Source organism: Neovison vison, chromosome 6 (genome assembly GCF_020171115.1).
Source record: "Neovison vison isolate M4711 chromosome 6, ASM_NN_V1, whole genome shotgun sequence".
NCBI classification, from domain to species: domain Eukaryota; kingdom Metazoa; phylum Chordata; class Mammalia; order Carnivora; family Mustelidae; genus Neogale; species Neogale vison.
This window is the reverse complement of record NC_058096.1, coordinates 167965959-168110137: the sequence shown is the minus strand read 5'-3', so window position 1 is coordinate 168110137 and position 144179 is coordinate 167965959. Positions and strand designations below refer to the sequence as shown.

Sequence of the window (144179 nt, the reverse complement as noted above, 5' to 3'; positions counted from 1 at the left end):
AATCAGACAACAGGAAGAAATTAGAGGGACCCAAATCAGCAAGGAAGAAGTCAAACTATCGCTCTTTGCAGATGATAAGACACTTTATGCAGAAAACCCAAAAGACTCCACTCCCAATCCGCTAGAACATCTATGGGAATTCAGTAAAGTGTCATGGTATAAAATCGATGCACAGAAATCGATTGTTGCATTACTTTTTTTTATAATTTATTTTCAGCATAACAGTATTCATTGTATTTACACCACACCCAGTGCTCTATGCAATCCATGCCCTCTCCAATACCCACCACCTGGTTACCCCAACCTCCAACTCCCCGCCCTTCAAAACCCTCTGATAGTTTTTCACACTCCATAGTCTCTCATGGTTCACCTCCCCTTCCAATTTCCCTCAACTCCCTTCTCCTCTCCATCTCCCCTTTCCTCCATGCTATGTGTTGTGCTCCACAAATAAGTGAAACCATGTGATCAGTTGCATTTCTATTCACCAACAGCAAGAGAGAGGAAAGAGAAATTAAGGAGTCAATCCCATATACAACGGCACCCCAAACCATAACGTAACCTAGGAATAAACCTAACCAAAGAGTCAAAGAATCTCTGATCAGAAATTGGTAAAGTACTCAGGAAGGAAACTGAGGGAGACACAAAGAAATGGGAAAATGTTCCATGCTCATGGATTGGAGGAACAACTATGATGACAATGTCTATGCTACCTAAAGCAATCTACACGTTTAATGCAATCCCTATCAAAATACCATCAACTTTTTTCATAGAAATGGAATAAAATAATCCTAAAATTTATATGGAACCAGAGAAGACCTCGAAAAGCCAGAGCAATGTTGAAAAAAAAAAAAAGCCAAAGTTGGTGACATCTCAATTCCAGACTTCAAGCTCTATCACAAAGCTGTCATCATCAAGATAGTATGGTACTGGCACAAATACAAACACATAGATCAATGGAACATAACAGAGTGCCCAGAAATGGATGCTCAACTTTATGGTCAACTAATCTACGACAAAGCAGGAAAGAATGACCAACGTAAAAAAGATAGTCTCTTCAACAAACGGTGTTGGGCAAATTGGACAGCCACAGGCAGAAGAATGAAACTGGACCATTTCCTTATACCACACACAAAAATAGACTCCAAATGGACGAAAGACCTCAATGTGTGAAAGGGATCCATTCAAACGCTTGAGGAGAACATAGACAGCAATCTCTTTGACCTCAGAGGCAGCAACTTCTTCCTAGAAACATCGCCAAAGACGAGGGAAGCAAGGGCAGAAATGAACTATTGGGACTTCATCAAGATCAAAAGCTTTTGCACAGCAAAGGAGACAGTCAACAAAACCAAAAGACAACTGACAGAATGGGAGAAGACGTTTGCAAACGACATATCAGAGGAAGGACCAGTACCCCAAATCTGTGAAGAACTTATCAAACTCAACACCCAAAGAACAAATAATCCAATCAAGAAACGGGCAGAGGACGTGAACAGACATTTCTGCAAAGAATACATCCAGATGGCCAACAGACACATGAAAAGGTGCTCCACATCACTCGGCATCAGGGAAATACAAATCAAAACCACAATAAGATACCACCTCACACCAGTCAGAATGGCTAAAATTAAGAAGTCAGGAAACAACAGATGCTGTTGAGGATGCGGAGAAAGGGGAACCCTCCTACACTCTTGGGTGGGAATGTAAGCTGGTGCAGCCACTCTGAAAAACGGCATGGAGGTTCCTCAGAAAGACGAAAATAGAGCTACCCTATGACCCAGCAATCGCGCTACTGGGTATTTCCCCTAAGCATACAAATGTAGTGATCCGAAGGCGCACATACACCCGAATGTTTATAGCAGCCATGTCCACAATAGCCAAGCTATGGAAAGAATCCCATCAACATCTGTAGATGTCCATCAACAGATGAATGGATAAAGAAGAGGTATAATGCAGCCATCAAAAGAAATGAAATCTTGCCATTTGCAATGACATGGATGGAACTAGAGGGTATTATGCTGAGTGAAAGAAGTCAATCGGAGAAAGACAATTATCAGATGATCTCCGTGACAGGAAGAATCTGAGAGGCAACATTGGGGGTTTGGGTGGTAGGGAAGGAAAAAATGAAACAGGATGGGATCGGGAGGGAGACAAACCGTAAGAGACTCTTATTCTCACAAAACAAACGGAGGGTTCCTGGGGGGAGGGGGGCAGACAGAGTGGTTGTGTTATGGACATTGGGGAGGGTATGAGCTATAGTGAGTGCTGTGACGTGTGTAAACCTGGCGATTCATAAACCCATACCCCTCGGGCTAATAACACATTATATGTTAATAAAAAATAAAATAAAACAAAATAAATATTTGCATGCTTGAATTAGTACAAAAATGGAGCACCTGGTTGGTTCAGTCACTGGAGCGTGCACCTCTTCAACTCTCGGTCATGAGTTCAAGTCCCACATTGAGCATAGATCCCCATTTCTAAAAAAAAAAAAAAAAAAATTAAAAACCCAGAAAAAATGTCCACTACCATTTTGATTGCTCTGTTTTAGGGACATGAACCAAAGAAAGAGAATACTCTGGATCAAATAAATGAGGAAATGTCCAGAGTATTTTCACCTGGGCCACCTGTAGGGTATACCCTTGTGAGGCCACCAGTGAACTTCCCGGAATGGCCAGAAGGGCCAGAAGTTGATGTTCTGGACTGGGGGTGCAAAATTTTTCCAGCACGCCCCAAACAAGATCCTGGGGAACAGGTATATAATAGAGAGCACTGTTGGCATCTTGCTGACAAAAGACCATAGGGAAATTAGAAATCATTCAGAGTGCCATCTTCTCCTCCCTTTCCCCACCAGCTGCCCAGCAGAGCCTCCTGAATCAATGTTGATCTTGGGAAGTGGTGTAACTTGGTGTGTCCTTCAAACAACCAACAGACTGGCTTTGTGGGCAGATCCCTTTCTTTAGCTCAGATACTATAGAAACACAGCAGAGTGACCATACCTGATGTTCTAGGTTCACATACAATTTAACAGTGACACATACTTGAGAGAGTTATAGAGACCCCTCTGTGCCTCAGTTCCCTGTTCTGGGACACAAAACTGTTAGCGTGGCCTACAAATTAGTGTTCAGGTCTGAGGCGAAAGGGCCTTACCAGGAGTAAAGCCTCAAGGAAAGGACTGGTGCTTCCCAATACCTCTGTAAGTGTTCAGCTATCGAATGCCTAGAGGATGAGCTACACGCCCAGCAGTGGAGGACTCCAGAGAGGACTTGGATGGCTCCACAAAAGGGGAGGGTGAAAGCTTACTCTCCAGCATTTCCATGGGAATGCTGCTTAAGGTCTCGTGGAGGATATGTATTGTGGACGCCTGTGATCTCCAAATCAGCCCTGTTGAGAGAGGTCAAAGCAAGGGCCCTAGCCCATATTTTATAGTGCAGGGCATTGAAATTTAGAGAGATTAAGTGATCTGCCAGAAGTGGTCATGATGATGAGTGTTGGATCCAAGACAAGAATGTGGTTGGTCCCTGGGTGAGAGAGATCTAAACACCTGAGGCCTGCCCAAGGCCCCTGAGGAAAGGCCCCGGACCACTGAACCAAGAGCACTCTGTACTTTCTCAATTTCTCCTGCCCCACAATTTCTGGGGGAGAGAGTAGGTACCCGAAAGGAGGTGTCAGGGCCAAGAGGATTATATGAAACTTACTTCATGCTCCCGACTCTGTATTCAATCTCTGACAGAAAAACAGGATGGTTTCCTCCAAACCAAGCCCCTTGGGATGTTAGGGAAGATGGCGGAGAAGTAGCAGGCTGAGACTACCTCAGCTAGCAGGAGATCAGCTAGAGAGCTTATCTAAAGATTGCAAACACCTGCAAATCCATCGGCAGATCGAAGAGAAGAACAGCAATTCTAGAAACAGAAAAACAACCACTTTCTGAAAGGTAGGACTGGCGGAGAAGTGAATCCAAAGCGATGGGAAGATAGACCCCGCAGGGAGGGCCCGGCTCCCGGCAAGCGGCGGAGCAACGGAGCACAAAATCAGGACTCTTAAAAGTGTGTTCCGCTGAGGGACATCGCTCCGGAGGCTAAACCGGGGCGAAGCCCACATGGGGTCGGCGTGACCTCAGGTCCCGCGGGGTCACAGAAGGATCGGGGGTGTCTGAGTGTCGCAGAGCTTGCGGATATTGGAATGGGAAAGCCGGCTGCAGAGACAGAGCCGACAGTAAGCTCGCAGCTCAGAGTTGCCTTGAACCGGTCGCAAGCTCGGTGAGCTCGGAGCGCGGCCGGAGGTTAGGCAGACGAGAGTTACTGGGAGCTGTTCGCTGAGGGCGCACAGGGGAGCGGGGCCCCGGGCTCTCGGCTCCTCCAGGCCGGAGACCAGGAGGCCGCCATTTTTATTCCAGTCCTCCGGAACTCTACGGAAAGCGCTCAGGGAACAAAAGCTCCTGAAAGCAAAGCCGAACGGATCACTCAGCCCGGCCCCTGGTAAGGGCAGTGTAATTCCGCCTGGGGCAAAGACACTTGAGAATCACTACACCAGGCCCCTCCCCCAGAAGATCAACAAGAAATCCAGGCAAGACCAAGTTCACCTACCAAGGAGTGCAGTTTCAATACCAAGGAGAGAGCAGCAGAATTCCAGATGAGGAGAAAAAAAACCACGGAACTCATGGTTTTCTGCCTGTGATTTTTTAGTCTTGCAGTTAATTTAATTTTTTTCTTTTTCATTTTTTTTCTCTTCTTCTGCTAAAATTTTTTATAACTTTTACCCTTTTCTTTTTTAACGTTTTTTAACTAGATTATCTAATATATATATATTTTTCTTTTTTATACTTTTGTTTATTCATTTTCTTTTTTTTAATTCTTTTTTTTTCTTTTTTTTCTTTCTTTCTTTTTGAACCTCTTTTTATCCCCAAATCAGAAGAGATCCTAATCTCTTCAATCTTTTTTTTTCTTAATTCTTTTTTATATTCTTGATCGAATTTTTAATTCAATCTCTTTTTTTTTAATTCTTTTTTTCTTTTTTTTCATTCTTTCATTTTGAACCTCTTTTTATCCCCAAATGAGAAGAGATCCCAATCAGAAGAGATTGGGAGATCCCAATCAGAAGAGATTGGGAGATCCCAATCAAAGGAGATCCCAATCAGAGGAGATCCCTCACCCAATCGTGGGGGGATTTCTCCCCCCTCACGATTTGGGATCTCTTCCGATTAGGTTAAAGCATATTTTCCTGGGATTGTTGCCACCCTTTTAGTATTTTACTTGCTCCTTCATATACTCTTAGCTGGACAAAATGACAAGGCGGAAAAATTCACAACAAAAAAAAGAACAAGAGGCAGTACCGAAGGCTAGGGACTTAATCAATACAGACATTGGTAATATGTCAGATCTAGAGTTCAAAATGACAATTCTCAAGGTTATAGCCGGTCTTGAAAAAGGCATGGAAGATATTAGAGAAACCCTCTCCAGAGATATAAAAGCCCTTTCTGGAGAAATAAAAGAACTAAAATCTAACCAAGGTGAAATCAAAAATGCTATTAATGAAGTTCAATCAAAAATGGAGTAGGGAATTTGGGTAAATTGGAAGGGGAGGTGAACCATGAGAGACTATGGACTCTGAAAAACAGTCTGAGGGGTTTGAAGTGGCGGGGGGGTGGGAGGTTGGGGTACCAGGTGGTGGGTATTATAGAGGGCACAGCTTACATGGAGCACTGGGTGTGGTGAAAAAATAATGAATACTGTTTTTCTGAAAATAAATAAATTGGGGAAAAAAAATAAATTACATAATACTCATAAAAAAAAATGGAGGCTCTCACTGCTAGGATAAATGAGGCAGAAGAAAGAATTAGCGATATAGAAGACCAAATGACAGAGAATAAAGAAGCTGAGCAAAAGAGGGACAAACAGCTACTGGACCATGAGGGGAGAATTCGAGAGATAAGTGACACCATAAGACGAAACAACATTAGAATAATTGGGATTCCAGAAGAAAAAGAAAGAGAGAGGGGAGCAGAAGGTATACTGGAGAGAATTATTGGGGAGATTTCCCCAATATGGCAAAGGGAACGAGTATCAAAATTCAGGAGGTTCAGAGAACGCCCCTCAAAATCAATAAGAATAGGCCCACACCCCGTCACTTAATAGTAAAATTTACAAGCCTTAGTGACAAAGAGCAAATCCTGAAAGCAGCCCGGGAAAAGAAGTCTGTAACATACAATGGTAAAAGTATTAGATTGGCAGCTGACTTATCCACAGAGACCTGGCAGGCCAGAAAGAGCTGGCATGATATTTTCAGAGCACTAAACGAGAAAAACATGCAGCCAAGAATACTATATCCAGCTAGGCTATCATTGAAAATAGAAGGAGAGATTAAAAGCTTCCAGGACAAACAAAAACTGAAAGAACTTGCAAACACCAAACCAGCTCTACAGGAAATACTGAAAGGGGTCCTCTAAGCAAAGAGAGAGCGTACAAGTGGTAGATCAGAAAGGAACAGAGACAATATATAGTAACAGTCACCTTACAGGCAATACAATGGCACTAAAATCATATCTCTCAATAGTTACCCTGAATGTTAATGGGCTAAATGCCCCAATCAAAAGACACCGGGTATCAGAATGGATAAAAAAACAAAACCCATCTATATGTTGCCTCCAAGAAACTCATTTTAAACCCGAAGACACCTCCAGACTTAAAGTGAGGGGGTGGAAAAGAATTTACCATGCTAATGGACATCAGAAAAAAGCAGGAGTGGCAATCCTTATATCAGATCAACTAGCTTTTAAGCCAAAGACTATAATAAGAGATGAGGAAGGACACTATATCATACTCAAAGGGTCTGTCCAACAAGAAGATCTAACAATTTTAAATATCTATGCCCCCAACGTGGGAGCAGCCAACTATATAAACCAATTAATAACAAAATCAAAGAAACACATCAACAATAATACAATAATAGTAGGGGACATTAACACTCCCCTCACTGAAATGGACAGATCATCCAAGCAAAAGATCAACAGGGAAATAAAGGCCTTAAATGATACACTGGATGAGATGGATATCACAGATATATTCAGAACATTTCATCCCAAAGCAACAGAATACACATTCTTCTCTAGTGCACATGGAACATTCTCCAGAATAGATCACATCCTCGGTCCTAAATCAGGACTCAACCAGTATCAAAAGATTGGGATCATTCCCTGCATATTTTCAGACCACAATGCTCTGAAGCTAGAACTCAACCACAAGAGGAAGTTTGGAAAGAACCCAAATACATGGAGACTAAACAGCATCCTTCTAAAGAATGAATGGGTCAACCGGGAAATTAAAGAAGAATTGAAAAAAATCATGGAAACAAATGATAATGAAAATACAACGGTTCAAAATCTGTGGGACACAACAAAGGCAGTCCTGAGAGGAAAATATATAGCGGTACAAGCTTTTCTCAAGAAACAAGAAAGGTCTCAGGTACACAACTTAACCCTACACCTAAAGGAGCTGGAGAAAGAACAAGAAAGAAACCCTAAGCCCAGCAGGAGAAGAGAAATCATAAAGATCAGAGCAGAAATCAATGAAATAGAAAACAAAAAAACAATAGAACAAATCAACCAAACTAGGAGCTGGTTCTTTGAAAGAATTAATAAAATTGATAAACCCTTGGCCAGACTTATCAAAAAGAAAAGAGAAAGGACCCAAATAAATAAAATCATGAATGAAAGAGGAGAGATCACAACTAACACCAAAGAAATACAAACTATTATAAGAACATACTATGAGCAACTCTACACCAACAAATTTGACAATCTGGAAGAAATGGATGCATTCCTAGAAACATATAAACTACGAAAATTGAACCAGGAAGAAATAGAAAGCCTGAACAGACCCATAACCAGTAAGGAGATTGAAACAGTCATTAAAAATCTCCAAACAAACAAAAGCCCAGGGCCAGATGGCTTCCCGGGGGAATTCTACCAAACATTTAAAAAAGAACTAATTCCTGTTCTCCTGAAACTGTTCCAAAAAATAGAAATGGAAGGAAAACTCCCAAACTCATTTTATGAGGCCAGCATCACCTTGATCCCAAAACCAGACAAGGATCCCACCAAAAAAGAGAGCTATAGACCAATATCCTTGATGAACACAGATGCGAAAATTCTCACCAAAATACTAGCCAATAGGATTCAACAGTACATTAAAAGGATTATTCACCACGACCAAGTGGGATTTATCCCTGGGTTGCAAGGTTGGTTCAACATCCGCAAATCAGTCAATGTGATACAACACATCAATAAAAGAAAGAACAAGAACCATATGATACTCTCAATAGATGCTGAAAAGGCATTTGACAAAGTACAGCATCCCTTCCTGATCAAAACCCTTCAAAGTGTAGGGATAGAGGGCACATACCTCAATATCATCAAAGCCATCTATGAAAAACCCACTGCAAATATCATTTCAATGGAGAAAAACTGAAAGCTTTTCCACTAAGGTCAGGAACACGGCAGGGATGTCCATTATCACCACTGCTATTCAACATAGTACTAGAAGTCCTAGCCTCAGCAATCAGACAACAAAAGGAAATTAAAGGCATCCAAATCGGCAAAGAAGAAGTCAAATTATCACTCTTCGCAGATGATATGATACTCTATGTGGAAAACCCAAAAGACTCCACTCCAAAACTGCTAGAACTTGTACAGGAATTCAGTAAAGTGTCAGGATATAAGATCAATGCACAGAAATCAGTTGCATTTCTCTACACCAACAAGAAGACAGAAGAAAGAGAAATTAAGGAGTCAATCCCATTTACAATTGCACCCCAAACCATAAGATACCTAGGAATAAACCTAACCAAAGAGGCTAAGAATCTATACTCAGAAAACTATAAAGTACTCATGAAAGAAATTGAGGAAGACACAAAGAAATGGAAAAATGTTCCATGCTCCTGGATTGGAAGAATAAATATTGTGAAAATGTCTATGCTACCTAAAGCAATCTACACATTTAATGCAATTCCTATCAAAGTACCATCCATCTTTTTCAAAGAAATGGAACAAATAATTTTAAAATTTATATGGAACCAGAAAAGACCTCGAATAGCCAAAGGGATATTGAAAAACAAAGCCAAAGTTGGTGGCATCACAATTCCGGACTTCAAGCTCTATTACAAAGCTGTCATCATCAAGACAGCATGGTACTGGCACAAAAACAGACACATAGACCAATGGAACAGAATAGAGAGCCCAGAAATAGACCCTCAACTCTATGGTCAACTAATCTTCGACAAAGCAGGAAAGAATGTCCAATGGAAAAAAGACAGCCTCTTCAATAAATGGTGTTGGGAAAATTGGACAGCCACGTGCAGAAAAATGAAATTGGACCATTTCCTTACACCACACACAAAAATAGACTCAAAATGGATTAAGGACCTCAATGTGAGAAAGGAATCCATCAAAATCCTTGAGGAGAACACAGGCAGCAACCTCTTCGACCTCAGCCGCAGCAACATCTTCCTAGGAACATCGCCAAAGGCAAGGGAAGCAAGGGCAAAAATGAACTTTTGGGATTTCATCAAAATCAAAAGCTTTTGCACAGCAAAGGAAACAGTTAACAAAACCAAAAGACAACTGACAGAATGGGAGAAGATATTTGCAAATGACATATCAGATAAAGGACTAGTGTCCAAAATCTATAAAGAACTTAACAAACTCAACACCCAAAGAACAAATAATCCAATCAAGAAATGGGCAGAGGACATGAAGAGACGTTTCTGCAAAGAAGACATCCAGATGGCCAAGAGACACATGAAAAAGTGCTTCATATCACTCGGATTCAGAGAAATACAAATCAAAACCACAATGAGATATCACCTCACACCAGTCAGAATGGCTAAAATCAACAAGTCAGGAAATGACAGATGCTGGCGAGGATGCGGAGAAAGGGGAACCCTCCTACACTGTTGGTGGGAATGCAAGCTGGTGCAACCACTCTGGAAAACGGCATGGAGGTTCCTCAAAATGTTGAAAATAGAACTGCCCTATGACCCAGCAATTGCACTACTGGGAATTTACCCTAAAGATACAAACGTAGTGATCCAAAGGGGCATGTGCACCCGAATGTTTATAGCAGCAATGTCCACAATAGCCAAACTATGGAAAGAACCTAGATGTCCATCAACAGATGAATGGATCAAGAAGATGTGGTATATATACACAATGGAATACTATGCAGCCATCAAAAGAAACGAAATCTTGCCATTTGCGACAACATGGATGGAACTAGAGTGTATCATGCTTAGCGAAATAAGTGAAGCAGAGAAAGACAACTATCATATGATCTCCCTGATATGAGGGAGTGGTAATGCAACATGGGGGCTTAAGTGGGTAGGAGAAGAATCCATGAAACAAGATGGGATAGGGAGGGAGACAAACCATAAGTGACTCTTAATCTCACGAAACAATCTGTGGGTTGCTGGGGGGAGGGGGGTTGGGAGAAGGGAGGTAGGGTTATAGACATTGGGGAGGGTATGTGCTTTTGGGTAAATTGGAAGGGGAGATGAACCATGAGAGACTATGGACTCTGAAAAACAATCTGAGGGGTTTGAAGTGGCGGGGGTGTGGGAGGTTGGGGTACCAGGTGGTGGGTATTATAGAGGGCACAGCTTGCATGGAGCACTGGGTGTGGTGAAAACATAATGAATACTGTTTTTCTGAAAATAAATAAATTGGAAAAAAAAAAAAACCAAGCCCCTTGGAAGGACCAGGGAAGTTCAACTGTGGCCCTCCTCCCCGAGCTTCTTCCCACTGTCAGCTTTCTCTCGCAGGGCCTTGCGAGGACCAGCTGACCACCCTCAGTGACTGGTGGGCTGCTCAGCCCCCAACTGACTCTGAATCCACGGCATTCCAAACCAACTGTCATGTGATGGCTCTGCCACAAATTAGCTTCCCTTAGGCAGGCCAGCCAGAGACAAACAGTTACAGCATGCTAATGGGAAGGTGGTGTTCTGGGCTAGGGCTCTAGTGGTTGAATGAATAAATTCTGGGATGCTCAATGTCTTACTGCTGATGTGACCGACTGAGCAGGGTGTACATAGGCTTGGCTGAGAGTGGGCAAGGCTGCACTGGCTGAGTGTGTGCCTTCCCGCTCCTGTCCTCCCACACATACAGTCTGTACTCTCAAAACTCTTCTCATTCATATCTACACCCTGTATTTTCCAGGAACAGGCTTTTCCCTCCACACCCATCAAACCCCAGCCTGGATACCCCACCCCTTTGAAGGTCACTCTTCAAAAACCACAACAAAGACCTTCATCCTCAGCTCCCAAACTCTCAGTTCCATCAGGCCGATGGTACTGTCCCTTCTCACCATTTCCCGGGCTTCACCCGGTCAGTTATCCCAATCATATCAACCCATAAAAACCCCACAGATATCCTGGTTTGGGGGCTTTGTTCGTTTTTTGTGGGGGCAGGGGACTTTGGAAGTAAATTGATAATCCTGGCTTCCAGTTTCGACATCTCAGTTCAGGAAGACTTGACCTGTAATTCTCCTACCCTGTACTGTCTCTCTCTGGGATGGCACCATCAAGATTCTCCTCATCCTGTGAAAGCACTGTGAATCTGTTCCTTTTGTTTGTACTCTGTATGGTTGTACAGAAAATTGGCATTTGGCACACACATAAAATGGAACATTACTCAGCTACCGTAAGGGCTGAAATTCTGACGTCTGCAGTGATGTGGATGGAGCTAGAGTGGCTTATGCTCGGTGAAACAAGTCAGTCACAGGAAGACAAATACCATATGGCTTCTTCCCATGTGCAACTTACAGGTAGCCAGTACTCGGTGGCTATAAGAGAAAGCTTTCTGACTGCGTTTTGGCGCCATCTCGTGTCTAGTACTGAGATCAGCAGTACAAACAAGGAATCAAAGACACAGAGCAGAGAGGTGTGGAGGTCTTGAACTCCTCTGGGAGGGGTGAGTAGCCAGGTGTCCCTGAAAGCTTAGGGAAGGAAGGGAGATGCAACTGGAGGAGCTGGCCCGAAGCCTTATCTCAAAGGCACTGAGGGCAGGGGGCAGTGAGCACCTCAGTAATGTCATCAGATGCGCGTTTTACAACTCAGCTGTAGGCGTCTAAGCAGGGGTTTCGAGAAGGCCTCAGGCACTGATGAGGTCAGCATGTGTAAGACTACGTTTGCAGTCTCAACTCTTCCGCCAGATCACAGGAAAGAATATCTGCCTTCTATCAGAATAGAAGCAGGGATTACTGGCTGTATTGCTCACATCTCTATCCAGACTGCCTAGAACCGTGCCTGGTACAGGATCGTTTTTATCAAAAAATAAAAGGGGCATATTTTACAATATAAAGACGACATGATAATACTGTCAAAGTGTGGATCGCCTACCCCATCCATCACTAAAGCACCTTTTTAGAGACTGAGGGACACGCCCCCAACTTCTCACCAGCTCTATGGGCATACATCATTCTCCTGAAACCTCACAGATGAAACAAGGAGCGTCAGTGAGTTGGCCCCGCTAAGACACAAGGCGCTCTTCCCATCTGTGACTCTTTTCACCACTCATGCCCCAGAATTCTCCTTCCTGCCTCTTTCAGGCAAATACTTTGGGACCAGGCAAGGCTTAAGGGTGTGTCAGGGGGGTCACACACACCCCTGTTGGACTGCCAGGTTACAGCACCCACCACACGCCTGGGAAATGTTCTCTAAACAGCGTGAGGGACAGTTACAACTTCAGAAAAACACTCTTTCGGGTGACCTTGCCCAGGACGGACCCAACGACAGAGGCAGCATTCGGTGCCACTACAAAATAGGAAAAGTCAGTATCATCCCCTGAGGGGAGGCCTCAAGAAAGGCTGCACACACCGCAGTCTACTGCATCCTTCCATTGCCCCAATTTTACAAATGGGGAAACTGAGGCCACCAAAGGAAGAGAGTCTCTCTGAAAGCTACTCCACAGGCTCAGAAAATCCGAGCGTGCGGCTTTCCCGTGGGTCCTAGAAAGGAGGGTTCCAGCGGTGACGCCTGACAGGACTTGTGGAGCAGCCTCACCTCTGCACACACCCACCGCCTCCACCAGCCATGGACATGCTCGGCCTCAGTCCTGGCTCCCAGCCGCTTGGCTCCGTGGCATCCACGTGGCCCCGCCACTCGGCTTGGCCTGGCCTGCCTGGGCTCCATCCGACCAGCTCGGTCCACCAGCTGGGCTTCACGTGGCCCCACTTGGCCCACTTCGGCCCACCAGGACACTAAAGAAGAATTGAAAAAATTCATGGAAACAAATGATAATGAAAACACAACTGTTCAAGATCGGTGGGACACAGCAAAGGCAGCGCTGAGAGGAAAATTCATAGTGACTCAAGCCTCTCTCAAGAAACAACAAAGGTCTCAAGTACACGACCTAACCCTACACCTAAGGAGCTGGAGAAAGAACGGGAAAGAAAGGCTAAACCCAGAAGGAGAAGAGAAATCGTAAATATCAGAGCAGAAATCAACGAAATAGAAACAAAAAGAACAGTAGAACAAATCGATGAAACTAGGAGCTGCTTCTTTGAAAGAATTAAGAAAATTGATAAACCCCTGGCCAGGCTTATCAGAAAGAAAAGAGCAAGGACCAAAATAAATAAAATCATGAGTGAAAGAGGACAGATCACAACCAACACCAAAGAAATACAAACAATTATAAGAACATATTATGAGCAACAATACGCCAGGAGATTTGACAGTCTGGAAGAAATGCTTGCATGCCTAGAGACAGAGACGTAAAAACTACCAAATCGGAACCAGGAAGAAATAGACAACCTGAACAGACCCATAACCAGTAAGGAGACTGAAGCAGTCTTCAAAAATCTCCCAACAAGAGCCCGGGGCCAGACGGCTTCCCTGGGGAATTCTACCAAACCTTTAAAGAAGAATTCACTCCTATAATCCTGAAGTGTTCCAAAACATAGAAATGGAAGGAAAACTGCCAAACTCATTTCATGGGGTCAGCATTACCTTGATCCCAAAAGCAGACGAAGATTTCAGACCAATATCCTTGATGAACACAGGTGTGAACATTCTCACCAAAATACTAGCCAATAGGATCCAACAGTGCCGTAAAAAGATGATTCACCATGACCAAATGGGATTGATTCCAAGGCTGCAAGGTTGGTTCCACGTCCACAAATCAAGCGGTGTGATACAATGCATCAATTAAAAAAAAAAGAAAAGACCAAGAATCATAGGATACTCTCAATATATACCGAAAGAGCATTTGACAAAGTACCACATCCTTTCTTGATCAAAACTCTTCAAAGGGCAGGGATAGAGGGCACATACCTCAATATCATCAAAGCCATCTAAGAAAAAGCCACAGCCAATATCATTCACAATGGAGAAAAACTGACAGCTTTTCGGCTTAGGTTGTCCACTATCACCACTGCTATTCAACATAGTACTAGAAGTCCTAGCCTCAGCAATCAGACAACAGGAAGAAATTAGAGGGACCCAAATCAGCAAGGAAGAAGTCAAACTATCGCTCTTTGCAGATGATAAGACACTTTATGGAGAAAACCCAAAAGACTCCACTCCCAATCCGCTAGAACATCTATGGGAATTCAGTAAAGTGTCATGGTATAAAATCGATGCACAGAAATCGATTGTTGCATTTCTTTCTTTTTTTTTTAATTTATTTTAAGCATAACAGTATTCATTGTTTTTACACCACACCCAGTGCTCTATGCAATCCATGCCCTCTCCAATACCCATCACCTGGTTACCCCAACCTCCCACGCCCCGCCCTTCAATACCCTCTGATAGTTTTTCAGACTCCTTAGTCTCTCATAGCTCACCTTCCCTTCCAATTTCCCTCAACTCCCTTCTCCTCTCCATCTCCCCTTTCCTCCATGCTATGTGTTGTGCTCCACAAATAAGTGAAACCATGTGATCAGTTGCATTTCTATTCACCAACAGCAAGAGAGAGGAAAGAGAAATTAAGGAGTCAATCCCATATACAACTGCACCCCAAACCATAACGTAACCTAGGAATAAACCTAACCAAAGAGTCAAAGAATCTCTGCTCAGAAAATGGTAAAGTACTCAGGATGGAAACTGAGGGAGACACAAAGTAATGGGAAAATGTTCCATACTTATGGATTGGAAGAACAAATATGATGACAATGTCTATGCTACCTAAAGCAATCTACACGTTTAATGCAATCCCTGTCAAAATACCATCAACTTATTTCATAGAAATGGAATAAAATAATCCTAAAATTTATATGGAACCAGAGAAGACCTCGAAAAGCCAGAGCAATGTTGAAAAAACAAAAAGCCAAAGTTGGTGGCATCACAATTCCAGACTTCAAGCTCTATCACAAAGATAGTATGTCATCATGTCATCATCAAGATAGTATGGTACTGGCACAAATACAAACACATAGACAAATGGAACAGAACAGAGTGCCCAGAAATGGATGCTCAACTTTATGGTCAACTAATCTACGACAAAGCGGGAAAGAATGACCAACGTAAAAAAGATAGTCTCTTCAACAAACGGTGTTGGGCAAATTGGACAGCCACAGGCAGAAGAATGAAACTGGACCATTTCCTTATACCACACACAAAATTAGACTCCAAATGGACAAAAGACCTCAATGTGAGAAAGGGATCCATTCAAACGCTTGAGGAGAACATAGACAGCAATCTCTTTGACCTCAGAGGCAGCAACTTCTTCCTAGAAACATCGCCAAAGACGAGGGAAGCAAGGGCAGAAATGAACTATTGGGACTTCATCAAGATCAAAAGCTTTTGCACAGCAAAGGAGACAGTCAACAAAACCAAAAGACAACTGACAGAATGGGAGAAGACGTTTGCAAACGACATATCAGAGGAAGGACCAGTACCCCAAATCTGTGAAGAACTTATCAAACTCAACACCCAAAGAACAAATAATCCAATCAAGAAACGGGCAGAGGACGTGAACAGACATTTCTGCAAAGAATACATCCAGATGGCCAACAGACACATGAAAAGGTGCTCCACATCACTCGGCATCAGGGAAATACAAATCAAAACCACAATAAGATACCACCTCACACCAGTCAGAATGGCTAAAATTAAGAAGTCAGGAAACAACAGATGCTGTTGAGGATGCGGAGAAAGGGGAACCCTCCTACACTCTTGGGTGGGAATGTAAGCTGGTGCAGCCACTCTGAAAAACGGCATGGAGGTTCCTCAGAAAGACGAAAATAGAGCTACCCTATGACCCAGCAATCGCGCTACTGGGTATTTCCCCTAAGCATACAAATGTAGTGATCCGAAGGCGCACATACACCCGAATGTTTATAGCAGCCATGTCCACAATAGCCAAGCTATGGAAAGAATCCCATCAACATCTGTAGATGTCCATCAACAGATGAATGGATAAAGAAGAGGTATAATGCAGCCATCAAAAGAAATGAAATCTTGCCATTTGCAATGACATGGATGGAACTAGAGGGTATTATGCTGAGTGAAAGAAGTCAATCGGAGAAAGACAATTATCAGATGATCTCCGTGACAGGAAGAATCTGAGAGGCAACATTGGGGGTTTGGGTGGTAGGGAAGGAAAAAATGAAACAGGATGGGATCGGGAGGGAGACAAACCGTAAGAGACTCTTATTCTCACAAAACAAACGGAGGGTTCCTGGGGAGAGGGGGGCAGACAGAGTGGTTGTGTTATGGACATTGGGGAGGGTATGAGCTATAGTGAGTGCTGTGACGTGTGTAAACCTGGCGATTCATAAACCCATACCCCTCGGGCTAATAACACATTATATGTTAATAAAAAATAAAATAAAACAGGGGAGGAGTCAAGATGGGGGAGAAGTAGCAGGCTGAGACTACTTCAGCTAGCAGGAGATCAGCTAGAGAGCTTATCTAAAGATTGCAAACACCTGCAAATCCATCGGCAGATCGAAGAGAAGAACAGCAATTCTAGAAACCGAAAAACAACCACTTTCTGAAAGGTAGGACTGGCAGAGAAGGTAATCCAAAGTGACGGGAAGATAGACCCCGGGGGGAGGGGCCGGCTCCTGGCAAGCGGCGGAGCAACAGAGCACAAAATCTGGACTTTTAAAAGTCTGTGCCAATGAGGGACATCGCTCCAGAGGCTAAACCGGGGCGAAGCCCACGCGGGGTCGGCGTGGCCTCGGGTCTCGCAGGGTCACAGAAGGATCGGGAGTGTCTGAGTGTTGCAGAGCTTGCAGATGTTGGAACGGGAAAGCCGGCTGCAGAGACAGAGCCGACAGTAAGCTCACAGCTCGGTGTTGCCTTGAGCCAGTCACGGGCTCGGTGAGCTCGGAGCACGGCCGGAGGTTGGGCAGACGGGAGTTACTAGGAGCTGTTCGCTGAGGGCGCACTGGGGAGCGGGGCCCCGGGGCTCTCGGCTCCTCTGGGCCGGAGACCAGGAGGCCGCTATTTGTGTTCCCGTCCTCCGGAACTCTACGGAAAGCGCTCAAAACAAAAGCTCCTGAAAGCAAAGCCTAGCGGATCACTCAGCCCGGCCCCTGCTAAGGGAGGTGCAATTCCACCTGGGGCAAAGACACTTGAGAATCACTACAACAGGCCCCTCCCCCAGAAGATCAACAAGAAATCCAGGCAAGACCAAGTTCACCTACCAAGGAGTGCAGTTTCAATACCAAGGAGAGCAGCAGAATTCCAGAGAGGAGAAAACAAACCACGGAACTCATGGCTTTCTCCCTGTGATTTTTTAGTCTTGCAGTTAATTTAATTTTTTTTCTTTTTCATTTTTTTTCTCTTCTTCTGCTAAAATTTTTTTAAACTTTTACCCTTTTCTTTTTTGACGTTTTTAAACTAGTTTATATAATATATATACATATATATTTTTTCTTTTTTTATTATTATTATTTTTTATTTATTCGGGTTTTTTTAATGCTTTTTTTTCTTTTTTTTCTTTCTATATTTTTGAAACTCTATTTATCCCCAAATCAGAAGAGATCCCAATCTCTTCAATCTCTTTTTTTAATTCTTTTTTTAATTCTTGATTGAATTTTTAATTCAATCTCTTTTTTTAATAATTTTTTTTCTTTCTTTTTGAACCTCTTTTTATCCCCAAATCAGAAAAGACCCCAATCAGAAGAGATTGGGAGATCCCAATCAGAAGAGATCCCAATCGGAGGAGATCCCTCACCCAATCGTGAGGGGGGAGAAATCCCCCCTCACGATTTGGGATCTCTTCCGATTAGGTTAAAGCATATTTTCCTGGGATTGTTGCCACCCTTTTAGTATTTTACTTGCTCCTTCATATACTCTTAGCTGGACAAAATGACAAGGCGGAAAAATTCACCACAAAAAAAAGAACAAGAGGCAGTACCGAAGGCTAGGGACCTAATCAATACAGACATTGGTAATATGTCAGATCTAGAGTTCAAAATGACAATTCTCAAGGTTATAGCCGGGCTTGAAAAAAACATGGAAGATATTAGAGAAACCCTCTCCAGAGATATAAAAGCCCTTTCTGGAGAAATAAAAGAACTAAAATCTAACCAAGTTGAAATCAAAAAAGCTATTAATGAGATTCAATCAAAAATGGAGGCTCTCACTGCTAGGATAAATGAGGCAGAAGAAAGAATTAGCGATATAGAAGACCAAATGACAGAGAATAAAGAAGCTGAGCAAAAGAGGGACAAACAGCTACTGGACCATGAGGGGAGAATTCGAGAGATAAGTGACACCATAAGACGAAACAACATTAGAATAATTGGGATTCCAGAAGAAAAAGAAAGAGAGAGGGGAGCAGAAGGTATACTGGAGAGAATTATTGGGGAGATTTCCCCAATATGGCAAAGGGAACGAGTATCAAAATTCAGGAGGTTCAGAGAACGCCCCTCAAAATCAATAAGAATAGGCCCACACCCCGTCACTTAATAGTAAAATTTACAAGCCTTAGTGACAAAGAGCAAATCCTGAAAGCAGCCCGGGAAAAGAAGTCTGTAACATACAATGGTAAAAGTATTAGATTGGCAGCTGACTTATCCACAGAGACCTGGCAGGCCAGAAAGAGCTGGCATGATATTTTCAGAGCACTAAACGAGAAAAACATGCAGCCAAGAATACTATATCCAGCTAGGCTATCATTGAAAATAGAAGGAGAGATTAAAAGCTTCCAGGACAAACAAAAACTGAAAGAACTTGCAAACACCAAACCAGCTCTACAGGAAATACTGAAAGGGGTCCTCTAAGCAAAGAGAGAGCGTACAAGTGGTAGATCAGAAAGGAACAGAGACAATATATAGTAACAGTCACCTTACAGGCAATACAATGGCACTAAAATCATATCTCTCAATAGTTACCCTGAATGTTAATGGGCTAAATGCCCCAATCAAAAGACACCGGGTATCAGAATGGATAAAAAAACAAAACCCATCTATATGTTGCCTCCAAGAAACTCATTTTAAACCCGAAGACACCTCCAGACTTAAAGTGAGGGGGTGGAAAAGAATTTACCATGCTAATGGACATCAGAAAAAAGCAGGAGTGGCAATCCTTATATCAGATCAACTAGCTTTTAAGCCAAAGACTATAATAAGAGATGAGGAAGGACACTATATCATACTCAAAGGGTCTGTCCAACAAGAAGATCTAACAATTTTAAATATCTATGCCCCCAACGTGGGAGCAGCCAACTATATAAACCAATTAATAACAAAATCAAAGAAACACAACAACAATAATACAATAATAGTAGGGGACTTTAACACTCCCCTCACTGAAATGGACAGATCATCCAAGCAAAAGATCAACAGGGAAATAAAGGCCTTAAATGATACACTGGATGAGATGGATATCACAGATATATTCAGAACATTTCATCCCAAAGCAACAGAATACACATTCTTCTCTAGTGCACATGGAACATTCTCCAGAATAGATCACATCCTCGGTCCTAAATCAGGACTCAACCAGTATCAAAAGATTGGGATCATTCCCTGCATATTTTCAGACCACAATGCTCTGAAGCTAGAACTCAACCACAAGAGGAAGTTTGGAAAGAACCCAAATACATGGAGACTAAACAGCATCCTTCTAAAGAATGAATGGGTCAACCGGGAAATTAAAGAAGAATTGAAAAAAATCATGGAAACAAATGATAATGAAAATACAACGGTTCAAAATCTGTGGGACACAAAAAGGCAGTCCTGAGAGGAAAATATATAGCGGTACAAGCTTTTCTCAAGAAACAAGAAAGGTCTCAGGTACACAACCTAACCCTACACCTAACGGACCTGGAGAAAGAACAAGAAAGAAACCCTAAACCCAGCAGGAGAAGAGAAATCATAAAGCTCAGAGCAGAAATCAATGAAATAGAAACCAAAAAAACAATAGAACAAATCAACGAAACTAGGAGCTCGTTCTTTGAAAGAATTAATAAAATTGATAAACCCTTGGCCAGACTTACCAAAAAGAAAAGAGAAAGGACCCAAATAAATAAAATCATGAATGAAAGAGGAGAGATCACAACTAACACCAAAGAAATACAAACTATTATAAGAACATACTATGAGCAACTCTACACCAACAAATTTGACAATCTGGAAGAAATGGATGCATTCCTAGAAACATATAAACTACGAAAATTGAACCAGGAAGAATAAGAAAGCCTGAACAGACGCATAACCAGTAAGGAGATTGAAACAGTCATTAAAAATCTCCAAACAAACAAAAGCCAGGGCCGGACGGCTTCCCCGGTGAATTCTACCAAACATTTAAAGAAAAACTAATTCCTATTCTCCTGAAACTGTTCCAAAAAATAGAAATGGAAGGAAAACTTCCAAACTCATTTTATGAGGCCAACATCACCTTGATCCCCAAACCAGACAAGGATCCCATCAAAAAAGAGAGCTATAGACCAATATCCTTGATGAACACAGATGCGAAAATTCTCACCAAAATACTAGCCAATAGGATTCAACAGTACATTAAAAGGATTATTCACCACGACCAAGTGGGATTTATCCCAGGGCTGCAAGGTTGGTTTAACATCCGCAAATCAATCAATGTGATACAACACATCAATAAAAGAAAGAACAAGAACCATATGATACTCTCAATAGATGCTGAAAAAGCATTTGACAAAGTACAGCATCCCTTCCTGATCAAAACCCTTCAAAGTGTAGGGATAGAGGGCACATACCTCAATATCATCAAAGCCATCTATGAAAAACCCACCGCAAATATCATTCTCAATGGAGAAAAACTGAAAGCTTTTCCGCTAAGGTCAGGAACACGGCAGGGATGTCCATTATCACCACTGCTATTCAACATAGTACTAGAAGTCCTAGCCTCAGCAATCAGACAACAAAAGGAAATTAAAGGCATCCAAATCGGCAAAGAAGAAGTCAAATTATCACTCTTCGCAGATGATATGATACTCTATGTGGAAAACCCAAAAGACTCCACTCCAAAACTGCTAGAACTTGTACAGGAATTCAGTAAAGTGTCAGGATATAAGATCAATGCACAGAAATCAGTTGCATTTCTCTACACCAACAAGAAGACAGAAGAAAGAGAAATTAAGGAGTCAATCCCATTTACAATTGCACCCCAAACCATAAGATACCTAGGAATAAACCTAACCAAAGAGGCTAAGAATCTATACTCAGAAAACTATAAAGTACTCATGAAAGAAATTGAGGAAGACACAAAGAAATGGAAAAATGTTCCATGCTCCTGGATTGGAAGAATAAATATTGTGAAAATGTCTATGCTACCTAAAGCAATCTACACATTTAATGCAATTCCTATCAAAGTACCATCCATCTTTTTCAAAGAAATGGAACAAATAATTTTAAAATTTATATGGAACCAGAAAAGACCTCGAATAGCCAAAGGGATATTGACAAAGAAAGCCAAAGTTGGTGGCATCACAATTCCGGACTTCAAGCTCTATTACAAAGCTGTCATCATCAAGACAGCATGGTACTGGCACAAAAACAGACACATAGATCAATGGAACAGAATAGAGATCCCAGAAATAGACCCTCAACTCTATGGTCAACTAATCTTTGACAAAGCAGGAAAGAATTTCCAATGGAAAAAAGACAGCCTCTTTAATAAATGGTGTTGGGAAAATTGGACAGCCACGTGCAGAAAAATGAAATTGGACCATTTCCTTACACCACACACAAAAATAGACTCAAAATGGATTAAGGACCTCAATGTGAGAAAGGAATCCATCAAAATCCTTGAGGAGAACACAGGCAGCAACCTCTTCGACCTCAGCCGCAGCAACATCTTCCTAGGAACATCGCCAAAAGCAAGGGAAGCAAAGGCAAAAATGAACTTTTGGGATTTCATCAAAATCAAAAGCTTTTGCACAGCAAAGGAAACAGTTAACAAAACCAAAAGACAACTGACAGAATGGGAGAAGATATTTGCAAATGACATATCAGATAAAGGACTAGTGTCCAAAATCTATAAAGAACTTAACAAACTCAACACCCAAAGAACAAATAATCCAATCAAGAAATGGGCAGAGGACATGAACAGACGTTTCTGCAAAGAAGACATCCAGATGGCCAAGAGACACATGAAAAAGTGCTCCATATCACTCGGCATCAGGGAAATACAAATCAAAACCACAATGAGATATCACCTCACACCAGTCAGAATGGCTAAAATCAACAAGTCAGGAAATGACAGATGCTGGCGAGGATGCGGAGAAAGGGGAACCCTCCTACACTGTTGGTGGGAATGCAAGCTGGTGCAACCACTCTGGAAAACAGCATGGAGATTCCTCAAAATGTTGAAAATAGAACTGCCCTATGACCCAGCAATTGCACTACTGTGTATTTACCCTAAAGATACAAACGTAGTAATCCAAAGGGGCACGTGCACCCGAATGTTTATAGCAGCAATGTCCACAATAGCCAAACTATGGAAAGAACCTAGATGTCCATCAACAGATGAATGGATCAAGAAGATGTGGTATATATACACAATGGAATACTATGCAGCCATCAAAAGAAACGAAATCTTGCCATTTGCGACAACATGGATGGAACTAGAGTGTATCATGCTTAGCGAAATAAGTGAAGCAGAGAAAGACAACTATCATATGATCTCCCTGATATGAGGAAGTAGTGGTGCAACATGGGGGCTTAAGTGGGTGGGAGAAGAATTCATGAAACAAGATGGGATAGGAAGGGAGACAAACCATAAGTGACTCTTAATCTCACGAAACAATCTGTGGGTTGCTGGGGGGAGGGGGGTTGGGAGAAGGGGGGTAGGGTTATGGACATTGGGGAGGGTATGTGCTTTTGGGTAAATTGGAAGGGGTGGTGAACCATGAGAGACTATGGACTCTGAAAAACAATCTGAGGGGTTTGAAGTGGCGGAGGGGTAGGAGGTTGGGGTACCAGGTGGTGGGTATTATAGAGGGCACGGCTTGCATGGAGCACTGGGTGTGGTGAAAAAATAATGAATACTGTTTTTCTGAAAATAAATAAATTGGAAAAAAAAGAGGGGAGGTGGCTGGGGTGATGGGTGAAATAGATGAGAGGGATTAAAAAGTGCACTTATACTACACTTGATCTTAGCCAAAAGGCCGAGTGCACTTATGATGAGCACAGGGTGATGTATGGAAGTGTTGAATTGCTTTATTGTACATTTGAAACTAATATGACACTGTATGTTAACTGGAATTAAAATAGAAACTGTAAAAAAATAAATAAATAAATAAATAAAATAAAACAAAATAAATATTTGCATGCTTGAATTAGTACAAAAATGGAGCACCTGGTTGGTTCAGTCACTGGAGCGTGCACCTCTTCATCTCTTGGTCATGAGTTCCAGTCCCACATTGAGCATAGATCCTCAATTCTAAAAAAAAAAAAAAAATTAAAAACCCAGAGAAAATATCCACTACCATTTTGATTGCTCTGTTTTAGGGACATGAACCAATGAAAGAGAATACTCTGGATCAAATAAATGAGGAAATGTCCAGAGTACTTTCACCTGTGCCACCTATAGGGTATACCCTTTTTGTGAGGCAACCAGTGAACTTCCAGGAACAGCAAGAAGGGGCCAGAAGTTGATGTTCTGGACTGGGGGTGCACAATTTTTCCAGCACGCCCCAAACAAGATCCTGGGGAACAGGTATATAATAGAGAGCACTGTTGGCATCTTGCTGACAAAAGACCATAGGGAAATTAGAAATCATTCAGAGTGCCATCTTCTCCTCCCTTTCCCCACCAGCTGCCCAGCAGAGCCTCCTGAATCAACATTGAACTTGGGAAGATGTTGCAACTTGGTGTGTCCTTCAAACACCCAACAGACAGGCTTTGTGGGCAGATCCCTTTCTTTAGCTCAGACACTACAGAAACACAGCAGAGTGACCATACCTGATGGTCTAGGTTCACATACAATTTAACAGTGACACATACTTGAGAGAGTTATAGAGACCACTCTGTGCCTCAGTTCCCTGTTCTGGGACACAAAATTGTTAGCGTGGCCTACAAATTTGTGTTCAGGTCTGAGGCGAAAGGGCCTTACCAGGAGTAAAGCCTCAAGGAAAGGACTGGTGCTTCCCAATACCTCTGTAAGTGTTCAGCTATCGAATGCCTAGAGGATGAGCTACACGCCCAGCAGTGGAGGACTCCAGAGAGGACTTGGATGGCTCCACAAAAGGGGAGGGTGAAAGCTTACTCTCCAGCATTTCCATGGGAATGCTGCTTAAGGTCTCGTGGAGGATATGTATTGTGGACGCCTGTGATCTCCAAATCAGCCCTGTTGAGAGGGGTCAAAGCAAGGGCCCTAGCCCATATTTTATAGTGCAGGGCATTGAAATTTAGAGAGATTAAGTGATCTGCCAGAAGTGGTCATGATGATGAGTGTTGGATCCAAGACAAGAATGTGGTTGGTCCCTGGGTGAGAGAGATCTAAACACCTGAGGCCTGCCCAAGGCCCCTGAGGAAAGGCCCCGGACCACTGAACCAAGAGCACTCTGTACTTTCTCAATTTCTCCTGCCCCACAATTTCTGGGGGAGAGAGTAGGTACCCGAAAGGAGGTGTCAGGGCCAAGAGGATTATATGAAACTTACTTCATGCTCCCGACTCTGTATTCAATCTCTGACAGAAAAACAGGATGGTTTCCTCCAAACCAAGCCCCTTGGAAGGACCAGGGAAGTTCAACTGTGGCCCTCCTCCCCGAGCTTCTTCCCACTGTCAGCTTTCTCTCGCAGGGCCTTGCGAGGACCAGCTGACCACCCTCAGTGACTGGTGGGCTGCTCAGCCCCCAACTGACTCTGAATCCACGGCATTCCAAACCAACTGTCATGTGATGGCTCTGCCACAAATTAGCTTCCCTTCGGCAGGCCAGCCAGAGACAAACAGTTACAGCATGCTAATGGGAAGGTGGTGTTCTGGGCTAGGGCTCTAGTGGTTGAATGAATAAATTCTGGGATGCTCAATGTCTTACTGCTGATGTGACCGACTGAGCAGGGTGTACTTAGGCTTGGCTGACAGTGGGCAAGGCTGCACTGGCTGAGTGTGTGCCTTCCCGCTCCTGTCCTCCCACACATACAGTCTGTACTCTCAAATCTCTTCTCATTCATATCTACACCCTGTATTTTCCAAGAACAGGCTTTTCCCTCCACACCCATCAAACCCCAGCCTGGATACTACCCCTTTGAAGGTCACTCTTCAAAAACCACAACACAGACCTTCATCCTCAGCTCCCAAACTCTCAGTTCCATCAGGCCGATGGTACTGTCCCTTCTCGCCATTCTCCCGGGCTTCACCCGGTCAATTATCGCAAACATATCAACCCATAAAAACACCACAGATATCCTGGTTTGGGGACTTTGTTCGTATTTGGTGGGAGGGGGGGACTTTAAAAATAAATTGATAATCCTGGCTTCCAGTTTCGACATCTCAGTTCAGGAAGACTTCACCTGTAATTCTCCTACCCTGTAATGTCTGTCTCTAGAATGGCACCATCAAGATTCTTCTCATCCTGTGAAAGTACTGTGAATCTGTTCCTTTTGCTTGTTCTCTGTATGGCTGTACAGAAAATTGGCATTTGGCACACACATACAATGGAACATTACTCAGCTACCATAAGGGTTGAAATCCTGCCGTCTGCAGTGATGTAGATGGAGTGGCTTATGCTCGGTGAAACAAGTCAGTCACAGGAAGACAAATACCATATGGCTTCTTCCCATGTGCAACTTACAGGTAGCCAGTATTCGGTGGTTACAAGAGAAAGCTTTCTGATTGCCGTTTTGGCGTCATCTCGAGTCTAGTACTGAGATCAGCAGTACAAACAAGGAATCAAATACACAGAGCAGAGAGGTGTGGAGGTCTTGAACTCCTCTGGGAGGGGTGAGTAGCCAGGTGTCCCTGAAAGCTTAGGGACGGAAGGGAGATGCAACTGGAGGAGCTGGCCCGAAGCCTTATCTCAAAGGCACTGAGGGCAGGGGGCAGTGAGCACCTCAGTAATGTCATCAGATGCGCGTTTTACAACAACTCAGCTGTAGGCCTCTAAGCAGGGGTTTCGAGAAGGCATAGGCACAGATGAAGTCAGGTAGTGCAAGACTACGTTTGCAGTCTCAATTCTTCCGCCAGATCACAGGAAAGAATATGCGCCTTCTATCAGAATTGAAGCGGGGATTACTGGCTGTATTGCTCACATCTCTATCCAGACTGCCTAGAACCGTGCCTGGAACAGGATCGTTTATATCAAAAAATAAAAGGGGCATATTTTACAATATAAAGACGACATGATAATACTGTCAAAGTGGTGATCGCCTATCCCATCCATCCCTAAAGCACCTTTTTAGAGACTAAGGGACACGCCCCCAACTTCTCACCAGCTCTATGGGCATACATCATTCTCCTGAAACCTCACAGATGAAACAAGGAGCGTCAGTGAGTTGGCCCCGCTAAGACACAAGGCGCTCTTCCCATCTGTGACTCTTTTCACCACTCATGCCCCAGAATTCTCCTTCCTGCCTCTTTCAGGCAAATACTTTGGGACCAGGCAAGGCTTAAGGGTGTGTCAGTGGGGTCACACACACCCCTGTTGGACTGCCAGGTTACAGCACCCACCCCACCCTGGGAAATGTGCTCTAAACAGCGTGAGGGACAGTTACAACTTCAGAAAAACACTCTTTCGGGTGACCTTGCCCAGGACAGACCCCAACGACAGAGACAACATTCGGTGCCACTACAAAATAGGAAAAATCAGTATCACCCCCTGAGGGGAGGCCTCAAGAAAGGCTGCACACACCGCAGTCTACTGCATCCTTCCATTGCCCCAATTTTACAAATGGGGAAACTGAGGCCACCAAAGGAAGAGAGTCTCTCTGAAAGCTACTTCACAGGCTCAGGAAACCCGAGCGTGCGGCTTTCCTGCTGGTCCTAGAAATGAGGGTTCCAGCGGTGACACGCGACAGGACTTGCGAAGCAGGCTCACCTCTGCACACACCCACCGCCTCCACCAGCCATGGACACGCTCGGCCTCAGTGCTGGCTCCCAGCCGCTTGGCTCCGTGGCATCTACTTGGCCCCGCCACTCGGCTCGGCCTGGCCCGCCTGGGCTCCATCCGACCAGCTCGGTCCACCAGCTGGGCTTCACGTGGACCCACTTGGCCCACTTCGGCCCACCAGGACACTAAAGAAGAATTGAAAAAATTCATGGAAACTAATGATAATGAAAACACAACTGTTCAAAATCGGTGGGACACAGCAAAGGCAGCGCTGAGAGGAAAATTCATAGTGACACAAGCCTCTCACAAGAAACAACAAATTCTCAAATACACGACCTAACCCTACACCTAAGGAGCTGGAAAAAGAATGGGAAAGAAAGGCTAAACCCAGAAGGAGAAGAGAAATCGTAAATATCAGAGCAGAAATCAATGAAATAGAAACAAAAAGAACAGTAGAACAAATCGATGAAACTAGGAGCTGCTTCTTTGAAAGAATTAAGAAAATTGATAAACCCCTGGCCAGGCTTATCAGAAAGAAAAGAGCAAGGACCCAAATAAGTAAAATCATGAGTGAAAGAGGACAGATCACAACCAACACCAAAGAAATACAAACAATTACAAGAACATTATGAGCAACAATACGCCAGGAGATTTGACAGTCTGGAAGAAATGCTTGCATGCCTAGAGACAGAGACGTAAAAACTACCAAATCGGAACCAGGAAGAAATAGACAACCTGAACAGACCCATAACCAGTAAGGAGACTGAAGCAGTCTTCAAAAATCTCCCAACAAGAGCCCGGGGCCAGACGGCTTCCCTGGGGAATTCTACCAAACCTTTAAAGAAGAATTCACTCCTATAATCCTGAAGTGTTCCAAAACATAGAAATGGAAGGAAAACTGACAAACTCATTTCATGGGGTCAGCATTACCTTGATCCCAAAAGCAGACGAAGATTTCAGACCAATATCCTTGAGGAACACAGGTGTGAACATTCTCACCAAAATACTAGCCAATAGGATCCAACAGTGCCGTAAAAAGATGATTCACATGACCAAATGGGATTGATTCCAAGGCGTCAAGGTTGGTTCCACGTCCAAAATCAAGCGGTGTGATACAATGCATCAATTTAAAAAAAAAAAAAGCAAGAACCATAGGATACTCTCAATATATACCGAAAGAGCATTTGACAAAGTACAGCATCCTTTCTTGATCAAAACTCTTCAAAGTGCAGGGATAGAGGACACATACCTCAATATCATCAAAGCCATCTATGAAAAAGCCACAGCCAATATCATTCACAATGGTGAAATCTGACAGCTTTTTGGCTAAGGTCAGGACCACGGCAGGGTTGTCCACTATCACCACTGCTATTCAACATAGTACTAGAAGTCCTAGCCTCAGCAATCAGACAACAAGAAGAAATTAGAGCACCCTAATCAACAAGAAAGAAGTCAAACTATTGCTCTTTGCAGATTTTAAGAGACACTTTATGCAGAAAACACAAAAGACTCCTCTCCCAATCCGCTAGAACTTCTATGGGAATTCAGTAAAGTGTCATGGTATAAAATCGATGCACAGAAATCGATTGTTGCATTTCTTTTTTTTTTTAATTTATTTTCAGCATAACAGTATTCATTGTTCTTACACCACACACAGTGCTCTATGCAATCCATGCCCTCTCCAATACCCAGCACTTGGTTCCCCCACCTCCCACTCCCCGCCCTTCAAAACCCTCCGATTGTTTTTCAGACTCCATAGTCTCTCATGGTTCACCTCCCCTTCCAATTTCCCTCAACTCCCTTCTCCTCTCCATCTCCCCTTTCCTCCATGCTATTTGTTATGCTCCACAAATAAGTGAAACCATGTGATCAGTTGCATTTCTATTCACCAAAAGCAAGACAGAGGAAAGAGAAATTAAGCAGTCAATCCAATTTACAACTGCACCCCAAACCATAACGTAACCTAGGAATACACCTAACCAAAGAGTCAAAGAATCTCTGATCAGAAATTGGTAAAGTACTCAGGAAAGAAACTGAGGGAGACACAAAGAAATGGGAAAATGTTCCATACTTATGGATTGGAAGAACAAATATGGTGAAAATGTCTATGCTACCTAAAGCAATCTACACGTTTAATGCAATTCCTATCAAAATACCATCAACTTTTTTCAAAGAAATGGAATAAATAATCCTAAAATTTATATGGAACCAGAGAAGAACTCGAAAGCCAGAGCAATGTTGAAAAAAAAAAAAAAAAACTAAAGACGGTGGCATCACAATTCCAGACTTCAAGCTCTATCACAAAGCTGTCATCATCAAGAGAGTATGGTACTGGCACAAATACAAACAAATAGATCAATGGAACAGAACAGAGTGCCCAGAAATGGATGCTCAAATTTATGGTCAACTAATCTCCAACAAAGCAGGAAAGAATGACCAACATAAAAAAGATAGTCTCTTCAACAAACGGTGTTGAGACTATGGACTCTGAAAAACAATATGAGGGGTTTGCAGTGGCGGGGGGGTGGGATGTTGGGGTACCAGGTGGTAGGTATTATAGAGGGCACAGCTTGCATGGAGCACTGGGTGTGGTGAAAAAATAATGAATACTGTTTTTCTGAAAATAAATAAATTGGAAAAAAAAAACGGTGTTGGGCAAATTGGACAGCCACAGGCAGAAGAATGAATCTGGACCATTTCCTTATACCACACACAAAAATAGACTCCAAATGGACAAAAGACCTCAATGTGAGAAAGGGATCCATTCAAACGCTTGAGGAGAACATAGACAGCAATCTCTTTGACCTCAGAGGCAGCAACTTCTTCCTAGAAACATCGCCAAAGACGAGGGAAGCAAGGGCAGAAATGAACTATTGGGACTTCATCAAGATCAAAAGCTTTTGCACAGCAAAGGAGACAGTCAACAAAACCAAAAGACAACTGACAGAATGGGAGAAGACGTTTGCAAACGACATATCAGAGGAAGGACCAGTACCCCAAATCTGTGAAGAACTTATCAAACTCAACACCCAAAGAACAAATAATCCAATCAAGAAACGGGCAGAGGACGTGAACAGACATTTCTGCAAAGAATACATCCAGATGGCCAACAGACACATGAAAAGGTGCTCCACATCACTCGGCATCAGGGAAATACAAATCAAAACCACAATAAGATACCACCTCACACCAGTCAGAATGGCTAAAATTAAGAAGTCAGGAAACGACAGATGCTGTTGAGGATGCGGAGAAAGGGGAACCCTCCTACACTCTTGGGTGGGAATGTAAGCTGGTGCAGCCACTCTGAAAAACGGCATGGAGGTTCCTCAGAAAGACGAAAATAGAGCTACCCTATGACCCAGCAATCGCGCTACTGGGTATTTCCCCTAAGCATACAAATGTAGTGATCCGAAGGCGCACATACACCCGAATGTTTATAGCAGCCATGTCCACAATAGCCAAGCTATGGAAAGAATCCCATCAACATCTGTAGATGTCCATCAACAGATGAATGGATAAAGAAGAGGTATAATGCAGCCATCAAAAGAAATGAAATCTTGCCATTTGCAATGACATGGATGGAACTAGAGGGTATTATGCTGAGTGAAAGAAGTCAATCGGAGAAAGACAATTATCAGATGATCTCCGTGACAGGAAGAATCTGAGAGGCAACATTGAGGGTTTGGGTGGTAGGGAAGGAAAAAATGAAACAGGATGGGATCGGGAGGGAGACAAACCGTAAGAGACTCTTATTCTCACAAAACAAACGGAGGGTTCCTGGGGAGAGGGGGGCAGACAGAGTGGTTGTGTTATGGACATTGGGGAGGGTATGAGCTATAGTGAGTGCTGTGACGTGTGTAAACCTGGCGATTCATAAACCCATACCCCTCGGGCTAATAACACATTATATGTTAATAAAAAATAAAATAAAATAAAATAAATATTTGCATGCTTGAATTAGTACAAAAATGGAGCACCTGGTTGGTTCAGTCACTGGAGCGTGCACCTCTTCATCTCTCGGTCATGAGTTCAAGTCCCACATTGAGCATACATCCTCATTTCTAAAAAAACAAAAAAAAAATTAAAAACCCAGAAAAAATGTCCACTACCATTTTGATTGCTCTGTTTTAGGGACATGAACCAATGAAAGAGAATACTCTGGATCAAATAAATGAGGAAATGTCCAGGGTACTTTCACCTGGGCCACCTGTAGGGTATACCCTTGTGAAGACACCAGTGATTTTCCCGGAACGGCCAGAAGGGGCCAGAAGTTGATGTTCTGGACTGGGGGTGCACAATTTTTCCAGCACACCCCGAACAAGATCCTGGGGAACAGCTATATAATAGAGAGCACTGTTGGCATCTTGCTGACAAAAGACCATAGGGAAATTAGAAATCATTCAGAGTGCCATCTTCTCCTCCCTTTCCCCACCAGCTGCCCAGCAGAGCCTCCTGAAGCAACGTTGAACTTGGGAAGATGTTGCAACTTGGTGTGTCCTTCAAACAAAGAACAGATGACCTTTGTGGGCAGATCCCTTTCTTTAGCTCAGACACTACAGAAACACAGCAGAGTGACCATACCTGATGGTCTAGGTTCACATACAATTAACAGTGACACATACTTGAGAGAGTTATAGAGACCCCTCTGTGCCTCAGTTCCCTGTTCTGGGACACAAAATTGTTAGCGTGGCCTACAAATTTGTGTTCAGGTCTGAGGCGAAAGGGCCTTACCAGGAGTAAAGCCTCAAGGAAAGGACTGGTGCTTCCCAATACCTCTGTAAGTGTTCAGCTATCGAATGCCTAGAGGATGAGCTACACGCCCAGCAGTGGAGGACTCCAGAGAGGACTTGGATGGCTCCACAAAAGGGGAGGGTGAAAGCTTACTCTCCAGCATTTCCATGGGAATGCTGCTTAAGGTCTCGTGGAGGATATGTATTGTGGACGCCTGTGATCTCCAAATCAGCCCTGTTGAGAGGGGTCAAAGCAAGGGCCCTAGCCCATATTTTATAGTGCAGGGCATTGAAATTTAGAGAGATTAAGTGATCTGCCAGAAGTGGTCATGATGATGAGTGTTGGATCCAAGACAAGAATGTGGTTGGTCCCTGGGTGAGAGAGATCTAAACACCTGAGGCCTGCCCAAGGCCCCTGAGGAAAGGCCCCGGACCACTGAACCAAGAGCACTCTGTACTTTCTCAATTTCTCCTGCCCCACAATTTCTGGGGGAGAGAGTAGGTACCCGAAAGGAGGTGTCAGGGCCAAGAGGATTATATGAAACTTACTTCATGCTCCCGACTCTGTATTCAATCTCTGACAGAAAAACAGGATGGTTTCCTCCAAACCAAGCCCCTTGGAAGGACCAGGGAAGTTCAACTGTGGCCCTCCTCCCCGAGCTTCTTCCCACTGTCAGCTTTCTCTCGCAGGGCCTTGCGAGGACCAGCTGACCACCCTCAGTGACTGGTGGGCTGCTCAGCCCCCAACTGACTCTGAATCCACGGCATTCCAAACCAACTGTCATGTGATGGCTCTGCCACAAATTAGCTTCCCTTCGGCAGGCCAGCCAGAGACAAACAGTTACAGCATGCTAATGGGAAGGTGGTGTTCTGGGCTAGGGCTCTAGTGGTTGAATGAATAAATTCTGGGATGCTCAATGTCTTACTGCTGATGTGACCGACAGAGCAGGGTGTACATAGGCTTGGCTGACAGTGGGCAAGGCTGCACTGGCTGAGTGTGTGCCTTCCCGCTCCTGTTCTCCCACACATACAGTCTGTACTCTCAAATCTCTTCTCATTCATATCTACACCCTGTATTTGCCAGGAACAGGCTTTTTCCTCCACACCCATCAAACCTCAGCCTCGATTCCCCACCCCTTTGAAGGTCACTCTTCAAAGACCACAACACAGACCTTCATCCTCAGCTCCCAAACTCTCAGTTCCATCAGGCCGATGGTACTGTCCCTTCTCGCCATTCTCCTGGGCTTCACCCGGTCAGTTATCCCAATCATATCAACCCATAAAAACCCCACAGATATCCTGGTTTCGGGGCTTTGTTCGTTTTTGGGGAGGAGGGGTCTTTGGAAGTAAATTTATAATCCTGGCTTCCAGTTTCGACATCTCAGTTCAGGAAGACTTGACCTGTAATTCTCCTACCCTGTACTGTCTGTCTCTGGGATGGCACCATCAAGATTCTCCTCATCCTGTGAAAGCACTGTGAATCTGTTCCTTTAGCTTGTACTCCGTATGGTTGTACAGAAAATTGGCATTTGGCACACACATACAATGGAACATTACTCAGCTACCATAAGGGCTGAAATCCTGCCGTCTGCAGTGATGTGGATGGAGCTAGAGTGGCTTATGCTCGGTGAAACAAGTCAGTAATAGGAAGACAAATACCATATGGCTTCTTCCCATGTGCAACTTACAGGTAGCCAGTACTCGGTGGCTACTACAGAAAGCTTTCTGACTGCCGTTTTGGCGCCATCTCGTGTCTAGTACTGAGATCAGCAGTACAAACATGGAATCAAATACACAGAGCAGAGAGGTGTGGAGGTCTTGAACTCCTCTGGGAGGGGTGAGTAGCCAGGTGTCCCTGAAAGCTTAGGGACGGAAGGGAGATGCAATTGGAGGAGCTGGCCCGAAGCCTTATCTCAAAGGCACTGAGGGCAGGGGGCTGAGAGCACCTCAGTAATGTCATCAGATGCGCGTTTTACAACTCAGCTGTAGGAGTCTAAGCAGGAGTTTCGAGAAGGCCTCAGGCACTGATGATGTCAGCATGTGCAAGACAACATTTGCAGTCTCAACTCTTCTGGCAGATCACAGGAAAGAATATCTGCCTTCTATCAGAATAGAAGCGGGGATTACTGGCTGCATTGCTCACATCTCTATCCAGACTGCCTAGAACCTTGCCTGGTACAGGATCGTTTTTATCAAAAAATAAAAGGGGCATATTTTATAATATAAAGGCGACAGGATAATACTGTCAAATTGTGGATCGCCTACCCCATCCATCCCTAAAGCACCTTTTTAGAGACTAAGGGACACGCCCCCAACTTCTCACCAGCTCTATGGGCATACATCATTCTCCTGAAACCTCACAGATGAAACAAGGAGCGTCAGTGAGTTGGCCCCGCTAAGAGACAAGGCGCTCTTCCCATCGTGACTCTTTTCACTACTCATGCCCCAGAAATCTCCTTCCTGCCTCTTTCAGGCAAATACTTTGGGACCAAACAAGGCTTTAGGGTGTGTCAGGGGGGTCACACACACCCCTGTTGGACCGCCAGGTTACAGCACCTCCCGCACGCCTGGGAAATGTTCTCTAAACAGCGTGAGGGACAGTTACAGCTTCAGAAAAACACTCTTTCGGGTGACCTTGCCCAGGACGGACCCCAACGACAGAGGCAACATTCGGTGCCACTACAAAATAGGAAAAGTCAGTATCACCCCCTGAGGGGGAGGCCTTAAGAAAGGCTACACACACCGCAGTCTACTGCATCCTTCCATTGCCCCAATTTTACAAGTGGGGAAATTGAGGCCACCAAAGGAAGAGAGTCTCTCTGAAAGCTACTTCACAGGCTCAGGAAACCCGAGCGTGCGGCTTTCCCGCGGGTCCTAGAATGGAGGGGTCCAGCGGTGACATGCGACAGGACTTGCGGAGCAGCCTCACCTCTGCACACACCCACCGCCTCCACCAGCCATGGACACGCTCGGCCTCAGTCCTGGCTCCCAGCCGCTTGGCTCCGTGGCATCCACGTGGCCCCGCCACTCGGCTCGGCCTGGCCCGCCTGGGCTCCATCCGACCAGCTCGGTCCACCAGCTGGGCTTCACGTGGCCCCACTTGGCCCACTTCGGCCCACCAGGACACTAAAGAAGAATTGAAAAAATTCATGGAAACTAATGATAATGAAAACACAACTGTTCAAAATCGGTGGGACACAGCAAAGGCAGCGCTGAGAGGAAAATTCATAGTGACTCAAGCCTCTCACAAGAAACAACAAATTCTGAAATACACGACCTAACCCTACACATAAGGAGCTGGAGAAAGAATGGGAAAGAAAGGCTAAACCCAGAAGGAGAAGAGAAATTGTAAATATCAGAGCAGAAATCAATGAAATAGAAACAAAAAGAACAGTAGAACAAATCGATGAAACTAGGAGCTGCTTCTTTGAAAGAATTAAGAAAATTGATAAACCCCTGGCCAGGCTTATCAGAAAGAAAAGAGCAAGGACCCAAATAAGTAAAATCATGAGTGAAAGAGGACAGATCACAACCAACACCAAAGAAATACAAACAATTATAAGAACATATTATGAGCAACAATACGCCAGGAGATTTGACAGTCTGGAAGAAATGCTTGCATGCCTAGAGACAGAGACGTAAAAACTACCAAATCGGAACCAGGAAGAAATAGACAACCTGAACAGACCCATAACCAGTAAGGAGACTGAAGCAGTCTTCAAAAATCTCCCAACAAGAGCCCGGGGCCAGACGGCTTCCCTGGGGAATTCTACCAATCATTTAAAGAAGAATTCACTCCTCTAAACCTGACAGTGTTCCAAAACATAGAAGTGGAAGGAAAACTGCCAAACTCATTTCATGGGGTCAGCATTACCTTGATCCCAAAAGCAGACGAAGATTTCAGACCAATATCCTTGATGAAAACAGGTGTGAACAACTCACCAATATACTAGCCAATAGGATCCAACAGTGCCTTAAAAAGATTATTCACCATGACCAAATGGATTGATTCCAAGGCTGCAAGGTGGGTTTCACATCCACAAATCAAGTGGTGTGATACAATGCATTAATAAAAAAAAAAAGCGCATGAACCATAGGATACTCTCAATAGATATTGAAAAAGCATTTGACAAAGTACAGCATCCTTTCTTGATCAAAACTCTTCAAAGTGCAGGGATAGAGGACACATACCTCAATATCATCAAAGCCATCTATGAAAAAGCCACAGCCAATATCATTCACAATGGAGAAAAACTGACAGCTTTTTGGCTAAGGTCAGGACCACGGCAGGGTTGTCCACTATCACCACTGCTATTCAACATAGTACTAGAAGTTCTAGCCTCAGCAATCCGACAACAAGAAGAAATTAGAGGCACCCAAATCAGCAAGGAAGAAGTCAAACTATCACTCTTTGCAGATGATAAGACACTTTATGCAGAAAACCCAAAAGACTCCACTTCCAATCCGCTAGAACTTCTATGGGAATTCAGTAAAGTGTCATGGTATAAAATCGATGCACAGAAATCGATTGTTGCATTTCTTTTTCTTTTAATTGATTTTCAGCGTAACAGTATTCATTGTTTTTACACCACACCCAGTGCTCTATGCAATCCATGCCCTCTCCAATACCCACCACCTGGTTCCCCCAACCTCCCACCCCCCGCCCTTCCAAACCCTCCGATTGTTTCTCAGCTTCCATAGTCTCTCATGGTTCACCTCCCCTTCCAATTTCCCTCAACTCCCTTCTCCTCTCAATCTCCCCTTGTCCTCCATGTTATTTGTTATGCTCCACAAATAAGTGAAACCGTGTTATCAGTTGCATTTCAATTCACCAACAGCAAAACAGAGGAAAGAGAAATTAAGCAGTCAATCCCATTTACAACTGCACCCCAAACCATAACGTAACCTAGGAATACACCTAACCAAAGAGTCAAAGAATCTCTGCTCAGAAAATGGTAAAGTACTCAGGAAGGAAACTGAGGGAGACACAAAGAAATGGGGAAATGTTCCATGCTCATGGACTGGAGGAACAAATATGGTGAAAATGTCTATGCTACCTAAAGCAATCTACACGTTTAATGCAATTCCTATCAAAATACCATCAACTTTTTTCAAAGAAATGGAATAAATAATCCTAAAATTTAAATGGAACCAGAGAACACCTCGAAAACCCAGAGGAATATTGGGGAAAAAAAGCCAAAGTTGGTGGCATCACAATTCCAGACTTCAAGCTCTATTACAAAGCTGTCATCATCAAGGTAGTATGGTACTGGCACAAATACAAACACATAGATCAATGGAACAGAACAGAGTGCCCAGAAATGGATGCTCAACTTTATGGTCAACTAATCTCCAACAAAGCAGGAAAGAATGACCAACATAAAAAAGATAGTCTCTTCAACAAACGGTGTTGGGCAAATTGGACAGCCACAGGCAGAAGAATGAAACTGGACCATTTCCTTATACCACACACAAAATTAGACTCCAAATGGACAAAAGACCTCAATGTGAGAAAGGGATCCATTCAAACGCTTGAGTAGAACATAGACAGCAATCTCTTTGACCTCAGAAGCAGCAACTTCTTCCTAGAAACATCGCCAAAGACGAGGGAAGCAAGGGCAGAAATGAACTATTGGGACTTCATCAAGATCAAAAGCTTTTGCACAGCAAAGGAGACAGTCAACAAAACCAAAAGACAACTGACAGAATGGGAGAAGACGTTTGCAAACGACATATCAGAGGAAGGACCAGTACCCCAAATCTGTGAAGAACTTATCAAACTCAACACCCAAAGAATAAATAATCCAATCAAGTAACGGGCAGAGGACGTGAACAGACATTTCTGCAAAGAATACATCCAGATGGCCAACAGACACATGAAAAGGTGCTCCACATCACTCAGCATCAGGAAAATACAAATCAAAACCACAATAAGATACCACTTCACACCAGTCAGAATGGCTAAAATTAAGAAGTCAGGAAACAACAGATGCTGTTGATGATTTTGAGAAAGGGGAACCCTCCTACACTGTTGGTTTAAATGCAAGCTGGTGCAACCACTCTGGAAAACAGTATGGAGGTTCTTCAAAAAGTTGAAAATAGAGCTACCCTATGACCTATCAATTGCACTGCTGGGTATTTCCCCTAATGATACAAATGTAGTGATCTGAAGGGGCACTTGCACCCAAATGTTTAAAGCAACAATGTCCACAATAGCAAAACTATAGAAAGAACCTAGATGTCCATCAAGAGATGAATGGATTAAGAAGATGTGGCATACAGTATACCATTATGTATATATACATATGTGTGTATACATATTTACACATACAATGGAATACTATGCAGTCATCAAAAAATAAAATCTTGCCCTGTGCAATGATATGGATGGAACTAGAGGATAATATGCTGAGCGAAATAAGTCAACCAGAGAAAGACAATTATCATATGATCTCTCAGATATGAGGAATTCGAGAGGCAATGTGTGGGGCTTGGGGGCTAGGGAAGGAAAAAATGAAACAAGATGAGATCAGGTGGGAGACAAACCATAAGAGACTCTTAATCTCACAAAATAAACTGAGTGTTGCCAGGGGGAGTGGGGTAGGGAGAGCGTGGTTGGGTTATGGACATTGGGGAGGGTATGTGCTATGGTGAGTGCTTTGAAGTGTGTAAGCCTGACGATTCACAGAACTGTACCCCTGGGGCTAATAAAACATTATATGTTAACAAAAAATAAACATAGACCAGTGCGACAGAGTAGAGAGCCCAGATATGGACCCTCAACTCTATGGTCAATTACTCTTCGACAAAACAGGAAAAAATATACAGTGGAAAAAAGACAGTCTCTTCAATAAAAGGTGCTGGGAAAACTGGACAGCTATATGTAGAAGAATGAAACTCGACCATTCTCTTACACCATACACAAAGATAAACTCAAAATGGATAAAAGACCTCAACGTGAGACAGGAATCCATCAGAATCCTAGAGGAGAACATAGGCAGTAATCTCTTCGATATCAGCCACAGCAACTTCTTTCAAGATATGTCTCCAAAGGCAAAGGAAACAAAAGTGAAAATAAACTTTTGGGACTTCATCAAAATAAAAGCTTCTGCACAGCAAAGGAAACAGGCAATAAAACAAAGAGGCAACCCACGGAATGGGAGAAGACATTTGCAAATGACAGTATAGACAAAAGTTGATATCCAGGATCTATAATAAACTCCTCAAACTCAACACACACAAAACAGGCAATCATATCAAAAAATGGACAGAAGATATGAACAGACACTTCTCCAATCAAGACATACAAATGGCTATCAGATGAAAAAATGTTCATCATCACTAGCCCTCAGGGAGATTCAAATTAAAACCACATTGAGATATCACCTTACACCAGTTAGAATGGCCAAAATTAACAAAACAGGAAACAACATGTGCTGGAGGGGATGTGGAGAAAGGGGAACCCTCTTACACTGTTGGTGGGAATGCAAGTTGGTGCAGCCTCTTTGGAGAACAGTGTGGAGATTCCTCAAGAAATTAAAAACAGAACTTCCCTATGACCCTGCAATTGCACTCCTGGGTATTTAACCCAAAGATACCGGTGTCGTGAAAAGAAGGGCCATCTGTACCCCAATGTTTATAGCAGCACTGGCCATGGTCGCCAAACTATGGAAAGAACCAAGATGCCCTTCAACGGACGAATGGATAAGGAAGATGTGGTCCATATACACTATGGAGTATTATGCCTCCATCAGAAAGGACAAATACCCAACTTTTGTAGCAACATGGACGGGACTGGAAGAGATTATGCTGAGTGAAATAAGTCAACCAGAGAGAGTCAATTATCATATGGTTTCACTTATTTGTGGAGCATAACAAATAGCATGGAGGACATGGGGAGTTAGAGAGGAGAAGGGAGTTGGGGAAATTGGAAGGGGAGGTGAATTATGAGAGACTATGGACTCTGAAAAACAATCTGAGGGGTTTCTAGTGGTGGGGGGGTGGGAGGTTGGGGTACCAGGTGGTGGGTACTATAGAGGGCACGGATTACATGGAGCACTGGCTGTGGTGAAAAAATAATGAATACTGTTATGCTGAAAATAAATTAATTAATTTTAAAATAAATAAATAAATAAAAATTAAAAACCTAAAATAAAATTAAAATTTAGATAACTTGAAAAAATATATAAAGACTATGAATAATTTTGAGATAATTCTCAGTGTGCTTTCCCAAAGTTAGTATTAATTTATAACCTCACAAATATTGCAGGAGTACCTGTTTTAATATTGAGAATTGAGAATATAGATTATAAATAGTATTTCATTGTGGTCATTGTGGTTCTATTGCATATTTCTCTACCAATGAGTTTTGTAATTTTTATGTATTTTTGAAATTAATTTTTTCAATCCGTAATTGTCTATTCATGTTCTTCTTTATTAGAGTAATAATGATTTTTAGAGCCTTTTATTATGTCTTAAGGATAGTTACCTCTTGTCAAAATTATTTTTACCAACTAAGTATTTATTTTTATGTTATGTCTTGTGCTTGTTTTTTTATGATGGACAGAAATTTTAACTTTAGAATTTTACTTTATTACATCATTTCTTCCTTTATGATCTCTTTTACTGCCTTTCTCTTAGAAAATTCCTTTTTACCTTTATACCATTTAAAAAGACATATGTTTTCATCTAGTATTTTAGAGTTTCATTGTTTACACTAAAATATTTAATAAACCCTTTAATATGGTGTAAATTACTTGCTTATTTGTTCTTCGATAGGTACAGTTCCAAAAGTCTTTCCCGAATAAATCATCCATCTCTTTTGCATTTGTTTATGACACTTCTTCACAATATATCTATTTCTTCTGTGTGCTAAATTTTAAAAGTAAAATACAGAGTTAATTTATACTTGAATTTAACGAAAGAAAACGAATTTAATTGAAATAAAAGCAGTTAGCTTTACTCATTGTTTTGTTACTGTATCAGATATTATTTCCTAAGATATTATTCCCCTAAGATTATAAAAAACATTAAGAAACTGGAGGTCATGTATTTGTTTAAATTACATGTTTCACTCTCAGCTCTGTTTTTCCCTGCTGTGAAGGATGAGAAAAGTTAAGTCCCTCACACTCTATTCCCTGCCCACACCCAACACTCTGCCACAGGGTTATTGTTTTTATAATGCCAAGGTCTGTGATAATCGCATTTACTCTGCCACCTCCCTTCCCTTGGATGTTTAGACCTAGTTCTGGGTTTATTTGGAAGTATTGCTTACCTCTGGTCCTGTTACTTTGCCTTTTCTCTCTTTGAGTTCCCTGTCTAAATTTATCTCTGTGCAAAACTTTTATTTCTCATAGCAGCACTGGGAAGCTTGTAAGTGTGAAATCAGGCTCGTTCAAAGACACTTTGCCCATGGCAAATCAGTGCAGAAGTTGAAGATTCTCATCTACATTCACCAGACTCCAGAGACTATGCTCAGGAGAGCAATGAGAGCCATGAGCTTTTAGTCTTGAGCGGGGTGGGGGGAGTACAGTACTCTCTCTTCTGGAACCTTCTAGGGAGGCCAGAGGAGCCTGGATAGGATTGCAGCTAACTCTGATCTGGCGGATGAGATTTGGGGCTGGGCAGCCTTTCTGTGGTGCCTCTGAAAGGGCTGAGGAGGGAATTAATGAAACAGGTTGCTGGTCCTCGTGGCATAGATTTATCTGGAGTCTGACAACTATGGACAGAAAGTAGAACAGTGAGTGTGCTCACTCTTGGGGCACATATACAAAGATTTGAACAATACAGAAATTAACATGCCCCCTGTGCAAGGGTGACACACAAATTTGTGAAGCATTCCATATAAAAGGGAAAAAAAGACAGTAGAACAGTGAGGAAGCCCAAAGTGTCTGTTTCCCTTTTATTAGAAACAAAATTCCCCAACCAGGAACCTAAGCAAAAAGAGATCTATTTTTGTTTCACTTGGGGGAAAAAATGAAATCCCAGAGGGGTAGTCTGATCTACAATGGCAGCTCATTCATGCTGCAAACCCCAGAGTCCTTCTTGGTTTCCATTCTGCCCTTCTCAAGATGACAGCCGGAGGTTACCAAGAAGGAGAAACTCAAGGGTAAGAACTTGTGACTTCCACCTACATCTCTGGCCACAACAGAGTCCTGGCTACTCCTAACAGCCTCAAATGCTGGGATATATCATTTTGTGAGTCTGTCAAAAGACAAGAGCTTTGTCTCATGATAATCTCATGTTTCTTCATTGCTTTTCAAGTTATGGTAGTAACTGCTACACTTAACTCATTTACAGATATTTGTAGTAAGTTCCAAATGTGGGTCAGGCACAGCACTCACTACCGTGGTCACGGTGGTGAAGTGACAAGGGTCTGTTCACATGCGTCACTTGGGGTGCTCACTATGTGCAAAACTTTTATTTCTTATAGCAGCGCTGGTAAGTTAAGTACTATTATCCCCATCTTGTGGACAAGTAAACAGAGGCTGTGAGGAGTTAATAACCAATTCAAGTGTCCATAATTATGTAACAGAGTCAGAATCTGAACCTATGTTGGTCTCCAAAGATTCGGCTCTTTAATAATTTTTCTACACTAGTGCTTTCCATCCCTGGCACATCCAGTGCCAGCCCTCAGATTCTGATTTAATTCGTTGAAGGAGAAGCCCAGGTATCAGTAAGTTTGTATTATCTTATTTAATCCCCACAACAACTGGAGATGGAAGTGTTTTTCTCTCTATTTAAAATTAGGCAAACTACGATCCAGAGAGGTAGACTCACTTGCCCAAGGTCACACAGCAAGTCCACAGTGGAGCTGGGATGTGTGTCCACAACTCTACCATCTCCAAAGGGCTGTCCTTGGCTACATAAAAAGGTGACTTCCATTAAGTTGTTGAGTACACTGGCCACCCCCTCTGCTCTAGCCAGCCCAGAAGCCTCCCTGGGAATGTGTGTGCCTGAGGCGCAGGGCATCATGTGGAAGCTGGGTGATAATCAGGCCAGGTTATGTCAGGATGTGCGACGGAAGCCCAGCCTGCTGAAGGCAGGGGTGTGTCTGGGCCAGGGTGGGGGCCGGACACGGGGATGCACTTTTTCCCCAGCACAACAAGCTGTGGGCTTCCTCCTCCCTTGCTGAGCCCTGCCTGATATGTCCGGCCCCGAACAGGTCACTAACCAGGGAATGGAGGGCTGGCAGGCAGGCAGGGGCCCAGGGCCAATCCCCAGAGGAAGTCACATGGCAGGGGTCACAGGACTGACCCAGGAATGGTGAAGGGAGGGAGATATTTCAAGCTTGAGAGGAAGGGCCCTGCCCACGAATGAATTACCCGGGACAGATTATCCTGAGGAAGACCTTGGGGTGGAATTGTGATAAGCACCAACCTCCCAAGGTGACCAGGAGCCTGCAGTCAGCTGGCCAGTGATCAGCCAGGCCACATGGGACGGGAGCACTCAGATGTATCTAAGAAGCCCATGATGCATTGTCGAAGTGAATTCTCAGAGACCTTACACATAAGAATGAGCATCTCCACTTTTCAGGATGAGAAAACGAAGTTCTGGAGCTAAGTCACTCACTCAAGGTCACATGGCTGAGGTGGGGTTTGAAATGGGAGCCTGGCTTTCTCTTGTGGCCCCCTGGCTTCCCCAAAGCAGGAAGCTGAGATCACAATAGCCCTCCCTCTCCACTTGCTCCCTGTGAGGACCCACAGTTTCACAGACAAAATACCAGGTTTTACCCATAATGGCAAGCCTGGCCTCAGGTCTCATGCTTGCTTCTGGATGAGGCACTAGACTCATCCAAACTCCTCAAGGTATGAATGGGAACGATGGATCTCAGAGAGGGCAAAGGACTTACCCAGAATTCCAGGGTAAGACAGAGGCCCACCTGATTCCTGCCTCCTAGCCCATGGGTCTGTGCACTGCACTAGTATTTGGATCCTCAACAGCTTCCGCTCCAATGAAGCCAGACATGGCTGGTATCCAGGGAGCTGCTTAGAAGCAGAAAAGTGACTCCCACCACTGCCAGGAAGTCCTGCTTGATCTGGAGGGGACCTGGGAATCTGTATTTGTAACCAAGTCATTCTGATAGACTAAGAAGTTTGAGAAACACTGGCATAGATGATCTTTAAGATTCCTTCTGGTCCTGAAGGCTGGGTTCCAGTATATGTCATTACCATTAACATCCACCATCATCATCATCAAATACCAACATATGTTGAGTGTGTAATATATATGAGACACTCTTCTAGATGCTTTACATATACGATTGTGTGTAACTCAGAGGTAGCATTATTATCATCCCCATTTTACAGAGGAGGAAACTGAGGCTGAGGGAGGTTAATCATTTTCCTAAGATAGCACAGCCAATGGCTGAGCCAAGACTCAAGGCTGGATCTGCTCCTCCGGTGGCCTCAGCAGCCTTTTTTATGTGACTTTTTCCCAAGCTGGCCATGTTTTGGGGCCCTCTAGTACCTGCTTTGGGGTTCAGTCTCCCCATTTATGGGAAGGACAGTCTCCTTGCACCCTTCACGCCCTGCCCCAAATTTGCAAACAGCCCTTTGTGTTTGCTGCCCAGCCGGGCAGTTAACAGGGCTTTGGCAGCAAGAGGAGTGAGATGCTGCTTTTCCAGTCCTGCTGCCCATGTTCCAACTCCTCCCAGTCAGGATGCTTTGGCCCTAATCATCCTGGCCCTGCTGTGTTGCACACTGAATCTGGAGTAAGCAGAAACTCATGCATAGCAGTGGGAGGACTGGGATGGAGATGAAACCAGTGGAGAGCATCCCCACCTGTTGTTGGCAGGGGTGGGGAGATGCAGGGGGAAGACAGATAGGGAACTGATAGTTAATTTTTATGAAGCACTCACTGTGGGCCAGACAGCTTGTTGCCAGACAAGCATCTGAACCTCTCAACACCTCAGTTTTGTCTTCTGGAAAATGAGGTGGTTATGAGGAGTCAGTGAGACCCATTCTATGACTTGGTTATCCAACTCTCATCCACTGAGGGCTGATTGTGTGGCAGCTGTCGTTCTAGGAAATGCAGCAGCAAGGCGACAAGTATCCGTCCCTCACAGGGCTAACAGCGCAGCCGGGAAAACAGGCTTATAAAAATAAGTCAAAAAAAACCACATCATGTAAAGTGGGACCAAGTAGCAATAAATGTGAGGAAGTAAAAGAAAGCCAGGGTAAGGTGTATGTAGAGTGCTGTGAAGGGACAGGATGGATGGTCAGGGATTGCTTGAATGAAGTAAGGAAGCATTGATAAAACTACCTTGGAGGAGTGTTTCCAGGGAGAAAAGAGATAAAGAGTCCATCTGGGAGCACACAGTAGGTGCTCAATAAATGCTGAATGCCATCATAGTTCAGAAGGAGGGACCATTTCCTTACTTCACTGGGTGGGAGGTCTCCATGTTGCTGCTGCTTCCTAGCTGTAGAAGGCTAGGGAACCTGCAGTCTCCCCCTTCTCATCCCACTTGCCTCCACCCCACGACAGAGGGCCTGGAGGTCAACAGCACCAAACAGGATGGGGAGGAAAAGCTTCTGTGGAAAGGCTGCACAACACCAACCAGCCTGACACATAGTAGGAGATTTCCTGAGTGGAGACTGTGGTGCCAGTCACACAGAGGCTTGACACTGTTCAGCCACAAGATAAGAGAGGCTCCCTCTCTTGTGAAAACCTCCACAGGATTGGGTCACTGCTCTGCTCAGATACAGGGGATATTAGCGGCTTCCCACACTTACAGAATGAAGTCTACAGGCTCTCAATTCCTCTCTCAATTCCTGATCAGCTTTAGCAGCCTTCTTTCCAGCTCCTCCCCATCTCCTCCCAACTCGTGACTCTCTACAGGCTGGATACCCTGAGTCCTGTGAACATCACCTGAGCATGACATCTGTGAACCCTCTTCTGGAAGTTCTCATGTGAGGTCAGGGAACCCAACCAGCACAAGTTGTATCAAGGTGATACAGTGAGCTGGCTTCTGTGACAGGAGCCAGCATGGGGACCCATGGAGATTAATATCCTTTGTGAGTCATCTTCCAGGGATGGCTTCTGGAGGAGGGTAACTGCATCTCAACGTGTGTTTTTTGTCATGCAGTTCTCAGTGGAGAGGTCTTTTCTGGCCACACTGGCTGAGGGACCCCGCCAAGCAACTCTCTTTCATGTTCCTTATGAAGACTGCCCTGTGATGGTGACTGGCCCCTGACCTCTTGGAGATCCCCCTTCAGCATGAGGAGGCAGACAAGAAGGAGACAGGGCACAGGAAGAAAAGCAGGGTCCCCGCAGTAGCCAGTGCTGTAAAGGGAATAGATGGGGGAAGGGAGAGAAGGTGGCTGGAGGTGAGTGGCCTAGACCGAGTGGACTGGGAAGGTGTCTCAGAGGGGTGACATTTCAGGGACTTTCTCAAAGCCACACAGGGTCGTGACAAAGTGGAGAGGAGAACCTCATTCTCTTGGCTTCCTTAGAAGAGCTTCTGCTTCATGTCCCATGGTCCCAGAGCTCCCCTCTGCTGAAAAACCCACACTTTTCCAACAGCTTTCCCCAGACACCCATCACCAGGGACCTGGCTCATGGGAATTCTGCTCCTCCCAGTCACTCCCAGCAGCTCTAAATACTTGAGTTATAGAAACTTTCTCTCTGGCTTGTGTTGCTACAGTTTTCTTATAAACACAAATGAAGAAACAAAAGAAGCTAATACACATGGGGATTCTATGACCCGAACCCCATGAATCCGACAACAAAGGCTGTCTTTAACACCGACATCCTATCCTGATTGGTGGTGGCACCAAGTGGTGCCTGGGATCCTTCCATTAATTTAATGCTATAGTAGCGTACACAGCATTGTAAACACCTTACATGGGGCATTTCAAACCTCACAACAACCCTAAGAGATAGAAGCTGTTATAATCCCCAGTTACAGATGAGGGAACTGAAGCAAAGAGAATTTAAGTAACTTTCCCAAGATCACAGAGATAACAGAACGAAGCCAGAATTTGAACCATCCTAGAGCCTTCATTTACAACAGGGTCTTGTAACAGTGCTCAGGCATATCCCTAACAATGTTAACAAAGCCTCTCCTTCTGTATCCAGCAGGGGGAGCCAAAGGCCAGGGTCCTCGGCACCCCTGCTCAGGCATGCTTGGCAGGATGGCTGCACCTGCTAAAGAGACACCCTTCTCCCTTGATCCAGGCAGAAAGAGACAAATGGTGAGAAAGCCTCTTGCTTAGCATAGCTCTGTTAAAGAAGAGCTTTCTGCAATAGATCCCACTGAGTCATGAAGCAGTTAGCTAGCTGGTTCAGTGTCTTGCAATGAATCAGACACAGCTCCTGCTGGTGGAGCTCTCAGTCAAGTGGTTTTCAGCCCTGAAGCCCAACAACTCTTAAAAAAAAAAAAAAAAACTGACCTGGGACACCTGGGTGGCTCAGTTGGTTAAGCGGCTGCCTTCGGCTCAGGTCATGATCCCAGCGTCCTGGGATTGAGTCCCACATCAGGCTCCTTGCTCAGCAGGAAGCTTGCTTCTCCCTCTGCCTCTGCCTGCCACTCTGTCTGCCTGTGCTCTCTCTCTATGACAAATAAAATAAAATAAAATAAAAACTGACCTGGATTTTGCAGCTATTAAGTGGCAGAGTTGGTATTCAGACCCAAGCCTTTTTGACCCCAAGGTCTATGCTCTTTTTATCAAGCCATAGTTGCCCTCGGTCAATGCTGGCTGCTGGGGATACAGAGAGGCAGGAGAGAGGGTCCTGTCTGCAGGGATCTTAAGTTCTAATGGGAAAGGGAGGCACGTGAGCTCAGATATCCTTCCAGGATATAATGCATTATGATGTTCTCTCCTCAAAGGAGGGAGTCATGTCCGCTGTGTTTACTGCTGGATCCCAAATCCAGCACACTTTAATCTTCAGTGAATGTTTGATGGATGGATGGATGGGTGAATGAAAGAGGAAGTGCCTTGGACAGAGGCAAGGTTAATCAGGGAAGGCTTTTCAGATGAGTTCCCATTTGGGAGGACCTTGAAGGATGAGAGGCATTGGCCAGGTAAAAATGAGGGGAAAGGCATCCCAGACATATGAAAAGGAATAGCAGGATGTAGTAAGAGCCCCAGGTTTGTTTGTTTTTTATTTGCACTCACAGTACGCACACACAGTTGGAGACTTATTATATACAATATCCTGTTATTTTCTAGTTTATTTTCATTTTGCAAATATTAGTGGAAGCTCACTAATTTTTCATGATACGGGTACAGGGGATTTGGACAAAGTGGAGGTTGGAAAGCCAGACCATAAAGATCTCTGGATTCTTGAGTTGATGAGTTTGGACCCTTTTCAGTCCTTGCTTCCCCTCTGAGGTCTGACCCTGCAAACTCTTTTCTCCTTCTCTAGCTCTTCGAGAAATTTCCTGCCCACTCTACCTTCTTCCTCCCCAGTTGGTCTTTTCAGTCATGCTGAGCTGGGGCTCTATGCTGGCTGTCCCCACTCAGCCTTCTCTACCTCTCCAACATCTCACCCAGGCCTTGCGGAGACCGTCACTCTCGAAAGCCCACACCCGCCTGCCTAAGAGCCTGGCACATTTATCAGTGGCCCTTTCAGTGACCACAGACACATTAGCCTCAGACCTGCTTCTCCCTGTCTCATTTCTGTGTTGCCCTCACTAGCCACAGTGCCTCCAGGACGGAGTCTTGTTCTTGGGGATGTCATGCTGTCTTTTCTTTCAAACCAGATCACCCATCCATCCACTTTTCTCCTTGCCACCCAGCACCACCCTTGTGTGCACTGGCCTTCCTGCTCCACCTGTCTGTCGACAACCCCTGCCTCCGCGTGTTGCCCCTTCTCTCAATTCCCCGTAAAAGCTGCCATGAGCCTTCTGAAGCATGAATCTGATTGTGTGACACCCTTCTTCCCTTTATGATAAAGCCCAAACTCATTAATATGCCCTGTGTCCCCAGACTCCCAGTTGGGTCTTATCTCCGCAGCCCTCCCTAACCCTATTCCCTCTGATGCTCCATTCACCAGGCTCCTCAGACTTTCAGAGGCCCTGCTTCCTCGGGCTTTGAAAGCTCTGCCTGGTGAACCCCAACTCATTCCTTCTGGATCCCAGATTAGGAACATATTCCATGACCCACCCGTTTGGGAGCCCTCTTTTCTGTGTTCCCACAGCCTCTGTGCATCTCCCTCCTCGATGCCTAATACCTTCTTCACTATCCCAGTGGCCCCTGCCTCTCTTTTCCACTAGACAGGAAGCACAGATGAAGGATTAAGAGCAGAAGTCAGAACTCCATAGGTTCAAATCCCAATTCTGCCATGTGACAGCTGTGGGAGTTTGGGATTTTATTTAATCCCTCCATGATTCGCCTTCTCCATTCTATAAGATGATGATAATTATGCTAATAATAATATTAACAAAAAGAATGGCACCTACCTCAGAGTATTGTTAAGGGATTAAATGAGTCAAGATGCTGATGACAGAGTCTGGCACATAGGAAGCTCCACCTGTATGCCGGATCATCAAATCAGTCCACAGACTAGGTGCTCCAGGAGGACAGACACAGGATTTACTTGACCCACTGTTACATCCCAGCACTTTGCCCCGATGTCCCAGTCGTGAGTGTCCCCCAATATCTGTAACGCAAATGAAACTTTGTTCTAAGAGGAGGACAATGCATACAGGAAAGAGAGGACTGTGATGCCTTGAAGGAAAACTGCTCAGAGCTCATCTGAGAGTAGAAGAGGAGGAGGAGGAATACAGGAGGAAGAGCATGGCTAGGACACACTTTGTGACTGCTCCTCCCAGTCCCTTGGCTGCTCCATTCTTCCTCCCCCACTGTCCTTCACTGCTACCTTCATCAATGGGAAAGATCCCGCCAGCCTAGGGGTCACTGTTCATTCCTCTCTTTCCCTCCCCCTTCTCAGTTGGGCCCTTCCAAGTCCTATCAGAGCTGCCTGTGACCCAGGCCCAGCACCCCCCTTCTCCCCACACCTCACTTCCACCTTAGTTGTTACAATTACTAGGTAACAGGCACCACCCCCAAAAATAGTGGCATAAAGCAATAATTTCATTATATTCACAAGTTATGAGGCTTGGAAATCTACACAGGGTACACTGGGATGAATGCAGAAATCCCTGTCCACAGTGCCTCAGCGGGAGGACTCAAAATAAGGGGATTCCAAGTGTTGGAATCATCTGGAGGTTCCTTCACTCACACGTCTGATGCCTGGGCCGGGATAATCCCAGTGCTGAAGTGGGACTGTGGACTGGGCTTCCTCACATCATGGCAGCCTCCAGACTCCTTCCAGAATAGCTCAGGGCTCCTGCAGGAATGTTCCAGCCAACAAGGCGGAAGCTGCATTGTCTCTTATGACCTAGCCTGAAAGCCTTGGAGCATCACTCCCGCCACACAAGAGCCCACCTGGATTCAAGCAGGGAGAGCACAGAAAGCCCACCTCTCAATGGGAGGCACGTGGAATAATTGTGTGGCTGTGTTTTAAAACCACCAATGTCTCGTGCCTGGACCCATGGGGTAGTCTCCTTTCTGGTCTTCCTGGCTCCACCTTGCCCAGCCTTACACTTCACCCCTCAGCCGCCTGGGGGTCTCCACAGGGAGCTTTTGAACACACACATCAGATGAGTCACCTTTCCTCCTATCCCTCCAATGTCTTCCCGCTGAACTTCCCCTGTGAAATCTAAGCTCCCTGACATGCTTAAGCAGCCCTGTGGGATCTGTGAGCCCCCATCTCCTCCCATCTACCCCACCAGGCTTCTTTCTTGTTCTTGAGAACAGCCCCACATCCCCTCCTGGGGTTCATGTGCACCTCCAAGCTTCTATATGGTTGTCCTCCCTCTTGAAATGCTGGGACCCCAGATCCTGCATCCTTCAGGTCTCAACTGGAATGCCACCTACTCAGATCTCAGATAAATCCCCAGGAGTCCAGTGTGTATCTCTCTCATCCCTCTGCCTTATTATCTTCACCTCTCCCTGTGATGTCTGAAATTATGCTTTTGTTGACCTCTGTCTGTCTCCCTGACTCCAAGAGAGAAGGTCCTGTGCCCTTCTTTCCTTGTATTCTTGGTGCCCACCATGATGCCTGGCACAGACACTTGTGTGATGCGAATGAAGGCATGAACAGTGGTTTTCAGGGAAGACTTAGAAAAGCAATTCTAAAGGACAGGCAAGCCCTGCGAGGTGGTGCTTAATGTGTGTGGTGGGGGGGCTGTTTCCAATCTGGCTCTCCCACTTACCAGCTGGTGACTTTGGGGAAACACCTTCGCGTCTCTAAGCCTCAATTTCTTCAGCTGAAACGTGAGCCCAAGGGCTCCGCTAGCTCACTGGACTGGGGTTTACGTCGCAGGAAGGGATCTGCACCTCTGGTCGGCTAGCAAGCTCAGAGCACCCGGTTTGGGGAGCGAGGTGAAGCTACAACACCCGCCGCGCCCACCAGGTGTCGCCGCGAGCGCGCGCTGAGCTGCCCGCCGCTCCAGGCGCCCTCGGGCGGCTCGGGCTGCTCGGGAGGCCTACGTCTGGGTCCCGTGCGGGGCATCCTGGCCTCAGCCCGACTCCGACTGTCCGCTAGGAGCGGCATTCCAAAAGAGGCTGCCCTACCAGGGCACCCACCTGCCGCACCTCCTAGAATATACAGGGGTGAGGAAGGAATATGCTGAGCCAGTTATCCCCACTCCGAGGAAGGGGGCGCTCTCTGAAGCTGGGCAAGGAAGCCTGGGGAAAGGGGGAACCCGGGTGCCACCTAACACCACCTAGCTCTGAGCGCCCGGCCGGGCGGGAAGGACGACGAGGCAAGCCAGGGCGCGGGAATTCTCGACTGAGCCTTGATCCTCTCAATCCCACGGGCAGTCGCAGGCGCCAGCTCGACCGCAACTTGAGAGTTAGCGACCAGTGGGGGTCCAGAGGACTCCCACCGCCCCCTGCCCGGCTCCGCGCCCTGGAACCGGGAGGGGGCGCCGCGGGAGCGCGTGGGGCAAGGCGTGAGCGCGCGCTTAGAGCTGGCGGCCGGGTCCCGCGGTCGCGGGGGTGCGGGGCGGGCGCTCCCGAGAGGCGGGAGGGGGAGGGGGAGGGGCGGGGGAGGGACGGGGGAAAGGAGGGAGGGAGGGGCGGGGGCGGGCGGCAGCAGCGCCCCCGCACTCCCCGCGCCTCACACACTTGCACCCGCCGCTCGCGCGCAGCCCGGCGTCGCCCCGCGCCGCGCTCGCTCCTCCCTCCCTCCTCCCGCTCCGTGGCTCCCGCGCTCCCGGCGAGGCTCAGGCGCCGAGCGAGCGGACGGGCGCACCGACAGACGGCACCCGGGACGCCTAGGCCCGCGCCTCCCGGGCGGGCTATGTTGATAGCCCCGCCGGGGCCGGCCCGCGGGATCAGCACAGCCCGGCCCGCGGCCCCGGCGGCCAGCGGGGACTATGAACCGGAAAGCGCGGCGCTGCCTGGGCCACCTCTTTCTCAGCCTGGGCATGGTCTACCTCCGGATCGGGTAAGGGCCGCTCGCATCCCCTGCACGCGTGTCCCGGCAAAGTTGGCCTGGCCCGGGGAGGGGATCGGCCGCTGGCCACCAACTTCTTAGGCCCCTCAGAGAGTCTGGGTGGGCGCACAAAGACACCCCCCCCCGCCCGCAGGCGGGCTCCCTAGGGGCGCTCACAGCTCTGGAGATTGGGCAGAAGTCCGGCCCTCCTAAAGATGTCGGAGTCGGGTAACCCTCAGAACCAGAGACAACCAGTACGACGGTGCAGCCTGGGGGACTCCGAACTAGCTGCTGCAAAGGCCAGACTCTCCTAGGGTCACTTCTGACCCGGGCGTAGGAACAGCAGGTACCCCCAGGAACACTGGAGCCAGGAGTCAGGACGACAGCCGCTCCCAAGGAGCTCAGACCCCAGAGCCCTAGAGGACTTCTGTTCACAGAGCCACGGACACAGCCTCTCCTGGAGACAGGGCAGTCCCCGGGTAGCAGGCGGGGCCGGTCCTTGCAACGGGGAACAGGTACCTGGAGGGAGGGACCTTCGCTGGCACAAACACAAACCGCTCTCAGATCCCTGACACCACCCAATTTCCAAGAACCCTCAATACTCCTAGAGCCCTTCCCCAGGCCAAGGGGACAGCGCCTTCCATCCCCAACGCACACACACAAAGGTGGGACGAGAGATGGCCCTAGACACCCAGAGAGGCAACCTCCAAGAGCCAGCGCCAAAGAGAGGCGGGCCACCCCGCCCCCTAAAACCGGGCACCGGAGTCCTCTGGCACGCGGAGCAGCCCTCCCTGCTGCACTCCAGCATTTCCACGGAGGTGGGGCCCGGGGCGGCGCTCTGGCTGGAAAGTGGGAGGCGGTGGCTCAGGACGCGTCTTGGAGCCGCATTTACAGGGCCAGTCACCCTCTGTACTTAGGAGATAATGCGTGTGAAGCACGGAGGGGTAGGGGTGGGGAGCTTTAGGGTTTGATAGAGGTTCTGGCGCTAAAGGGCCACCTTGGCTGGTTTCACAAAACCTACTTTCCCACCGCCGGGGGTTGGGGGGAACCTCTCCACTGCCCGGCTTTGGGGAGGCGGCCGGCTGCGGGGGCTGCAGCGAGAGTGTGTGTGCGTCTGTGTGTGGCAGAGCCTTTGTGTTTTGCAAGTATCACTCCTCCCCTTTTCCCACCCCGCGTCTCGGTAGCGGGCATTTCTCAAGTTGAACGGCGGTGGCTGCAAGCAGGTGCGCGCAGAGCGGACAAGGCGGCCGCCGGCCGCGACCGCGGACCGAGAGGCGACCGCAGGCGGAGAGGCGGCTGCGGGGCTCGCGCGCTGCCTGCCTGCGGGTGTGTTTTAAGTGTTATTGATTCGTCCGCGTCTGGGTGGCTTTTTTCTCCCTGCTTTAATCTTCATCTTGGCCCGCGCCCCGCCGCCCCGCGCGCGTCCAGCATCCAGGAAGCTGGTCGGGCTGATTGGCGCTGGCCGCGTGAGGCTTTATCTTCTTTTTAATTAGAATCGGGGCGGAGGGACCAGGGAAGGGAGAGAGAAAGGGAAAACAACAGAAAATAACCTCCCCTGGCTGACCCGCCCGCGGGACCTCCCGCCGACTCGCAGGGACCTCGTTGGCCCGGCGGGGGGGGCGCGGGGGGGGCGCTGCTCTGGAGGGAGGGAGCTACGGAGGGCGCTAGCCTTCAGCCTGGCAGTCGCCCTTTGTGGCGGGGAGAGATCCAAATCAGGAAAAGGAATTGCAGGGTGAATTTGGCCCTGGGCCCTGCTGCTCCCTGAGCCTCCCGTTATCCATCTGTAAAATGGGCATGGGGGGTAAAGTCCCAAGGTCCTCAAGAAGCCTTCTGGCTCCCCAGATGTGCCTAGTTCCTCCCTACCAAGGGCTGATGGCAGGGCATCTGTGGTATTCTTACTTAGTGTGGCTCGTTCCAGCGACTCAAGCACTGTCCCCCTGTAATAATCAAATCCCATAATAACAAAAACCACAAAACAGCACATTAATTGAGTACATACTAAGTGCCTGGCACCTTTTGAACACTTTCTGTGTTTTAACACATTTAATGTTCACAGCAACACTGTGAAATGAGGACTAAAAATCAATATCCTCCTTTTAGAGATGGAAAAGCTGAAGTACAGAGAGGGGATGCAACTTGCCCAAGGCCGCACAGTTAGAAGGCCAAGGAAGCTTCGATGGCACTCTAGGCCCGAACTTTTAGCTGCTAGACAACTGTTCCTATGAATTTTTTACTCTCATACATCATTATACTCTGTTGGGTTGGGAATTCCCTGGCCATCAGCTAGGGCTTGACAGGTTCTCACTGACTTGTGGCCCAAACATCTCTGCTTGACGATCTTTCCATGCTGCCTCTTCCTCAAACATTTCAAACCTTCTAGCTCTAGCATGTTAGACTCTCTTTCAGTGGCTGAGATGAATGAATGAGAGCTCTAGCAAGGCTTCTGTTTCAGATCGGTGACCCACTAGCCTCCAGATCTCAATCTCTGTGAGCCTCAATTTTCAGATATGTGAAAGGGTGACTCCTGCCCACCAGGCTGTTTAGAAAGGTCACATGTATCCCGTGTTTGCAGCAACACTTACGCTCCTGCCTTGGCATGGTAGGGATGCTGCAAAAGTTCACGGATGCATTCGGGGCATATTTGGGCAGGCACACCTGCTGTGTCATGGGTACTTACCTTGAGCGATATTTTGGAAACTCCATAGTTCACCCATTCATCATCCATTCATTCAGAAGCCATTTAGTGAACCGACAGACATCATCCCTACCTCAAAGAGCTCATAGTCTAATGAGAAGGACAAGTGATAAACAAAGTGGGCACACAAAACCAACCATGGCAGAAGACCATAAGTAATCCAGAGAATGACATAAACAAAACAGAGACTGTGATGCCAAGTTATGAGGGGTGAGAGGGTGAGGCAGATTCCTGTAGCTGGGGTGGTCAAAGAAGGTATCCCTTGAAGCCAAGCCTGTGAAGCTCAGGGGGAGAAGAGAGATTCCAGGGAAGGCGACAAGTAAGGACAAAGGGCAGGAGGCAGGAAGAGGGCTGGTGTAAGGCAGGATTGAGGGAAATAGGGTAGGGACCAGTCAGTAATGTGCTTGGAGAGGAGTGGGGGTCACCTCTTCTCCTGCACTCTGGGTCCACAGGTCCTCGCTTTAAGAAATTCCAATTCCAGAACACCTTCCTGTAGCTGAGTCCCAGGATGGAAAGTGTGAGGCACTTTGCCCAGGGCTGGCTGTGACCTTCAATAAATGAAAGCTCTCTCTTATTATTATGTCCAGAATAAGGCATCAGAGGTGAGGTCTTCTCTTTAAAAGCTCCAGACATGTGGACCATCTTTGTGCAAAAGAAGGGCTACCTGCATCATCAGGGTCGTCACTGGAGCTTGTCTGGGGTTATCTTGATATTAGGAAATGGCCCCACCCCCCACCAGATACCCAGGAGTCACACTGACGCCTGTCTTTCCCTCATACCCTTCCCCATTCCTCTGCTCAGCCCCACCCTTCAATCAGCCCATCAGCAAGTTTGGTCAGCTCCATCTGCTGCCACCCCAGCTACTGCCTAGGCCAAGCCACCACCCCCTCTTCTCTATCCCTTCTCCAAGCTCCTGCTCTGGAGCCCAGCATCCCCACATTCCTCTCCCCTGTGGGGCTGGAGGGATGGAATCCCATCAGTTTCCTGCATATAGCCTTTCAGTGCTCCCTGATACACCTGAGAAAATTCTAGCCCTTTCTACCAGATTGTGTCTTCCGACTCTCTCCGTCCCTGAGCCCTACACCAGATTCTGTGGGATCTTTCTGCTTGCTGCCCCTGCCATCCCCTACCAAGAAATGGACATTTGCTCTTCCCTCTGCCCAGATTACTCTGCCCCAGACCTTCCTATGACTGGTTCTTGGCCATTCGGGCCGTGCTGCACTGCACCTCCCCAGGAAGGCCATCCTTGACCACCCCAGCTAAATTGTCCCCTCTCTCTTCCCTCCCAAGCCCACCCGCCTCATTTACGGCCTCCTGGTTTACTCTCCTCATAGTGCCTACCATGGTCTGAAATGGTCTGTTTTATTCATTTGTGAAATGGGTGTGGTCTCCCTCCAGAACTCCTGGAGGGTAGGCCCCTGCCTCTCTCCCAGTATAGTGCTTGGCACCTGCGAAATAACCAATATCTACCTGCACAGAAGGTGAATAAAGAAGACAAGAACTGGGGGCGCCTGGGTGGCTCAGTGGGTTGGGCCCTGCCTTCAGCTCGGGTCGTGATCTCAGGGTCCTGGGATTGAGTCCCGCATCGGGCTCTCTGTTCGGCAGGGAGCCTGCTTCCTCCTCTCTCTCTCTGCCTGCCTCTCTGCCTACTTGTGATCTCTCTCTGTCAAATAAATAAATAAAATATTTAAAAAAAAAAAAAAAAAGAAGACAAGAACTGTATGAAGAGTCATAGGCATCCTTTAGGACTGATCATGCCTGGAGTGGGGTACACATGCTCCATGGGCACACAGAAAGAAAACCTCCCATTCACAATTACTTTTTGAAGATATAGATCATACATACTGGAGAGTATATATAACATGTACAAGCAGTTGCAGTTTTTTTTTAACGTGTCCCCACAACCTTTCAGAGCCACCGCTGAAGGAAACTTGTGATTATCGTCCCCTTGCTTGCCTTTGCAGTTTGATCACACAGACATGATTCCTAAACAATAATGGGTTTTAGTTTGCATGATTTTAAATTTCATCTCAGTTGAACCCTACCATAAATCCGAAGGCAACTTGCTTTGTGCACAATGTCATATTTGCAGCATATGTCGTCTTTTTTTGTGTGTATAGTAAAAGGAAATCAGGCCTCACTCATATTGACTATACATTCTATGCAAGTACCGATATGGGTTACAAAATGAGTAATTGTGGGTTTGGGGTGCAGTATCAAAAAGTTGGGAGCAACGGGGTGGGGGTGTAGTATGATCTGTATGTGTGTGGGAGGAGTGGGGACAACAGCCTCAGATACCCCGGGAGGCCGTGCCCCCACCTTGCTGTCCTAACACTCTGTTTCTCTGTGTCCCCTTGCTCCAGTGGCTTCTCCTCGGTGGTAGCTCTGGGCGCGAGCATCATCTGTAACAAGATCCCAGGCCTAGCTCCCAGACAGCGGGCAATCTGCCAGAGCCGACCCGACGCCATCATCGTCATAGGAGAAGGCTCACAAATGGGTCTCGACGAGTGTCAGTTTCAGTTCCGCAATGGCCGCTGGAACTGCTCAGCACTAGGGGAGCGCACCGTCTTCGGGAAGGAGCTCAAAGTGGGTATGTGCTCACCCAGACAACTTATGCAAGGTCTTAGAGGCTGCGGGAGACCAGAATAGCCTCAGGATCCCTCTGCGAACCTCTCACCTGCCCCATGCTGCAATGCTCCCAAGCATGGGATCTGCAGGTGTCATGACTTGAATCAGGTCTCCTGGGGAGGGTCAGCTCTCTAATTCAACTCCAGACCACTCCAACCACCTATGGCAAAGTTGAAAACCAGCAACCAGTGGCCTAAAGGCTAGTCAGCTGATAAAGCACTGATGTTTCTTAAATTGAAGTCCAATTTTTAAAAAAATAACTTTTCTACCTCAAAGTATGAATTTCTGGCTTCTTTTTAAAACGTGGCAGATCTATTGATAACTTACATATGTGCCTACACAGTTACTAGGGGGTCAGGCTGACAATGAAGATTCCTTTAAATGGAACCCCTGCCACAGTCCTCACCACTCCCTATTATCACACAGTCCCCTTTCATGACTCACCAGGCTACTGTGGACATTTGAATTTGCAAACCCTGTTCTGTGGGAATTGTGTGTTGCTCAGGCATGCATACATGGGATGTGCGTCTGTGTGTGTACACACACACACAGATACACGCACCAAGACATGTGTCAGGTCACGCTTTTGGTTTTCAAAGCAGTTATGAAGAAAACCTGGTGGAAAGGAGGTTGGTCATTGGGAGGCCTCCATATTTTGTGGAAAAGGCCATGTTTTGTATTCTGCTTGTGTGTGTCTGGACTATGGGGCTGGGAAGTCCACAGGCTTGCTGCCAAGCTGTGAACTTCCCTGGAAATAAGTCTGCTTCAGGTCTCTTTGGGCTGCAGTGGTTCACCGGGCCTACTGGATGGCGCTAAAGGCACCCCCCAAGTTCTCTCTCTCCCTCAGCCCCAGCATCAGTAAATTCAGTGGATATTGAAAAGATTCACCCTAAATCCAGCCATTTCTCAGTGTCCTTACTTCCTCCCTTCCAGTCACACAGCTGGCGCCTCTGGGCTCCCCAGCACCGCAACCCTCCCCACCCCCCAGCCCCCCACCCCATCCCTTGGCATCCCGCTGCCCCCTGGCTATTCTGGAGACCTTCCTGCAGGCAGGGTCCTCCTTTGTAAATGAAAATGAAGTCATGTCATTTTCCCTGCTTAAAACTCTATGGAGTCTTCCTCTCATTTTAAAGCACTGCTGACCTCTGCCCCCTTCTGCTCCCATCTGCCCCCCCCCGCCCCCTGTACACCGGCACACCACACTGTGTCCAGCCCTGGGTCCCCAGCACCACACATTCCTTCTGCCTCAGATCCTTTCTCACAGCCAGCACCCCAGAACGCCCCTCATTCTCTGTGCAGACCTCTCTCTCACGGCCTCCGGGCCTCCCTTGATCACTGGGGTCTAAAGTCCCCTTACACCACGAAGCTTCAGCTCATCGGCACTGTGACTCGTTCCTCACCCCTTGGGAATGCCAGCTCCATGAGAGCTGGGCTCCCCGTTGCACTCATCACTGGGTGTTTCCTTCCTCCTTCTTGGTCCTCTCAGTCCTGAGCGGGTCTTGTTTGGTCACCGTCTTCTGTAGGCACCTGCTTATCCACTCCTGAGAGGGACAGACCCCAGCTTCATGGTGAGGTTGGCAGGGAGCACTGTGGCCTCCTCTTTTAGAACTTCTCTTTACACCGTGTGCCCTTTCCAACATCTTCGTGGTTAGAATTTTGCCTTGTCCCACCTGCCCTTCCTTCTCTCTCTTCCAGCCTCAGGGCTGACTTTTCAGGTAGAGAACGGGGCCCAGAAAGAGGGCGGGGCTTCCCTGGCTCACACCAGGAGGTGGCAGCCACACTGGGAGTCCAGTTTAGGTCCCTGAAATCCCTGTCTGGGGAGGCTTCTGTGGGCACCCATGATTTTTCTGCCTTCTCTTGCTCACATTCCCCAGTCCCCTGTCCCTGGGACCCAGGCCTGGGCTCTGGCCTTATTTTAAACTTGTGTGTTGCTGACATATGAGATGTTCCAGATGAGGAAACAGGCTCAGAAGGGACTTGTCCATGGTCATTGAAAGTTAGTGACAGGGTGTCCCAGGACTGGGATGATGGCACCCTGGAAGAACCCGCAGTCTTGGAAGAACCAGCCCATAGCCTGGCATTATCACCATGCATTTGGGGGATACAAGGAGGGTTATGGTGCCAGGAGCCCTGCTGTCCAGCAGCCCTTCCAGATGACAAGAGTTGTAGAATTGAAGACGTCCATTGCACATTGAGTGGCCTCAGGGAACCAAGGCAAAGAGAGGAGCCTAAGAAAACCCAGGGCGTAGCAGTGGTAGGGGTGACAGGTCCACAGGCCTGGAAGTGACTGGGAGCCAGGTCCAAGAGGCATGTGGCATCAGTCTGACCAGTTTGAACTCGAACTAGGTGGTGGGAGCCATTGGAGAATTGGAGCAAAGGCATAGCTTCCAAAGTAAGGTCATTCTGTATGAAATAGCCTCTATTCAATGATTTTTGACCTGCAAAAATGGCAACATCACATGATCCAGCTTAATAGTCAGTCATTCTGGAAGGCTCATTGAAGAGTCGCTATAAAATTCATTCGTTTGTTTAACTCATATGTTCACCCACCATGGCTGGAGGCTGCTGTTCCAGCCTGTTTGGTCAAGGAAGGCCTCTAGATTCATGAGGGAGGTGAGCCATGGGCATGTCTGGGGAAGGGCATGCTGGGCAAAGAGGAGAGATGTGCAAAGGCCCCCAGGCAGGAACATATTTGGCTGTTTGAGGACCAGCGAGAAGGCTGGTATAACTGGAGTACAGTGATCAGGGGGAATAAGAAGTCTCAGAGGTCAGAGAAGAAGCCGGGAGCTGGACAATGTGACATCTGTCAGGCCAAGTCAGAGATTTGGGTTTTTTTCCAGTGAATGGAGAGCAAGGGAATGACAGGATCTGACTTTGGATCCAGTAGCCTTGCTCTAGCTGCTGGGAATAGAATGAACTATGGAGGGGTCAGGGTGAGAGTTAGGAGTCTGGTCCAGTTTTCCTGGCAAGAGGTGACACTGTGCCGTGAGTGAAGTTCTACTCTGGTAGTGATGCTGAGGATGGGGGTAGGATTGATGACCTGAAGGCCAATTAGGAAGGAGTTACCCTGGCCTGGAACCGGAAATGTGGTAGCGGTGGAGCAGAGGACGAGGAGGCCCACATAAGAACCCCAGGTGTCTGAGAAGTCACTTCTCCTCTGAGCCTTGGTTTCCTCATATGTAAACATACCCTGCTTGAGGACACCTCAGATTTTGGCTCCTGGGCTCTTCCTCAATGCCTTCGGGGCTCTTGCCCTCATGGGATTGCCTCTTCCTGGCAATGACCAGCCAACAAGCCTGCCTTTTGGTGAGGCATCAAGAGTAAGGTCTTTGACTTTGGGAAGAGGTCTGGCCATCAAGGCCTCATTCTGGATGGCAGGAAACATGGCCTCCCCCTGCAACCCCACAGTTCTACTTACACCTCATTGGCCAGAATTCAGTCACACAACCACATCTAGCTGCAAGGGAAGCTGGGAAGTGTAATCTTTTATTCAGAGTAGCTCTGAGACCAGCTCAGGGTCTGTGACTGAGGAGGAAGAAGGGGAAAATTGACATGGGCGGCGCTGCCCCTTGGCATAGTTATCCATCTCATGCTGACACGCGAAGCCTCACCTTCTACCACTTCCTCAGCCTCCACTCTGGTCTTTGGCTCTGTGTTTCATGGCTCTGTCTCCCCTCATGAATGTTCTAAATTTTACTGTCTGTATCTCAGGAGAAGGCCATAGGCATGTACCCAGCAAAGCCTTCTTGCATGCTAGAAACGGAAACCCAGTTCAAGCCCTCTCATCAGGCCAAGAGGGGAATTTATGTCTGCTTAAGTCATTGCAAAGTCAGGGATGGTGCTGATCCTTGGAATGGTTTCTACCATCCCCAGAGTGGCCTCTTGGGGCAGCCAGATGGCTCTGAAAATGCCAGAACCACAACTTTCAGGTTCTAAATTTGTGTTTAAAAAAAAAAAAAAAAGCATTAGCTTTTCTTTGGGGGCACCTACTGAAGTCCTAAGGTCCATACCACCTGGATCAGCTAACAGGACTTGACTTTGGGTCATGTGTCCCATCACATGCCCAAGGGAAGCAGTGCTTTTGTTGGTCAGACCTGGGAGCCCCACCTAGACCACCTCTCAGGGGAGAGGGCCTGCTCATGAGTCCATTAGTCAGCTCGGGCTTCTGTAACAAAGAACCACAGACTGGGCAGCTTGGACAAAGATGCTCACAGTTCTGGAGTTCTGGAGGCCAGAAGTCCAAGAACAAGGTGTCAGCAGGTTTGATTTTTTTCCGAGGTCTCTTTCCTTGGCCTGCAGATGGCCATCTTCTCCCTGTGTCACATGCTATTTCCCCTGTGCATGCCCTTGATGTCTCGGTGTCCCAGTCTCCTCTGTGACAAGTGAGCTAGAAAGTGGATTGGCCTTAAAGGGTAGGAAGAGTTTCACCAGTGAATAGGGTCCCTGGCTGACATGGGGCAACGACATGGAAGTTGGATTGCTAAAAGGACCTTGAACACGGGTCTGCAGCCTCTGGAGGTAGGAGTTAGTAGTCTCAGATGAGATTGTGGGCCAGCTCTTCATGCGTCTTAAATGCCAAGGATTATTAAAATGCTGTATGCGACCCCACATCAGCTTTATTGCCTACTACCTAGTGTGGCCCTTGATAGCTTGAGAAGGCATTCACTCCCTTCAGCCTTTTCCTTTTCTTTCTTTCTTTTTTATTTATTTATTTGACAGACAGAGATAGGCAGAGAGGCAGACAGAGAGAGAGGGGGAAGCAGGCTCTCCGCTGAGCAGAGAGCCCAATGCAGGGCTCGATCCCAGGACGCTGGGACCATGACCTGAGCCGAAGGCAGAGGCTTTAACCCACTGAAGCACCCAGGTGCCCCTTTTCCTTTTCTTAAATAACACAATGAACCCCCCTCCTTGAATCTGCCATACAACACAACAACTAGAACAAGAATGGGTAATTTACACCCCCTCCTCTGACCATCCCCTGTGTACCCCCTGCCACTCCCACCCGAGCCATGCTTTCTCCATCCTGAATCTTGGGTTTCCCATTCCTTGCTTGTTTTTGTCTGTTTTATCATGTTGATATAGTTCCCAGAAAGAAATTATTTGGTTTTAGTTGTATTTACTCTTATAAAGAAAAGACATCACTCTATATCCAATCTTTTGGATTTACTTTTGTCCCTCAATAGCAATAAAACCCATCCACGGTGTTCCTTCAGCTGTTGTAGATTCCTTTTGGCTGCAGTAGTAGACTCTGGTCTATGCTTCCATGCTTTTGGTTGTGGGTCATCTGGACCACCTCTAAGCATTGACTTGTCACATTGCCAACATGGGCCCCTTTGTGCATGTTTCCTGGTGCTAGTGTATGCACGTTTCCCTTGGGTGTATACGGAGGAATGGAATGGATGGTCACAAGGTATGAACAGCAACCTGATTTCCACAGTGACTGTGCCAAGTGCCACTCCTGCCAGCCTGTGGTGTTGATCCACAGCTTCTCCAACACTTGGCATTATCCAAGACTTCATTTTTGCCCAGGGAACAGTGGGAAACATTGCTGTCTTGATTTGCATTCCCCTGAGAAGTAATGTGGGTGAACCCTCTTCCTGTATTTATTAGCTGTACACATTTTACTCTTCTGTGAGTTGCCTGTTCATGCTTTTTGCCCATTTTCCCATCCAGTTTTGTGTTCTTTCCTCGGGTTTGGCCATCATGATTGTAATATTGAGTCATAGCATAGGGGAGCAAGGCTGGATCAGGCAGCACCCCAGGGGTGGGGGCTCATGTGGGGCTTCACTCTCCTTTCTTTTGTCTTTTCGTTGAGGATCCATGGGGCCAGGCCCTGTGACAGCCCTGCCTCATGCATAGCCTCATCTGTCCCCATGAAAGGAGGTCTGTCTACCTCCATCTTGGGCTCTGAGCAAGGCAGAGGCTGACCAAAGTCACATGGCTGTTTTGTGGCAGAGCTGAGATGGGTAGTTAATTCCCTTATTCTGGAAGATGCTTCTATTTTTGTGAGCCTACTTGACTTCAGATTCTCCAAGCAGACAAGTTTTTGAGAACCTCGTCTTGTGGCTGGGCCATGTGGCAGCCAAGTGAGCACTGGCATCAAAGTCACACGGCTGGGTTTCCATCCCAACCCCACCCCCCACCCCAGGACTCTGAGAGAGTACTTCACTTTCCTATCTCAGTCTGCCCATCTGTAGAATGGGGGAGTTGCATCATCCACCTTGCCAGGTGCCAGCCTTGTGCAGGATTATAGACCCTGGCACCTGTAGATTAGTGCCATCAGAAAGCATCCCTTTGCCCCTCCCAAGAGACTCACATGATGTCTTTACAGCACTTACCACTCTCAGAAGTGACATTGCTTACTTTTGCAAGGATGTGTCCAATATCAGTCATCTCCCTGACCATGGGGGTGTCCATGGAACCCAGGCCTGTCAATCGTCTTCTCCTGGAGCACCCCCAGGGCCTGGCACACAGTAGGTACTCAGGAAACTCATGAAAAGATGAACCACCCTGAAGCTGCTCTCTACCCTGTGTGCCAGCAGTAGCTCTGAGCCCCTGAGGACAAAGCCTGGGTTCTTCTTTCTCTTCTGCCTCCCAGGTCTGGGTTGTAGCTCCCTCATGGGAATCACTCTGTTCCCTCCATTGTGAGTAAATGCTTTTCATTCTGATCCCAATCCAAAACTGAACATGCATTCCTGGTCTGTTGGGCAGAATGGTAGGGTCTATCCCTTCCTTCCCATCCTTCCTCCCTCCCTCCACCAGCTTCTCTGGAGAAACATAGGAGGTTGGTTGGATGATAAATTGGGGAGCTCAGAATGCTGTGCTCCCTGCTTGAGCTCAGCTACAATGGCCACCCACATATTAAAGGCTCTGAAAAGTCTTACAGATAGGAGAGCAGCTTGAATAGTCTTCCCTGTTCCATTCATTTCTGACCTTGGACTAATAGACCATCTGGTGGAGCTGCTCTTCAGAGGCCCCAACACACCCACTCTGGGGATTCTCACAGACTGACCAGGCTCCTAATATGGGTTTGGACCTAACCAGGAATTGACCTAGGTGTATTCACTCACCAAGTCCTCTGTCTTTCCCCAATGGCTAGGTTCTGACATTGGCATGTGCAGTGAAACCTATCCAAGTAAGCATTACCCTTGAAAGTCCCTTGAATCAGCCACAAAATTTCAGAATACCTGGTTTTCTCCCATAAAACATTCATATGAATGTATAATATGTAGGTAGTAATGCCCACTATAGAAGAGTATGCATCTAAAATATAAGTATATACATTAGAGTTCTTTTGTTTTTTGATTCCACATATAAGTGAGATCATATAATATTTGTCTTTCTCTGTCTGGCTTAGTTCACTGAGCATAATGTCCTCAAATTCCATCTGGGTCATCACAAATGGCAAGAGTTCCTTCTTTTTTTATGGTTGGATAATATTCCATTATCTATCTATCTATCTATCCATCTCACTTTTTTTTTATCCATTAATACACTTAAGATACAACATATCCATTGATGTTCACTTTAGCTGTTTCCACTTCTTGGGTTTTTTTAAATAATGGTACAGTGAACACAAGTGTGTAGGTATCTTTCCAAGAGAGCTATTTCATTTTGGGGGCGTATATATCTGGAAGTAGGATTGCTGGGTCATGTGGTCATTCTGTTTTTAACTTTTTGAGGAAACTCCATACTCTCCTCCATAGTGGCTACGCAAATTTACATTCCCATGCATATAGTATTTTCATTTCTTTTCCCCTAGGTGTTTTTGGTTGAATTCATATAATTTAAATTCTCCTGGGCTCACACACCACAAACGCCCCCTGCCCCACTGTTTGTCTACCTATTCATTCACTTACCTGTCCCGCAGATATTCTCTAGAATCTTCTGCATGGTAGACTGATGAATCGGCCACAGGCTCCTCCCTCAGGGTGCTCATTGTTTGGTGGGGACAGACAGTGAGGCCAGGGCTGGAAATGGGCTCTGGAATCTGATAAGAGAGGAGAGGGCACTGGGCAGAGGACCAGGTGGACTGTAGGTGGGCTGGTCTACAACTGAGGGAGGGAAGGCTGTGGCAGAGGAGAAGCAGTCAAGACAGGCTTGCAAGTGTGACCCAGCATGGAGCCAGTGTATCCAGAGGGACCCAGGTTTCCTGGACTCTAGGGTATACAGTACGGAGGGCAGAAAGGGGCTTCAGAAAGAGTAGGACATGAATCAGTCCGGCAGGGCTTTGCCTGGGAGGGGAGCTGTTGGAAGAATTTCTTTCCCCTGTGTCAGGGGAGAGACAGGATGTGGGAAGATAATCACATTCTTAGCACATAGAGAAATTTGCAATGTCCCCAGCATCATTGTCAACAAAGAAATGGTGATTTCCCGATGTGTGCTCCTGGGGACGGCTGCATTCTTTTCCAGATACTCACAACCTCCTGTTTGGTACTCCCCCGCCGGAATTTTTCCAGGGATGGGCACCAGTGACCTAGGATTCAGGCCCTGGGAGGGGAATACCATCTTCCTGTGTCTGCAAACCAGGTGACTCGGAAGCATTTCTGGACTTCTGCTCCGGTGGCATTTGTCACCACTTCTCGAGAACAGTCACTTGAGCAGCTCTCCCTCTCTCCCTGGAGTGACCTGCTGGGCCTCAGATCCCTCCTCTGGGAATCCGCCCCTCACACAAATGGCTCCATCTTTCTTTGCCCATTTTGGGCAGTGAAAGAGACTAGAGCACATGTCTGGTGAGCTAATGGCTGCGTGGAGGGACAAATTCGAAGGCCTTTCCAGTGAAGGAAAGAGACAGAAGCAAGGGGCGGGCCAGCTCCACTTTCTCGGCGCCATTTCTTAACAATACGCCATCTTGCCCCAGCGAAAGACCTATTCTTTCCCTATTCTTGCTTAGAAGCAGTGAACAAAGGACTTTTTGTCTCGTTTGCATTTTTTTTGCAAGCCTCAGTTCATCCTGGGTTTTAGCCCTCCTGACGCTATTCTTTGAGATGAGTCTTTTGTTCTAATGTTCTCTTTCCAACTCTCATATGGTGGACAGGCAGACACACACACACACACACACACTCACATGCTTACACGCTTTTACACGCACTGTCATTCATTCAGCGACTGTGGACGCTTCTCAGAGAAACAATCCTGCTCTCCACAACCTACTGGGAAGGGACAGAATTCAATTCAGCCCAAAGTGAGGAAAGCGAAGGCCCTGGGCCACAATCGGAGGGAGGGAGGATCAGGAAGTTCCCTCAGGGAGGGGACACTGCAGCTGCGTCCTGAAGAATTGGGTTAACCAAGCATGCATCTTGTGAAAGCTACTGTTTATTGATCCCTTACCTGGTGTGGACCGAGTCTGTCATGAGCTTTCGTTTTTTTCACCATCCAAACAACCTTAAAAGGTCCCCATATTCCCAATTTACAAAGGAGGAATCGAAGGCCTTTGAGAGGCCAATTAACTCACGCAAGGTCCTGCCACTCGAACCCAGATTTATTGGCGTCCAGAGCCCTGTTTCTAAGCCCTGGCTACATTTGCCCATCACCAGGCAGCTGGGAAGAAGGGCATGTCCAGGCTTTGGGAACAGCACACACAAAGGCATGGAAGCAGGAGGGGCAGACGTTGACACTTCGTGGATTGTCAGAGGTGTGTGCCTCAGGGGGAGGAGAGACCCTTGGTTGGATCTGATGCAGTTGAATCCAACTGCACACGCCCCTCTCCCAGTTTCCAGATCTACTGACCTATTATCTTAACCAGCCTCAGCCCAGACAGGTACTCCCTACACCCCCGATTCTTCAATTGTTCACCAAGAGGCTCTGGCTGGAGACAGCCAGCTGTGTGGCATTCCAAGCCCAGAAGGGCTGAGAGCCGCCATGCTACAGGACTGGCAAAAGCAGCCTTTTTCCATCTGTATATTTTCCAAATCATCATATATTTCAGCTCGTGTCACGGCAGATTGCTCACTCTCTGACCCACTGGCTTTAAATAGCAAAAGAAAAAAAAATACAATGCACTTTGTGGTTTCCAGTAAGATACCGTAAATACACCCAGATAATATTCCGGTGCAAGCCATTTACAGCGATTGCACAGGGCGGTGGAATGGAATCTTTTGGGCAGACTGGCTCATCAGTTTATTTCCTCTGTACCGCTGGGATCATTATGGAGCTGAGCTGTGTGGAGGGCATTAGCCAGACTCCCCATTTTCCCTCAGTGTTAACACAGTGCTTTACTGAGCACCTTCTCTTTACCCAGAGGTTGGATTGACCCTTCACGGCAACTTGCCAGTGTCCTCCTGGTGGTTCCTATTTCACATATGGGCAAGCTGAGACTGATGGAGGCAGAGTCCTTGCTCAGGGTCACCCAGCTGAATAAAGAGTAGAGAGGATGGATGGACAAGACCCTTCTTATCCAAGCTTTGAGCTGAAGCCAGCCACTGGGGCTTCCGGATGGAAAACTGACCTGCATCGAGAGTTAAGGAGGATGGGGTGGAGGTGGGGGGAGAGTTAAGGAGGAATGGGGTGAAGGTGGGGACCCCATGAGGGAGCCAGGAGAGCCTGAGTCTAGTCCACCTGGTCTCATTGAGTCACTGGTGACCTTGGTTGAGACTCCTGGTCTCCATGAACCTATCATTCCAGGAGGAACCCATGGGCTTTCTCTCTGTGGCTCTAGGAGTCTATTTTCTGATTCTGGGGACATGGGGAGCCTCTGTGCAGGGCAGGATGGTGGACCTAGCTTCAGCTCCCCTGTGTTCCTGGTTTACCTGTTTTTGCCATTGGCTAGATCATGCCAGGGTCATCACATGGGCCTGGAGCCCTCTGACCCACAGAGAGAGCTGCATGACCGGCCCCACCGAGCCACCCCAGTTGCCCCCTGCTCCCAGCACTGCTCTGTTGTATGTTCGTCAGAGTACTCAGCTGCCACTGAGAGATGTGATTTTGTTGTCTGTCTCCCTACGAAGGTAAGGCTATGTCTGAATCTCTCCTCTCGGTGTCCCCAGGTCCCAGTGCTAGTAGGTGCTCAAGAAATATCTGTGGAGTGAAGGAACATGGCACATGGCTTGGTTAAGGAGATTTGATGGAGGTTCTTCCTTGGCTCATGGGTAGAAGGGACAGATGGATGGTCTAAGCAGAGAGGGGTAGGTCTGTTCTTGGAGGGCACGTGGTCAGCAATGGCCAAGCCCAGTATGTGCTGCTCACTGGCTTTGTGCAGAAGACCCGGGAAAGAGCCGGGGCTGGGGTCAGTAGGACTGAGTGGGTATCATGGCCTTGGGACAGGAGAGTGGGTTGGACTCTGCAGCCCAGCCAACTGGGTTTAAATCCTTGCAGGTTGCGTCACCTCTCTGGGCCTTAGATTCCCCATTTGTAAAATGATGACCATAATGGTCCATACCTCATTGGATAGTTGCCAGGATTGAGTTGATCTATAATGAGTGCTTAGGGAAGAGCCTTGAAATTAGTAAGCATTTTTTTTATTTTGCTATGGTTATTATGAACTGTGCCATTGGGCATAGTTTCTGCAGCAATAAAACAGATATCCTAGACACACTCTTGCAGATGTCTCCTAAGAGACAAACAAGGTGGCATTCAGGAAATTACCCAGCTGAAGGGGCTTCCTCAGGCAGATGAGACAGAGGCTGTGCTGGGAGTCCTGAGCATGGTCAGGGTCTAGAGCAGTCCTCTGGAATGGCTGGAGACAGCAGGTGACCTCCAAGTTTGCATCCTGGCTCTGCCTGAGTAAATCCCTTTTCAGAGTCTCAGTTTCCCCATTGATAAAATAAGGTGTTGTTATTCATCTGGGATGGGTGCAGGAGGCACGAATGGATAGGCTATTACATAGCCTCTCACCCTGGGAGTGAGGTTTTAAGATTTTGGGATCCTTGGGGCACCTGGGTGACAGTCAGTTAAGTGTCTGCCTTTGGATCAGGTCATGATCCCAGAGTCCTGGAATCGAGCCCCACATCGGGCTCCCTGATCGGTGGGGAGTCTGCTTCTCCCTCTCCCTCTGCCCCCCCAACTCATTCTCCTTCTCTCTCTCTAGTGCTCTCTCTCTCAAATAAAAATTTTTTTTTTAAATCTTGAAAAAAAACTTAAGGGTCCTTTTCTACATTCTTCCTGCCATCAAAACCTGTTCTTAGCTTAGCAAGCCATCTGATTTCAGTGGTCTTATAAATTATTTGTTGATATGTTTTAACTGATAACAAATGGCATTTTGATAAGCATCCATGCCTTAAGCCAAAGAAATTTCTGTTACCCATGGGCTTTCAGATGCTTCAAAAAGCCAGGAAGGGAGGCGGGTGGGACTGAGAAAGGACACATGGGCCTGGAGTCCCAGTTCTGGCCAGTTTGTAGGTGTGGGGCCTCAGTGAATAACATCTACCTCTCAGTCTCGGTCTCCTTCTCCGTAACACTGTGGGGAATGGTGTCTACCAATGGGGCTTTTGGGAGATACCACACAGAGAGCCAAGTGTGGGTCTGGCCCATAGTAGGTGCTCAGTGCCCTTCTCCCCTGACCACAAAACTCCACAATCCCCTCACCCCAGCCTGTGGCAAATTCTGTGCAGACATTCTGGGGGAGTAGGCTGTCAGACCCTCTCTGAACTTCACCTGGGGTGGTTTTCCTAAGGACTAGGTGAACATAATTTTCTGAAGTGCCTAGGAGGGCGCCTGGCAAATAAGCCCTAAAAAACGGTCACGTGGTTGTTGGCCACTGTTTGGAGTCTTCATCCATCCATCTGTCCATCCATCCACCCACTCATGCGCCCATTCATGCAACAGAATGTACCACATACCTACTATGTGTCATTCTTGGGACCCAATGGGGAATATGACAGAGTTCTTGCCTTCAAGGAAATTATACTCCAGTGGGACAGTGGGAGTGGGAATGGTGTATGAGGAACAAATGATCAACACATAAATCTAAGATGGCAGGGGGCGCCTGGGTGGCTCAGTGGATTATGCCGCTGCCTTCGGCTCGGGTCATGATCCCAGGGTCCTGGGATCGAGCCCGGCATCGGGCTCTCTGCTCTGTGGGAAGCCTGCTTCCTCCTCTCTCTCTGCCTGCCTCTCGCCAACTTCTGATCTCTGTCTGCCAAATAAATAAATAAAATAAATCTTAAAAAAAAAAATCTAAGATGGCAGGAAGGGCCATGGAGAAAACTAGATTAGGGGTGGAGAGAGTTTCTGTACCTCCCTCCCAACGGTGTGCCTGTAAGTTCATCAGTTATCATCACGGTAACACTCACTAACATTTAAATACCAGCTATGTGCCAGGTGGTAATATTTCCTCCTACAGAAATAGGTAATACTAACAGACATGGACTTGGAGGGGCAGAGAGGTTAAGTGACTTACCCAAGGTCATCCAGCTTTTGGCAGGGTTACAGCTGGAATGCAGGCCTGCTCATTCATTCATCCCTCACATCTTGTGGTGGGAGCTAAAAAAAAAGTGGGGGGGGTAGTGAGCCAGATATTGTCCTTGTCCCCTTGGGAACCCAGAGCGTGGCTGAGCAGAGAGATAGACTAGACCGGATCAGCCCCATGCACTTGCCTCTATGTGAGGCTGTCCTGACCTCCAGGGCATCACGGAGCAAAATGGGGCTCGGAAGTAATAATAACAAAAACAACCATGATGTCTGGCATTTCCTGAACACTTGCTACATGCCAGGCTCTGTGCTCAACACCTTCCCCTTGTTCTGTGATTCAGTCTACTTACATAGCCCATGATGCACAGATGCTGTCATTATGCCCATTTCACAGAGGAAGCAACAGAGGCTTCAGGAAGTTAACAGACCTGATGGGAGTCATGCAGCCTGCCTGATGCCCAGGCCAGTATCCTCAGTGTTCAGGTGGGTGGTAGGAAGAAAGGGAGGTGGGACTGGGCAGTGCCAGTCTGATATTGGCGGGCAAACCCAACGTCAAGGTCAACGGCAGGGGTTCACAGTGACCCTATAGCATCCAGAGGCATTGGACTTGAGCAGCCAATACCTGGGTTCCTGAGAATTCTGAAGCCACAGAGTTGGCTTCTCTAGGGGCAGTGGATGCTGAGGTGAGGGCTGGCTTGGCAGGGAGGGGAAGGCCTTGGCCCATGATGGGACTTCACTCTGGTGTGGGGGTTCCACCTTGAACTCAGGGGAGTTAAATGTGTCAAGGTCCACCTCCCCTTCCCCAACCTTAAGGGAGGTGCCTGGGAACTGAAGCCATGTTTAGGTAGCTGTCAGTCAGTCACCGTCTGCATCGCTGTGTGCTGTTCAGGGGGCTCAGAGAGACCAGGGGACCATCGAGCACAGGGGTTAGAGCAGCCCTGCACAAAATTACCAGGAATGGTGCTGGTCCTGCCCCTCCTCACCGTACCCTTGGCCCCACCCTCAGGGAGGAGTCTGGAAGAAGGGTAAGGCTCAGATGACAAGCCTGACTTCCCACCCCTCCTCAATTTGCATACTCCATTCTTGGTCTGATAAAGTGGACCCAGTCTCCTTTCAGCTTCCAGAGCCCGCCAGCTGTGCCCGCTGCACCTCAAGTCATTTAAATCCTGCCGATTGTTCTTTTTTTTTTTCCAATTTATTTATTTTCAGAAAAACAGTATTCATTATTTTTTCACCACACCCAGTGCTCCATGCAAGCTGTGCCCTCTATAATACCCACCACCTGGTACCCCAACCTCCCACCCCCCCCACCACTTCAAACCCCTCAGATTGTTTTTCAGAGTCCATAGTCTCTCATGGTTCATCTCCCCTTCCAATTTACCCAAAAGCACATACCCTCCCCAATGTCCATAACCCTACCCCCCTTCTCCCAACCCCCCTCCCCCCAGCAACCCACAGTTTGTTTCGTGAGATTAAGAGTCACTTATGGTTTGTCTCCCTCCCTATCCCATCTTGTTTCATGGATTCTTCTCCTACCCACTTAAGCCCCCATGTTGCCTCACCACTTCCTCATATCAGGGAGATCATATGATATTTGTCTTTCTCCGCTTGACTTATTTCGCTAAGCATGATACGCTCTAGTTCCATCCATGTTGTCGCAAATGGCAAGATTTCGTTTCTTTTGATGGCTGCATAGTATTCCATTGTGTATATATACCAAATCTTCTTGATCCATTCATCTGTTGATGGACATCTAGGTTCTTTCCATAGTTTGGCTATTGTGGACATTGCTGCTATAAACATTCGGGTGCACGTGCCCCTTTGGATCACTACGTTTGTATCTTTAGGGTAAATTCCCAGTAGTGCAGTTGCTGGGTCATAGGGCAGTTCTATTTTCAACATTTTGAGGAACCTCCATGCTGTTTTCCAGAGTGGTTGCACCAGCTTGCATTCCCACCAACAGTGTAGGAGGGTTCCCCTTTCTCCGCACTGCGGATTGTTCTTGATCTCTATGAGGTGTCCAGAGGCTGTGTCTGCAGCTCACCTCTGCTGCCTACTGGATGGGTGGCCCAGACAAGCTGGACTTTTCTCTTGGCCCCTGTTCCTCCAACCATAAATGAAGATCAAGGTAGCCTGGACTCTTTACCTCCCCAGCCTCTCACAGAGAACAGTTACTACCATCATCAATAGAAATTGTAAGACATCTAATATTGGGGGCTCCTTCTTCATACCGGGTTGTGTTAATGCTTTACCTTTGTTAGTTTTTCTCATCCTCTCAGCTACCCTAAGAAAGTGGGTGGTTGCCATCCCTATTTTATGGAGGAGGAGCTGGAGCACAGAGAGTTTAGGTGACTCACCTGAGGTCACACAGCTGGCAAGTGGTGGAATGGGGAAGACCCCAGGCCCCTCATCCTGTTCTCTGTATATGCTCCATCTCTTTTCTTTGATGTCACGGAGGGTCTAAGCGCACTGTTGGCTGCCTCCAGTATTTTATTTTCTTGTGTGTCTGATAGTCTGTGCTGGGAGCTGGTGCCTGGGGGCTTTGTCTTTGCTTCTCCAGGGATCTTAGGGAATCACCAGCCTGGAGCCAGTCTTCGCCCTTAACTGGCAGCCTCTGAGCATGCAGAGGGACAAATTCGGAGCCAAATCTCAAAGGCAAGGGCAAGACTCCCAGGTCCCAGGAGGTTCTGGTTTCCTCATCCCTGACCCTCACACCTCCTGTTCTGGCTATGTCAGACCTGCTTACTTGTTGTCTAGCTTTGCTGGGTGCATGTAGGTGTTGGCGAAGGGGGTGATTTTTCCAATCTACCCTCTTTCTGGGAGTCTGTCCATCAAGTACTAGCTCCTTTCCAATGTCCTGCCCTGGTGGGACTCAGGGCCTGATCACTGGTCCTTGAGGCCTTTATTCGTCAGCTCCCTTTTCTACAGAGCCCAGCAACATGAGATGGCCACCTTCTGTTCCTGCTTGCCCTACTGGTGGTCAGTTCTCTCTCCTACACATGGCCCCCATGGGTTCCCTTTCCTTCCCGGGAAGCCCTACCGTGCACTGGAAGATCTTACACAGCATTTCTTAATTTCACATAACCGTTGTCAGGTATCCATCCTGCCCAGAGGCTGAGTCTGTGCATGTGTCCGCTGTCGATGCCACTTTGTGCCCAGCCCTCTGCAGGGCACTTGTGACACACTTATGGTTTCTAATACTGATATGATCGGTGATGTGTTAAGAGCCAGGAATCTGGGAGGTGCTGAAATCATGTCCTTCTCCATGCCCCAGAGGTTGAGATGCAGTTTAAAAACTCCTCTCAGGTAGACACTGGCATCGCTTGCATTTCCCAAGCAGGGAGACTGAGGCTCAGAGAGGAGGACGAACTTGCCTAAGGCATAGGCGGGAAGTGGTGGATCTGGGATTGGAAGCTCTGTGTGAACAGGGGTACCAGGGATGGGCTGGCGTGGAACATCAGAGCCAGGGGCTCTGGTGTAGTAAACCCAACCCTCAGGTGGACACAGGCATCTGTGTCTGTAGAGCGCGAGGGTGGTGGCTGGGGATGGGGTGCGGAGGCAGGTTGTTTGTGTCTTAGCAGCCTGGGTGAGGGAGGCAGGGAGGTGGATGAGGGTTGAATGAAGATATCATCTACCTGAGCGTGGGTCAGCATGATCTGAGGCCAGAAGCAGCTTGGAGGCTGCCTTACCCACTCCTCATCCATTACCCCCACCCCACCCCCGCTGAGGTCATCTACATCACAACACCCTGGAACCCTTCTCCCTGCCCCTTCCTGAATGGTGGACCCTGCTTCATCTGTGTGGAGCCTCTTCCTCCAGGGAGCCCTCCCTAACCTCCACTCTACCCCACTGCAAGAGCTAACTTGCTGAGCGCTCACCTGGGGCTTCCCATGCCTGGGTTCATCTCCGTCCTGACACTGCTCTTGAACCCATTTTGCAGATGGAGAGACTGAGGCTCGGAGAGGTTAAGAGACAGAGAGACAGCACTATTGTGCCCAGCTACTCAGACCCTTCCACTACCACTTAAAACCTTGGCACCCTCTTGCAGAGCTTTTGTAAATCCCTACTGACCACTCCCAGCCTCCTGGCAGGGCCATCTCCAGACAGCCAGGAAGACCTGTGGGAAAGCACAGCCTCAGTGCTCCCCAGAGCCCCTCCCCACATTGAACCTTCCTGTCCAGGTTCCTTCCTGCCCCTTTCCACCCTGACTGTGGGCAGTCCCTCTCCCCTTCCCCAGCCCTTGCCTTCTATATCAGACTGATGCTCAAGGACACAGACATGAACAGGGGCCAGCCTTCCCTGGAGAGGCTCACAGTCTAGTGAGTAGACTGTGGTGAAGAGGAGCGGCTGGACCTATAAATGTCAGGTGACCCACAACAATAATAATAGGGAGCATGAGCCTAAGACCTGCTGTGTCGGGCACGTGCTGTGAGCCAGGCATGGAACTGACAGCTTGACATGGACAAATTCTTAATGCTCTCCATCATTGCTCTGAGAAAGTACACTCGCTTTGTCTCCATTTTACAGCTGAGGAGACTGAGGCACAGGGAGGGGTCATGGCTGGCTGAAAGACACAGAGCCAGGGATTCCCATTACTGGGATTTAAGCCCCAGCCTCTGTGCAATACCGTAGGTGTTTAAGAAATGCTGCTATGGTGTGTTGCCAGATATTATGAGCGTGCACGGGTGCACAGTTTACACAGCTATGTCAAGGGTGGTGGGCAGTAGGTGGTCATCAACAGAGGGGTCCCCAAATCCGATCTTCCAAAGGCTGGACAACTGGCCAGTGTGCCTTTCTCGTGCATTGCTCAGTTGACGCCCAGGAGGGGCATTAGTGATGGGACTGGTTGGGTGTGTGCATGGGGGAGTGGGGTGTCATCAGGCAGGGCCATCAGCCCATGATGGAGATTTCTGAAAGGTCAGGAATGGTGCTCAGTGAGCCCAGCTCCCCTTCTTACCCAAGTCTGGCCTTCTTCCGGGGTGCCTTGGACTTGACCCTCGTCTTCCTACTCTTCCCCTCACAGGGAGCCGGGAGGCTGCCTTCACGTACGCCATCATCGCCGCTGGCGTGGCCCACGCCATCACAGCTGCCTGTACCCAAGGCAACCTGAGTGACTGTGGCTGCGACAAGGAGAAGCAAGGCCAGTACCACCGGGACGAGGGCTGGAAGTGGGGTGGCTGCTCTGCCGACATCCGCTACGGCATCGGCTTCGCCAAGGTCTTTGTGGATGCCCGGGAGATCAAGCAGAATGCCCGGACTCTCATGAACTTACACAATAACGAGGCAGGCCGAAAGGTAGGCAGCCAGGGAGGGGAGCCGGGCAGCTCTTGCAGACGTTCGGGAAAACAGCTGATCCCTAATGGCTGGTGTTGGGTCTCTGGTAGCGAACCACAGGGCTCTGCCCTCAGCCGCGTTCTGCTTGATACTGTTGTCCATTTGCTGCTGGTCAGGACCTGTGTACTGCATAAAGCGTGGCGGTTACTGGTGGGACTGAATAAGCGAATCTCTGTTAAAATCAATTGGATGTAACTCGGCAGGATGGAAAGAGGGAGGGACGGATGCGAAGTCCTTGGGTCCACAAAAATCAGCTATACAAAACTCTGACAATGGGGACGGGTTGAAGTGAGTTCTGCCAGGGCCGCTAAAATGTCCTTGGTCACCTTAACCAAGATCTGGAGCTCAAAATAAGGGAGGCAACTGTTCCATCTTTATTGTCTCCTCAGATCCTCCTGGATTCTGGGCTCTTTATAGAAGAGAGTTAGGGATGTTTCAGGGTATTTCTAGAAGAGGTGGCTGGAATAGAAAGGGGGCTGGACACCCTGTCCCATGAGGAGCGGGCTGTCCCAAGGCAAGGGAGTACAAGGGTCTGCAGGTCCAGAGTATGGATTGAGGGCCCATGGGGACTGAGGTCACAGAGAGCCAGGTCCTGCCAGTGTTAGGACAAGCCAGGGCCATGGAGAAACAGATTGAGATATCACGAAAGTGAGCTCCCCGTCCCAAGAAGTATTCAAGCACAGGTATCTTGACCAGATGACTCGGGGCACCTACTGCCTGGTGTGGGCAGTCTTCCAGGACAGAGGCCTGAGGTTGGGACCAGGTTCTGGGAGTGCCTGTGAAGGCCAAGGTACTCAGAACTCCCCCTGGAGCTCCCAGACCCCGGAGGTGCTGGGAGAAGAACGTCTCTGGGGACTGGTTGGAGCTCCATAGGGAAGTGCCTGAGAACCAGGGCAGACAGGGAGTGGGGCTCCATGCCACCTGGGTGGGGGGCGGACCACTGCGGAGACAGGGCATGTGTGAGCACCACCATAGGCCACAGGGGCCAGGCAGGAGCAGGAGTGATGAGAGTGAGGAGACCATGCATGAGAGATGGTGAACCAGGGAACCCAGGCCCCTTTTACCAGACTCCAGCTTGCTTCCCACCTGCTGGGGCCCTGCAGGAATACCGGCCCTCCGTGGCTGGACTCAGACTTGACGTGTAATTGCTTCATTTTTAAGTGTTGGCATTGAGAACGGGTAGTCACCAGCAGACTCTTAAAAGCTACAGAAAAGATGAAAAGAAAAATCACCAGAGGCTCAGACACCTCCATCTCCCAGCCGAGTATGGGCCTCAAGCTGCTCGTTTCGGCAGACAGGTGATGACATGGCCCAAGTCTTGTTCTGCAAGAGCACGTCCGTGGAATGGGCTGCCTTCTGGCTCCAGATGTTTATCAGCTCACTTAGTCCTTAAGGTGTCCCTGTGAATGGCCTTGTCCTTGTCCCTGTTTCACAGGTGAAGACATGGAGGCACAGAGCCGTGAAGTAACATGCAGAGGTCCCCACAGCTAAGGAGCCAAGTCAGAATCCGAACCCAGCACGTCTGGCTCTCCAACTGGCCTTCTTGGCTCGCCACGTGCTGCACAGCCCCCTGGGTTCCCACTCTGGCTCTGTCACTCCTTCCTTCACGGCAAGGAAGCAGAGCTGGCCAGTGTGTCCTTGGGGCTGAGGTGGAGAGCTCTTACCCCAGAGCCTGGCACATATTTAGTCCTCTGCCCAGGTTGGGTGGGATTACAGATTGTGCAAACGTGTGTCACGTTCGAGGGAGTGTGTCTGGCAAGTGGTGTTGGGGGTAGCCCGCACACCTGCAGGGAAGCAGCCCCCCTGGCATGCAGAGGAAGGAGACGGGCTTGCTGGCCCTTCCTGCTGTCTTCAGGTCCCCCACCCTCCTCCACCTCTCCGGCCTCCTGCCACATCCTGTGTGTCGGAGCCGCCCAGGCTGCGGCAGTGAGTCACTCATGCAGAGCTGCTCACCTGGCCCACCCCAGGATGGTGTCCTAGAGTAAAGTGTGAGGTCCTGCCTATTCAGTCCCATGGCCGGGAGCGCCTTCCTGGGGCCAGCACACCCCTCTAGGTTCTCAGTTATTCATTCTTTCCTGCTTCTGTGGTCACATCGCTCCTTAGGGCTGAGGTCACAGTTCCCAGGCTCCCTCCTGCCCTAGCAGCTCTTACTCCCTGAAGGCAGATGGAAGGAAGGCAAGTGGCTTCCCTCTCCCTGTGCCTACCTGGTTGGGCCCCTGGGAGAACTAAAGGAGAGAGAGTTCTTAGCCTGGGATAAGAAAGGCTCTGTGATGTCACAGGGGAGAGGGGTCTAGAAGCCACACCACTGCAACAGGCATGATGGCCATGATTGCTGTTCCAGGCAGCTCTGGGGTGATGCCGATGCTGGGAGCTGTCAGAGTTCATGAAACCAACCTCAGTGGGCTTCCTGGAGGAGGAGTCCCCCAAAATGAGTGAGGTTGGACAAGGCAGAAAAGAGAGGTGAAGATAACCCAAGTCTGGTGTGGGGATCTAGGGGCCAAAAGCCCAGAGGTGGGGACTTAGGGCCAGTTCAGGGGCCCAGGGAGGCTAGTCTGTGGATCCCTGAAGGGGTCACAGCAGCCGAGGAGCCTCAAGGTCACTTGCCAAGCTAAGGAGTGAGGGCCTTGCATTCTGCCCTCAGATTTTTCCTGTGGCTGCTTTCTTCTTGCTGTTCAAGTTTCAGCTCAGATGTCCTCTCCCCAGAGAAACTTCCCTTTCAATTCCTTCCAAGACTTTTTTCAGATGTTGCCTTGTTCTGGGGCTTTCTCCTCTCCCTAGACCATAAGCCTGATGTGGACAGAGACCCTGTGTGTCTCGTGCACGGCTACACACCAGAGCCTGGCATAAGAGGCATTCCACCTATATACGGAATGAATAGTTGTGTACCTGATGGTCACTGGTGAGCCACGGAAGGTTCTGGAGCAGAGGAAGAGCAGAAGTCCTAGGCACTGACTCCCAGGGGATGCAGAGTGAGGCCTTGGACAGGATGAGGAACAGGGTCTAGGAAGAGAGTGAGCTGGGTCCAATTTGATGTTTTTGAGTAGGTGTAACTGTCCCACCTCAGGGAAACAGAGCTGAAGGGATGCTCACCATACCTACTAACTCTGGTTTGGGAGAACCCTTGAGCTGCCTTCCTGGAACAGCCATTCACCCAGGCACTAAGTATTTTCCAGAGCATGGAGGTGGAATTTGGAACTTCCCAGCATACATAGGGAAAGGCCTGAACTACTACCAGTCCGGCCCATTTGTGGGGTACAGACAGAGGCAGCCCAGGGCAGTGGCCATACCACTCAGTCAGAGCACAATGGGAAGACAGCTTCCCAGCCTAGCCCTGCAGGTGCCAGACCCACACCCTGCTCCAGGGCACCCTGGAGGCCCAGGCACATATCCAAGGGGTCAGAAGCAAGGACAGCCACTTAGCTGGGGGTTAGGAAGGCTCAGTATGTCTATCAGCTCTGGGTCCCCTCCCTATCTGAGGCCTCGATTGAGCCATCTAATCCCCAGGTGCTAGGCAGGGCCAGGTAAAGGCACCAGGGGGAGATGGCCACAGGGTCCCGCAGTGTACAATCTATTAATTCAAAGGCATGGGGTCTCACCACGGGGCCTTCCCTGCAATAGGCTTCCATGGGGCCCATGCACAGCAGAGGTAGGGAGCCAAAAGGAGAAAGGGGGCCAGCCCACAGTGGCTCCTGGCTGAGCATCTTGGAAAGGATCACAGATATGTTTATCACTGGCTCCCTTGCTCCTACTGTGAGAAGACAAGACTCAACCCGACTGCAGGCTCTGGGCTTGTTGGCAGTAATGAGAAAGAAAGGGAGGAGGAAGTCGGGGAAAGGGTAAGTGTCCTAAGGGGCAGAGGCGGTGGCAGGCCCCATGAGGGGGGCCCCCGGGGCAGCCCACTGCCTCACCTGGCAGATGAGGGAGGGTAAAGGCTATGGGGCACCCTCGCCTTACAGATTCCCAGCTTGGGTGTGGGCCCGGGAGGAGCCAGGCGCTCCCCGCTGCAGATGTGGGCCCTGGGCCTAGGGAGGTGGCAGCAGTGCTGCAGGCCAGCAGGGCTTTTCCTCCCTGCATAGTCTCCTGCAGCTGTGTGGTCCACAAGGTCGAGTGAGAGTGGCCAGGTGAGAAGATCAGGGGGGCGGGGGGGGGGCAGGGCGTGGTTCCTGACAGCTCTTTCGGGAAAGTGATTTTAGAATTGCAGTCTCTGTCTACTGGCATTTTAGGGCCATAATATTTCTGGGTTGAAATCCCAGACTGGGGTTGTAGACTATTAGGTCCACATTCTCACAGGTAGAGTTGGGAATCATAGGATCTTTGGCTGGCAGGGAGAGAGGTATTGGAGGCATGGGGCTGAAATCTTTGGGTGGTGGAATCTGAGGCTTTGCGTGAATTCTTTACGGCCTTTTGGGGAGATGAGCTAGTCTGGAGACCTCTAAGAAGAAGAAGGGGATCCTGAGCAGGGCTTTGAAGGCTAAGTAGGAGTCCTATTCACAAGGCAGGTGGGAAGAAGGAGGATAGTTTAGGCAGTGCGGGCAGCTGGTGGGGTGCTCGGTATGTCTGGGAAAGAGGGGTAATAGGTGATGAGACTGTATAGGGAGCTAGGACCAAATGCAGGGCCTTGAATGCCAGTTCAAGGAGTGAGACCTTCCCCTTCCCCCTGCAGGAGACTCCTGAAGGGGCTTTGGTCGGGGAGTGTCTGGGCAGATTTCTGGCCCTCTCTGGGACACAGTGGAGAACAGAGTGAAGGGGGCAGGGCACCAAGATCTGCCCAAACCCAGCGGGGGGCGGGGGCCTCAGGGGAGTGGGGAGGGACAGCCATTTAGGAAGCAGAATAGACAAGACACACTTTGAGTTGTGTTTGGGACAGATAGGTGGGTGCCACTTCTCACTGGGATCAGGACCTGGAGCCGGGGGAGACCAGTCTCAGGGGAAATTGATTAGGGTTCCTTTGGGACTAAGAGACCCTGTGGGCTGCAAGTGGGGTAGCAAGGGGCATTCTGGATGCCTGCACCTTAATTCTGGAGAGAGGTCTGGAGAGTGGCTGGAACCACTTCCAGGCAGCCACCAGCAGGAGGCAGTAACAGAAGCCCTGGAGTTTGAGGATTCAAGTGGGAAAGCAGGAGAGCCAGGCACAGCCCTGGGGGAATGAGCACTGGGTAGGTGGACTATGGGGAGCAAAAGAGCAGCCATGGAGGTGGAAGCAGAGCCAGGGGTGGGCCTTTCTAGATGCATTCCCCTGCATGAGTAGAATGCCCCCCGTGGGAGTGCAGAAAAGCCCAGCCTCTGCCAGATTCCAACTCTGGAACCCCAGCCAGGGGGCTAGAGGCCCTGCCTCTCAGAGCCTCCACAATATTGCACCTGGCAGGGCAGGTTGTCAGAGATCTTGCTGTGCAAAGGGAAGCGTGCCGCAGTTCTGGGGGCCTTGAGGGAGGGAGGGGCCCCCGGCAATCCCTTCCTGGGAGCCTGGTGACTGAGCCCCAGAGAGGCAGCCCTGGGGACAGGGGCCCAGCTGGGACAGGGCTGGCCCTGCTGGAATGTGCTGCTTGCTCCAAGGGAGGTGAGCTCAGGGGGATGGAATTCCACTGGAGTGAGAAGTCACCTTCCAGTCCCTGCCCAGCCTCTTGCTCATGGGAGGGAGGGAGGGGGTCGGTCTTGTCCCTTCCTGCCCTGCCCCGTCTGGTCTGGGTGCTCCTGGGAGCTGGATTCCCACCCTGCCCTGACTGCAGGCAGGCCTATGAGTCAGGGGACACTGGGGACTTGGCCCCTGGTAGCTGGGGTGGGTCCCAGATAAGGTTTACTCAGCTATGCTCCTCTCCATCGTCCGGAGGGCCACTTGCATATTTGACCAGATAGAGTGGTCCGCGGTGGCACGCTGAGAGCCAGAGGAGCCAAGTCCTGCCTGGTCTGAAGCCAGCTGACCAGGTGAGGCTGTGAGTAGACCTCCTTGGGCCTCCCTTGCCTCCATTTCTGCCCCAGATCCAAGTGCAGATGTGGGCTTTCACCTTCCCAGATGGAAAGGCTTCAAGCCAAAATTGAGGGGCATGGGCCAATGGTGACCTTAGACAAATCTTGACCTCCTGGGCTTTGGTTTCTAGATCTGACATGTGGAGAAGGGGAAGACACAGGGTTCTTAGGACCAGTGGACACCAACTCTGTCTGAAACTACACACTCCTGAAGTTTGCCAGTCTTATTCCTGCCCCAGGGCCTTTGCACATGCTCTTTCTGCTGTCTGGAATGCTCATCCCTCAATCTTTGCACAACTAGCTCCTTCTTTTCCTTCAGGTCTCTGCTCAGATGTCCCCTTCTCAGGGACCCCCTCTCCCTGATTTTCCTCCCCTACATCTGCCTCAGCTCTCTTTGTACACTCCCCTGCTTTATGTTCTATGTCACACCACCATATGAGATTATCTTATTTACACAGCTCATTATGTGTTTATTGCCTGTCTTCTTCCACTGCAGTGTCAGTCCCCAGGTAGGGATGATGTAGGTTCACAGGTGCATTCCCTGTGCCTAGAACAGTGCCTGGCTTATAGTAAGAGCTCAGAAATATTTGTTGAGGAAATGAGTAAAATGACAAGTATCTGCTCTTACCTTGGGGAGTTTCCCAGGAGTAAGATTGCCAGATAAAATACAGGACTCCCAGTTAAATTTGAATTTGAGATGACGAATTATTTTTTAGTATGAGTATGTCCCAAATATTATGTGGGACATACTTACACTAAAAAGCTCTTTGTTGTTTACCTCAAATTCAAATCTTTCTGGGTTTCTTGTATTTTTAAATTTCAGATGTCAACATATTATAAATATACACGGAGGGGTCAGAACTCAGAAAGATCCAGTGTCCCTTTGCCTGGCTTTCTCCAACAGCTTGCAAAACTACAGTACAATATCACAGCCAGAATACTGATATTGGTACAGTCATGACACATAACATTTTCGCCGTGGGAATTCCTGTGCTACCCTTTTTGAGCTATATCTACTTCCCTCCCTCCCATAACGCTGTCCTCATCCCTAGCAATCTCTCTTCTGTTCTCTGTTCCTGCAATTTTATCATTTCAAGAATGTCGTATAAATGGAATCCTCCGGTATCTAACCTGTCAGCATCGGCTTTTTTCACTCAGCATTATTCCCTCCACGTCTATCCAAGGTGTTGTGTTTATCCATGGTACATTCCTTTTTATTACCTATTCCATGGTGTGCCTGTGCCTCAGTCTCTTTATAACCATTCACCTATCGAAAGACATCTGGGTGGCTTCCAGTTCAGGTCCATTACAAACAAAACCACATTGAACATCTGGGTATCGGTTTTGGGGGAACACGAGGTTCCCTTTCTCTGAGATAAATGCGCCACAGTGCAATTGAGGAGATGTACGGTAGTCGTATGTTGAGCTTTGTAAGAAAGTGCATTCCCACCAGCAATGCACGAGGGATCCGGTTTCCCCGCATCTTCACCAGCACTGAGTGTTGTTACTGGTTTTTGCTTTTGCCGTTCCGGTAGGTATGTGCAATATCACACTGCGGTCTTCATGAACATTTCCCTAATGGCCGATGACGCAGAATGGCCTTCCATGGGCTTATTTGCTGTCTGTAGATCCTCTTCGGTGGGGTGGCTGTTCATGTCTTCTGCCCATTTTCTAATTGCATTGTTTATGTCTCTATTGTGGGATTTGGAGATTTCTTATATATTCTAGATGCTAGGCTTTTGTCAGACACATAGTTTTCAATTTATTTTTTTTTTCTTCAGCGTGTAGCTTATCTATCCGTCCTCATTCCAGTGTCTTTTCCAGGCAAGAACGTCTTAAGGTTTGATCAGGCCCAGCTGATCAGTTTTCCCTTTTCTGGGAGCTGCTTTTGGTAATGGTCAAGAACTTGCTGACTCCTGGCCCCCAAAGGTTTTCCCCTATGTTTTTTCCTAAAAGCTTTTATAGATTTCCATCTTCCATCGAAGTCTGTGATTAGTTTTTTAAATTAACTAGTTATTTTTAAATCAACAAAGGCTTATTTCTTTTTTTTAACTGTGTTTTAAGATTTTATTTATTTATTTATTTGCAAGAATATAAGCAGGGGAGGTGCAGAGGGAGAGGGAGGGAAGCAGGCTCTGTGCCAGACACAGGGCTTCATCTCAGGACCCTGAGATCATGACCTGAACCGAAATCAGGAGTCGGCTGCTCAACTGACTGAGCCACCCAGGCACTGCATAAAATTTATTTATTTTTAATTGCAGTAAAATATATCTAACACTTAACATCATAATTACTCTGAGATGTACATTTTGTGGTATAAATACATTGTCTTGTTGCTCCACCATCTCCACTCCGCCCATCACCAGAACTTTCTCATCTTCATAAAAACTGAAAGTCTAAAAAAAAAAACAAAAAACTGAAAGTCTGTCCCCATGAAACACTAACTCCCCGTTCCTCCTCCCCTGCACCCACCATCCTGCTTTCTGTCTCTATGCATTTGAGTGCATGCGTGGATTCATGCACTATTTGTCCTTTTGCACCTGACTTATTTCACTGAGGAAAGTGTCCTCAAGGTTCTCTGGTCCCCTTTGAGTTAACTTTGGCTTATGGTGTGGGTTTGAGGTCAAGGCTCACTTTTTTTGGCTGTATCGATACGCTCAGCCTTGCCACCTGACAACCCTACCCAGCCCCTACTGCTCTCTGGGGGACGGTGGCTTTGGGACAGTGGAAGATAATTCTAGAACCATTTTAGAACTGAGACACTTCCTTGGGCCCATTTAATAGAAGAGAGACAGACACCAGATGTAGAGAGCCCTTGCCAAGACCATACACATGCCAGGGGAGTAGAGGGTGTAAGAGGTGTCCCTGGGGCCTGGCTTCCAGGTCTGTCTCACTCCTGGTCCCCACCACCAGCCCAGCAGGGAGCTGGGCTGGCTGAGGTCTGATGTGGGAGCTGGGTGGTCCATTGGGGACAACTCCCTGGGATGACCAGGCTAGGGTATACAGGCCCAGAGGAAGGAGCCAGAATATGTCTGGAGTAGAAGCTGCTACGGATGGTGAGAGGAACACCAGCCCAGGCCCTGGATGGAGGATACCCCTGAGGCCTGAGTTGTTTCCAGTTTTCTCTGATGACACAGCAAGGGCAGGATCCAGCTGGGCCTAGTCACTGATGCCGTGGTGATAGCTGTGGTGGTGCTGGGGAAGGGAGGGGAGGAGATTGGGAGGCTACAGGATGGGGAGCAGGGCCAGAGCCCATAGAGGGCGAACATCTCTGGGTCCCCAGCTCCACAGAGCCTGGTGCTCAGTAGCCCCCTTCGTTCCACGTGAGCGGCAGAGACCACCTCCCAACCCTGACCTGAGAACAGGTCACAGGGAGCCATAGGGAGCCCAGGGTATGCCCAGGGGAGGTGGCTAGACACTCTGGCCTGGGTGATTCCCCCCCACCCTGCCAACCCCCACAATCATGAAAGATGGGCTAGGGGTGATGGCGGTAGGGTAGTCGGCAAGACCAGGACTCATGAAAATGGTGGAGGAATAAGGGAAGATGTCAGTTTCAGCTCTGGTGAGAACTAGCTACCAAAAAAAGAGATAGGTTAGTGGGAAGGTGTGTGTTTGCAGGGAGAATAAAGGCATAATGCTAATATCGGCTCTTGAAATGCATGTACTCATTTACTCCAGCAAAAGTTTAATGAGGTTAGCATTCTCTGTTGTTGTCACCATTTGACAAAGGGAAAAACTGAGAAACAGAGAGGTTAAGAAACTTGCCCAAGGCCACACAGCTGGCAGGAGATCCCCCTCAGATTTGAACCCAAGCCATGTGGCTCCAGACTCCATTCCTGACCACTGAACTGTCTCAACAGCCTCTGGCGTTCTTGGGCTTAGATGCATTTATCCTTACACCCAGTTATGACACGCCGTGATTCTAAGAGTCTCAGATCCCCTGTTTTGGGGAAACTTGCAGTCCTCACTTAGCCCCTAAAGGACCCCAGCGTCTGGTAGTTTGGGAGCTGTGGATGACTCTGGCACTGTGTATCCTCTCCCACTTTGGGCACCGGGTCCTGGGTCAGTCCTGGGCCAGTCCTGGGCCAACCATCTTCTGCCTGGGAGAGGACACTTCCGACCGGGAGGGAAGTTGGCTGGGTGAAGAGAATTCTTCACATTGCTCCTCTGCAGTGGGAAGGAGATCTGGGCTGTCATAGTGGGGGGCTCAGGGTGCCACTGGATGAGACGTCCAGACCTGGCCTTACCCAGGAATGCCCACACCTGATCAGAGACCTGGGGTTCCTTCTGTTTTAACTGGGTTTCTGGGCTTGCTCAGCTGTGAAGGCAGCCTGCGGGGGGTGGGGGGGCACATCGTCTCCCCCTGCCAATTCCCCCTCATCCCCCAGAGACAGTTGTGGGGGTCACCTTGGCATCTCCCAGAGCCCAGCATGGGGCCTGACATACAGTAAGTGCTCTCAGTGACATGGGGTGCTTAAAATTGTGCCATCCGCTATAGTTGCCAAAGGCCAGGTGAGGCTATTTCTATTGAAACTAATTACAAACCAAATAAAAAGAGACACTCAGTCCTGCAGTCTGCACTTCGAGGGCTAGGACCCGTGTGGGGCTCGTGGCTTCCATGTAGACGGTTCGTCATTGTGGGGAGGTGCGTTGGACGGCACCTGGCCAGCTTAGGGTGGCAGTGGGCACTGATGCTGGCGCTGTTATTAAGGGGACTCGGGAAGGTCTTGGCAGCAGTGGCAGCAAATCCTTTCACCTCCTGGCCCCTAGCCAGCCCAAGGGGTTCTCAAATGGTGGCCATCTGATTTCTCTTGGAAGGAATTCCCGGTGTGGCTGCTGGCCCTTCAGCCAGGGGGCTCATTTGAAACCGACCTGAGGTGAGAAGGGGGCCCTTACAGGCCTCCCAAGTGAGGTGAAGTCGTGGGGGCTCGATTTCACCATGGTGAGACCTAGTCAAAAGGCGCCCACCAGGGACAATTGCTGCCTTTGTCCTCAGGAGGGGGAACTGGGACTCCTGGGTGTTATCAAATCTGCTGGGATGAGAGGTGGGGGAGCCAAGTGGAGGTGGGGGGAAGACGGGGAGGGGAAGGGCAGGAATGGTCCTAGAGGGAGAGAAGAGGAGGGGGGCTAGGGACGTGGGGGAGCATGCAGGTCACTTTCCCTAGTCCTGAACACTTGCATGTCCTTTGAGGAGAAAACCAGGTGCTAGTGTGTCCTGCAAAGGGGCTCCTTGTCTGATAGAGGGACTTCTTTAAATCTTGGCCTTGCGGAGCATCTTTGAGATGCAGGTAATAAACACCGCTCACAGAATTCTACCCATTTCACTGGCCTAACAACCCTGGGGAATGGGGTTGGGGGGAGAATCCTTGTGAACTCCATTCCACAGATGGACAGCTGAGCTCCAGGCAGCAACCTGAACAGCTAAGGCTCCTGGGTCATCCCAGGGGTCGTAATGAGTGACCTCATCTCAGGCCCTCCCCAGGAAGTGGGGGGTGGGGCCAGGCTCTAGGCCAGGAGGTTGCAGACTGTTGGAGAACAGCACTCAGCTGCTCTGTGCGCCTCTCTCAAGGCCTAACATGTGCTGGCTCATTCCAAGTGACCTTGTAGCGTAGGACCTATGTGATCACTCCCATTTTACAAGATGAGGAAAATTGAAGCACAGAATAGTTATGTGGTACGCTGAGGTTGCTCAGGTGTAAAGCATCAGAGTCAGGATTATCTCCCAGCCCTCTGCTTTTGTAGCTTGCATTCCATGAAGCCTCTACTCAGCCCACAATAGTGCCTATTGTGTGTGTGTGTATAGTATGTATATATATGTATGTATGTGTAGTGACATATATATATATATGTATAAAATATGTGGGCTGAGCAGGGAGCCCGACTCAGGACTCAATCACAGGACCCTGAGATCAAGACCTGAGTGGAAGGCAGAGGCTTAACTGACTGAGCCACCCAGGTGTCCTTAACAATAACATTTGTAACAATAACTTTGTAATTCACAAAACTTTTTTTTTTTAAGATTTTATTTATTTACTTGACAGAGAGAGATCACAAGTAGGCAGAGAGGCAGGCAGAGAGAGAGAGGGAAGCAGGCTCCCTGCTGAGCAGAGAGCCCAATACGGGACTCGATCCCAGGACCCTGAGATCATGACATGAGCCAAAGGCAGAGGCTCAATCCACTGAGCCACCCAGGCACCCTCACAAAACCTTTCTTTAACACTTTGATGGCCAAGGCTCAGAACGCACCTCCAAGGGAGGGGTGAAATTGTGCCCATTTTGCAGATGAGGCAACTGAGAGTCTGGCTGGGTGCCACTCAGTCTGCTGCGAGGGTGGGGAGTTATTCTTTCCTGGGCTTTGAGGGTCCTGGGCAGGGAGGCCGGGCAGGGGGTGCTCCTAGCCACACTGTGCTCTTGACTCATGAAGGGATTTTGGCCTTTTGTTCTGAGCTGAGAGATGAGAGTGATATGCTGTGGAAAGAGCTGCAGGAAAACCCTAGCTCTGCAACTTGTTTGTGGCATGACCTTGGGCAGTCCTCCCCCTCTGAGCTTTGGTTTCTTTGCCAGGAGAAAGGCAATGATTGGTACTTCCCAGACCCATTGTGCAGACTGAAGGTTCTCATGCCTACAGAGTGCTGGGCCCCATGCTCTCTTGCATGATGAGGGCTGGGAAAACAGTAGCTACTATTATGAACATTGTTATTATTAGTAGCCATAGTGGTCATTTTAAAGCTAGAGTAAGGTTTTAATCCCTATATTCTATTCCTAAGGACCTTTCTAACTGTCAAGCTCTATTTTTCCCACATGCCAGACAAGTAGCATGCTAAAAGGTCTGGGGAGGAGGAGATGTCTGGGAGATCATCGGGATTTGTCACTTTACCGAACAGAAAATGTCGCAAGGGGACCAAGCCATTGCCATGCCACACTGGTCCTGGGCCCTCCAAGACAGGGGCGGTCCATCTGGGTCTGTCAGTCATGTCTAAGCAGCCACCTCCAGAGAGGGCCCTGCTCCTGTCCTTTCTGGACCCATGACACGGGTACCCAAGGTCTTGCCACATTCTGGGACCTGCAGAGTTGCCCAATCCTGTCTCCTGCCCAGACTTCCCGTCCCAGCTCCAGCCTCACACATCCAGTTGCCTCCCACTCCCCACTTCAGGATGTCTGCGGGAAGCCCCACCTGTCCCAAACCTCCCTGCTCATCTTGCTCCCATCAATAGGCTCCTGCTTTCTTACCCTCCAGCTCAGGAAATGGCAGCTCCATCCTTCCAATTGCCCAGGCCAAAAAGTTTGGCTTTGTCCTTGACTCTTTCTTTCACACCCCACATCCAGAAGGTTGGCTCTGCCTACAACATCTATCCAGAATCTTCCCCCTTCTAACAAACTATATCCCTGATCCTCTGGTCTAAGCCATCATCACCTCTTCCCTGAAATAGTGCCACAGCCTCCTAGCTTATCTCCCTGCTCCTCACCTTGGTCCCCTGCAGTCTTTTCAAGCAAAAGTGAAATCATCCTTCCTCTGCTCATAACTTCACAGTGGCTCCCAACACATTCTCAGGTCTTCACAATGTTGGACAAGGCCCTTCATGACCTGGGCTCCTGTGGCCCTCTGACCTCATCTCCCTCTACTTCCTCTTCACTCACTATGTTCCACCTACACTTTTCCTTAAATATACTGGGTATATTTATCCGTACCTCAGGGCCTTTGCATTTGCTGTTTCTTCTGCCTGGAATGCTCCCCATCCAGACCTTCACTTCTTTATCTTCTCAAGCCCTCTCCTGACCACCCTATTTGAAACTGCTGTCCCATCAGCCTCACCATTTCCTGTCCCCTTCCATGTGTTCTTTTTCTATATAGCCCTTATGACCACCTGACATAATATTGGTAGTTTGCAAAATGATCTGAGTTTAGCTGGGGAAAGAAGTGTTTGCTGTAGCAGGCCTCCTGTGGGAACAGGGCAAGCTCAGACAGACCCTTCCCACCTTTTAAACTCAAGACTCTGTGCCATTGATATTTGTTCCTATGGGCCAGCTTTAAATGGTGATTTCATTTTTAAACACCTAGGTAGCCTTTGTCTTACTCTGGGCACTATTCTAAGTACCTAATATCTATTAACTCATAAAAATCTCATAAGAACCCAGTGAGGTGAGGAGTATTATTATCTGCCTCATTCATAGAATGAGGACACTGAAGCACAGAGAAGTTCATTGACTCACCCAAGGTCACACAGCTAATACAGAGAGAGTCAGGATCTGGATCCAGGCAGTCTGGCTCCAGAGTCTACACTCTTGCTTTATTCCTCTCTTCTGCACATTCATTCATTCACTCATTTGTTAAATATTTACAGCGTATCTTTTTTGTGTCAAGTGCAAGATTTTAGAGACCCTCAAATGGCTAAAAAAGTGGTGCTTGCTATCAGGGAGCTCACAGGCTGTTAGGGAATGCAGAACAAGTAATTAAGGAGAAAGGGGAAAAAAATACCCATTTGAGAAACCTTCACTAACTCTAAGTGTTAGGCATTGAAAATCAGTAATAAATGAGACACACAATTTCTGCTTTTAAGGTTCTTACACTGTAATAACAGAGGGAAATGATGAACCTACTGCATGTGTTCGTGATGCATGAGCTGGATTTGGTAAAGGGGATTGTAGGGGATTGTGGGACACCAGGACAAGAGATCTAATCATCTGGGAGTTGGTTGGGATGTGTGGGTGGATGGTCATGTGGATGAACGGATAGATGATCAGGTGGATAGATACTACAGGATGGATGGATGGATGGATGGGTATTTAGAAGGCTAGATGGATGGATGGATAGTATTTGGAAGGGTCGTTGGATGAATGGTTATATGGTTGGACAGGTCAATGAATGGATGGATGGATGAATGGATAGTTATTGGGAAGGATGGCTGGTTGAATGGATGGGTGAGAAGCTGAGCTCACTGCTGGCAAGTTGGACATTTTCCCAGTGAGATCACCAGACCAGCTAAAAGAAAGGGATGGAAATCCATGCATTCATTAATTCAACAAATGTTTATTAAGCACCTATTTGTGTCTCTGGTACTGTTTTATGCTCTGGGATTAGATGATGCTTGCCTTTATGAAGCTGACATTCCAGAGGGAAAATAGAGGACAAACAAATAATCAAATATAGAGAGAATCTACTGGTAGAGAATAATAAATGCTATAATGAGAAAATCGAGCATGGTGAGAAGACAGGGAGGACAGGGAAGGACGCATTTTATCTTGGGTAGTCTGAGAAGGTGAGTTCTGAGCAGGAAGTGAGAAGTGAGCCATGTGGGGAACAGCATTTGAGACCCAGAGAACAGTGGGCCCAAGAGCCTGAGGTCAAGGCCTCTCCCTGAGCAAGAGGGGTTGGGGGAGGAGATGAAGTCATGTGGTGTGTCTGGCAGTGGGGCTGGGAAGAGAGAGGGCACATCACCTCCAGCCCGGGGTGAGGTGGGGAATGTGGGTTTGGTTGTGTCCTGGAAAGCCAATGGTGGACTTTGAACCTGGGCTGATGTGCCTTTGGAGAGGCATCATACTCCCCGCTCCCCTCCCTGGGTTCCCAGCCTGCTCCCTCCTAGCCTGCTGGCAGTTGGGAGGCTGTCAGCATTTTAATTACAGCTCTCAGCTCTCAATGTTTACAACTCAACCGTAAAACAGGCCCTGGGCAAACCTGTGGCACCTCTAACTGATTTACTTGCTTACCATTTCTATATTTAGTGCCATTTTAATGCCTGTGGGCCAAGTTTTCAGAGAGAAAAAGAGGGAGGAATTTAGGGGGAGCTGGTTACTTTGGGTTTTTTTTTTTTGGTTGGTTTGGTTTTTTTGTTTTTGTTTTTGTTTTTGGACACGTAACGTTTCAGTTATCTTCTGAGATTATTATCCCAACCCTTAAAAAGTTAGGATGCCAACCAATGGTGTAGTCCCCGATCCTATTCATTTCTAAGAGAGACTAGTCCCTCATGAAGCTGCCCTTCTCTCTTAAAAGGATTTTTGCTTCCTGGCATGAGAAAGTGGGGTTTAAAGGACACGATGGACCAAGTATATGACTCAGGGACAAAGGCATCAATTAATATTTCACATAGTACAGGCTGGACTTCAGGTCACTGACTTCAACTCTCTACCTGAAGGGGGGATCCCCCAGGCCCCCAAGCAAGGTGTCTCAAATTTAAATATGCAGATCGCCTGGGGGCATGTGGTAAGGCATACCCCTAGTCTGTAGGTTCTGGGATGGGGCCTGAGAATCTGTCTTTCCAACAAGCTCCCATGAGGCCATGCTCTTGGTCCTGGGGCCACTCTTCCCCCGACCCCGGGGCCACATTTTAAGCAGCAAGGATCCTGACTACCCATCCCAAAGAAATTCATATGAGCCGTGCATTTAATTTAAATTTTCTAGTAGCCCCACCAGAAAGGTTAAAAAGGGGACATGAAGCTTAACATACTCATTTAATCTAATACACCTTAAATATTGTCATTTCAGTATGTAATTGACCTGAGCATACTGAGATACTTTACATTATTTTTCCCCCCATAGTAAGTCTCAGAAATCTTGGCATTTGCTTTATACTTAGAGCACATCTCAATTCAGACTAGTCACAGTTCAAGCGTTCCTGTGGCGGGGGGTTCCCTTTTCGGTTGGTGCAGATTTAAATCTGGCTTGCATACCTCCGGTGAGAGGGAGCCCTCTCCCGCCAAGTCCATTCCCATCTTGCAGGCTTTCAGTTGGGAGCTGCCCCTCCCAAACAACTAGGAAGATCCACCTTTGCTCCCCAGGTCATCAGGCTCATTGGCCTTCTCTGCAGAAATTTGGCGGCCCCAACCAGGTCCCCTTGAAGCCCTCCAGCTCCCTCCTATGAGGCAGGCACCACACCTACTCTGAGTCAGCTAGCAGCCTTGAGATGGCATCTCTTGTTGTTCTTAACCCCCAGTTTCCTTGTTGAAGAACCTGGCTCAGAGAGGTCAAGTGATATTCCCGTGGGTGCCCAGCCAGGTGGCAGCTGGGTTAGGGCTCCCAGTCAGGACTTTGAAGACTCCTCTCTCTGCAGTACGATGCTTCAGTTCCTTTGGTGTGACACAGCTTCCGAGGATCGCTCACACTCCTCCAAACACACAGGGCTGGCCCACAGAGTACTGTTGGAGCCTCAGAGATGGCCGGGAGAACAGTGCCCAGAAGCAACACAGCTCTTGGTGGCAGGACTGGCACCAAACCCCAGGTCCCTCTGAGCCCTTGGGTCTCAGCTCCAGGGGGCAGCTCCTTGTAGCTTCAGAACAGTTTACTCCTCGACCATGGCCCCCTTCCCCCCAGGAGGCCCCACCCCACCTTTCTGGAAACCGCTGAGCACAGAGATAACCCAGGGTGTTTTTCCTAGTTGCCCGGCTGGAAAAAAACCTGACTCCATCAGGGGCAGGAAAAAGCCTATCTCAGGGGGAGGTGTCCCTGTGCCCCTGTCCTCTGGGACGTGTGGGGCAACATGGAACCTCAGGCCAGGATAGTCCACCCTCGCAGATACCAGCTCCTGTGCCCAGACACCAGCACAAAGGGAACTTCTGTTCTGGGATGAGGGTTCAAAGGGCTTTATTGGTACCTGGTCACCACCCAAGCAGGGCCTCACTGGAGTCAGGGCGGGTCATCTGGGGGGTGTCCAGGGGCAGAGAGGGTGTGTAGCTGGCATGACCTCATTCCTGGGTCTTTCCTCTGTGTCCCAGATCACCCATCCCTTACATCCCCTGTCACAAAGCCCCTCCCTGGGGTGTCAGCCTGAGTCAGGACCTCTTCTACGAGATCCCACCATGAAGGAAATGGCTGGCAGGGCCCCTGATCCAGGATGAACTCGTTCTTATTCTCACTCTGTCCCTCCTGAATTGCATTCAAATGCTGCTGAGCATCTCTGGTGAGACAAGCCTCTTCTAGATGCTTCCTGAACAAGACAGATGAAAGCCATGCTTTTCTGGAGCTTAGGCAGGGAGGGGAAAGGCAAAGTGATCATCTTCAAGTGCCCCAAGGGCTTGGGAGTATGTTAGCGGGATTCTATGACCGGGGGTTACCCCGGGGAGAATGCATGGGGCACCATGGAAAGGCTGTCGGGGGAGGGTTGCTTTGAGGAGCAGAGCTGGAGCTGAGGAACTGGAGGAAGTGTGTCACAGGCAGAGGGAAGAGCAGCCTCCAAGGGCCTGAGATGGCCCGGCCACCATGCGGTTCAGAAAGATCTGGCATTAAGTGCTCACAGAAGGGATTCACAGAGTCGCACAATCCTCACTGTCACGATTTTAGGGTATTTTCCTCATCTCACCCCACAAAGAAACCACATACCTGTTAACAATGAACAGTTAGTCCCCACTCCTGGTTCCCCTGGACCGAGGCAACTGTTAATCTGCTTTTTTCTTTCTCCGTGGATTTGCCAACTCATATAATGGAATCATACACGAGGTGACCCTTTGCGTCTGGCTTCTTTCACTTAGGACCGTGTTTTCAGGGACCATCCATGTTGAGCCTCTCTCAGTACTCCATTCCTTTTTACGGCTGAATAATATTCCTTTGTACAAATATGCCCCTTTCTACATATCCAGTCAGTGGAGGGACACGTGGCTTGTTTCACATGGGGGCTCCTGTGAATAGTGCTGGTTTTGTGTGGATGCCCGTTTCTGGTGTGGCTGTTGCACCGTCCTTGTCGTTCGATAACATGGGTCTTCGAAGTTCGCCACATCCAGGGTTGTCCCTGCAGGCGCCTGCATCCCGGGGTGAAGAGAGGAGGGTCTGGACAGGCAGAGGCACCAGGCTGCTGGGCTGTGTGGACTAGCCGTGCCCTGGGAGCACGGGTTCTTCATCCTCCTACAGCTGGCCAGGCCCAGGAAGGGCTGCAGGTGCTGTGACTGAGTCACCACCAAAGCAAGTTCACAGGAGACCTTTTCTGGAAAACGGCCAAGCAGTCCTCTAGTTTCTGTGGGCTTCCTTGCCTTTCATCTGTGGATCTGCCTGGCTGAGCCTCCATCTTACTTCTTTCTGCACCTGCTCAGGCCTCCAGGCTCTCATCCACAGGACGACCTGAAGGGGCTTCTCAAACACCAAGCTTCCCCACCACCTCTGCCCCAGTCCCGTCAGGAGGCCAGGCTGGCTCTCTCTCCGTGTCTCCCCGTGTCTCTGCTCCCTTCTGTTCCAGGGCCTTTGCCTGTGCTGTTCTCTCTGTCCAGCCTCATCCTCCTCAATGTCAGTTCTCAGTGGAGGAGGATTTCCTTACCTCACTCTAGTCAGCCTCCACCATTATAGCTCTCGCTGGAGTCGGGGCGGGTCATCTGGGGGGTGTCCGGGGGCAGAAAGGGTGTGCAGCTGGCATTACCTCATTCCTGGGTCTTTCCTCAGTCATTCATTTGGCAATTATTTTCTGAGCACCGGCTATGGTCATGGCACCAATCTAGACCAAGTCCCTGTCCTTGAGCAGTTTACATTCCAGTGGGAGACAAGAGAAACCAAACAAAGCAAATGTGTGTCATGTCAGTTACTAACCCAAGGGAACAAGATGAATCAGGGCAGGGGTCAGAGAAAGTGTTCTTGGAAAGGAGAGATTTGAGCAAAAGTCAGGGGAGGGAGGGAGCCATAGAGAGAGAGGGTCGAGAAGAGTGTTCCAGGCAGAGGGACAGCAAGTGCAAGGGTCCTGAGGCAGGAGCATCCCTGGTGTACTAGAGAAACAGAAAGGAAGGCATTATAACTGGAGTTCAGTGGACAGAGGCATAGAAGGCGAGGTAGGAGTTAGCAGGGGAGGATGGGGTTAGATGGACGGAGAACAGTATAATGAACCCCACATACCCATCCCCCAGCCACAACAATCTCAATTTGGCCAACAGCCATCAACATTACTGTAGTGTCCACCACACCTCCCCTCAGTAAGGCAAACCCCAGACATCATGTTATTTCAGTAATAAATAAGGATTTTTTAAAAACATAACAACGATACTTTTATTACCCAGAGCTACATGACCAGTTCCTCAGAGCTATATGCTACCCCAGTTGATTCAGATTCCTCCATTGCCTCAAAAACATTTTCCCATCAATTCATGGGAGGAGAACGGCTGGGGTCTGGGGTCATAGGAGGGGCAGGTGTGGGCTTTCCTTCAGCGCCAACATTGGTGGGAGCTGGCCTCGGCCTGTGGGACCATTGGAAGTCTGGTTCCCTTCCCCCCAGAATGGAAGCTTCCAGAGAGCAGGGGGCTTGCCTCTTTCTGCCCAGCTGGCCTTCCACCACAGGGCCTGGCCCAGAGCAGGGATTAAATGAACACATATGTAGTGGAAGGATGAATTAGTAAGAGAATGAATGCATGAATGAATGAACGAATGAACAAATGAATGAATGCCAAGGCCAATTCACAGATGCTCCAGAAGTTGGGAGGAACATATGGCTCAGGGGCTTCCTGCCCCTCACGCTATAGTTGGGGTCACTTGACTAAGCTCACTCCTGGCCACAGTCCACATCACCCACCTGTGGGAGGTGGCCCCTGCCTCTGGATCAATCCTGCTCCCTCTGGGTGAGTCAGCTCATGAGAAAGAAGCAGACAAGAGTGTGCCCGGGAAAGGTGGGCTGGGGTTAGGAGGCAGCACCGTGAGCAGCCTTTGCCCCAGCTGGGCCTTGTCGGTTCCGCCTCTGAAATGGAGTTTCTACCTTGAATGCCCACAACAGCCCTTCGAAGGGCTTAAGGGAGTCTCAGTGTATGGGGAAGCAAAGCTGAGGCCTGGCCCAGGGCCCCTGGCTAGGAAGCACAGTGGAGACCATTTGCTGGCCTCCTCCATGGGGTTCCCTCACGTCTGTGTAAGCTGCGTGTGAGCGTGTGTGAGAAGTGTGTGTGTATATGTACAAGCATATGTGTGAGGGTTCTTTGTATGTTGCATGTGTGCGAGCATGTGTGTGAGGACCTCTAAATGTGTACAACGTGTGCAAGAGTGTGGGGGGAGGTTGTATGTGTGCGAGTATGTGGGGAGCTCTGCATGGGTAGGTGTGTGTTTGAGCATGGGAGGGTGTGTGGTGTGTCCAGGTAGGCGAGAGGCTATATGAGCGTGTGCTGTGCGGGGGTGAGTGACGTGAGATGGTGTATATAAGCATGTGTGTGCGTGTGACTGGGAGTGAGGATGTGCGTGTGAATGTGCGTGTGATGGTGTGTGTGGTGATGACTGAGGGTGTGGACAGCGTGGGGGTCGTTGGGGGCCGTGCATATGGGGAGGGACACATGTGCGTGTAAGGCATGGGGTGTGTTTGAGGGAGTGTGACTGTGTGCAGGGGCATACAGGTGTACTGGGGGAGGGGTGGGAGCCTCGAAGGAGACAAGTCTGGGGGGGGGGGGTGTTTGTCCCTGAGATGTGGCTTCCTTCAAGTCCCGAGAGTTGGGCAGAGGCCAAGTTTGTGGGAGCCCAGAGAGCCAGGCAAAAGACTGGGCTTTAACCCCAACAATAAGGAGCCATAGATGGTTGTTGGAACAGTTGTAACCTAGCCAGCTCTGACTTTCAGAAGGTCCCAATCTAGACTGGGAAACTTCTCTCTCCGGTTTAGGTTGACAGTCCTTGTCCCGAGGCCCTGGCCGGATGCTGTGCCCCCCGGCAGTCAGGGGCTAACTTGCTCGCATTCCTGGGGCTCTGTTCTATGGAACGCTTGGCTTTCCCCCTGCCGTCCCCACCTGAGGCAGACGGGAATATTTGCTTGAAGTCGGTGCATCCAATATGACTTAAAGAATGTGGCTGAGAAGAAAATACTCCAAATGTTTACCCAAAAAAAGCTGCCTTTTCCTCTTTCATCTGAGTTGCCCAGAGGAATACAGCTGCAGCTCAATGACATGGAGCTTTCTGCCCATGATGGATTGACACGCAAGAGGAGGGGAGCTAGGGGTGGCGGCAGAGGAGCAGAGAGATAAGAGGGGGAGGAAGAAAAGCAAGAGAGGGAGGAGCAGGGGGAGGGATAAGGAGCAGGAGCAGGAGGAGGGAGAGGGAAGGGCAGGAGAAGGAGGAGGAACAAGAGGGACAGGGAGGAGGAGCAGCAACAGGAAGTGGGGAGGCAGTGATGATTCTGGGCTGGCAGCCTGCAGGCTTTACTCCTGGGACGGTGCTCTTACCTGTGCTCTCCGGGTGGCATGGTCCACAGCCAGCTGCCTACTGAGCAACACACGACCTCAGATCAGGGCCACCAGAAAGGGCTCCCGACGTGGAAATTCACATGCAGGGCATTTCCAGGAAGGGCTCTGGGAAGATACATCTATTGGGAAGCAAGGGAGAGAAGGTGAGCTGTGTTGTAGCCCCAATAGAGACTTCAGCGGGTCCCGCGAGATGCTCTGGGACTGGAATGGCCCTTTGGAGTCATCCCCAGCTGAGGCACAGAGACAGGTCTTTAGGGCCAGCGTCAACCAGTCACTAGCTAGAATTGCCCTGAGGAGGGGCATGACCCTGGGTGAGGTGGCTTCCATGCTGGGAGAGCAGCTCCTAGGAGGAACTTGCCCTCTGGGATCAGCAGCCACACCCCGGGGTGGTGGGACAGTGAGTGTGCATCCTGGAAGAGGACCCCCGGTGTGGACACCCCAGTGTCTGTAGCCTAAGGGAACAAGGCCATCCTGGCTCTCAGCCTTCCTTCTGCTCCACTGCCCCGCAGAGCTCTGGAGGCAGACTGCTTGCCAGAGAAGACCAGTTCCCCCACTTCCTAACTCCCTGTGAGAGAGACTGAATACTGACTGGACTCCAGTCACATTCTCTCCTGTGGGCACCCATGCTGACTAGGGACAGATTTCAGTGGCACCAAAAGCCTCCCCAGACACCCCTCTTATGGGTTACTCACTATGCCAGAAATTTCCCCATCATATCTTCAATACATGCTCTTCCTCCAGCCTAGTCCTTCTTTGGGTTCCTTGTTTCAGTGCATAGTGTCCATAGCCATGAGAGGTCTGTGAGTTGCCCTGGGCCCCCAACAATCTCCCCATGGATCATTCACCCAAATATTGCTGATGTTTCCCTCCCATCCCCTCCATCGATGTCAGAGCCACTGTCGTCTCTGGCTTGTGTGATGGGGACGGTTTCTTTCCATATCACTATCCTGCCACTCTGACCTTCTCTAACTTGATGTCTGCTCTGTCTGGAATGACCTCTAAAGGTGTCATTCGGACCTCGCTACTCCCTTGCCTGAAAGGCCCCTAGTGGCACCCCTTGGCTGGAGGGTGATCCAGGCTCCTGCCTGCCCTGAGTGACCAGCCCCCTGCCCCTTCCCATTTCTCTCATGGGCAGGCCGCATCCCTCCTACCTCAGGGCCTTGGCATGTGCTGTTTCCTGGTCTGAAATGCCCCTTCTCCATCCTGCTAAATTTGGCTAAGTTTGAGCCCTCCTGTTTTTTGGCTGCCTGCTCAGCCTTTGCCTTCTTGAGGGAGGCTTCCTGGAACTGCACCCAAGCGCAGCTACTCTTGGGTCGAAACTTTTCTTTGCATTCTGTTCCACTCCTTCATGGAACACACTAATTTATAATTAGATTCATGAGAGCTATTATGGCTTCTTCCAGCTGGGATCTGGGATCTGCAGGCCCAGAGAAGGCAGGGATGGTATCTTCCTGCCTCAGGGTCCTCCCAGGTCCCCGGTAGTGGCGGTGATACCAAATGGACCGAATGGCACACAGTTAGTGCTCAATGCAAAATGAGTCAGTGAATGAACATGGATAGACATGCACTAGGTCCTTCTTTCTGCTTCCTACTGGTCAGTACCGTCTCCACGCCAGGCTTTCTCTGCCAGAGGCCAGGGAGGTGGAGGTGAATGTCCTGGTCCCCATCTCCGAGGAATGTCACAGGTGGGGTTCTTGAGAAGCAGAGGCTGAGATGGTGTTTTAGGTCCCAGGTACTCAGTAGGGCTCAGCCGAGGGAAAGGGGAGGAGCAGGACTGGACCAAGGTGCTCATGCTGCAATGTTGGCCAGACAAAGCCGTGGGAAGAACTCTGGAGCAGGTACTGCCCATCAGAGTGGCCAGACCTGTTACCCCTCCCTCTCTTGGCCTCTGGCTGCAGCCCACCCAATAAGGCTGCAGATCTGCAACTGGGGCAGGCCCTGGAGTATCTGACCACTGGGGGCTGCATGCTGATTGCACTCCTGGCCCCATAATGCACTGGGGCTCGCTCGTGTGGGCTCACAGGCAACGTGTTAAAGATCCAGGGATTTGTGAGCCAATTGCTAAATCACTTGTAGCTTAAAAATCAGCCATGATAGGAACATTGCTCCCGAAGAAATTAGCGAATACTACACAAGGTACAAAAGGGCTTATTTTCCTGCCCCCCCAACCCCGAGCCAATTTGCCAGCATCTTACTAGCTATAGCTTGGATGCAAGACTTCCCTTGAAGGGCGTTAGAGAGGAGTAGGGAATTTGGGTAAATTGGAAGGGGAGGTGAACCATGAGAGACTATGGACTCTGAAAAACAATCTGAGGGGTTTGAAGTGGCGGGTGGGGGTGTGAGGTTGGGGTACCAGGTGGTGGGTATTATAGAGGGCACGGATTGCATGGAGCACTGGGTGTGGTGAAAAAATAATGAATAATGTTTTTCTGAAAATAAATAAATTGAAAAAAATATATGTAGATAGAAAAAAATAAAAATAATAAATATTTATCATAAAAAATAAAGACTTCCCTTGAAGGGGCATATGAATGGTATAATTCCACGTCCACCACAGAGACCCACTGGCCTGATGGGAGATGCTGACAGGTAAACAGTCTCACAGGGCCAAGTTGACAGGTATCAATAGCCCAGGACAGCCATGAAGAACCTGAGGGAGTCACTGATAATCAAGGCAGGCTTTGTGGAGGAGGTGACTTTTTTCTGACATGACAGCATATTCAAAAGGTACAAAAGACAACCCCATGAGAAGGAAGGCTCCTGTCTCCCCAAATCCCCAGCACTGGGTACCCTCTCTGGAAGTTGCCACTCTTACCAATTTCTCATGCATTCTTCCAGAGAGATTATTCTGTGTTCTTACTAACACCAGTGCATGTATTTTTTTTCTTTCTCACACCAGTGAGCTCATGGTCTGCATACTTTTCCGCACCTTGCTTTGTTCTCTTCGCCATGTCTCTTGCCAATCAGCCCTCATTAATAAGTACAGAACTGCCTTGTTCTCTTTAACGGCTGCAGGACATTCTGGTTTAGAGAATTGTCAGAATTTATGTGACCAGTCCCCATTGGTGGAACTTCTGATTCTCTTGGGCTTTCGATATTTCAGATAACACCTCTGTGCGGTACTCTGTGTCATTTGGCACATGCATGAGTCTCCCCCAGAGGGCACAGGCCCGGTGGCGGACTTGTTGAGTTGAGCCTCTGATATGGCAGTAAAGATTAGCCTGGTAAGGAACAGGAGGCCAGATCCAAGAGGTAGATAAGGACAGGCCTGGCAGTCAAGAAGAAGGGGCTCGTTCTCAGCTCACCTCAAAGGAACCACGTCTCGCCACTGGCATCACAGTCATGGCCAGTCCACTGGGTGCACTCAGCCTAGGAAATTACAGAGTGTTTAGGAAGGGGCTGCTGTCTAACAACTGAGGGACGGGGGACAGCATGTAGCATAGCCACACAATGGGGTATTATTCAGTCATGACAAAGAAAGACGTATTGGTACAAGCTACACCATGCTACACGGAGGGACCTTAAAAACACTGTGCTGGGGCACCTGGATGGCTCAGTGGGTTAAAGCCTCTGCCTTCAGCTCAGGTCATGATCTCAGGATCTTGGGATCGAGCCCCATGTCGGGCTCTTCTGCTCAGCAGGGAACCTGCTTCCTCCTCTCTCTCTGCCTGCCTCTCTGCCTACTTGTCATCTCTGTCTGTCAAATAAATAAATAAAATCTTTTAAAAAAAAAAACTGTGCTGAATTAAGGAAACTAGACCCACAAAAGGCCATCTTATTATAGGGTGCCATTTATGTGAAATGTCTCAAATGGGAAAATCATAAAGACAGAATACTATTTAGTGGCTGCCTAAGACGGAGGGGAAGGAAGAAATAGGGAGCGACCCTTGGCAGGTATGCTGTGTCTTTCTAGGGAGATGAAAATGAGGGTCCCGGTGGGGAGCAAGCAGGAGGAGTTCCCTCCTGCCCTCTAATCTCCCACCAGGGCTTCTGCAGGTCAGGCCTAACTGGAGGTGGCAGCTGCATTCATACTGTTCCATGACCAATATCCACCAGGCCCAACCAGCCAGTCACCAGGAGCAATGGTCAGGTGCCCTATACTATCTCCTGTGGCATGAAGGAAGGGGCAGGAGCACAGGGAGTGGTCTGGAAAGACATACAGACGCACACTCCGGTCTTGCTTAAATCCCTCCCTTTCTCTGAGCCTCACTTGCTTCACCTGTGAAATGGGATGATAATGTCCACCTCTGAGGGAATGTCAGGAAAATCAGGAGTTTTACCTGATGAGGGGAACATATTTCCTTCTCTTCTCCACCTGTGGCTGCGTGTTGGCTATGAGGTGGGGTTTTATTGTGAGTGGGCAGGGAAACCAGTGGAGGCCAGGAACAGGAGTGAGGATTTATAAGGTAAAATGTAAACCCTGTTGCAGCCGCTTCTTGTCTCCCCCAAAAGAGCCACCCCCTCCCCCCGGCACCACCAGCCCACTAATCTGGGGCCCCTTGCTGTGTTCAGATCCCAGGCCATCGGTGGGGTGAGAAGTGGGAGACCTCCATGTTCTCCAGAGACGACACTCTTGAGACACCAGACCGTGAACCTCACAGATTTATTTTCTCCTTTACTTTCCTGCTGCATTGAGGCAACTCTCCATCCCAGGATGGTCAAACGGCAGACCCCAAGCAGGCTGCTGCGGCTGCCCTGTAAACTGGGACCCACCAGTGCAATGAGGGTCATAAAATATTGACATGAGTCCATTGCAGCTGCTCCAAGCCCTCTGATCGCCCCTCCCCGCATCTTAGTTGCTCCCAGGATCCTCCGCACTTCCCCTCCGTCCAGCCCGGCAGGGCCTCCCAGACCCTGAACATATGGGGGAGTTTGCTCTGTCTCGCTGCCTGCTGGTCATGGAATAGTTTGAATGCATCCTGTTGGTGAATTTCCCTTTGGGCATTTCCTGGGCACCTGCTGTGTGCCAAGCTCTAGGAAGGTGCAAAAGGTTGTATCATCTTAGAGCCTGCAGACCCTTCAAACCCTTAAAGCCTACGTGTCCCCGGATCACAATCCAGACTGTCCCAATGGAAAGGGAGCTTCAAGTCCCTCTAGACAGCCAAGAAGCTTGTAGCCAGCCTGGTCTCCGGGGGTGTGGGGTGGGGTCAGGGGGTGCAAAGAATGTGGCTTTGTCCCACACTTGTTTCCTCTGCTCTTGTCCCCTGCCTCAGGCAGAGGGCTGGGTGCCCATCCGGATGCCCGTCTGGGTGGCCAGTTCTGGCCAGGGCAGCTGTGATTATGCACAGCTTAGCACGGATATAATGCAATCACCGGGGCTCTGAAAATGCAAAGTTTGCTGGGTTCACAGGCTGGACATCATCTGATGAGGGCCCCACACAAATACTGCGATGGCCTCAGGCCAGCTGTGGCCTCACAGGAAGAGGGAGGCAGTGTGCGGGAGGCTCTATGAAGTGGGAGTAGCAGCCATACCCAGCCTGACCCCAGAGTCTGACCTCGGCACTGGGGGTCCTAGCCCAGCATCCGCCGAACGAAAACAGTCGGTGTCACAGCCTCAAAAATACCACCTATTGCTTTTCCACTAAAACCTTCAAGGATTTTTTTAGAGAATCCACTCTATTAAGGTATAATTCACATACCATCCAGGGCACTCATATAAAGTATACAGTTCCATGCTTTTTTTTTTTTTTACATATTCTCAGATGTGTTCCACCATCATAATTTTCGAGTATTTTCATTATCTCGGAGAGAAATCTGTAACCCCCAGCAGACACTCATTTCCCCCAGGCTCTTCCCAAACTGCTAATCTACCTTCTGTCTCTGTAGATGTGCCTCTTCTGGACATCGCATGTAAATGCAGCCATACAGTTTGGGTCTGGCTTCTGCCACTGAGCGCGATGCTTCCAAGGTCCATCCGTGTTGTAGCGTGTGTCCGCGCTTCATTCCTTTTTGTGGCCAAATAATGTTCCATTGTGTGTGCCTGTGCCATGTTTTTTGTGTCCGTTCATCAGGTGATGGACAGTTGGGTTGTTTCCACTCTTTGCGATTATGAAGAATGCTGCTGTTCACATTGGTTAACAAGTTTTTGTATGGGCGTATGTTTTCATTTCTCCTGAGTATATACCTAGGAGCAGAATTGCTGGCTGGGTGTCTTAGTCTTTTTAGGAGGCTATGACAAAGTCCCACGGACTGGGTGACATATGAACAATAGACATTTATGTCTCACAGTTATGGAGGCTGGAAGTCCAAGATGAAGGCACACAGCATCTCGCCTTCTGGTGAGCACCCTCTTTCCAGTTCAAAGCCAGTGCCGTCTTCCTGTGACCTCACATGATGGAAGGGGTTAGGGGTCTCTCTGGAGCCTCTTTTATAAGGCATTCATTCCATTCATGACAGCTCCATCCTCATGCCTTAAGAACCTCCCAGAGGCTCCACTTACTAGGATTTCAACACATGAATTTGGGGGTGGACTCAAACATTCAGTCTATAGCACTGGGCCATATGAAAACCCTATGTTTCACATTTTGGAGAACCACAGGGCTGCTCCATTTCACATTCCCACTGATGGTGTGTCAAGGTTTCCATTTCTCCACACCCTTGGTAACACTTGCCATATCTGTATTTCTTCTGTCTGCCATCCTAGAGAGTGGGAAGTAGCTATTCTGATTTGCATTTGCCTGATGCAAATGATGTTGAGCTTAGTGCTTAGTGGCTTTTGGACCCACTACATTTTTATAAATTGTGACATATAGCTTCTATGCAAAAAAGCTCATGGGACATTCGTACTATTTAAAAGAAAGATTATAAAGCATCAGTGCCCCTGGTGACCTTTGTCAACCACAGCCCCTCACGCCCCACCCCAGAAAGAGCCACTGTCTTGGTATTTGTGACCCTCATTTCTTGACTTCTTATTGTACTTTCCCCCTCTGTAGGTGGCCTTGAAACATACAATTCACTTTTGCCTACCTTTGAACTTGATATACATGAATTCATCCCGGGGACATCTTTTCCGACTGCTTTTTGCCCTCCCCACTGTATTTCTGTGCTTGACCTCTGTTGGTGTGCTTTGCTATAGCTGTTCATTGTCACTGTCCTGTAGGGTCCCGAAGAGCACACCTCTTAGCTTATCCATCCCACCACGCTGGACATACAGAGAGCACCCAGTGCGAAGACACCATGAATCCACACTAGGCAGTCTCCATACGTCCATCAATGCTGCTGCTATGAACATCCTTGAACCTATTTCCTGTGCACATGAGCATTTCATTCTCTCAAGTATATGCCTTGGAAGTGAGATTTCTGAGCCGTTAAGTCAGCACGTGTTATGAGACGCCATGCCATTTGTGCACACCCCCCTGGCCCCGCATCTTCAGGAGCATCAGAATCCATTCTGATTGTCCCCCAGCATGTCCATGTCGAAATGTCTGACTACACTGCAATCTCAATCAGCCGGAACCTGCTGCCTAACCCTGCCCCCAAGTGCATTGCCACACCCCTGAGCTGTGCTCTTTTCCCACGCTTCTCAAGCCGAGGCAGGAAGGAAGGCTGGACTCTTAGGAACTATATCCTCACTGACATCCAAAAGGGACATCTGTGTTATTTGACGGCGCTGCTCACCCAGGAGGTGCTCTGTCCCACTAGGTGTCCTGGAATCAGAGCATTCAGCCAGCTGAAAGCTCTGTCCCTGAACATTCTGGATGCTTGTGGCATTGCTGGCTCATCGGATTACAGATACCATGGTTTAAACAGGGTGGTGCTCCCTTCCCGGTGAGACCACTGACCCAAGCACTGGTCCCCTCCTCCTGGAAGCAGAGCTCTTAGGACGGGGAGGACCCTGAACACAAGCCCATTCTTGGAGACAGGAACCAGATCTTGCCACCTCTGTATCCCCAGCACTGGCATTGGCCCAGGCCCAGAGGCAGAGCTAATGACTATTTTTTGAATGTCTGATTCTGTTCCAGCACACTGACTTTTGCCAGAAAAGATGGAATTGCCTTTATTCCATGTTTCAGTGAAGGCAGCTGAGGCCCAGAGAGGGGGTGTGACAATTCCAAGGTCACAAAGCAAGTAAGAGGCAGTTGGTTCACAGCCCTCAGCAGTAAAATCCTCGCCTCTGAATGCCCCCACAGACCAGCTCCAGGACTTAGCTGAGCCTCAGTTTTTACCCCTGTAAAATGGAATCATACTAACCTCATGGAGTTAAACGATGTCACTTACAGAGGCATGGGCCCAGTGCGTGTACAGGTGATTAATAAATATTTAGGTATTTACTCATTAATCCACTTTTTTTTTCACTATATAACAAGCCAAGTAAATTTGACAGTCCACATGGAGACCATGAAAATTCTCAGACACTGTGACCCAGAAACTGCTCACTAGTAGTACCGTCCCGCCCTAGTGTCTGGTACATAGTAGGACCGTCATAAATGTGGACTGCGATAAAATCAGACTGAAGATGATGAGAAGGGAAGAGAAGCTTTAGTTCCAAAGATACTTCCTTCTGTAATATAGTTTTTAAAAAGAAAGAAGAAGAAAAGGAAGGAGTGAAGAGATTTTAAAAAGAACAAATCCCAAAGCCTAATAACAACCTAAATACCAAGAACCACGGGGTTTTGGTAAATGTTGCCTCCTTTGCTTGCATGGATATTCCAAGGCAGGGGTCAGTAAAATATGGCTTATGGGCCATCTATGGCCCACTGTCAGAGTATGTAGAGAAGAATGAAACCCAGGCATCAGCTTTCCCTGTCTTTCAACTTCACATCTGTTTAATCACATAGTATGCTCTTTTCAGCATCCAACTTCTTTCTCTCAGCATTACGTCTTAGAGATCTGTTCTTCCTGTGTGTATTAATTCATTCTTTTCTGTTGCTATCAAGTGTTTTATTGTATGATTACAATTAATATTAATTGTCACTCCCATTTTGCACAAGGGGAAACTGCAGCACAGAGGACTCAAGGAAGTTGCCCGAGGGCACACAGCAAGTTTGTGTAAGATCTGGGATTTAAACCCAGGGTCCAGCTTCTGTGCTTTTCATTCCTCGTACAACACTGCGTCTCAGTGCTAGGGCAATGGGAGCCTGAGGGGAATTGGGAACTCAGAAAAAGAGGTACCCCACGTAGACTGGAGGTCAGAGAAAGCTGCCAGAGACATCCAGGGGAATGGGGCATAGCCCAGGAAGGCTAAATCAGAGCCAGGGTTCCCATCTTTGGGTGTTCACCGTGCCTGGCAGATGTCTTAAGTGGTCAAGCAGATGACCTCTGAAAATACAAGCTCGAGGTCAAGGAGGCAATATGGAGAGGTGGGGACTATGGCAAGTTGAGGGATACCAGCCAGTGAAGGAGGCAGCTCCAGGTGTCGCTGCCGTGTGACAGTGCTGACAAAGGCTGCGGTGAGCAGGGCTGTCACGCTGCCATGTGTAATCAACTTTCCACCCAGCAGGTCTGCCCTCGGTCATACCAGTTAGTGAATGCTTTGAATCTCATCCTAGAGTTGCCAGATGCCCTTTCTATTTGTCAAAACACAGAAACCAACCAACCAACCAACTGAACCTGGAAGTCTATCTGCTGGTTTTTAAATGTTGGTTCAAAAATTATTTTAAACCTGTGCAGGCTAAGGGTACCTGGTGCGGGGCTCAGTTGGTTAAGCGTCCGCCTTCAGCTCAGGTCATGATCCTGGGGTCCTGGGATCTGGTCCCTCCTGGTGCTCCCTTCTTAACCAGAAGTCTGCTTCCCCCACTACCTCTGCCCCTCCCCTGCTTGTACTTGCTCACTCATTCTCTCCCTCTCTTACGTAAATAAATAAACAAAATAAAATAAACCTGCCCAGGTCAAAAAGAACCCTCTGTGTGCCCTGGACTGGCCTGAACGCATTTGAGCACCAATCTAATCACCAGATAGGAGTTGGGAGGGACCGGGAGAGCAAGTGGGCTCCAGGTAGAAGCCCCGGTGAGAGGGATTTGAATCCAGGTCTGAGTTCCCCCACCACAAAGAACCACAAAAGCGGGAGCCAGCTAGGCTGGGCATGGCACGGCAAGGGTGGGCTGGGCTGGGGGCCACCCCAGGCCAGTGCGTGCAGTGACGGGTGCTGTGCTCTTCCCCACCCACCCCTGCAGATCCTGGAGGAAAACATGAAGCTGGAGTGTAAGTGCCACGGCGTGTCCGGCTCGTGCACCACCAAGACATGCTGGACGACGCTGCCGCAGTTCCGGGAGCTGGGCTACGTGCTCAAGGACAAGTACAACGAGGCGGTCCATGTGGAGCCCGTGCGTGCCAGCCGCAACAAGCGGCCCACCTTCCTGAAGATCAAGAAGCCACTGTCGTACCGCAAGCCCATGGACACAGACCTGGTGTACATCGAGAAGTCACCCAACTACTGCGAGGAGGACCCGGTGACGGGCAGTGTGGGCACGCAGGGCCGCGCCTGCAACAAGACAGCCCCGCAGGCCAGCGGCTGTGACCTCATGTGCTGTGGCCGCGGCTACAACACCCACCAGTATGCCCGCGTGTGGCAGTGCAACTGCAAGTTCCACTGGTGCTGTTACGTCAAGTGCAACACCTGCAGCGAGCGCACCGAGGTGTACACGTGCAAGTGAGCCCGGGACTCAGCAGGGTCGCCCTTGGGGCCGGCTGGGCACCTCCAGCCGCAAGTCAGACCGCAGCGGGGACCGGACAGCTTCCCAGCTGCAGTCACCCCGGCGGGTCTCTTCCAGGATATCCGTGGGAGGAATGCTGAGCTTGTCTTTTCTGCTGTGGGGACACCTCTCCCAGGTTTCCCACAGGCACCCGGTGGAAAGATCTCCCCAGAGCCCTGGACTGTTCTCTTCCACACCCACTGCTGTTCCGCCCCACCCCACACGCCGCCAGTGGAGGGGGCCCTCCTCGGCTGGAGCAGAGCCTTTTGCACCAGGAGCTCTGGACCCAGGGGCCTCAATATAGCAATATTTAACAATTTATTCTGATAAAAATAATATTAATTTATTTAATTAAAAAGAATCCTTCCACCTCGTCGGGATCCGTTTTCTGCAATCAAAGTGGACCGCTTGCTTTCTTTGCGGGATAATTTTGTCGCTAGGACAAGGAGCCAAGTAGAACTGTAAATAACTATCCTTTATGCAAATATTTCTACTAGTTGATTTCGCGAGTACCTCCCCACCCACCCCCAGCACTAGATGTTTAAAAGCAGACGTCCTTTATACATATATAGATATATATACACACACGTTTATATTTTTTTGCTGTTTGCTGCTACTTATCCAGAAATTTAAGTTGGTCCAGATTTGGAGACATCGCCCAGATTACGATTTCCATCCTTTAATCCTCCCCAGCTCAAACTTACACCAGTAGAAGAATCCAGTTTGGAATACAGAGAGAGAGGAAAGATATTAATAAAACTCCCAACAGTTCCCATCTTTTGGAAAGTGAGCCACTGGATAAGAGAGAATATTTTGTAAGAGACTATTTTTATATGAATATTTTATTTATATTGAGTCTGCCTGTATCATTCCATGGCCTGTGCTGCTTCTTAATTCTGGTACTTGCTTTGGGGTAAGGAGGCGTGAGGCCTGGTTCCCATGGGGACCCTCGCATAGCTGGGTTCTCGAGTTCTGTTGGCCAACCAGACAGAAGTGGCCCCTGGATGATGCCTGGGTTGGGGTGTCATTGTTATTACCTGGGACAGAAATCAGATCCCCAGCCTAGGCCTTTTAAGCAAGGTCACTGAGCAGTGAGCTCGTAGTGAGCCATGTGGCGGGCAGGCCTGTGCCCTTGGCATTGGGTGACTATCAGAGGGCTTGATGAGTCACCACATGGCATAAATCAGCTCAGGGAGCCCGCTCCCCAGCCGGATGCCCCTGCCATTGCCATGTGTCCTGAGAGGTGAGGCACAGTCCTCAGTTATGGGGCAGAAAAGCTGGGGTGAAGGGTCCCATGAGCAGCAGGGCTCAGCAGGGCTTCCTGGATGTCAGGGTCCTAGGGCAGACTGGCAGAGAGGTGTGGACAAGGCCTCTCTGCTCCTACATCCAGTGCCTGCCAACCTGCAGAGCTCTCCTCTGAGAGGCTGTAGGTATTCTAATACGTGTCTGGTTGCATTTCTGTGCATATGCAGGCGTGCGTGTGTGTGTGTGTGTGTGTGTGTGTCCCCCTCAGGAGTCTTGGGTAGTCACGTGACTTTGCACCTTCAAGCACCTCTGGGGTCCTGGGGCGCCTACATTGTGTGGGCTCCTGCAGCTACCCAACTCTGTGTGTGTCTCTCTCCATGTGCCTGAGAGATTCAGCCGGGGGGGGGGGGTGTACATGGGTGTGTTTCTGTGCATCTGCTGGTCCCCAGGTGTGTCTGCTTGCGGGTGAGGTGTGGTGTGAGGCCGACCACAGGGACCTTTGGTGATTGTGTTGAGCCACCAAGAAATGGCACCTCTGAACTCTGTGCCCACAGACACTGGTGAAACTCAGATACCTCTGAGACCACAGCCTGATGGCCCCACACCCTGGGAGTCCCTTGGTGTCTAGGCTGTGCTGGAACTCCCCAATGTTAGCACTGGGCCTGGATCACAGCATGGACAAATAAAATGGCTGGATGGTTGGTTGATATCTTCCGTTGGATCATTTATTTCTTCTTTACGTGGGTGTCGCGATGGGTAGGAATGTGAAGCAATGAGTGGATGGATGGGTGAGTGGATGGATGGATGGATGGATGGGGGAGTGGGTAAGTGGATGGGTGCACATCTGGTTGGGGGAGTGGGTGGGTGGATGGGTGGATAGGTAGTGTGTGGCTAGGTGAGGGAGGAGAAAATATATAGAAGCTTCTTATAGGCCCCATGTCACAGTTTATCTCTGCCCTGGAAAACCAGAGTCTACCATGAGCAAAGAGAGTTTCCAAGCTGTAGTCCCTCTCTTCCTGGCTTCATGGTGTCTGAGAATTGGGAATGTTCTGCGGCGCCTCCCCAAATACCAGAAATTACCCCCATGTCCTTCCTTAGTATCCAGATGAAAATTGTGTCTGGCATGAGGGCAGCAAGGCCTACTAGAACTGCCCGGTTAGCTGGTGGCCTGTCACCTGGCCCCTCAACCCACTTTTAGTTCCCGACCCTGGGCCTGCTCCCTCTCAGAGGTCCCCAGCTCAGCTGAGCTCTGAGCCTCAGCTCCTCCATCTGTAAAACAGGACAATATTTACACCACAGGGTCCTCCTAGTGATGATTGTATCGTACATTGAATTGCAGAGCAATAGATGAATGATAAGTAGTATTATTATTAATTATTACTATCCTTTCCATAGCTATAAGATTTTTTTCAAACACAGCTTACGGTAAGAAATATTGGGCTCTGTGTTGGGCAAAGGTATTTTTTGCTCTTTGGTTTATTCCTAAAGTGACTTTTCAATAAAACGGACATTAAAAAGGCCCAAATCTCAAGAGACTGAATCAAAATTTTAAGTAAACCTCCCATGTTTTATGGTATTTTGACAAACACCATGAGGACAGAACAGGCTGCAAGCTGAACTCGGCCTTTGGACCACCAGCTTGCAGCCTCTGGTTTGGACCAACCCTCTCATTTTAAAGATGGAGAAACTGAGGCCCAGAAAGAGTCAGGGCTTTATAGAAGGGCTCACAGCAAGTCTAGCAGAAACAAGACAAAGGCCAGGACTTGTGCCTCCTGGGAAGTTCTTTCATCAACACCGCGCACCCCAGCAGCAGCAAAATCACTTGGAGGGGTATGGGGAGGGTAAAGTTCCTATTTGTTGTTCAGACATACATATGCTTGTATACATGTGTGCGCACACACACTCACATATCCTCTGACTTGAGTTTAAACCTCGTTCAAGGCTCCACAGGGCAGTATCTGGGCCTTCCCAAGGGCCCTAAAGGAATAGGCCTACAGGGTGTGCCCTGGCAGCTGGGCAAGGGAACCCCCAGTTCTCCCATTCTCCCCTACCCCAGAGCCTCACCTTCTCTACCTCTGTCAGCTGTCCAGTCCTGGAGTCAGTCTTGGATCCTGTCTTCTTCCACCACCTCACCCCATCCATCAGCAAATCCCATTACTCTATGTAAATATACCCAACCCCAGCAGCCGCTGGTGGTGGAGTCTGACTACGTTTGCACCATGCCTGGGTCCTCCTCTTCCAGGTCACATGGCTGGAGCATGTTTCAGTCTCCCTTGCCCTTGAGCGTGGCCAGGGGACTAGGCTCTGGACCACGAAGTGGGCATTAAGTGCTCCGCTCCCAGCCCATCACCCTTCTGCTGAGACTAGAGCCCCAGACAGACCTCACTGGCAGGCCCTGAGGGACACACACAGGCTACCCCAAGAGGTACTAGGTCATATCACAAGATGTACACCCAGAGATGTAGAGGCTGCTCACAGACTGAGCAACCTGGTTACTTGGAAGCTCACTTGACCTTCACCATTCACCTATAATCTCAGGCATTGGCCTGGCATCAGGCCTGCCATATGTGTGTGTGTGTGTGTGTGTGTGTTGGATGCAGAGGCAGGGTGGGAATCAGGGCATGCAGGCTGGGGCACCCAGGACACCGGGCTCCACTTGCAGCTCTGGCCTCTCTGACCGTGGAGGGACTGGGCCAGGGAGGCCCTTCCAGCAGCTGAACCTCAGAGACCTGGCTGGGAAGCGCACTCAAGCTGCAGACCTGCTCCTTGTGGCTCTGGGAGTGGACCAGAACTTGGGCAGTCTGACTTGAGAGTTCTACCTCCCCCACACTCAGCCGTCTCCTGCCCTTCCCTGTGCCTAGGGCTGTCAGGTGACACACGAGAGGCCCAGTTAGCTCTGGATTTCAGGTAAGAACCAACAAAATGTTTAGCATAAGTAGGTACCAATATTAACACAGGGACTACTTATGCTAAGAACAATTCATGGTTTATTTGAAATTCAAAATTTAGCAGCCCTTATTTTTAATTGCTAAATCTGAGTGACCCAAATGGTGCCCTGGGCCTCTGGGGGCCTTCCTGACGTCTGCCCCAGGGAGACATGACCCCATCACTTTCTGGTTATATACCCTGAGATCATGTCTTCTCTCTTTGGTCTGCATTATGATCCCTCTTCCTAGGGCAGACATGAGAAGTGGAGAGGGGAGCTGAGTTGTGATGATCTTGGGTACTTTTCATTCTGGTGACATTTACTCTCTAATTCAGAGCCCGGGGAAGTCTCAACATCCACCTAACTGCTCCCTTCACACACACACCCCACCACTCCACTGCCCTGCACCCCTTCCCCATCATGGGTGATCAGAGAGGACTCTGTTCTCTGCAACCTCACCCTGACCCTCTCTGGCCTCCAGTAAGACATGGCTGGAAGTTGCTACTGGGCAACAGGCTCTTGAACACCACCCTCATCCCAGTGGCACCCCTCCTACAGACAAGGAAACTGAGGCTCGGCTCCCAGCGCCTGTCATTTAGCACTTAGTCAAGGAGCCAGACAGCTCCAGTCTGGAGTGTCAGGCCCTCCTCTCCACAGGAATGTCTTCTCCCTGCTCAGCCTCCAGCCCCCCACCTGCTAGCCAGCACACCTGGATGGTGGCAGAGCCTTGACTTGCAGCAGACACTCTGACATGGTTCTTGCCACTGGAAGGCAGCCAGGGCCGCATATCCATCAGGGACACGGCGGGGCTAAATCCATGAGCACGCCGGTGGACTTTTCCAATTAATATATAATTACTTCCTTGAGTTAGATCCTTTCTCTGCCAGCCTGGGCCTCTTTTCCACTGTTTCATTTTCTTCCCCTTTGGCCTCTAAAAGGATGATTGATGAATGTGGTTAAGCATCAACTCTGGGCAAAAGAGGCACAGGGTGGTGGGAACTCTGGCAGAGGGCACTGAGGAAAGAGCTTAGACAGCAGTTCAGGCAGGCCGGGCGAGTTGTTGGGAGTGTAGGGTTTGGGTTCAGACACTGTGAGTTGTGTGATCCTGGGAAAGCCGCTTCACTTCTCTGGGTCTCAGCTTCCTCACCAATTTCTGAGTATTAGGGTATGCCAGGACCTTTCCCAAACACCTTACAGGTGCTCTCATGTAATCCTCACAAGATGAGATGGACACTGAAATCAGCCTTGGTAGAGGAGTTTAGTAGGGCTGCCGAAACACAGTCCCACAGACCTGGGGACCTTAGACAACAGAAGCTGACTTCCTGACCATTCTGGAGGCTTGAAGTGCACCATCAAGGCATGGGCCGGATTGGTTCCTACTCAGGTCTGCAGGGGAGAGTCTGTTCCTAGCCTCTCTCCTTGGCTCCTCTCCCTGAGCCTCTCCACATTGTCTTCGCTCCATATTCTCTGGGCCCGAATGTCCCCTTTTTATAAGAACACCAGTCATACTGGATTAGAGCCATCCAGATGGCCTCCTTTCCACTCGATCACCTCTTTAAAGACACTATCTTCAAATAAGGTCATGTTCTGAGGTCCTGGATATTAAGACTCCAACATATGAATTTGGGTGGGTGGGAGACACAATTTGACCTATAACATCTGGCTATAGGTAAGGACACTGAGGTGAAGAGTTTAAGTAAAGGGTTCAAGATCACATATGCTTCAAAAGCTAGAAGTGGGATTCAAACCTCCGTTCCAGAGCCCACTACTCTGAAACCCTCAGCAGCATTGCCTATTGGAAACTGAGTCAGGTGTTCTAGCCTGATGGGGCTGTGCCAGGGATAGCATAGCAGAGTGTGGAAAGTGTTTAGAACAGTGCCTGGCACAGAAAAAATACCCAACGAATGTTACCTATCAATATCAAAGTCGGCCAGGCCTGGATTCAAGTCCTGCTCTGACCTCTTGTGCTGTGTGATTTTGGAAGGGGTTTTGCCTCTCTGGGCCTCAGTTTTGTCAGCCTTGGGGAGGATGACAGTCCTTCCCTGGACAGCACAGCGAGCTTCCTCTGGCTCCCGGATGTCCTCTGAGTACATGCTGCCAGGTGTGTGGAGGGCACTACAGGGAAAATCTCTCCACCTTCTCCCTAGGTTCTGGGCCCCTCCAGGTCCAAGGCCCTCTGACCTGCCCATGGCCTTAAGGGCACGGTGGACAATCTGACCCAGGCCACACATCAGTCTGAGTTAGCAGAAGGAGAGGAGGTGGAGGAAAGAAGAATTTAATTCAAATGAGGAGGGGACAGAATTGTTGGGGGTGTCCTCTTCTGGCCAAGATGCAGCCACAGCCACCAAGTTACCCACCTGCCTAAAACCAACAAAACAGACAGGACCCATGAAGCAGTGATTGTCAAAGCACAGGATTTCAGGCCACACAGGACAATGATCCCCATGAAACAGGGAACAAATGAAGTCAGCTTGATCGTTGCTCAGCTTCCTGCCTTGAGGGTTTCCAGGCTAGGTCACAGGGACAGGGAGCTGCAACACCCAGAGTTCCTTCGGGTCCATGGAGACCAAGGAGCCATGGTTCACAGGGCAGAGAAGCGGAGGAGAGAGTCACCTAGATCTGCAGAGGGGCCCAAGGACCCAGCTATCAGTTCAGGCACAGGAGACACATCTTGAGGCCAGGGGAAGAACTTTATGAAAGGATTAGAGACAAGGTCACTCAGTGTCACGAAACACTGGGAAGAGTAATTTTTCCACTGACCAGAATGAACATCTCACAATTCACAAAGTGGCAGATGGAGCATTCTGGAAGGTTTTGCTTCAGTCATGGGGAATGATTAGCTCTACATTGAGCACTGCTTCAGAGAAGATCTGAAGGAAACAAACTTTCCAAGTGATATGACCACATCTCTGAATAAAGATAGAGAAGATTCACAGGAACACTAAAATACCCAGCACCCAACAAGGTAACATTATGATGTCTGGCCTCTGATCAAAGATCACCCCCACTGTCTCTCCCTTCTCAGGCATCAGGACTGTGGCCATGGCCTCCCAGCTCTTCCTGGGCTCCTCTGACTGCTGTGCCTCTCTCTTCATACTGGAGAGTAGCTGCCTGTTTGTGACTGCCTCTCCCACCACACAGGGAACAACTCAAGGACAGAGACTGTATCTCTGAGGCCCCAGCAGGGCAGGGCGCTCTGTGGGCACTGAATAAATTCTTAGTGGATGGATAGATAGATGGATGGATGGATGGTATTAATGACCAGGATTTTTCTTTCTTCCTTGTTGGATTCTAAAGTCTTCACAGTTAAGGATTATTTCATTCTGCTCTGTGTGCCAAGGTTTCAGCACCTACCCAGACTGTGTGGGCCCTAATAAATAAATGTTTGTTGATTGAATAACAAAACAAGTTTTGGTCCCTGTTGCTTCTGTTTGGAATGTTCTTTTCCAAATATCCCCATGGCTCACCCCTCCACCTCCCTCATGTTCTCATTCATATGTCACCTTCTCGAAGTAGCCTGACCACCATATTTAAGACTGAGAGGGCCTTCTTCCTCCCAGGACTCCAACCTTGCTCTTATTTCCACCTTTTCATTTACACTCTCATTCACTGACGTATTATGTTGACTCCTTCTTGTCTATGCTTCTGCTACCACCAGAAAAAAAAAAGAAGAAGAAGAAGTTTTAAACACAGAGCCTTCTGACTCTTATTGTGCATAATTTCCCCAATACCCAAGACAGTGCCTGGTACATAGTAGCTGTTCAGTAAACGCTTGTTGACTAAGGAGATGGCTTTTTTTTCTGCCCAGGACTTCTCTGTGGTCTGGGCTGACTACTTAATCCCTCTGGGCCCCATATTTAAAATAATAAACAGCAGCAGGGGCACCTGGGTGGCTCAGTGGGTTAAAGCCTCTGCCTTCGGCTCAGGTCATGATCCCATGATCCTGCGATCACCACTAAACCTAACCTCAGTTTGTGTTTGCAGACTTCTCTCCGAAAACTATAGCTCACATGCTCTCCAGAATAGGGTCTCTGGAGCCACACCATATGACTGTGCCTGTCATAATCAAGGAAACTGTGCCCGTCAGGGGATTGAGCCCCCACATCGGGCTCTCTGCTCAGCAGGGCTCCTGCTTCCTACCCCTCTCTCCGCCTGCCTCTCTGCCGACTTGTGATCTCTGTCTGTCAAATAAATTTTTAAAAATCTTAAAAAATAAAATAAAATAATAATAACAGAACAATAATAGTCACGAAGATTGTGTCTCTCCATCCTCTGGGCGCCTAGCAGGGTCGAGGTCCTTGCCTTCTCAGGGTGAGCCTATGACTGGCGTTGGCCAATCTGAAAGGAAGGGGTGGTGATGTGACTCTCCAGAGCGCACACTGCATCTCCCAGCTCCCTCGTCCCTTCTGCCAGAGGGATAGGCAGTGTTCCCCACAGTGGTTGCTGCTCTTTTAGGCCACAGAACAAAGCCACAGCTGACCTGTTTGGGACATTTTGCATGAGTGAGAAATAAACTTTTGTTGCATTAAGCCAGTGGGATTTAGGGCTTTTGTTATGGCAGCATAACTTACCCTCTCCTGACTGAGGGTCCTGACAAATGTGATTTTGCTACCCCGAGGCTTACCCTGAGGGCTCAGCCCCCTCTGCGCTAGGAGGGGTGGGACTTGTCAGGATAACAAAGGCTGAGGCTTATCAGGGTGGTAAGCTTAATGCCCCTTGATTGCCCCATTGTATGAGCACAACAACCCATGAGTAGGCACTGCTGTTGTCCCCAGGGAGGGACTGGGGGCACAGAGGTGAGACAGAAGCTCAGCCCAGGTTGCTGAGGGGAGCAGGGCTGGGACTTGAACCCCGAGGGGGCTCTTTCTCTGGTTCCAGCCACCATGGTCCCCAATGCCAGCTGGCCCCACGAAGAGGGTGTACATCTCCATGCCTGCCCTCTCTGGCATATGCAGGTCCAGGCTAATGGTAGGGGAGGCTGGACTGTTAGTGAGGGCTGTTTTGTGGAAGTGGGGCTGCTGGTCAGAGAAGGGGGGGTCTAGTCAGCAGCAACACACTGCCTCTGGCCGCTGGGAAGCCCCCTTCCATGTGACTTCAAGTCAGTGTGACTCATCCACACTGCCTCTCCCCTATGCCAGGCCCTTTCACAAAGAGCCCCCAGAGCTCCCAGCCCCCCACCAAGTAGCAGTATTTGGGTCATAGTGTCAGCTCACCTGGACCAGCTGGTTTAGCAATGGGAGAGGGACAGGCACTGAGTGAGGCCCACACAGCTGGAAGGAGAGTGTGGTTGGCTTGGACTTAATTATGGCAAAGCCAGTTTCCATGATTAGATATGCCCCCTCTGAGAAGCCTTCCTATTTTAAACTTGGCATGGTGATGAGAGATCTCCCCTGTGCATCTGGGAAGCAAACACCGACATGAGAAGCTTCACTAAGGTCTCTGGTATGATTCTCCCTATACCCATTTCTCAAGCATGAAGCCTGAGGATGCCAACAAAGGGACGACTTGTCTGAAGTCATGGAGCTGTGAAGCAGCAGAGCCAAGACTCCCCCCGCCAGGCTCCTGACTATCGGCTGGGTATGTCCAGAAGGAGAAGGTCCTGCCCAGCCTCCAGGCCACTGTCTCTGCAGGGGCTGCCCCTTTAATAGGGAGCTGAGCAAAATCATCCAGGACAGCTGACTTTGGGGAAGGCAAAGTCACACAGACCTTAGCTCCTAACCCGGTGACTTGGGCCAGGCTTCCACTAACTGAGCCTCAGCCTCCTCAGCAGCAAACAGGGATAAGAAGGGACTCTTTCTGCAATGAAATATTTAGGTCAAGTGCACTACACTGTGTTTAGCAAATAGTAGGAGCTTGGGACATGGCCATCTACTCATGAGTGATGGGCATTGTGCCGGCAATGCCCACTGCCCCAAATACCACTGCAGGGTGCCTCCTTACACATCAAATGTCCCCTAAGACAAAAATGAATGATTGGGACTTCATCAAGATCAAAAGCTTTTGCACAGCAAAGGAAACAGACAACAAAATCAAAAGACAACTGACAGAATGGGAGAAAATATTTGCAAATGACATATCCAGTATCAAAAATCTATAAAGAACTTATCAAACTCAACACCCAAAGAACAAATAATCCAATCAAGAAATGGGCAGAGGACATGAACAGACATTTCTAAAAAGAAAACATCCAGATGGCCAAAAGACAGATAAAAAAGTGTTCCACATCACTCGGCATCAGGGAAATACAAATCAAAACCACAATGAGATACCACCTCACACCAGTCAGAATGGCTAAAATTAAGAAGTCAGGAAACCACAGATGCTATTGAGGATGTGGAGAAAGGGAAACCCTTCGCCAGTGTTGGTGGGAATGCAAGCTGGTCCAACCACTCTGGAATACAGCATGGAGGTTCCTCAAAAAGTTGAAAATAGACTTCCCTATAATCCAGCAATCACACTACTGGGTATTTCCCCTAAACATACAAATGTAGTGATCCGAAGGGGCACGTGCACCCGAATGTTTATAGCAGCAATGTCCACAATAGCCAAACTATGGAAAGAACCTAGATGTCCATCAACAGATGAATGGATAAAGAAAATGTGGTGTATATATATACAATGGAATACTATGCAGCCATCAAAAGAAATGAAATCTTGCCATTTGCGACGACGTGGATGGAACTAGAGGGTACTATGCTTAGTGAAATAAGTCAATCAGAGAAAGACAACTATCATATGATCTCCCTGATATGAGGAAGTCAAGAAGCAACAAAGGGGCTTGAGGGGTAGGAAAAGAATAAATGAAACAAGATGGGATCGGGAGGGAGACAAACCATAAGAGACTCTTAATCTCACAAAACAAACCAAGGGTTGCGGGGGGGGGAGGGAAGTAGGGAGAGGGGGCTAGGGTTATGGACATTGGGGAGGGTATGTGCTATGGTGAGTGCTATGAAGTGTGTAAACCTGGTGATTCATGGTCCTGTACCCCTGGGGCTAATAATACATTATATGTTAATTTAAAAACAAACAAATGTCCCCTAAGGGACCTGGGTGATACTTACCATCTTGGGTAAGTATCCAGGAGTGGAATTGTCCTGTCCCAGAGGCTGGGGTAGGTGTGAGGAGGTGGCTCTCTTGAGAGCTGCCGTCCCCACACAGGGCACCAGGGATCCTCTCTGCCCATGGCCACACCAGCACTGGGCAGTACCCGGCTTTTTAATTCTTGCCAGTCTAACTCTCGCAATATGATACCACAGGCTTCTCTGGTTACTACTAATGAGTTTGCTCATCTCTTCATAGGCTTCTGGGCCTGTTCTGTCTTCTTCTTATCTGTGAATGGCCTGTTTATGTCTTTGGCCTACTACCTGGAAAAATATTTCTGAGTGTGCTATCTGGCCAGCTATCGCTGCTCCACAGGCATCTTGTCCTGAGGAAGCCTGCACTGGCCACACGTCCACAGGGCTCCGGGGACACCTTCTGTTCTCTGTACTTGGCTCGTAGAATGCATGGGCTGCATTCTTCCCCCTGGAACTTTCCTGCTTCCTTCATTCATCCATCAGTTTCCCAGCATAACTGTAATAAGATTCAAACACCATGGCCAGCCCAAGGGTCCACACCATCTGTCCCCTGCTAGAACCTTCCTCTGCTAATGTCTGGCTGGCTCAAGCCAAGACTTTCTGGCTGGTCTGAACTTCCAGGCTCATCCCCAACCTCAGAGACACTCCCTCCCTGCAGGCAGGTCCTTGTTCAGAAGTCACTGCCACATGGAGGCCACCCCTGATGAACCATCTGGTCTAAGATACCAGCACATCACTATCTACGGCCCCGTAACCCCAGACCCAGCTTTATATTTCTTCTCAGCACTTACCCATGCTGGTCACTATGCTGGATGAGCTTTTGGTTTCTTTTTTTAAGATCTTATGTATTTATTTGACAGAGAGAGAGAGAGACACAGAGAGAGCCTGAGCTGGGGGAGCAACAGGCAGAGGGAGAGGGAGAAGAAGGCTCCCCGATGAGCAGAGAGTTTGACCCCTGGGATCATGACCCAAGCCAAAGGCAGAAGCTTAACCGACTAAGGCACCCAGGCGCCTGCCCCCTTTATATCTTTTGATAATGAAAGTATTATATCTTCCTTGCTTTAAAAATATACAGAAGTGTCTATAGTAAAAAGTGAAAATGGGTTCCAAAATCTTGTTCCCCAGAGAAAGCCACTAGGATCACACTTGGTATGTGTGAATACGAGCATATACATAAACGTTCCCAAGACATACCCGTTCCTCAAGTTATTTTCTCGACCTCACATTACACATAAGTGGACCTGCATCATCCTTTTTTTTTTTTTTTTTTTTTGACAGAGAGAGATCACAAGTTAGTAGAGAGGCAGGCAGAGAAAGAGAAAGAGGGAAGCAGGCTCCCTGCTGAGCAGAGAGCCTGATGTGGGGCTCAATCCCAGGACCCCGAGATCATGACCTGAGCCAAAGGCAGAGGTCAACCTACTGAGCCACCCAGGCACCCTTCCTTATCCTTTTTAATAGTCATAGAGGATTTCACAGTACAGAGGTACCCAAATTTATTTCCTCAACCTTCTGTAGGTGGATCTGGACAAAGATCCCATTGCTTTCCCACTGTCGCCAACTACATGGTAACGAAGATCCTTGAGCATTTATCTTTCAGCACTGGTGTTGAGTCTTGCTGCGAAGTCTTCTTATCTACTAGAAATTGGGGTTCTAGGTCAAAGAGAACATATTGAGGGATTCCCCGAGAAGGGAGTTGGTCAACCCACAGGATGGCCCTGGATAAACTGTGGAAAGCCTGGGAGGTAGGGAGCTTTCCTTTGCTGGAGGAATCCCAGGGGCTTTAGACAAGCACCCACCAGGATGCTGCAGAGGGGGTCCTCCATCAGGTTCTGAGTTACCCTGGACAACCCCTGTTCGTTCCCACTAGAGTGTTTGATTTCCGTGCAAATGTTCTGGGGCTGATCCTGGCGGAGAATCGCATGAGGTTCCTTCATGGCCACTGTCTGAAATTCCCTCTCCCTGGGGCCTGCTGGGGGAGGTAGAGCAGCTTCCCGCCAACCCCCAGCTTGAGGGTACAACTGCCCCGTTGTCCCCTGGGACAGCCCTGTTAAATCTGCACAAGAAATGTGCGCAATCTTGTAATCAGTGCCACTGTTTGTCACCAGATGTTCAGAGGCAAGGGTGCTAATTGATGCAGGCAAAGAGGAGGGAGGGGAGGGGGGGGTGGAAGCTGCTAGGAGGATGGGTGGGCTAGGGGAGGCAGGAGAGCCCCACACTGGAAGTGTGCAAGAAAGTGTGTCTTAGGAGGGACTGAGCAGCTGGAGGCACATAGGACATCTACGGTCTCCAACAATGAGATGAAATAAGCCTAAGAATAAGGGTCTCTGATTTTATTACAAGATCCTGTAATACGAATGAGAATTTCTGTCATCTGGTGTCTGCGTTCTATGACTGTTTTGAAATGCTCTGATGTCGTGATTCTGAGCCTCTGATTCTGTGTCAAAGCTTCAAAGGGTGCACAAGGCAGGTGGTTTTGGAGCAGGGCTCCGGGAAACCCAACTCAACTCTTAGGAGTGTTGAGAACTTGGGCGCACTGCCTGCCGGCTCCGTGCCTCAGTTTGCTGGCTGATAGATGGAGGTAGCAAGGTATTGGCTCACAGCATCTCAGCGAGGGTTCAAGTAGCTGATGCACATGGATACTCAGGCTGAGAAGGGAGCCCGGCACACAGCAGGTGCTCAGCAAGTCCAGGCTTGGGTTAGCTTCGAGGGCAGGCAGTCCAAGAGTTGATTCTGGGAGCTTCGAGGGCAGGCAGTCCAAGAGTTGATTCTGGGAGCTGAGGCCAGGGATTGGGCTATTGTTCTAAGCTGCTTCTCCGAGTCTGGAAGTGTCTTGGCCTCCAGGACCTGGGTCCACTGGGCAGCCAGCCCTCCACAGCGGGCAGCTGTTGGAAAGCAAAGCAAACACGCAGAGGGAAGGAAGCTCCTGGGGCTGCAGGAAAGCAAACAAGGGCCACTTCCTCCAGCCACATGCTGCGGATGGCCAACCTTTCCCAGAGCTGTTCCTTGGGAGTCCTCCTCGGGCGCCCGGCCTGTGTTTGGACAGCTTGAGGGGTGTGGGGGCAGAGAAAGTGGAGTAATAGAGAGCCAGGCCTGGCCTGGCCGATCACAGGCCCCTTCTGCCTCTCCCCTCTGTGGGGCATTGCCATGCAGCCTACCTGACCTCATCCTGGGTTCTGGCCTATAGGCCTGGCCACTGGGGGGCCAGGCCTGGGGGACGGTCCTCAGAATGGGGCCCTTGGGCTGGGAATACAATAACATCAATAATTAGTGTTGATTAAATGTTTGCCCGGAGCCAGCTCTCTTTTCAGTGCTGTATGTAGGGTATTTTCTGTCATCTTTCGTACACCCCCATTATTATGGTAATTGTACAGGTGAAAAAATGGAGGCAGGGTTGAGTAATTTTAGAGCCCAGATGGCCTGCCTTTGGTCACTACCCTTTGGGTAAACCATACACTGCCTTTTACAAGGTCATGATAATGATACCAGCAGGGAGCACTTTCTGAGTAATCTGCTTTCCTGATTTCTCTCAAGGCCCTTAGTAACCCCTATTGGGTGGGTCTCATTATGAGTCTCATTTATCAGTTAAGGTAAACTGGGGTGAAATGGAGCCATTTCCCCAAGATTATCCAGTCAGAAAAGGTAGCAGCTGGGATTAAAACCTGTTTCAGTCCTGTGCCAAAACCCATGATGTTAAGCATGATGCTAGTATGTTCGTTTCCTCTGGCTGCTGTAATAGATCCCACCACGAACTTGGTGGCTTAAAGCAATGCAGATTTATTCCTTTACAGCTCTGGGAGTCAGAAGTCTGAAATCAGTCTCACTGGGCTAACGTCAAGGTGTTGATGGGGCTGGATCTTTCTGGAACCTCTGAGAGGCAAGTCCCTTTCCTTGACTTTTCATCTTCTAGTGCCACCTGTATTTCTTGGCTCATGGCCTCTTCCTCTGTCTTCAGAGCACATCACTCCACATCACTCCAATTTTTGCTTCTGTCACCACATCCATGCCTCCTTCCTCATATAACACCATTACGATCACAGTAGGTCCTTCTCCATAATCCAGGATAATCTCCCCATTTCCAGATCCTTCAGTTATTCACACACTCAACATCTTTTTTGCCATAAAGGTTATGTATCGGCAGGTTCCAGGGATTAGGATGTGACCATATTGGGGGGCATTATCCTGCCTACCACCACTAGCTTAGACTAAATTTTGCTAAAGTGGAGATAATGAGCTCCCCATCCTTGGATGTATGGAAGCACATCTTAGGCCCACTCAAAACCTTGGCAGTGGGAGTCAGGGGTGCTTAACTCAGAATCTGAAGACCTAGAAGCTTATCCTCAGACCATCTGGCATGCTTCCAGATGGAGACATGGAAGCTCCTTTGCTCTAATGGGGGTGACTTCACCACTAGGGCCCCCAGCACAACTCCCAGGGGACTTTCCACACCCCAGGTTTATGTTACTGGGATTCGCATCCAACCTTTCACTCCCCTGCCTGCTGGGAGCTTGCCTAGGGCAGAGCTTGGATGCCCCTCCCTCTGGCACCAGCCCAAGGTCCGAGCCCAATTAATGCGTGTGGAAAGAGCAAGCAATGGAAACGCAGAGGGCGCCTGTGGCTGGCAGGCTGTGGGTGGCCCAGGTGGGGCCTGGTACACTATAGGGGCTCAGCAAGCGGGTGCTGAATTAAGTCACCCACCAGGCTCTACAGTAGCGCCATCCAAGAGAACATTCAATCAGAGTCCTTCAAATATGGCTTAGCATGACTTCCCTGAAGCTGAATTCTCTCTCCAGATCCCCGAGACCCGGCCTGAAACCAGGCCTCCTTCGTCTCCCCTCCCCACCCTCTGTGCGGGTTCTGTTGTAACAATCTCTAGCCCTGTGTCCGCCACCAAGCCAGATCCTTCTCCCCGTCCCCCTGCTTTTTCGCAGCTCTCACAGGCCTGCCACCACCATTCCAGCCTGTATTCCCGAAGGCCCACGGCACACTGTGGACATTTGGTCCTCGCAACAACACAGGGAGGTAGGTCTCATTACTTCCACCTTGGAGATAAGGAAGAGAGGGCTCAGTGAGCGTGAGAGGTTCCTCAGGTCATCCAGGAAGCTGAGCAGAACTAGACCACTTGACCAGGCCCCTGTGTGCTGCTGCAGAGAAATGGGGTGAGCAAAGGAACCCAGCGTCTTGAGGCTGGTGCCCCGCCCACCAGCCCCAGTCTGCTTCCTGAGCCTGGAGCACCCACCAAGAGAGCTTGCCAGCCGGTCGGAGGCCGACGGGCTGCCCACAGGCAGATGACGACCTTGGCAGAGAGGCTGGGCAGCCAGCCCCTTGCTGTGCCGGACCCAGTTTCGACCAGGGCGGAGGAACAAAGGGCTTTCACGGGGTGTAATCCAGGCCGAGGGGAGAAGAATGGTCAGGTGTATCGAGAGGCAGGTTCACATGGAGGGAAAGGGCAAGCGGCGCGGGCTCGGCTGGCACAGGGGCCCGAGTTCCGGCCCACACTCCCAGGGCGGCAGACGGTCGCTGGCAGCGAGTGAAGGCCCCATTTGTGCGATATGTTAGCAGGGAGGGCAGGCCTTTTAGGGGGTGAGATCGTGTGGCCCGATAGCACACCGGGGCCTCTCCCTGGGGGGGCCCAGGCCCCCTGTGAGGACTGTCGGCCATTGTTACCTGTGCCTCGAGCGAAGGAAAACGGGACACGGGCGGTCAGCCGATACCTGTGCGATCTGGCGGCCGGGGGCAGCTCTGCAGGCTGCGGCTCAAGTTACAGAGCCAGGACAGGTGAGGGGGGCGCACAGGCTCTGGGAAGGGCCCACGGAGCTGCTGGCCTGGCAGACAGGGTGGAGTGATCCACCCAGAGTAAGACGGGGAGGCCGCAGGGGTGGGTGCTGGGTGTCACTGAGCACTCCACCCACCCCTGCCCCAACCATGAGATCACTCACTCCATCAGGAGAGGCCATGAACACGCTGTCCAGGACTGCTTGACCACAAGGGCCCAACAATCAACATGGAAAAAGAAGTCCAGGAAAATGTGGGGAAACTAAACCGCAATGGGGGAGCAGAGGAGACTCCTGTGTTTACTGTTTGCCAATGAATGTAGTGTAAATGCCAGTCCCAGACCCACCACAAACGTTTAACTCTAGCCAGCACACATGGGGATTCTATGGCCACTAGGTAGTGGCAGTTACAGCCCTTGCTGTTAGAGTATTTCATGCTATTAATGTGTTTAGCCCTCCTGTGATAGATATTAGCATTCTACAGAGGAGGCACAGAGAGGCTGAGTGATTTGCCCAAGGTCACACAGCTGTGATAGGGTAGAGGGGATTTGAGCCCAGACCATCTGACTCAGAGTCCGTGGGACTAAGAACCACTCTATCCTGCCCCAGTCCCTGCCCCTGCCCCCCATCATAGCACGGTGAAATTACAATCATTTCCTGTGCGTTAGCAATGAGCTGAGCATGCTCCCAGGTGAGTTCTCTCATTTGACCTGTTCAGCCACCCTATCTGGTGACTGCACCCCACATCACAGAAACCAAGACTCCAGTCTGGCAAATGACGTGCTTGGAAAACAGGGAACAGGCAGCAGTCGAGTGGGTAATTAACAAAGGGGCTGGTTACAGAGACGTGGTCAAAGAAACCAGCCAGGGATGGTGAGGCACACAGGGGCTGCCAGTAGTGGGGGGATGCTCCCTCCTGGGGCAGAAAGGCCTTTCCTGACACCTGCTGCAGGCAGCTGCCCCTGGAGGGTGGCTGTCAGACAGGAGCCATAGGCACTGGGGGACAGAGCTGCCACCCCCTGCCACCCAGCAGGAGGGGCCAGGGAGCCTCCCTCCAACCCCCTTTCAGGCCAAGGGAAGCCAGTGGGCTGGGAGACCATAGACGCAGACCCACAGTCAGCCCCCAGGGCACAAAGCAGCGCTGAGAGTGGATTGGGAGGGGCTTATGGAGAATAGCCAGGCTGCTATCTGCCCAAAGCTGGGGGATGACAGAGTCCGGGCTCCCACAGGGCTCACACACCTACCCATGTCTCGCATCGGTCCACTAGCTTGACGTACTGCCAGGGGCCCAGGCCCAGCACTCAGACCCAGCACTGGCCACAGAAATGGCACAAAGTCCTAAGGATATCCTGCCTCCCTCTAGCAAGGGCCTGTTTATCCACCTACCAACCATCTCTTCATGCTGAGTGTGCAGGAGGCCCTGTGCTAGGTGCTCTGCTGGACAGACTAAACCACAGAAGCTGTGGGGGCTGCAGAAAGCGTTCTCAGCTCCCGGCACCCAGCGGACATCTGTGGGGTGTGGAGTTGCCAGAGTCTGACACTTACATGGCATTTATAAATGGTCTTACAAATTGAACATGTCCTTGATGATATTTTATATATGCACGTACATATGCATATGTGTGTGTGTGTGTGTGAGTATGTATATGTATATGTGCTTGGGTGTGAATATGCATGCATGTGCATGTGTGTATAAGCACTAGATATGTGTCTCTACATATATGTTCCACACAACATACATATACACACGTGTATCCGCCTTGGCTTGCAGACTGTGGATATTCCATATTACTTCATTTACTCAGCCATTGAACAAAATGTCCTGGGGTCACCTGCAGGCCAAGCCCCGGGATAAAGGAGATGGGGAAAGAACTGGATGCAGAGCCGTGTCTCCAGAAGCCCCTGGGCTGGGTCAAGGACCCTGTCACGGAGAAATAAGGCGCTACAGGCCTTGAGTGAGACCCAGCGAGGAGGCCAAGACTCACAGGAACTGACAACGCTGCAGAACGTGCAGCAAAGCAGATGTAGAGGGGCAGCTGCAGGGCCAGGGAGAGTGAGACAGGGCTGCCAGAGCTGGACTGCACCAGGAGCCAGAACCAGGGGGCCGGCAGGTCCGGGCTAGACACAGGTGTCCCCTCAGCAGGGTGCCTGAAGAGCCCCAGACTAGTTACAGGGCTTGGGCAGGACTCAGGGAGCCCCTGGGGTCAGAGCAGCGCCCAGGGCTGGACCCAGGGGAGTGTCATCCCTACCCTGGACCTGGGTACAGGGCAGGGAGTGGTCCCTGGGAAAAGGATGGAGCCACAGGAGGGGGGCCTCATGCCACAGCTGCATCTAGAGATGAAGGCAGCTGTGGTGACCCAGGACAGAGAAAGATAGGGACTGAGTACACGCACACCCCTCCTCTGCCTTTCCATTGGCTAAGCCCAGCCGGGAGCAGGAGGGCAGCAAAGCCTGGATGATGGTGTCCTCAGAGGGCAGCCTCTGGGTGCTGAGCAGGGTAGAGGAGGTAGGGAGTGTATGGGGTAGGGTAAGAAGAACAGCCAGCCTGGTGGATAGCAGTCAGGGTGTTGAAGAGCAAGATCTTTGGAGCCATTTAGACTGAGTCTGGGCGGCTGCCTCCCCTCCCCTGGGGTGGGCTGTGGCCCTCCTGCTCCCTCCATATCCTACAGACCCATGGCTTCAGAAATGCTGGGCCAAGCACACTTGTAGACCGGGCTGTTGTACAAGCTGCAATGGGGCTATGTGGGGGTGGGGCCAGGTCAGCTCTGTGTAACCTGTGGACAGAATGGCAGGGGGCATGTGAAGGTCAGGTCCACTTGGATGAACCTGGAGTTTTGGGGTGATGCACTGAGAAGGGGGCATAAAGGCTTGGGGATGAACCCCTCAGGGCCTACCATGACCCGACACATTGGATGCCTGGATGGCATCTGGCCATTGCCAGCAACCTGAATGCCCGCCCTGAGGTGCTGTGTTCCCCACCCCAGCTGCGAAATCTCCCTGCCTCTGCCTCAATCGCCATGCCTGTCAGCTTGATTTCCTCGAGACGCTGATGGAGACCCGGGGTGGAGGGGGGCGTGCTCCACCACGAACACCCGAGCAAGAGCAAGCCGTGCTCCCTCAGACATGGGGCTCCTTCTCCAAGAGCTTGTTTCCCGCCCCTGCCCCCGTCAAATAGGAATACTAAATAGGAAAACAAACAAAATGTCACAGGGTTCTGTCAGGATGAGATGAGTCACCGCGCTCTATCCACAGCACACTCTTATCACCGCGACTCTGCCTTCACAAACGTCCACTTAATGTTTCCGGTGGAAATAGAACGCAAGTCATGTAAGTCATTACAAGCTTTTCTAAAAAATAAAAATAAATTGGTGCCATTAATTTTACTGTCATTTAGCCCTATACATCTCAAACATTTGAGTACGTGGAACAGAAGTGGCCACATTTTGAGGGCTCAGTAGTCATTCGTGGCCAGTGGCGAAGGCACTGGCCAGTGCAGGCTAATGAATTCATACAAACATGTTTCGGGGTTGGGCAGGAGGCGGAAATCAAGAGTCTTCCTGCCAGAGGTAGTATTAGCCCTGGACGTCCACATGTGAGCTGAATTACACGTGGGCATAGGTAAGCATCATCCAGGCTCATGTCCTCCCTGTCCCGAAGATGGGGAAACCAAGGCCCAGAGAAGCTGTGAGTAAGAAACCTGGGCGCGAGTTACAAGAAGGCACGATACTTAGAAAGTGAGTAGGGTATGGGTATGATCCCCAACACCAAGTACGGGGCAGATGGGGGGAGAGTGAAGAAGACAGGAGGGCAAGGGGAAGGAGAAGATGAGGAAGTAGGGAAAGTGAACCCCAAAGGAAAATCATCTATGGCTTTAAAAGAGCCGGCTGCCTCTTGCTGCCGCTTAAGAGGCTCACCCTGCTGTTGCCCTGGTAACGAGAGAAAAATCACAGAGCAATTTGTAATCAGTAGCGGTTCCTGCTGCTCCCTGGGAACATTGTTCCCCTTCGGAGGTCGCATCGCCTAGTGGGAGGGGCCCTGTGGATCCCACAGTCCAACCCCCACCCAAGGCGAGAGACCTTCTGCATCATCCTCCATGCAAGGCTGTTCCTCCCCAGCTCACGTAGCTCCCTGAATGCAGAGCTCCTTCCTGTTGGTCAGTCTGCCCCAGACCTAAGGAGCCTCTCTGGCAAGAGACTCCCTCACACCACCCTGAAGCCTGCTTCTCTGTACTCTGGCCCCTGGAACCATAAGCCCCACCTTCTCCCCCTGCCTGGGGCAGCCTGCAGAGACTCAAGTTGGAACACAGCATCTCCCCAGTCCCACTACAGACTCTTCCCAGTCCTGTTTGATTCCTCTGAACCAGTCCCAGGCAGAGGTTCCAGGAAGAGTCTGAGCACCATAAAGCACAAACATCACTTGCCTCATTCTAGGTATAGACCTTAATTAATAGGACCTAAGCTCAAGCTGACCTGGCCATGGGCCCGACCTCCCTGCTGTCTCTGTCTCCAGGTGACCATGCATTGGTATGAAACACCCACCCCAGAGAAATCAGGCCTCCCACTACCTGTGTACTCAACATTCTAAGGTCTCAAAGGCAATTCCATGAGGCCAATATAGAACTCCTGATTATCCCCTGCCCCTGAGCTGCCTGCTCACACCATAAGCTTAGGCATCATTCCTGTTTTTCCATTCCACTTTCCTTGTCTGATCCTTGAGCTTACTGTTCCCTACTCCTAAATAGCTCTGGCATCCTCCTCCACTCACCCCCCTGGACTTGCCACCATCAGCTTTTATCCAGGTGGCTAGCGGAGCCTCCAGGCGAGTTTCCAGACTTCTCTTCCCACCAAGCAATCAGAGGTGTCATTACCTTGCTTAGAACAGCCAAGAGCTCCCCATCCCAGTGAGAAGAAAGCCTGACTCGTCATCTGGGCCTCACTAGAGTCACTCCTGCCCTTCCTCTCCTGCCTTCATGGGCCCTTCCTGTTCCCAGGCTCCCCACCTCCCCCGCCCCAATCTCAGTGATTTTTCTACCCCTGCATGGTTTTTAATTCCTCTCTCACTATACAGATTTTCCCTGGCCTTTGTTCCTTTGTCCCTACCTGCTTGATGAGGTCCCCAGGGGGCGGGGTGTTCCTGGGCGCAGGCCTGGGACTGCTTTGCTGGGTCTACCCTAACACCTAGTGCTTGATACATGGCAAGGGCTCAGTATCATGCGTGGCGCTCATATTCTCCCTCTGGGCTGCAGGACTGTGTGAGACCGTTGGCTTCGGGGCTGGGGGTTGCACTCACACTCTACCTGGGCTGCTCAACTGCCCTGTGACCCCAGGCAGATCACTCTTCCCCTCTTGGGATCAGTTCCCCCATCCCATCTGAGTTTCCCTTCACAACCCAGCAATGGAGAGGAACAAAGTGGTTCCTGGAGCCTTGCCTCATGGCTGCTCAGACAGAGGCACCCCAGCAGGGCCTTTCTTGGGACCAATGGCTCACTGTGCAGCCCCCACCAAGGGCCTCTCCCCTGTGCTGTGGTTGAGACAGCTTTTCCTCCTTCCAGGCACAGAGAGCCCACGAAGTTTCTGTGGTCGGAGGCAACTCCATGATCTGGGCCCCAGAAGCACTGGAGGTCAGGGGAGGATGTGGGTTCATCCTCCTCAGGGTTAGCCCAAGATTTATCAGGACCCCTAGTCTGAGTCTGGGCTCTGGCATACAGGAGGCCCCAGTGTCAAAGCTCAGACAAGCACGTCCTGAAGGGCCAAGGCCCTAATAATTATTCTCACATTGTTCCCAGCTGCTCTGGGAACAGGTGCAAAAGTTCTGCTTCCTGTTTTGTGGATGAGGAAATGGAGACTCAGTAAGGAATGGCTTAGCCAAAGTCACGTGGCACGTAGAAGACCCAATCCAAGGCAGAGAATGAGTGGACTTGGGGGCCTCAGGGCTGGACCCTGAAGCACCAGAGCAGATAGGGAGGACTCATGGCCCAGGCTGCACAGAGGGTCCCAAAGCACCTCTGGACCAGGAGAAGAAGGTTCTGGGACTCTTGTGTTCAGTTATTATGTTCACTGAGGGCAAGTCCCTTCTCTTCTCCAGGCCTCAGTCTCCAGTTCTGGAAAATGGAGCTGCCATGCCAAGCAGGGAGGCTGGAGGGAGGCTCAGAGGAGGATGGGATGTGGGGGAGGAGCCAGTGGGGGAAGGGCAGGACAGGAGGCACCAGGGTCCCAGTGGCATAGAGACCAAGTGGCCCTGTCCTCCACCACCCCAGCCCCCATTTCCTCCCAGTCTGCTCCCGGAGCTCCATCACTCACTCTGTGGTCCATTACTGCCTGTCCCAACTCCGGCCCTGGAAGTTGTCCAGTCGCAAATGGAAAGGAGCCGGGGGTTGGCAGAGCTGGTGGGCTTGTGGTTCTGAGGACAGGAGCCTCCTCTGATCAATGGGGTCTGGGGAGTGTGGTGTAGAGGGAAAGAAGCTAGGTCTATATCCACTCCCTTCGCCCTTCCACCCCTGACCTGGAACCACTTGCATGGGCCCACTTTCCTATCTTTGATGCAGAGAGAGACCCTGGACTCGCCCGGGAGCAAAGCCAGTGGAGGGTAAGTGATTTACCACTCATCACATAGATTACTACTCATCACACAGAGCCAGCCGGGACTAAGTTTGGGCAGACCCAGTTCCCGACCACAGGCTCTTCCCAGTTGCCTCTCCCTGGGTTTCACTCTGGGAAACAGCATTTTCATTTGTAAGTGAAGGGGGTTTCATAGATCTTGAAAGAAATTGGAGTGGGGTTGGATTCTCCTAGCTAAACTTCTATACAAGGCTGGTGAACATGCAGCTCAGCCACTGCTTCCCTGTGTCTTTGGGTAAGTGGGCCTTTATCTCCACTCCTGCAAAATGGGTTCAGCATGGCGAGGTTTAGTAAAGGAAGCCAGTCTTGGGAAGGTTTAGTAAAGGGAAGCCAGTCTTCCCCTGACTTAGTGCACCACCTACCTGCCGCATCCCACGGCCCCCATCCCAGTACTTCGGGGTGGGGGTGGGGGTGATGTACAGAAAATGCGTGGTCTCTGCTGGGCCTGAAAGGAGGAAGGGTTGCTCTAGCCGGGGTTTGGGAGAAGGGCCCTGCAGGGGGTGGGGGAGGGAGCCGCCCAGTGATCCGGGGTCTCTAAGAGGCCTTGCCAGAGTGTCGACACCCAAGTAGCCATGAGCCAGGGAAGGCATCAGGCATCACTTTGCTCTTCTCCATCACCCAGGTTGTGAAGGGAGCTTCAGAGGAGGAAACTGAGCCCCAGGGAAGTGGGGCGCTGGGAGTGTCCACTATTCACCCAATTCTAGAGGCTCAGCTCGAAGAAAAGTAATATAAAATGTCTTATGAATAGCATTTTAAATATAGATTACATGCTGAAATGATAATATCTTGGGTAGAGGCACACAAATTCTATTATTAAAATTGATGTCACTTGTTTCTTTTTCCACTGTTTAACACAGCTACTGGAAAGCTTGAGCTTTTAACACACGTGGCTGGGTTTCTTCTGGGCAGCGCTACGTCATGCTTGTGTTCCCGAGTTTTGTGCTCCCCCATCCCTGCCAAATGGTGATATGTTCCTTCCCTCTCCTAGCCTGGTTACCTCTCTCAGGGTGCCTCCGCTGTCAGCTTGGGGTGGTATAAGCTCCACTCCAAGGTTACTGTGAGAATTAGTAGAGAGAACGCCCATCAAGGGCTTACAGCAAACACGCTATGTCCACCGTCTTGTGGTGACTGTCACTGCTGTCATCGCTATTGTTAGCCGCTGAGGCCCAGAGAGGGAAGCACCTGTCCTGGGGTCATGCAACAGGGCAGTGGAATCAGCGGCCTCCCCGAGTCGGGGTCTGGGAGCCCCTCCTCCCACACCGCAGACATCCAGGCTTCAGCGGCAGAAGGTGGAGGGAGGAAGGCAGCCGGGGGATGCTTTGAATTGCTCAGGTCCAAGCGCCTGACACAATAGAATTACTGACCAGGCCAAGGCCGGGTGGCCCAAGGCGGGCCTGGCCTCTGTCTGCTTAGCATACTAGGCGGGGGCCCCTGTCCCTTCCTGGAGAGGGTTCCAGGAGCAACCATAATGTCCTGATTGTCGGACAATGCCCATGATGGAGGGCCCTGTCACATTTTTGTCCCCGTTACTGGGGTCCCCATTCATGGCCACTGTCACCACACTCGGAACAAGCCAGGCCTGGCAGCCTCCTTTGCATTAAAATGGGATGAGAAATAAGCCTCCTGCACTGTTCAGTTGGGCAGAAAACGGGATTAGGCCAAGGGACAGGGCTGAAGGCCCCCGATGGGGGTCGCCCGGGGAAGGCGGGTATCGGCTGCTGCCTGCCCCAGCCAAAGCAGGGCCTCACACTCACACAAAGCACCTTTTCCCGGGCCTCAGTTTCCCTGGATCTCAAACATAGAGGGGGAAGGGGGCTCCTGATTAAACAAATGTCTTTGGACATGGTTTTGTAGCTGAGAAACTCCACATTCATAATAAGAAATCCATAGAAAGTTGGGCAAAGCGGAGCTGTCACAGTTTGTTGGTGGTGATGAGGGACAGGGAATGGCCAGAGAGAGGTGCCTGTCGGTCCATCTTCTCACTCTTGACGCTGTTTCCCAGAAAAACCTCAGAGCTCCTGAACCGGGGCCAGAAGCCATCAGGATAAGGCTATTTCTAAAACGGTCCAGCATTAGCACGCAGCACCCAAAAGACAAGTCAAATACCAAAGGACTGAAAGCAACCAAAAGGCCCCATAGTGGGCGGGTGGATGGGTCTGGCCTAGTCAGTTCAGGGGAGCTTGTCACCAATAAACACGTTACCACTCGCAGATACATATGACAAGGTGTGAGCACAAAGACGTCTGTGCAGCCTGGCTTGTACTAGCAAAAAAATCCAAAACTGCCTGAGTGCCTGTAAATGGGGGGCAGCTACATAAGTCATAAGGAACTCACCCCTTGGCACACCATGCACCACTAAAACGAATGGAGGAAGTTTGAGAATTCTGAAACAGAAGGATGTTCAAGAAATAGTAGCACATGAAAAAGAGATGCAGGTAAAGGGGTCCATTTGGAGAGAAATATAGACTACAGGGCAGTAGGAGAAATGATTCACACTGGCTACCTCTAGAAAGTTCAAGAGGTTGAAAAGGAAAATTGTACTTTTACCCTAGGTGTTTTTTGTTTTTTTGTTTGTTTTTTAAGAGAGAGGTGGAAGCAGGCTCCCTGCTGAGCAGAGAGCCGGATGTAGGGCTCGATCCCAGGACCCTGAGATCATGACCTGAGCTGAAGGCAGCCGCATAACCCACTGAGCCACCCAGGCGCCCCTACCCTAACCCTATCCTAGGTGCTTTTTTATTTGGATATATTTGTTTTCCCTGTGAACTCATAGTTCCTTTTCAAAAAAGTTAATTAAAAGGTGTCAACCCCAGCACAGAAGTCCTCCAAGGGTCCTCCTGGTTTGCTGATTCAATCGAATCAGTTCAACCAACCTTTAGCAAGTTCTTCCGAGTGCCGTGCCCAGGGTGGTTATGATGACAGACACCCCTAACACTCCCACCCAGAGGCAGAGACAAGCCAATGGCCTCTTAAGCTGGATGCTCCAAGGGCAGCTAGCATCTACCAGACTTTCCCCTTGAGAAGGGGAAGCCAGCTGGGTTCTGAAGGATGAATAAGAGTTCTCCAGACAGATCAGCCAGGGGGAGTTTTCAAGGCAAGGGAAAAGAGAGCGGATGGCATGTATCATGTGCGCGTATGTGCGTGGATGTGCGCTCGTGGGTGTACATGTGCAGGAATTTGGGCTATATTGTCCCCCACTCTATCCACAGTTCCTCAGCATGTGGTATATAATTATGGCTGCCATTTCCTGAGTGCTTACTATGTGCTAGACACTCTTCTCAGGACTTCATGCACTCATGGGATAAACTCTAGGAGGTAGGTGACACTCTTTACAATTACCCCCACTATACAGATGAAGAAACAAGGACTTTAAGTGATAAAGTAGCATAGGGAAGTTCAGGCAGCTCACAGGTCCCAGGGCTGGGCTGGGAACCTGAGCAGTGGGCACCAGAGCCCACTCTCTTCATCGGTGCCCTGTACTGTCTCTTGCAGTTAGAAAACATGTGGGTCAGACCCTGCAAGCCAGGCATTTAATATTTGTGCCTAGTCTCTCTGGCCCATGGAGAGGCTCAGAGAGATCCTTTCCCTGGTCCATGGCCATGCAGATAGCAGCCTTTGGGTGTCCGGCTCCAAAGCCCACATTACTCTTTCCACGGGCACCTGCTTCTGGAAAGAGGCAGGCAACTCAAGGCCAAGAGCACCCAGGTGGTAAAAGTATAGGGGAAAGTGAAAGCAAGTGGGCTTCAGGGGAGGTGATAAGTGAGAGTGGGAAAAGTGGGTACAGGAGGGCATGGGCCCCATCTGAGGCTCTCAGAGGCATTCTTCCAGAGCCCTGTGCAGCCCAGAGAAGACACAGCAAGGGCCATTGGTACCTGACCTCTAATTTGGTCCAATTGTTGCCTGCAGACAGGAAGCCAAACCAGCCATTCCCCTCTGGGCTCCCCACCTGCCCCCAGCCAACCAGGAGGCCGACCTTCCCCTTCCAGACTCACTAACCTCAGCCTCTTGTTAGGGTTCAAACTGGGGCTTAGGAGGAAGCCGCTGTTCATGGGTGGGATGCAGGTGGGTACAAACTCATGGCAGCCGGCATTTGCTGCCCAGCTTCATGCGATTCACCTTGTTGTGGCATTTCAAGCCAAAGAGAGGACGTCCCCAGAACCCTGCCCTTGTCTGAGCCCCAGAGACGCTGGCTGGGGAGCTCCATGTTAGATTAAATGGCATTTACAGCAGCTGTAAGCAGGTTTGAGTTGATTACCCTATAATTTGTACGCAGTTGCAGGTCATTACCTAAATGACAATTAAACACGTGCACCCTTTAATTAGATGTTTTTATGAATTAGGTCCTGAGGTATTAATGTCAAATGTTTAAGTTCAGCCCTTCCCCCCCAAATCTAATGCCCTTCTCCTGCCAGCCTCGGGCCCAAGGCCCACTTGGGCTTTTCAGGTTCCCTGGGCTGGCTTCAGCCAGAGCCTCTGCCCCTTCGCAAATGGTGGTCACCAGTGTGGGCATCTGCCACCACTCAGAAAAACGTCAGATCCCTGCGAACAGAGATGGCTTCCTATAGATGTACTCTGAGCACACACTGTGTCTCCATTCCAAACATGTTTATGGAGAAACTTGTATGTGCAAGGCACTCCCTAGGTACTGAGCTTACAGTTGTGAATGTATCAGACAAAATTCCCCTTTCTGGCAGAGCTAATAGTCAAAAAACAGTAAGCACAAAAATGAGTAATATACCTTTGCATCACAAAGGTTAGAGAGATATGGAGCTGGGATGGGAGACACGACACGTTGCGCGGAAGAGGGTGTTGAATTTTAGAGACTGTAGTCAGAGGTCTCCATGAGAAATGAAAGATCTTTGGAAATGAGGCAGTGAGCAAGGGGCATCTGGGGAAAGAGCTTTCCAGGAGCGAGAGCAGCCACTGTAAATACCCTGGGGCATGGGTATGTGAGGAAAGGCCAAGGAGCAGCCAGGCAGACGATGTGGCCTTTAGTGCAGGGGATGAGGCTAGAGAAGTCACAGTTTCCAGATCACAGGGGCTTGGAGGCCCCAGGGAGACTTTGGCAGGCATTTGAAAAATACTGGTTGAAGGTATGAATGGAACTGGAAGGAACCCGGGAGGCACTCTAACTCCAAAAAGGCCTTTAAACATTTTTTTCGTTTTCTTTCATTATAAACCCTTTCGCCCTAAGTGCTCCGCTCTGCACTGAGTGGCACCATGTGGATATTGTCCCATGCCCCATGGGGAATATACTGTTGTCCCCAAATCACAGTGCAGAAAGCGTGCCTTGGAGGGCACCAGCCTGGCCCAGGTTTGGAGCGAAACCTGGCAACTTACAACCTTAGGAGGCAGAGCCGTTGTGGAGTGGAGAACATGCACCCAAACCAGCCTGCTCAGGTTCAAATCCCAACTTAGCCACATGCCGGCTGTGAAGCTCAGGCAGATTGCTAAGGCACTCTTTGCCTCAGTTTTCTCACCTGTGAAAAGGGGGCAAACCAGCACTTACCTTAGAAGATGGCTAGGAGCATCTGGGTGGCTCAGTGGGTTAAGCCTCTGCCTTTGGCTCAGGTCATGATCTCAGGGTCCTGGGATCGAGCCCCACATCGGGCTCTCTGCTCAGCGGGGAGTCTGCTTCCTCCTCTCTCTCTGCCTCTCTGCCTACTTGTGGTCTCTGTCTGTCAAATAAATAAATAAAATCTTAAAAAAAAAAAAAGAAGAAGAAGAAGATGACTATTAAAGAGAGACTCAGCCCTGGGGTGACTGGGTGGCTCAGTCGGTTAAGCATCTGACTTTGGTTCATGTCATGATCCCAGGATCCTGGGATTGAGCCCTGCATGGGGCTCCCTGCTCAGCGGGGAGACTGCTTCTCCCCTCCTCTGCCTGCCCCTCCCAGATGCACTGTGCTCTTTCACTTGTTCTTTCTCTTTTTCTCTCAAATAAATAAATAAAATCTTAAAAAAAAAAAAAAGTGTGAGTTTTACCATTTGCTCTGCCCCTCTCTGGCCATGGGACGGACCTTGGGGAGTCCCTCCATGTCTCTGAGCCTTAGATTCCCAATGTAATGGTGTGTGTGGGGGGGTATTTGTGAGATATGGGTAGGAAAAGCAGGTGGGAAAAGCAGGTGTTGGTGCTGGTTATCATGGTGGTGGGGTTATTAGAGCCAGCCCCCACCCCCAGATGCCCTCCTGATGCCCTTGAGTGTGATGGGGCTAAAAAGAGGCAAAAGTAAAATTCTCAACTCTTGGAAGTCATAGTTATGTCAAGTGAAAAGTATTTTAAGGCCTTCTTGAGAACTAATTGAAATCACCAATGAGACTGTGCCATAAAGAAGGAAGTGCCTAGGGGCATCTGGGTGGCTCAGTGGGTTAAGCCTCTGCCTTTGGCTCAGGTCATGATCTCGGGGTCCTGGGATCGAGCCCCGCATCGGGCTCTCTGCTCAACAGGGAGCCTGCTTCCCTTCATCTCTCTCTGCCTTCCTCTCTCTCTGCCTACCTCTCGGCCTACCTGTGATCTCTTTCTGTCAAATTAATTAATTAATTTAAAAAAAAAAAAAAAAGCCTCTGCCTTCGGCTCAGGTCATGATCCCAGGGTCCTGGGATGGAGCCCCGCATCAGGCTCTCTGCTCAGCAGGGAGCCTGCTTCCTCCTCTCTCTCTCTCTCTCTCTCTCCCTGTCTGCCTCTCTGCCTACTTGTGATCTCAGTCTATCAAATAAATAAATATAAACCTTTAAAAAAATAAAAAATAATTAAAAATTTTTAAAAAGAAGGAAGTACCCAGTTGAGGTTATATTAACCAAGATCTATATCCAGCATAAGGGAGGTGATTATTCAATTCTGTTTAATACTATGCAGAGTCTTCCTGGAAGAAATTGAGTCCTATCATGAAGGTGAAGCAAGAATATCCTAAAGTATGGTCAGAAAAGGGGAGGATATGGGCTGGAGACCCCAGCGTGGGAAGAGCCAGAACTATAAGGAAAGTCATGGGGAGTCAAACTCTAGCTCCTTGCAAGAAAGCACATCCTCAGTGTTAGAGCTATGTAGAGATTAAATGGGCTGCCTAAGGTATGTGGGTCAGTGGTGGAGTGGAATGCAAGCAGGAGTAGAGGAAAGCTTGCAAACATGCTAGCAAAGCAAATCCCAGCCCAGGACTGGAGTTCTGGCCCTTGATCCATGAGTATTCACCTCTCCATGAGATCCAGGTTTATGGAGGCAGCACAGCAAGTGGGTTTGAATCCTGGCTTCTCTGGGCCTCAGTTTCCCCATTTCTAGCAGTTCCCAGGTCACAGAGTGTTGGGAAGATTCAGTGGCTAAGCACAGGTGAGGTGTTGAGAGCAGTGCCTGGCATTGCTGTTCGGGGCAGGGGCTTAGGCCGCAGGCTCTGTGTGTGACTGTCTTGGAGAGGGGAGGTCCGATGAGACTCACCCCACCCGAGATGTCATGCCACACGGGCACAGAGCTGTCTCCCAGGAGCTGGCTTCCCCACACCCCCAGGCTGCTGAGGGATTCCCCTGCGAGTCACCACTGCCCCGGGAGACGGTGAATGGGTGCTTTGTGTCTCCACCACGGCCTGTTGCCACATGCCCGGACCCTGCACTGCTTGCAGCCTGTGCTCAAGCCTGGCTCCTTCCCGGCTCCTTTCCGACCTCATGCGCATGCCTTCTTCATCCCCAAGACAGGGCACCTCCCCACACACCGGGCCAGAACTGGCCCAGCTTTCAGAGCGGCACTCAGGCAGTGTAGGGTGGGATAAAAGAGGCCCAGGTAAGTCCGCAGAGACCGCCCCCATCCACTTGCTCCAGCCCCTGGAGCAGTGGGGCTCCAACATGGCACTGATGGGGTCTGCTGGGCTACTGTTCAGCCCCCACCAGAAAATTCCCCATCTTCGGCTCCCCATAGGACCCCTTCCAGGTCAAGCTGCTCCCTCCCCTATGGGCCAAGGGGAACAGCCCCTTGGAATCCCTAAAGCAGAGGTTTCTGAGGGCCTCCTGGTGTGTTGACAGCAGAATCACAGTGCAGGACCCTGGAGATCAGTAGTTCTGGGCCGCCCCCCTTGCCTCCCTGGGGTGCACCATGTCCTGTGGTGAACAGAAAAGTTTATCAGTCCATATAGGTAGAACCGCTAACGGCATAGACCCTTCAACCACCAGGCCAACAACCAAGCTCAGGCAAGCACCAAGGGGAAAGGGGGTCAGGAGGGGAAGAACACATCATAAATGCAGCTGAGGCCACGTGACTAATCGAAGGCTGTAGAACTTATGTATTTCCCTCTGCTTTCGTATGAATATACTTGTACATGGTAAGTCATTATTTTTCTCCTCCTCCTCCCCCATCTCCGTCCTGTCAAGACATAAGGTACATGGACAGTGATAACCCTGTATCTCAGCATGTAAGTCACAGACATCAAAGAGGCACATGGCTCAGCTGGAAGGGACTGGGGATGTTGCTTCCCCCTTGGGGAACAGGCACAGTGTGCCTTCTTGGGGCAGAAGGGCAGTTGCACTGAGGTAAGGACAAATGGGTGTTGTCACAGTCTTATTCAGAAGGTAATATGGTCCAGCTGTGTCATTAGAATGTGGAGTGGACACAACATGGCTGGACTGGGTTGTCTGTGACTCGCCTGGGCACACCACAAAGTCTAGGACTAGTGCTTCCCAGGATCCCTTCCCTGCTGGGCACCATGAAGAGCTTTGGGCCAGTGGAATTCCTGCAGGACAGGGAGCAGAAGAGATGTGGCTGGGACGTGGCAGGGGCCTGGGCTGACATGGGGGCTCCCATGCTGTGCCCTTTTGAGAGCCTGACCCCATAACTTCCCAGACTTCTGTGCTTTCCCCATATGGAGGATCCCGTATCAGCCAACATGTGATCAATACCTCTGCAGGATGCTGATGGGACAGGGCTAGCTTTTCTTTTTTCTTTTTCTTAAGACTTTGTTTATTTATTTGATAGAGAGAGAGGGAACACAAGCAGGGGGAGTGGGGAAAGGGAGAAGCAGGCTTCCCGCTGAGCAGAGAGCCCCATTCAAGCCTCCATCCCAGGACCCTGGGACCATGACCTGAGCCAAAGGCAGACACAAAACAACAGAGCCAGCCAGGCACCCTAAGAAATCTGCAATTTTAACAAGCCACAGCCCCCCAGGCAATGGGGGAGCTGAGGAAGCCAAGTTGGAAAGGGGAGATGGAGGGATGGAACTCAGACCTTATCTGCCAAAAATCTCGAAGGATCAAAAGGCAAAGAGTTCTGATGGTTCTGATGACTCTTTGCAGACAACAATAAACCAAATCAGCATTGCATGGTTCCGAGGATCCTACATAATCTAAAGGGAACATTTGTCAAAAATGGTACACAAAGCCCTGGAGGTCATTGAGATGATTTTAGGTTATTTTCCATTTTTATACCTATAGTGTCAAACCTATCACAACTGGGGGATATATTTTTTTATTAATTTATTTATTTTCAGCATGGGGGATATTTTTTCTTACAGTTGGATAAAATTAGGTAGTACGCTAAAAAAAGGGGGAGGGCATCGGCTTAAATATAAACACAGACGACAGGAGCAGGGGAGAGTAAGAAGACACCTGTGTTCCCCTGATATGATGGCCCAAGGAGCACTAGTGTGGCATTCTCACCCCAAATGTATAATCTTTTTCCAATCATGAGAAAAAACAAATGCCAAACTGAAACTAGAGGGCATTTGGCAAAGTAACTGCTCAGCATGGTTTCAAAGCCTGAAACCAACCAGAAATGAGACAAGACTGAAGACTCCCAAAATGCTAGAGAGGAAGGAGACAGGACCACTAAAGGCGATAGGGGATTCTCGATTAGATTCCAGACCAGACAAGGGACACGGCGCAGGGGGGGCGGGTGGTGATGGTGAAAATAGCAAAGATTCACTTAAGGTCCTCAGACTGGTAAGTGGCATTTTTATTCATGTTCATTTCCTGGTTTTAACAATTGCACTCATGCTCAAAATTGTCAACCTAAGGAGAAGCTGGGTGAAGGCTCCGCAGGAACTCTACATACTCTTTCCGAAGGTCTAAAGTTACTCCAAAACAAATTTTTAAAAAAAGATAAATGGTACCCCACTGAACAAAAAAGAAAAGTATATATAACAGGCATGGATGTGGGGAAGACAGAAGTGTTGAAGAGGCAGCATTTGACATCTGTGAAACCCTTGCTCTAAGGCATCTGAACATCCTAGACTTTGAATGGTTCTTCAAAAATGAAAACACCTGGAAGTTGTAATAATTCTAAACATTCTCCCTTCCCCCGAGATCCGAATATTCCAGACTTCTAAAGATTTTCACAGCCCAAAGAATCTGACCATTGTAAAGTTCCCAAACCGCCAAAGGTTCTACAATGCTAGAATCAGGCACTCATTTTTAAAATTCAGGATGAATATGAGTCGTTGGGTCCCTTCTCTAAGGAAGTTAAAAAATTAGGATTGCCAATAATGAAGCCTCATGAACTTTGTCCCCTGGGGATTTGGATCCGGTCTGTTGGGGAGGGATAGGGCCCAGGAATCTGCATTATGATTTTGCTATCAGCACTCCAAGAAATGCTATACCTCCTCCAAGACACACTCAGACCCACGCGCACACACACCTGCACACACACTCTCCCAACAACCATTTGGGGTCTCATTTGCCTTTGGCCAGGTTCCCAACTTCCCCAGGGGGTGCTGCAGGCTCCAGAGCAGAGAACATCCTCTTGCAGTGGCCAGGTGAGCCTCAGTGCTGGGCACCCTGACTGGGGGACCGTGAGGGGCAGTAACCTCCTGGTAACCCAAGAGCTCCCCGCTGCCCCTTCCCTCAGCTTTGCCAGTCCCTCTCTCGTTTTATTTGGAACCAAATAAAAGATTAAGATAAAAATAATTCCCAGAAGGCGGATCATTTGGTAATTATGTGCAGGTGTTAAATCACTCCTGGCTCCTGGGCTGCCCCCCTTCTACCTCCCTGCGCCCCCCCCAACAGCAGGGGTGTGATCATTCCAGAGCCAGCCAACCCTAACCACCCTACCACCACCCCTGTCGTGGGCCCAGCCTGCCTGCCTGTCTGGCCTGCCCACCTGCCAGCTCATCCTCAGAAGCCAGCCCCTAGGAAAGAAGGGAGCCCAGAGAGTCTCCCCTGGGGCCAGGCCTCACCATCACCCTGCAAGGTGAGCTCTGTGATCCATACCCACTTTCCACAGGCAG

General features: G+C 49.1%; 1 protein-coding gene and 1 non-coding gene across 2 annotated transcripts; both read left to right on the top strand.

Annotated features, from left to right (window-relative positions):
* The first annotated feature begins 41941 nt into the window (after positions 1–41941).
* On the top strand, positions 41942–42045 carry LOC122911019. The gene has a single exon (XR_006385361.1). It is a non-coding gene; the product is annotated as a U6 spliceosomal RNA (small nuclear RNA).
* A 10442-nt stretch (positions 42046–52487) lies between these two features.
* Positions 52488–111305, top strand: WNT7A (Wnt family member 7A). The gene is made up of 4 exons (XM_044252911.1): positions 52488–52656; positions 57703–57929; positions 76338–76609; positions 108835–111305. The coding sequence occupies exons 1-4, from the start codon at positions 52586–52588 to the stop codon at positions 109312–109314; spliced, it is 1050 nt and encodes a 349-aa protein (XP_044108846.1). The 5' UTR covers positions 52488–52585; the 3' UTR covers positions 109315–111305.
* The last annotated feature ends 32874 nt before the right edge of the window (positions 111306–144179 follow it).

Excerpts from the sequence above, each read along its gene's own strand:
- WNT7A (XM_044252911.1), top strand. The coding sequence starts at position 52,586 with ATGAACCGGAAAGCGCGGCGCTGCCTGGGCCACCTCTTTCTCAGCCTG. Across the intron at positions 52,657-57,702 it reads ATGGTCTACCTCCGGATCGG|TGGCTTCTCCTCGGTGGTAG; the intron begins GTAAGGGCCGCT and ends CCCTTGCTCCAG. Across the intron at positions 76,610-108,834 it reads ATAACGAGGCAGGCCGAAAG|ATCCTGGAGGAAAACATGAA; the intron begins GTAGGCAGCCAG and ends CCACCCCTGCAG.